Source organism: Nipponia nippon, unplaced genomic scaffold (genome assembly GCF_047370975.1).
Source record: "Nipponia nippon isolate SJK-2023a ecotype South Korea unplaced genomic scaffold, ASM4737097v1 scaffold_18, whole genome shotgun sequence".
Classification (NCBI taxonomy): domain Eukaryota; kingdom Metazoa; phylum Chordata; class Aves; order Pelecaniformes; family Threskiornithidae; genus Nipponia; species Nipponia nippon.
The window spans coordinates 7,086,316-7,210,083 of record NW_028262334.1 but is presented as its reverse complement, the minus strand read 5'-3'; the positions used below and the strand labels follow the sequence as shown (position 1 = coordinate 7,210,083).

General features: G+C 40.9%; 1 protein-coding gene and 1 long non-coding RNA gene across 13 annotated transcripts; one reads left to right on the top strand and one right to left on the bottom strand.

Moving 5' to 3' along the window:
* Nucleotides 1-44,384: 44,384 nt before the first annotated feature.
* Nucleotides 44,385-95,987, bottom strand: SFSWAP (splicing factor SWAP). 9 transcript variants are annotated; one of them, XM_009473212.2, is made up of 19 exons: nucleotides 95,599-95,986; nucleotides 92,970-93,139; nucleotides 92,301-92,438; nucleotides 89,191-89,276; nucleotides 84,315-84,540; nucleotides 83,740-83,855; nucleotides 82,741-82,876; nucleotides 79,770-80,007; nucleotides 79,312-79,443; nucleotides 78,846-78,939; nucleotides 76,346-76,523; nucleotides 73,558-73,791; nucleotides 71,831-72,021; nucleotides 59,387-59,652; nucleotides 53,115-53,270; nucleotides 51,691-51,816; nucleotides 47,791-47,961; nucleotides 47,130-47,202; nucleotides 44,385-44,800 (listed from the first exon to the last, which is right to left on the bottom strand). In XM_009473212.2, exons 1-19 carry the CDS (start codon nucleotides 95,856-95,858, stop codon nucleotides 44,735-44,737), a joined length of 3,057 nt encoding a protein of 1,018 aa, XP_009471487.1. In that variant the 5' UTR covers nucleotides 95,859-95,986; the 3' UTR covers nucleotides 44,385-44,734. The 9 variants fall into 9 exon arrangements, 8 of the variants coding, with proteins under 8 accessions (XP_009471487.1, XP_087610714.1, XP_087610715.1 ...); XM_087754588.1 differs by having other exon boundaries at nucleotides 53,128-53,270; XM_087754589.1 differs by having other exon boundaries at nucleotides 93,017-93,139; nucleotides 93,517-95,740.
* Nucleotides 95,988-96,061: 74 nt separating this feature from the next.
* On the top strand, nucleotides 96,062-103,430 carry LOC148056083 (uncharacterized). Of its 4 annotated transcripts, XR_015704079.1 has the most exons (5): nucleotides 96,062-96,194; nucleotides 98,584-98,630; nucleotides 99,107-99,227; nucleotides 100,122-100,191; nucleotides 102,396-102,613. It is a non-coding gene; the product is annotated as an uncharacterized LOC148056083 (long non-coding RNA). The 4 variants fall into 4 exon arrangements; XR_015704082.1 differs by lacking the exons at nucleotides 100,122-100,191; nucleotides 102,396-102,613 and adding an exon at nucleotides 103,292-103,430; XR_015704081.1 differs by lacking the exon at nucleotides 100,122-100,191.
* The last annotated feature ends 20,338 nt before the right edge of the window (nucleotides 103,431-123,768 follow it).

The following is a 123,768-nucleotide window of genomic DNA, read 5'->3' as shown; positions in this document are numbered from 1 at the left end:
GGCAGGATTCGCTCCTCCTTTGCACATCTCCCACTGCCCCCATCTCCTCCTGTCCATCCCGCAGCTGCTGCCGCTCTCGGGGGAGATCCCTTTCTCACCTCCAATAACCGTCACACCAGCCCCGATGAGATGAGGATTATTATTTGCTCTATTCCAGAATCCACTGCTCTGAGCAGAAAGCAGCAGCCACCCAGCACCCCTCGACCTTTCATGGGTTTTCCAGCAGAGAAGCGTTATCCCGGGCAGCCAGGCCAGCCTGACATTGCTTAGCAACATCACACGTAGTAATTTCCTGCTAAGCAGCTCCAGAATCTCTTCTTATTAGGGGTCATTTCTCTTGGCAGTTGACATGGCTGTGGGCAGATCAAAGCGATCCTCAGGAGGAAGGCAGAGGCAGCCCAGCCGCGCAGGGCTGGGAGGAGTGCGCAGCAGGGACTCAAAATCCTGGAGTTTAGGACAAGCCCACAGCCCTCAGGGTGAGCGGCTTCTGCGGTGATGGACTCCCCAAGCACAAGTTCGCTAACCCCAGTAAAGGCCACAGACTGGGTTTGGGATTACAACTGACAAATGCTCCAGCACTTGGCGGTACCTTCTAGGGGTTTGGGGCTTTCTCACAGCTGCTCAGCACAACCCCTGCCCCTTTCCATGGCACGGTTTGCACACTAGCCTGGTCCCCGCACTGGGCAGCCTGCAGCTCTAGGGCTCAATCCTGTGCCATATCGATGGTGCCACCTCCCCTGCCCTGGCTGCATCATCCTGCAGCAGCAAGGCTACCTCAGCCACCTTCTTCATGTTTCTGGAAGATGCTCCACATCATCTGGAATCCCATTTTGCAGATGAGGGCAACAAAGGATAAAGGTTCATTGTGAGCTGTTGGACCAAAGATAAAGGATGAGCCCACTCTAGCTGAAAGAGTTTTGCTCTTAACTTCAAGGGGTCAAGATTTTAGGGCACATGCTACCATTTTATCTTCACCTCCCAGGTCATCCTTTCTCACAGCAGCACATCAGGGACAAAATCTTCACAGTTTCCATCAGACTGGGTGCTTTAAGCAGATTGACAGCAGGGTGAATGGAAGATGTTGCTCCACATAAAATATAGTTTAATCCTTTTAGATTCTCTCCTGTGGCACTAAATGTAAGAACATGCCTCTTTCTACCAAATCTAGAATATATTAAAACTTGCCTGTTGCAAGAGATTACTTTTTCTCTCGGTTGTTTCTCACATACATACAGGCACGGGCTGTAATCGCAGAGTTTTGGGTGTTTGCAGAACGTTTCGCTGCAGCAGACTTAGCCCAAGCTGCCAGCTCCATCCTCCCACTGAGAAGCGCTGTACAGAAGCCCGGCTTCCCACCAGCTCTCCTTTGCACAGCCTCCTGCCTCCCGTGCACCAGGAATGAGCTTCACCCTCACTGGGGTGGATGGGTTTTCGGAGGAGCAGATGGTCAGATGGCCCCAAGCAATGTCCAAAAAAAAAAAAAAAAATGTCTTGGATCTATTCCTGGTAACAGCCCTCGTTGGGGAGGACTGTAACATCAGGGTAGCTGCAGATATTGTAATGAGAGCCAGGACTCACAAACAGCACTGCCCAAAGTGAGATTTTGAATCTCCTTTAGCACCAGTTGCTCCATGGCAGATGGGACCAGGACTCCAGGAGATGGGCTTTAAACACCGAGCTCAGTTAGCGAGGGCTCAATGGACTCCCTGGTTTCTTGGATGCAGGGCTGCTCACCAGCACAGGGGAATTTTGAATTCCTGGGTGGTCAGGACAGTTTTGTCTGCAACTCTGAATGCCCAGGTGCTGCCTTGCCCCCCTCTACATACAGCCAAAGGAGGGCACCCCTGGTAAAACAGGGCCCTGAGCAATCAGCTTCAGGGTGCAAAGTTTGAGCTAGTGGCAGCCAGGTGGGAAGGGCAGCATCCTCAGTCCTGCTCAGTGAAGCACTTCAGCTCCTGGCTCAGGATCCCCGCTCGCATCCCAACTGCTTTGGTGGCGGCCCGGGTTCAGGGCTGTGATCTGTGCACTTTCCTCCGACGGGGACCGGAGCAGAGCCGCATGTGGGGTAGGAGTTGAACAGTTTTGCAGAGCTGGCTGAGATTTTTAAAGAAAACAAGACAGCCCCACAAAAAACTTGGAGTTTTTAGGTGGCCAAATCCCACTGCGTTTTCCAGCCCCTACTTTGGCAGTTGCCGATACCTGCTCGCTTTCCTCATCTGCCCAGGTATTAGCTATTAGCATCTGTGTTGCGACAGCACCTCAGAGCCAGTCTTGCACCACAAGAGCCTGCAATGTGAATAATTATATATGCTGGGCGACCAGATGCTTTATCTGTACCCTAAAGCTATTCAAAGTAATTCCCCACATATTTGTAAATATTTTTAGCAAGCGCTTATAAAAGACAAGATAGCAGGTTTCTATGTGTTAATCAAAAGCTATGTCACAAATTATGAAACCAGAGAAGTCTACAACCATGTCATGTACAAACAGCAGGGAGAGATTCTTTAGTAGTTTAATTTTATTGCACGAGACGACCTCCTCCAACAAAACGCTGCTTGATCATCAAGGCCCAAAGAATTCTCCGAGAAGATCTAAACCCTCAGACTGTTGTAGGATATATACTTAACTTTAAGCGTATGAGTAATCATGCTGACATCGCTCTAACCAAATGAATGTAATAAACGTACGTCTCTTCCTGGGAAGGGGGAGGCTGTGCACAACGCGATGAGGCAGATCCTATGGATGCCAGCAGCTCCTTACAGCCACAGAGAGCAGAGTCGGGCAGGATGAAGGACCTAGTTAGAACAAACTGAACTCTGAATATTTTTTTTCTGCCTTTCCTTTTCAGTCAATAGAAACCCACCTCAATGGCACAGGTTTAACTCCACACTCACGTCGTAAGAACAATATGGGGTAGAGAGAATTTTCATGCCATTCATTACACAGGTGAGCTGCTGAACAGAATTTATTTAAGGACGGAACAGCATGATGATGTTAATTCCGTTAAGTGTAGCTTCCAGAACGCGTTCTTTATGCTTCATTTGTTGCAAATGAATGACTCGGTTAAAACAGCATTTCAACACATTTTAGCCAAAATATTTGCTTTACACAACAACAAAATATAGATAACTGCAATCGTCTGTAAGTAAGAACAAACAAATTGACAGACACAGCAAATAGCTGTTTATTCTGATACCTGTAGTCTTTTTTGGCACAAAACTTCTACGCAAAACAAGAAATGCTAGTAAAACTATTTGCAAGTTTGCATTTCCCTGGTCTGCCTGGTATTGTCAGCGTTTGGAAAAAAAAAAACGCTGTAAACAAGTACACTATATTTGTTTGCTTTCCACATGCATTCCAACCAAAATGCACATACTTAAAATATTTTCACCTTTGTGCACCAAGATGGCGAGTATGAATTTAAAATGTCATTATCTTCTAACTATATATGCTACGTGCGAGATGAAGATTTTTCCTCTTGGTGTCTTTAGCATAATTAGCATGTATGACAACATTCAGACGATTTAATTCCCCAATTACACAGCTATACTGAAAATATCCTTTGCATTAAATATGCAGCAATTCTTATCAGTAGCTACTCTACAACTTCTTCTGCCCTGTTATATCACTGCAGATGCTCATGTTTTGGCAAGTTGAGAAATGATAATTTTCTGCCCTATCAACCAGGGAGACAGAATTGCAGCGCTGCGGCGGAGCGGGGGCCCGGGCTGACGCGGTGCCCCCTCGCCGGGAGCGGCCGCTCTGACGGCACACGCGGCGTTCCCAAGGGGCAGCCGCGTGGCACAGGCTTCTTGCTGAGCCCAAGTGGTGAATCAGCTTATGCTGTGAAGTGTGAGAATGGGGACATTTGTGATATTATCCTGCTGTTCTCCTAGAAGCTTTGGTAGCCATGGGAAAATCAGTTACTGGAATCTAATTTGCTTGCTTGTTTAATATCACCCAGAAGCTACTTATTTGCTTGCCTACTTTTAGGACTGATGGGTGACCAGCAATAACAAAAAACCCCAATTATTTTTCTGAGACCAGTAGTAGACATATAGTTGCATGTATGTTAAGTACTACTCATGGGAAGTTTTGAAATCTTTCTTTTCCATGAGTAAAAATGAAGCAGAACGAGGCATTTACACATGGCTTGAGAGCATGCGGCTTTTTTTTTTTTTCCTTCCTTGTTCTCCAATTAAAAAAAAACCAAACAAACAAGCTACTGACGTTTCTTCAATACCTTATATGAAAGGAGAGAAGTTAAAATTGGAAGGAATGGGGAAACCAGTATTGTCCTGCAGGCCAGGGCTCTGGCATGGAGGGATGCTGCAGAGATGCTTGCAGTGCTCTTGGCCACAGGAGTCTTATTCTCTGCATAATCACACGCTGGCACCAAGGACCTCCAGCATCTCACGGATGTCCATCTGCCAGCTCCAGCGCAACAGGCCACGACAGCACTAACCATCTTTCCTTGGAGCTCATCCCACTTGAGTCTGCTAACAACGCTCCTTAGACCTCTCTAACTCACTATAAGGTCTAAATCTTGCAGATTTCTCCCACACAACACCTGAAAAACGCAGCCTTCCCTGGCTTCCCACACAGCAACAGCTCTCCCCAGCTTGCTTCTCCTCTGCTCTAAAGCCCTTTTATCTCCCCCTGCCAATCACACTCCTACAGGTACCTGTATCAAATGCTATTTCAGAGGTCTTTTTCCAAGCCTATCGCTTTGACCATCTCTCTGCACGGCTCTTTGCTGAATTCTATATATCAGATCAAACATAAACTGCTTGTCTTTATTTCAAAGGCTTTCACAGGCAACCCTGCTTTGTCTTTCATTACTCATTTAGCACCAAGAAATCAGCTCCCTCCTCCAGCTGGCCATGAAACCAGCTTCTCTCTTCCTTTGCTGGCCTCTCAATCAATCACACTCACACTTTCTTCCATGCTGCCCCTTCTGCATGGGGCTTTTTCCTTCCAAGCAAACCAAAGCCAGCCATGCTATCCTCCCTTCGCCTATGAATATACCCTATAAACATCAGGACCTCCCTCAGTGTATTTTTTCCAATACAGCTATGCTCCAAGAAGTTGAAAAAATATTTTGTAGTTTCCTTCATCTCCCTGGCTTGCAGTCATGCCTTGTTTTGCGTCTTTCCCTAGGTAAGGGAGCTCTTTTTTCCTAGTTTGTGAGGCACCTAACACAAGGTCGTCTTAATCTACTGCTGGCGTGCCTTGGCACTGTAGTAAGGTCAGTGACGGCTACAACATCCAATTACTCCGCTCACAGCTATGTTGCCACCAAGCAGATGCAGGCACACACCATATCGCACACCACCAGCCACTTCTGCCTCCCCACTGCATTGTATACTTCTCACAGAACAGTGTTTAAGGCATTAACACCCATTAATTATAAAAGAGTACAAAAGAGGCACGTGTTTTCCAGGCTTAGCTTTGCCGCAAACTCCCCCAGTACAGCAAAGCCTCAATCAAGATCTTGTAATGATGAGCCAGGCAGAAGGACAGGCCAGATTGCCACGTTAAAGCAAACTAAAGTGTAATTGTCTCTTCACTAGCAGCATTCCCATCCTTGTTCCCATTGCTTTTTAATAACATCAACATCCTTTCGTGCAGTCTTGTTTAAGCAATGAAGAGAAGTCTAGAGGTTAATTAACGAGAAATAGAACATAGTCACTTTACTCAAAAAACAACCCCAACAAAAAAAAACAAAAAGCAAAAAACCATTACAAGCTACAAACTAGCATTTGATGGAGATTTCCAGTGGAAAAATGTACTAATTTTAACACTATTTAAACACAACAGACTGTCCTTTGGCTTAGGAAAATCATGAAACTTTTGATCTGCTTTTATAATGCTTTAATAAGTGTTTGTGCTTTCTGTCAGTCAGGAAGACAGCAAATTATGTGGCACACATCAAAAGCCAGCAATCCGTTATATGCACACATACGCCATACCCTACAGAGGCAGATAGGCACTTCAGTAACGGCAGAACATCTCATCTATTAAATCTAGCCATATATCTTCTTTCAACATGCAACATGTTGATTGGCAACCCTTCTAGAGACCTGGCTCAGACTTCTGGGGGATTTTGCTGGCCAGGTCAGTAAAGTTTCTAAAGCAATGCTTTCTATCACAGAGCCACAGGTGACAAGTTAACAGACCTCAGCCGCATGCTGTGCCGCGGTACCCTGCCTGCAAACAGGGCGTGCTGCGTCAGGGATGCTTGCCCAGACCTCAGGTCCTTGCTCTGCTCTCTACGGTGTTCCTTTTCCTGGTTTACCCCCAAATTCTTCCTCTGCCCAAGCCTCCTTACACACCCTGCCAGTTCCTTCCCCCTTCCTCCTCCGAAGTCCCTAATTAATGGTTTGACTGCAGTGCTATTCCCTGCTCCTCACTGAGCTCATTCTTCTCCTCTCTGCCCAGCTGCTTCTCTTGGATGGCAGCAGCTATTTAAGGTGCTGAGAGCCCTGGGTTTGAACTCTGGATAAATCCTGGTGTCCTGCACCTTCTAGTTCCAGGAACCTCACTTCTAGAGAGATGGGGATTACTTGGTGTTCAACAGAGAGCAACAAAGAGCATCCAGATGTTTTATGGGAAAGGACTTAAGACTGACCATACCCATCTTCTCAAGGGAAAATCAGTACCAGAAAAGAAGAGACAGGAAAGAAACCATTCATGAGGATGGGACAAGCAGAAAGGAGATTAAAACAGAAGATGCAAGACAGACGTCATGGAAAGCTGTAAGAACAGTGAAGTATTTAACCCCATTGCCTGGGCAGGCTGCGGGATCCCCACCATCAGACCAAGAGGCTCTCAGGATCAGCTAAAGCATGGCTGGCCACCTTGGTGCAGAAGGATGGAGAACAGTCTCCTGATGGTCTTCCTAATCTTGTTTTATATTTTTATTTCTTCTGCTGCTCATCTGACCTGGATCTTCTTGCCTTTGAGAACTTCACGAGGTACAAGAGCTGAGGAAAATCAACCATTAGCCTAAGGCCATTGTTGCATTCATATAGATGCAGTCCCAGCTGCTTACCCTTTATAATGGGATTCAGGAGCCTGAATATTCAAATTCAACGTTTTCTTCATTAAGCAAAGAACGTTTAAGATGTGTTTGAGCCACATGTTTGGATTCAGAGCTGAACACTTCCCAAATTGCACGTCCAGAAGTTTTCCCTGGCCCAGTTGGTTACGAAGCCCAGTTAGCAACCATGGAACCTGTTTTGAAATATCAGCAAAACCCAAGGATATTTTGGAGCCAGTATTGCAAGTGCAGGGCTTTTTCTTGCTATAAACAATTCATCTCAGAAATACATTGCCCACAAAGCTAACGTGGCCCTTAGCAGAGCTAAGCACAACCTAAGGACAGCTGCCAGTGCTGCTCAGCTTCCCTGTTAATGCCCTAACGGGAAAACCCTGCATCTCTCAAGCAAAGCTATTCCAGTGCATCAAATCCAGACAAATCAATACTTGCAAGGCTTCTTTCTCCACAGCCTCCTCTAGACCTTCTCAGCAAACCTACGAGTAAAGGAAAGTTTAACCGGCTTGATCAGTCCTCCCCGCTTGAAGCCTGCGAGGAGAGTACCAGTTAAATAAGGCAAATGCTTACTATGAAACCTGTTCTTGGTAAAACTCATTTTTTGTGTTTTGGGGCTATTCTTGCCTGTGGAAAAGTTTCCACCAAGGTCAAATTAAGTGGCTTCTGTTGGAAGAGAAAAGCTTCCCTACAGGAAACCCAAGGCCCTGACCCAGGAGGAACACCCTTCTCTTACTCTGCTCTCCCCTGGATTGATGAAGGGTAAAGAACAAAAGCCCCATTCAGACTGGAAGGATTATGGCTCTGTATCTCAGAGGCATGTTAAATAAACAGTAGTGTAATTTGCGAAGCAACTTTGGGAACTTAATTATTTCTCAGGATTCAACTTTAATGACTCCTTTCTACTCCCTGGATCCTAAACAGCTAGTTATGTCATGTTGCATTAGAAGCTAAAGCTGCAGCAGACTAAATAGCATCAAACCTGAAAGGAAAAAAAAAAAAAAAAAAAAGGAAAAAAAAAACCCTGAATGGTTTTCCTTTACCAAGAACAAACATATGCAGTAGCACAGTGCTTTGGAAATAAATTGCTCATGAACCTTCTGGCTTGAAGCTACCAGTAAATCTTCCTGTTTGCAATGATGCCCAGGTATATATGGCAAAAAGTCTCACTGCTCTATTAAAGGTCTTACTGAAAAGCCTCCCTGCTTTACAGAAAAGCTCTTATTTACCCCTTGTGTCCTCCGAATAACAGATTACCACAGCTCCTGGCAATCACAGCACAGCTCAGCTCTATGTCCACACTGCAGCCTAAAGCGCATTACATAGATTGCGAGCTGTTACATAAACCAAACTTTTATTATGGTGGTTATAGCAGCAAGATGTCCAAAGGTATGTTTTATATACAGCCCGTCTCTCTGTTTAATCAAAGTACTACCAAATGTTTTTTTTTTTAAGCTTCACTAGAGAAATGTTTTATTATTTTTAAATCATCCAATATTTTACCATTAATTCCCTATGTTATTAAAGCTTGAACGAGGAGACTAGGGTCCAGCTCTTGCAAATCCTCAGTCAATTGAGTTTGGGGTTTCTAAAGGCTCAGTGCCAAGTGATTCAGACCTGAACTCATTGCATCTGAACCATCAGAAGATGTCTGTCAGCAGCCAGGAGGCTCAATACTGTCCAGCTCTGCTCATTATTGTCCCCGTTTTGTCCTGAGAACGGGCAGCTACATTGCTTAGGAGCAGGATGGAGAAGGCGGGCAAGCAGGTGATGCTTTGGCCTAGAGATGCCGTGTGGGACTGGGCACAACCGGCAGCCCCCGGTCACCAGGTCTGACAGCAGCATCATGTATCTTCCTCAGGAAGCCTCTGAGAAACAGGACAGAGCACGAGATGTTCAGTTAACGTGGTAATGTGCCTGTGGAAAGAAATTAGGCTGCTACAACAAAGGTCTGGGGTCCCAGATCCACCAGCCTCCAAGAAAGAGCCTGGTCCTGATCAACACCAGTGGCTGACCATGCTCTGCTCAGCTGCACCCCAGGTGTGGGAGCAGGCAGAAGAATGCATGGACACAGGGATGGGGGCTCTGTGATGGGTGTGCTGCATCAGAGCACCTTAAATACCCACCTTCTGCCTCAGAGCAATGCCCACAGTCCCCGACGCACCCCCCCATCCTGCCAGAGCCACCCCCCAGGAGCACTCAGCGCACACAAGTCCCCTCCTGGGGGACAGAAACAACTTTCCCTTGCCCAGCACGAGCCGGCTGTCTCCTGGCAGTAAAGCCATACTAATTGCTGTCTGGTACAATTAGGCTTATTCCTACTTGTAATTTAATTTGTTCAAGAATGCTAGTTCAGCACAGGAGTTTGCATGCATTTGTGGCTCCTTCAATTAGCGGCGCTTTGTAGTCACTCGGACAACGGCTGCGATAGGGCTTTGGCTGGTCCCTCCTGGAACGATGCTCAGAGGGCAGCAGGCGCAGGGCCGGTGGGACAGGGGCAAGCCCAGCCTCGCCCCGGGAGGGGGAACCCGCTCAGGGTAATGGGGCAGGGCAGGACATTTGGGATGAGCCAGCCCTGCCACGACCCCGCATGGCAGCAGAGGTCACCAGCCAGGAGCCCTCTTGTCACTCCTGCACCAAGGGCAGCTAGAGTTAACGGACAGGTAGAGATGGGTGGCAACAGAAACAGGAGCAAAGTAAAAGAGAGAAAAAAAAAAAAAGAAAAAAAAAAGAGCTGCTGAAGGAAGCCTGACATACACGGCACCCTGGCAATCAGCCAAGGCCCCCCTTCCCATGAGGTTTGCTGGCCCACAGGACTCGGGTGACTCCAAAAGGGCACATGCTTCACCGAGACCACCAGCCAAGTCTAGATGATGCTGTAGTTAACTTTGGGAAAGGAGGAGGGAAAACACCCAAGAAGTAGAAATCAGAATACGATTAATGCAAAACAGTGTTTGCTGGCACCCGTGATGTTTCACTGATCTTTATATATTTCTTGTGGGATCAGAAACATCTTGGGTACCATGGGAAGATGTTCTTGACTAAGTAAGCAGATCTCCTGACATCTATCTTTCACATCCTTTGCTCTGCACACAGATATTAGATGTGGGAGAACTATTGTATCCCTCTGAGAAGTTTTTCCTATAAAAAAAAAATATAGTATTTCCTTAGCCTTCAAAAAAACCCAAAACAACCCTATTTGTAAAATAAGAGATCTGCAGAGGTCTGATTTGAAATTCATCACACCTCCTGCTCCAGAGACATGCCTAAGTTTTATATGTTCTGAAGTATCTGTCCTATTTTCCAACTTAGACATGTCCTGCCTGTCTGTTTTGCTCTGATATTTGCTTCAAGAGAAGAGCATCACAGGGGCTGCTGCAAAAGGCTTTAAAGGTAGAAAAGACCCCTTTGGTGCTAAGAGAGGCAAGTGGTCCCTTAGAGGGAGAAGGGCACAGCACTGTATCAACACAGAATTTGACAAATAAAGTGTTTTATTTGTAGAAACTAGCAAAAAAAACCCAAAACAACCCACCATCCATGATAACCAGAGAAATTAAGATAATTTCTCATGTCACCCACCCCTTATAAATAATCTTGCCAAAGCAAAACACTTTTCCTTCATTCTGATGCTTAAAGGACAGCCACAAAGATTTAACAGTTACAATAAAACCATTTATTTCAAAAGGTTGTAGTAAAAGATACATAATTTTCACAGCAATTGCCTGTGGGCAGTGGAAAGTGAGCTGCTGAAATGTGCCATCGGCAGAGAGATTGAAGAGAGGTTAAAGAGGGGAGCTGGGAGAAGGCATTCACCTTCCTGAATGGGCCATAAACTCAAATGACAGACTGCAGCCAACTAAAAAGCAAGAATATTTCCATTGTGTATCAAAATAACAAGCAGGAGGCTTGCTGGAGCCCTGAGGATGCTTTAGAGGAGCATCTAACATGAAGTGCTGTTTTATACTGGGAGCAATGCAGTTATCGCAGACCACAAAGTGATTAGCCCCGTCCCAGGAGCTGAACACCAGCTGGCCGCCTCAGGTAGTGCTGTGTTGGTAAACTGAGGTCTCCAACACCGCAACCCCGCCGTTTGCCCATCTATTAGCCACTGACAGTCATTTTCCCCTTGTCCCTCTTAAATCACTCATTAGCAAACATGGGGTGTCTGGATGCACCACACTGGCTGATTTGCAGGTTACTGGTGCCCACCATGAGCTCCCAGGGACCTGGCTCAGTCTCGGCAGCCTTGTTCCCAGCTGGAAAGTGGGTGAAACACTTGGAAAGAGCCTACACTGAGTAGCCACAAGCAGAGACATCATTGCACCCTAACATTATTATTGTGCCATTAGCCAACACATACCAAAGGGATGACCAGAAGGCAGGATGCGTTAAGCAGGACAGGAAAGGGACAGCCTGTCCCAGTGGCTGGGCTTGGTGATGGAAGTGGGGTTGGGTTACAGCCAGGCACTTTGAGCAGAGATTTTGTGCCTTCCAAAATGCCATGGGGCTGAAGTTCATCAGATGATGCCCCTGAGACCACCCCGCGGCTCCTGTGCTGTGGGGATGGGGAACAGCTCCCTGCACGCCTCCCATCTGTTTGGAGGCATCCTGGTTATTTGGTATTAGTCCCGACACCAAATCCCCATGGAGCACAAGAAATTGTCTCTTCTCAAACCGTTGCACCAAGGGGAGAGAGGCGCGCACAGACCCAGCCGGGTGGGCTCCTTCGGCAGCATAAGGCAGAAAACACGACCCCTTGGGTGCCCACCACCCTGCTGCAGAGGGGCTGCTGCTCTTCCCAGCTGCTTCCAGGCAGGAAAATGCATTGTATGGACAAAAAGAACAAGGTGCTGAGAGCAGTTCTGGGGCTTCAGGTAACAAATTTATGCCCCAAAAAAGAAATCCAAATAAAAAGACCAGCTGAGTATACTTGCAGCATCAATAAATCATTTAGGAGTCAGGCAGATGCCCCCACGTTCAACATGGTTCACACATCACTTCTCCCCAAGCTTAGCCCAAGTGAAAAGCACATTTTGTTTGTGCCAGGCTTTGTTGGATGCTCAGCAGTTTCTGGAACTTGGGTTTCTCCCCCAAACTCTCTCAAATCATGTGGGGCAGATGGAGCCAGAGGAAAACCAGAGCCTCTTCCCAGGCAGCGACCAGATGGAGTGGGAGATGCAGCTCCAGCTCTTGTGCAAGCCATAAGAAGAAGAGACTCTCTGAGCTAGCTTGCTGCAGTGCCCGTTGCAAGCCTGGCAGTGTTTAAACTCAGTAAGTGATGCTCCAAGTCAGCCGCGTGCACTTTATGAGAGTCAGGAGTCAAACAGCAGCTCCTTGCTCACAGATTTACAACGCCGCAGATTTACAGCGCCTTCCACCGTCTCACCCAGAAAGCCACTTTGGGATGCATCAGGGCACCGTTCCCCATCAGCCTCCTCATCTCTACCATGGCCAGAGCTGCCAGCCAGGGGCATGGGAGCATCCCCCATCCCTGGGAGCCTCAGCCCTGCCAAGGTCCTGCTTTGAACTGATGGCTGTAGTGCACCTTCACTCCTACTGCTTTTGGTTTTTTCCTCTATTTTCACTCCCCCCCCGCCAGCTTTTCCTTTTCCTCACAGCCCCCATCACCTTTACAGCTGCAATCAAGGGGACAAAAAAATTTTGCCACCTTATAAGAGCTGAACAGCTCTAAAGCAGCAGAGGGAAATCTCCTTTTATTGACACCAATGACAGAGAGGAGGGAAACAGACCCACCACTTCACAGGGGACTTTGCACACAAACATGGCAGAACCCTTGCTCAACACTTGTTCGGCTCCACACAGGGAACAGCCCAAAGAGCCTTCCCGCTCTGCTCCACAGCTTCCAGCCTGGCTCTCCCAGAGCCCACAGCGCTCGGCCCAGCCCCAGCCTTCGCCCCCGCAACATTTCTCAGCATTCTGCGAGAGCTTTGCCACCCTAACTCAGTCAAAGAAAGGGCAATGACCCCAGGCTGGTACATGGGACATGGCGCTCGGGTCTCTCACCACTACAGCAGGCAGTGACCAAACCCCAGAAAGAACCAAGTGGCAACAAATACAAGGAACACATCACTGAAACCCAGCGTGGAGTTTACAGAAAAAAAATACCTGAAGTGCTAAGAAACCACTTACCGAAGGTTTTCTCTTATCTCAAAGAGTTAGATAGCCGACAAACTTCTTTTGCAAAAAGATATATATTTATGTTAAAATAATTGTTGCTTTCTTTAAAGGAAGACTCTATACTTCTGGAAAAAAAAAAATTCCACCCTGAAAAAGCAGAGCCCTTCTACTTTCTGACCCCTTACTAACCGCACTCCAGATCACTTTTCCCTTTCCTACCTCACTCCCACCCCTACCCTCACACTTAATACACCTATAGATATACAACACACACATTTAGTTTTACCTGTGCCATTTCCCCTCAGACATGCTCTCCCACAGCTCCAAGCCGTGCTTGCTCCATGCCTCCCCTCTCCTGCTGTGCGGGATCCAGCCAGCAATGGTGTGAGCACCGAGCACCCAGCCTGCCCTGAGCCCTTTGCTGCCGGCTCTCAGGGCCTTTTCCCTCTGCCCCGGAGCAGCTGCGCCCCATCACTCGTCCCTGAGCTGCCTCCCAGCCCCAGCTCCTCCATATTAAGCAATCAGACGTGCCAGACCTTACAAATCTGCATCCCCCAGCTACGCAACCTGGCAGATGTGGCTTAAGAAAAATCTCACTGGGGGGCACAGGCCCCCACCTGCAGAGCGTTAGGAGACTGATGCTGTACTTAAAATTGCTGAAGACTTTAATAGACGCAAAAGGGCACCAATTTCTTTCCTTCTGCTTTTTAACATGCTTTGAGCTGTTAATTTAAAAAAAAGAATTTTTAAACTATTTGGAGTTTTCTACCAAAAATGTATAGCTTTATTGCTTAAAACTATGAGCAAGGCTCCTGCTGGCCTCGTCTTTAGTAGCTAACCTTGCACACATGGGGCTAAAACCGGATCCGTTCTGGGATATGTCCTCCCTGCATAGAGATCAGGACTCTGCAGGGGATGGGAGGATTGATCAGGGATGGTCACTGTGTTTTATGGATGGAGAAATTCAGCCACAGCTCTGCATTGGGCGATGTGCTGGGACCAGGGCTGGGGAGCAAAATCCCAGCACGCTCACGGGCTCCACAGGGGAAGGTCCTGGGAGCTACAGCACACTGGTGGGGCAAGAGCAAGCAAACTCTGAGATATTGGGCACATTTGTGTATCAATATATTATTTTCTCCTGAAAAAATAAGAGGGTTGAGTCAAGCTTTATAGCCCTCCTTTAACAGTTTGGCTTTCCAAACATTTTCATACTGGGAGAGGAAACCCCTCCACAGGAGGGGAAGGCTGGAGAGGTCAGCAGCTGGGGCGTCCAGCCTTGATGCAGTCCCATCTGTGGGGTGCAGAGCAGCCAGTGGCAGAGGCAGTTATGAAAAGAAGTCAGGTATCGCAAAGGCAAAGACCATTTCAGCCACCACATCATGCCTGGCACTGCTGGAAGGTAGGCAGTGTCCCCAGGGACAGCTCAGCCCTGGTTTTGCAGCCCGTGCAGGGCTGGGGCCGGCTCCTTCCCAGGGAAACAGCCCACAGTGAGAGTCCCGGGCTGGGGTGAACCTGCTGGGTCAGATCCTCGTGCTGACAGGGTTAGTTAAATCTTGTGTTTCAAGCTGAAATGCATAAAACGAGCTGAAGAAAATGAATCATGGGAGTAAACGATAAGGTGAGAAATCTGCTCAGTAAAACCAACCGCCCTGGGGCCTCCTGCACATGAAAGGACTTGAAATGGTGCTGTGGTGACGGAGAAACAGTGCGGTTCCAGGAGAAATCCCAGAAAAACTTTGTTTAAACTTGGAATACTTAAAAAAGCAATGGGAAAATTGGTACAGAAAGCTTTGTGCCCTGGGCCTGCTGCCACCCGTGTGTGTCCCCGTCCGCTCCTGGGGTCCTGCTGCTCCCATGGGGGTTATGTGTGTGCAAACGTGGGCACAGCCTGCGCCAGGACCAGGCTGCTGTAATTGCCTCTCAAACTGCTCGGTGACTGCTCAAAGTCACAGGAAAGCTCCTGCCTCCCACCTGCGCTGCCATCGCATGGTTGGTGCCCATCACTTGTGGGATGTGTAGGTTAAATGCACCCATGCAAGTTGCCCTTGATGCGGGTGCGCCAGTTTTGGTGCAGTTCTGCTAGAAAAGACATCAATGCCTGTTCTTCCCACTGCTGTCCATCCCCAGGCTGGTGGCAGCACCACGGGAAGCTGCTGGCCCAGTGGCCGTGGGAAGGGGCCACCCCAGCTGGGCTGTCCCAGTTCTCCTGCCTGCTGAGCATGGGCTCTGCGCGTCTTTCCCATATGCATAGTCAGCGATGCTAATGCAAAGTTTGGGGTTTCCCACAGGACGCACGCTGCGAGTGCTTAGCACGGGGTTCATGGCCACAATAATTTGAGTAAAAGGTGTCCAGGGCTCTTGGAAATGTCAGCCTCATACTGCTCCGGCGTGCTCGGGCAGCATTTCCCTGCCCGCAGAGCAGGCAGAGAGTTAAATGTCAATACTTGTGAGTCTCCTTTGGCAAGCATCCAGGGCTTTCACCGCACAGATTCCCACCCCGCTTCCCTTTCGCCCCACCTGCCTATCCCAAGAGCCAGCCACTGCAGCCAGTCCCTGTGGATGGGGAGGAGGTGACTGGAGGGGACGTGAAGGCTCCCGGGATGCTGGAGGAGCCCGGCCAGTAAATCTAGGCTTCTTGGCTCCGTAAGCAGCCCAAACCCAGCCAGAAGACACCCGAGTGCTCAGTGAGGGTCTGTCCTGCCAGGGCTATGCCTCGGGCACTGCAGAGCAAAGCCCTGCCATGGGACAGCCGGTTTCAGGAAAGCTCATGGGCGCTGCGCAGCAAGGGGTGGCAGGCACATCACATCAGTACTCGGCTCCTCATCTCCCACGCAGCATCCCACTGATGCCCCATTGAAAACAAACCCCAGTGAGCCCAGTGTGATTATCACTGTGGGTCTGGCCTCGCTGCTGGAGGCTCGTCAGCATGGGAGCAACCCTACACGGAGCGCAGGGTGCCAGAGCCCGGCGGGTCTCACTGCAGAGGACACCAGGGAACGTCCCAGCCCCCAGCTGAAGGCAGCACTGCTTCCCCCACGCAGGGGCTCTGCAGAACTCAGCCTTTGCCAAGAAGCCTCATGCATGGGTCAGATCCTGGGCTAGAGGTCTGAAAATCACATCTCTCCACAGCTCATCCTCCTGCAGGCTGGAAAGCTGGTGCGAACACAAGGAAAGGCGCTTGATCCCCATTATAATGCTAATCTCCTATAGAGAGTGACGGGGCGTCGCTCCGACTCCCAGTAGGAGCCGAGTAGCATCCTGTTAACGAAATTATAACCATGGCTCGCACAGTGCGTTTCTGCTGAACACATCTGAAATCTCTTTCCCTCAGAGGCTGCATAACCAACGCCTGGGAGTTAACTCGCTGCTGTTATAAAAGCAACACGATTAGAGTGCTGAAGCTAATTTAAATCCCGTTGAATGCTATTGTAAAGCAGCAAGAGACAAGCTGGTATGTAATGTGTCGTTGAGCCATCCTCAGAGCTGGCACATCAGTCTGATAGCCCTTAAACTTTTGGGTAAATTCAGAGCCTTTAATATAAATTGCAAATCCTGCATGAACAGGTTCTGTTTGATGAGACTTTCAGGTACTTAAGGTGCAAGGCTCAGTTAATTGCGTGACCACTTGAGGCCTCTTAGCTGGCCACAGACTGAAGCATCTTCTCGGATCCTCAGTTATCCCGAGCATCCTTTGGGTATCGTGGCATCTCTGCTCCCAGTGTGAGCAACCAATGAGGAGCTGGGGGAAATGACTGCAATAAATCTGAGCACTGGCCGAAGTGGAGTTTAATTGTACAGGTCAGTTGTGTTGGAGGTTCTTCTAATCCCTTGCTGTATGGACTTTGTCAGGATTTCAGGGGGGGTAGTGTTTTTTAAGAGCTGTGTTTTGTGGCTCTTAAAGAAGTGTCTCAGCCTCTGCACTGCCGAAAGGCAACGCCGCTCCCACGCACAGCCAGGACGTCACCCTGGGAGAGACAAAGTGGCCCCTGAGCTACAGGACAGCTCAGGCAGCCCAGGTCGTGACAAGCAAACCAGATACTGAGCTAAGAGGTTTTGTCTTGACCTTTACTAGCGCCGCAACACCCCAGAGCTCCAGCAATTGCCACCTTGCAGAGCCTGAGCAAACAAACTGCGGATTCAGCAGGGAGAAGTGACTCGGTCAGTACCTGAGCATGGCAGCAGACTGCAGCACTCAACTGCTCTCTTGAGCCTGGCACGGCAGAGATGGGCTCCTAACATTTGCATTTTATAATTGTTCCTGCAATACAAAGGAGGGTTGAATCATGCCCTTTTCTCCCCTCCCTTTCCCAGCGCACCTGAAGGCAGATTGCAGAGATGCAGCCGGGCTGGGTGGGTGGTTTTCCCCGGTGCTGAGCAGAGGGCTCCCAGTTACCCCGCGGACAGTGGCAGAACATTTTGTCCCATCTCGAGCCAGCCCCATCGCTGGCTCTTGGCCGTGCCTGACATGGATTTCATGCCCCGCTCCATTTTCACCCCTCACCTGACACTATCAGGATGTCCTCATCAGGCCAGTGGGCAGCGTTGCACGAATTTCAGCGCTTCGTGGGAGCTTTGTCCTGGAGAGCTGCCCCTGGTCCAGCCAGCTCGTGATTTCTCGCTGTGTAATTTAACATCCTATGCCATAAAATTATAACATAAGTGTGGGGAGGGGAAGAGGAAGGAGAAATGGCTGCGAGCCCATGGAAAGGCGAGAAGCAAGGAAGCCTGGGCCATTGCTTGCAGACCACAAGGGTTAAGAAGGAAGGTTACCGGCCTTGCAGGAGGCATAAACCTTATCCTGGGCACGTTCCTGCCCTGTCAGGTGTGTCACAGGCAGTAAAAAAACCTGTTTGCTGTTGAAAAATTGAACAAGAGTGGTAAGTAGGCAGAGCTTTAAAACAAGCTCGGCTTTAGGCAGCCCCCCACGAAGACAGAAGCCATCACCAAAGCAAAGAGGTGAGGGGGTCTGCCTTCTTGGCTTCTCACCCACGAAGCAGGGCTGATAGATCCTCACTGAGGGAGGTGAGGTTTGATGGATCTCCTCAGCATGAGCTGAATGAAGGTCAGCAGCCTCCCAGATTAACTCCACAGCTGGGTTCCTTGAATAACACTGCCATACCTCTGGCTTGTGCTTTCTGGGCAGCTCCCGTGGCTTCTCCTAGGAGACAATAGCTGCTTCTGCTCCATAAATGACTTCAAAATCAGTGCTGGAGTCTTGATCTGACAGGGTTAATGACTTGAAGTCCGGTGAAGGTGGAAGACCAACAGAGTGATGTGATCCAGGTGGTCTAATCCATGGTCAAAGGGAGCAACAGCAACCAGCCCAAGTTGGAGACATCTCTTTCAGACACCAAATGCTATAGTCTCCCTGCCTGGCCATGACCCACACCGGCATCACCTATTTTCTGGCTTCAAGGAAAGATGAGGAAGGCCTCTAACTCTGCACCCCCCAACATAGGATGGCTGCCTTCCTTGAAGAAAGATTCCTCTCTCTACTCCTGCTTGTATTCTCATCCGGAAATTCATATTTCTTTCCAGAACTGCCTTTCTCCACTGTGACCTCTCACACAGCCATATTACCCTTCTCCAGCACTCCTGCCTGCTAGGACCTCACCAACCCTTGGCCAGATTTTGTGCATCTCCTGAGGACCCTACAGTTGTTTCTTCTCAATAGATCTTATTTATTTTGTAACGAGGCTGAATTTTTAATTCTGTGACTCACTGCAAAGTCTAATCTTCCTCCAAGATCCCACCCAAGTCAGGGCTCTACTCTCACAGCCTGCGCCCCACTAACTAGCCTGTGACTCTCCCACCGATGTGGGTGGGACTGTCCACATCGCACTTCGTGCAAGTGAGACTGCTCATCCGTTTATTATTTTATATTTACAATCCATTTAAAATACTTAATTTTGTGATATTTTCTTCTTGGTGCTGAAATAGGGCATTCCTAAGTTCAGAACTCAGTTTGGCTGTATCATGGGGAAAGACTTCCCCAAACTGAGGTATCAGCCCAGGGTTCAGTGGCAGAGCTGGAAACTGGGTTCTTCTGAGCTTTAAAGCCCTACTAGCCCTCAGCCTCTCCATCGCTCTTCATCTTGGTCACCATCACCCTGCTCTTTGAGAGCTGCTGGGGCCAGACATGCACCTGCCGTGACTAGAAAGAGATAGGGAAGTATTTTAGGAGCGGAGTTAACACTCCCAAAATGAACTCATCCTTTCCATTCATGTGCTAGCAGCATGGGCTGTCACAGCTTTATTTTTAAACGGCCTTTCCCTTTATCACTGGAAAAATTTCTTCCCATTGACCTGAACAGCACTAGCAAAGTCAAGTGGAATGTATATATTCTTTCCTACTCACTGAACATAGTCATTGCTAATCTGAGCATGTTAAAACCAAAAGGGACAAGACGTGGAAGGTGGTTTACGCTAATGTGATGGGAGCAAAGGGGAAGGGATGAAGACCAATCTTGTCAAAGGCAGAACTAGATGTTTAAAATGGAAGTGAACTGACTATCCGTCTTGGACTTGCGGTACCTACCTCTGTCTCAGGGGACATGGCTGTGGCACAAAGACTCTTCACTGAGAAGAGGCAAAGAACCAATGGTCTTGTGGAGTTAACAGCGGCATGAGAAACACGGATACATGCTCACATGTATAAAACTGTGGGAAATCCAGAATATGAAACCAGCAAAAGCAGGTTGCACAGCGTTTGCAGAGCACACTGCTGTCAGGTCACTGGGAAAACATTTTGTAGCCTCTTTGAAAACTGTGAGCCAAGACAACAGACACTCAGGCTCTTCTTTTTATGAACATCCTATAAGTCAGACCTTTGCATAAATTCAAGGTCAGAGGACAAACTCATTTTTAATAAGCAATAAACAGCAATTACTTATGCAAATGATTTGCATAAACAGCATATGTAGCAGGACTGTCTCACGTGAAGATGAAGGGAGGACCAGCCCCGCATTCAGAAGATCTCAGCCTGGTGCCAATGTCAACAGTGCTTGGCAAAAGAAACTCACCTGGAGCCCATGCTCTGAAGTGGGCTGGAAACGATCCTCCAAGCTTTAGTAGCTCTTCCTTTCCAAGAAGGAGGGAAAGAAAAGCCTAGAGGAAGAGTTTTAGCATGCAGCAAGCTGAGACGGGAATGTTCAATTAGCTGAGAGAGGACAAGTTCTTTCCATCCTTAGAGTTTTATAGGAGTAAAATGTACATATATAATCCACTCAAGGCCTGACAGCACTTAAATCAGTCTGAAGGCATCTGTGGTAGCTACTGGAGGTGAGAGAGAGGAGTAGGGAGCTACAGAGCAGAAAGGATTGACCCCTTCTGCAGGACCCAGACAGTAAGCAAGTCTCCTCCCCAAAATCGGTCCCCACCAGCCTCCTCCTCTCAGTGTTTATGTGAGAAATTCAAAAGCAGGAGATAAGCTTATGCATTGGAATGATTTTTAACACAGCAAATTCCAATTTCAACAGTGAATTTCATCTTCAGGAAAAAAAAAAAAAAAAAAAGGAAGGACGTGCCAAGTCACACCAATCCATCAGGAACTGTCAGAATTCTCTTTGCTGGTACAAACGCGTGTCTTTCTCATTCACACAGCGCTAGCGGTTTAGAGCAGAGCAGAAAATCTCTCGCAGAGTTCTTTGGATGGTATTTAACTATCCTACAAAACGGGGATCTAATTAATCTCTGAAATTGGTGACATTACACTTGGCGTGAGTCTGCCTGTTAAGCCTGAGGAGGTAGGAAGGAAAAGAATAAAAATATACATATGCTTCAATTTGATTTCAATGTAGCTAAAGACCTAGCAAACACAGTTGCTTATTAGTCTTCATTTAAAAGTTAATTAGAACTGTACTGACAAACGTAGGGGCTGAAGATGGTAAGGGTGAACTTTAATGAAGGTTTAATCACTAGAACGACCATGAAGTACTTCGGTTTGAATGCCCTCTGCAGCAGTACGGGGCTGCAGAGCCATCTCTGCTCTGGGCACCTCACCCGGGACATCAGCAAGAAATAGTTGAACACCACAAGGAACATCCAAGTTCAGAAGTCCCCAGCAGACAAGGTTTTGGTACAGAGCCATCAACAATGCAGAACGGAATCAGACTCTGTTTGACACATGGGATGATCATTACTCCGCTGCCAACGTTTTTTTAACTTGGAAAGCCAAAGTGGCCTCATTTCTAGAAGCAATGAGCCGAGCTTCATTTTGCCTATAATGGCAGTTCAGTGCATTAGTACCTACACCTCCTTTTTAAAAATGTGTGTCACCGGCCTACAGCAAATTCCCATTAAGAAAAAAAAAAAAATTATTAAAATGTCCTAACAAAGTGGGACAGAGCTATTTTAATGAAAATGGATGCAATTTCATTAATAAGAAAAATATTTGCTTTTTCCTAGGCACATCACTGTAGCAGCCACAGTGACTTTGTGACCCCTGCGATAAGCAACACTTTCTAACTGGAAACAACAGAAGCAACGCCCAGCGCATCTGAAAAAATAATTTATCTTCAAGGCATTGCTAATCACAGCAACGAAGGCCAGAGTCACAATGGATAAGACCCATTCCATCAAGCTATGGCTTTAATTAATTGAATTAGTATGAACTTGGAGTTCAAATTAACATGAAAATGACAGGTCTGACACTATATTTTATAACATTTTTAAAAAAATGATCAAAAAAATAGTATCAATTATCTGCACCCAAGTCAAAATAAAACAGTCCATCTTCTGTTCTCCAAGATGCCCATTGAGCTTTCCTACCGAGACAGACCCGTCCCGCTCCTGCTGATGTCCCCACGTGCAGCCGAGGCACTCGGGGCTCGCAACAACCCCATCATCTCCTTTTTGCCCATGAGTCTCTCTGCCCTCAGCTCAGCTCACTGAGCCCCATCCTCCTCCTCACGAGCAGACGGGCTCATGCGTGTGCGGAGCACTGGGGTCCTTGCTGGATGCTCCTACCCAAGCGTGCAGTGTGCCAGAGGACCACTGTCACTTCCCAGGCCCATAGCTAACTCACCGTTTGATGGTGAATAAGTCTGACCTTGGGCCAGCCATTGCCAACCTCCTCCTCCCAAAGACGGTTCCTTTCCCTTTGGGCGCTGCTCTTCCAGATGGCTGCTAGGAGGTGTTTTAATGCCTTCTCCAGCTGTCACCCCAAAATGGAGCACTCTCATGTTTCTTTCAGCATCCATTTCTTCAAGTATTTCAGCCTATCAATCACACATGATGCAGAGAGCAGCAGCCAACCGGCCACCCGCACCTCTGCAGTCCTCTGCCTGCAGATGCTGCCCAGCCCCATGGCTCCAGCCACCTCGCAGGCAGGGCTGCAGCATCCAGCCAAGCCGCGGAGATACCTCCAACGTCCCAACTGCTGCCTACGCGTGTGCTCTGCCAGCTACGCTGGCTTTGACACTCACTACCTCTAATCAGGTGTCCCTAAAGATTTTAATAACATGATTATATTATGGCAAGAAAACCCAATAACCCAAACCCTGATGTAAGCTGTTTTTGTCACAATCTTGAGACTCCTGCTTGGAGCAGATGCCTTATTAGCCATTTAATTCTCAGCTTCACGGCAAGGCACTACAATGAGAGGAAATATAAAATCAACAAGGCAGCTGCAAACTATCTTCATGTTCTCTCTCAAATTTAATAGAGATTCATGAGGCTTTACACTAATCTGCTGAGAGTAAAGGATTACAGGGCTCTTGCACCTCGCTTGGGTATAAGGGAGGTGAATATCGGTAATCAGCACACAGATGATAAAGGCCTGGCAGAAATTATACCAAAGCCCAACCATGCTAACGCCAAACAAGGCACTTCAGCTAACGTAGTGTGTTCAGTTCAGGCCAAGCTGTCTCAGAAACACGAGCCCAGAGGTAAAGGAGCAGATCCATAGCAGAGGACACACCAATGCTGTGTGCGATCAGAGAAGTTGGACCGTGTCCCTTCCAGAGAGCACATGCACCATGAGCTACAACAGAGCTGCCCAGTCTGTGGATGGCAGAGGGGAGCTAGGTTGGGTGTTGCTGTTTCTCCTTCCCCACCAGGCCAAAGAGCAGAGGAAGCCAATAAATTTTTCAAAATGGAAGATTGTACTACAAGGTTTTGTTTAACCAAATAATAATTAGTGGGTGGAGTGGGGGGAGAGGGTGACGGTGCCGGGCAGCCCCCCAGGCAGCTCTGCTCTGCTCAGATCTGCAGCCCCAAGGTGGGCAAAGGTGGGTGGTATCTGCTCTCCCCATGACCGTGCAGGAGCCAGGTCGGTTCGCTCCCTGCCATGAGGCTTTCAGCCATCGGGCAGTCGTGTCCCCACGCTCTGTGAAGCTGCCCGTGCCGGCGGGCTGTGCCAGTCCCACCGGCTCCCGCAGCGGTGCCAGCGCCCAGCTCCCTCTCCCCACACACATCAGCGCAGGGCTCAGGGCAGCATCTCGAGGGGCAGAACCAGACCTGCATTTCTTTCCCTTCACTGGCACCTGGCTGACAGCTCCGGTCGTGCTCAGTCAAAAATCACTGACACAATTGACTTCACTATGCCAGTACTACATACTTACTTGTGTAGTCACCGCTCAGTTCCTTTAACTCCTCATCTCTTGGGTATTTCATGCAAGACAAAAAGCAGCCGAGCATTAATCCTGCGGCCGCTGGACTGTGGTACCCAGCCCTCCGCCTCCCCCCACTGCCCACATGTGTCCTCCTGCTCTTTTCCCTCTCACTCCAAATGTATTTTTCCACGGGGGTGCCAGGCTCCCATCCTGCCACCAGCACCACTGCTGCGGAGGCGAGCAAGGAGCGCCTCAGGGCGAGCTGGGCGCATTAGCAGGGGCTGGGTGCTGAACTGAAGATCCAAGTCACTGAGCTGCCAGCCCAGTCAGTGAAGTTCACAGCAGCAGATGAGAAACTCCCTCATGCTAAAAAACACACCATATACGCTTTCCAGCACATAAGGAAAATGGATAATCTTTTTATTTTAAAATGCAGTGCACTCACATGAAAATGAACGTGCCCTAAGAAAGACTTTCCACCTTGCATCCTTTGCCGTACTCTCAGTAAGTCATAAAACTTGCTGCTATACATTTTCTTTACCAGGCAGGGAACTTTGGCTGCCATTCAGGAATGCGACTGGGATATAGCGGTACCATTCAGCCCCAAGCCAACCTGCATACGATTGTATTTATCGGTATGGAAAGAGCCCTGAAAGGGCTTGACTGAGACTAGACCATACAGTAGCGGGTACAGGACACAGCTACTAAGAGAGAATCCTGACCCTAAAAACCTTAATCAGGCAGCAGGAAGGAGACACGAGTTATTTTTACACTGATTTATCGGCGTGGAAGCTGTTTGCCAAAGGATGAAATATTGCACAAACCTTGGGCTGAGCCAAGAAAGAAGCCTGAGGAATAACGCCGATTTACTGCCCTGTCTGCAGTCCTCGAGCTGCGGTGCGAGTGGCCCGGGGCCACCAGCCTCGCTGCAGGTAGGGACACTTGTTAAACATGGGGACATTTGTTTTATGAGTGCACATCCAGAGCTGTTGCAAATAAAGCAGGGCATTACACACTAGTTAATCCAGTGCCGTTTTGCTGATCATGTTGAAAATACCGACCTGTTTATGCTCTGCACATCTCTTATTGAAAATAATGGAGCAGATTTCACCTTAGTGGCTCACTTCCATCGAGCCAGCCTCCGCGCCCCTAAATGAATGATAATAGCTGCCTTGCCATTGTAATTCCCATGCAGTAAAGCATGTTGAAACCTGTTACCTCCTGTTTGTTCTCAGCATGGATCATTGCTTCTTCCACCGCTGCGAGAGCCAGACCAAAAGAAAAACCAGTGGTCTCCCAGCAGAGGTGTTTAATAAATTTACCACACATCTGCGAGGAGATGCAGACACAAGCGGGCACGGGAGGCTCTGAAAGGCACCAGGGCTTCCCAGTGCTGGCACAGGACAGATCCCCGGCACCTGGAAATGGCCACCCTCATTAGCAAAGGGGAAGCAAGAAACATTGGGCGCTTTCAGTCCCAGCCGGCAGCCGGGGCCGAGGGCACAACAAAAGCTTGTCTTTGCTTATTGCTCCGGTTTGCTTTATTAGAGAAAGGAGGGCTGCTTCGTCCTTTTCGTACCTCTGAGGTACTGTCAGCCTTAAGCCAATGAGATATAATGCAAGAATTATTTTGAGTAATTCAGGGTTGGTTTTTGTTGCCTTTTTTTTGTTTTAAACTTTCCAGAAGCAATCCATTTTTATTCTGCACATGGACACATTCAATATCGCAGCCACTGAGTGCACTTAGGCAAAGCAAAGGCAAGAATTCATGTAAAGCAAAAAAAATACTCCGGGTTTTTGTCCAGTCTTCCAATTAACTTTGCTGGCAATCTGTAACAAGGAATTCACAAAAATCCTGAGGCACTTTTTACAGGCAAGATGGCAAGTGGTTTCTTTTTTTTTCCATCTTGCAGGGAATTTCCTTTTCTTTCTCTGAAGCAACAGAAAACACGTCAATAAATAAAGAATGAACTTCCAAAAACTTTCTTTGACTCAAAGGCAACCTGAAATTATACAGCCTAATTCACTTCAAGCACTCCCGGCTGGGCCGGGTGAGTGCATCATTCCCAGAGGCAAACGCTGCATTTCTAAAGGACAGTCCATTAAGCACCACCCAAGCCCCCCTCTCTGCCTTTGACATATTGGGTTAGATCGCACATCGACTCAGCGTCCTCGTCCCCTCTCTGCATCAAGTCCCTTAACTCAGCTCTGACTGCTGGCACAAACAGCAGAGTCCTCTGCAAGCATCACCATTCCTTGCTGAGCTCTCTCCTACACATCCGAAATCTGATAATACAAAAAGAAACCCTGGCTGTTCTGGCTGCAAAATGTTTGCGGAAAATGAGCAGGGATCTTTGCTCCCTCCCTGCCCTCGCAGTGTCTGTCTCTGGGGTTTGACACGTGTCGTGATGGATGTTAGTGGGGAGCAACAACTCTGAGCCCGGCGGGGACCGTGCTACCTGGCTTCCACATGCTGAGCATTTCGGTGCTTGAAACCAGCATGTTGGCAATTTCAGTGAATCCCTTGAATTCTGGAGGGGGTTTTGTTACTGAGAAAGCATCAGATGTTGTTTCCTTCACAAGAAAAGCAAGTGTTATAAAAAGGCACTTGAGCTGCTCTGGTTGCCTCCAGCAGCCAGGAATGTATCAGGTATGTCAGGTCACAACAAGCATCGAGAGGGGCACTGATTTTGTCTTTCCGCCTGCTCAGCCTCTGAGAAGCTGGGAGTCATTTGGAGAAGGCTTAAAACAGTGCAAATTGGCACGGACACAGCAGTGGGATTTCTGGGGGAAAAAATAATAGAATAGTTCTCAGCTCTTGGATTCAGACAGGACTCGGGGTTTCAGGGCACTTTGTGGAAGGGACTGTTAAAAAAATGGGCATGCAGAAGGGTATGTTGTTACCTCGTGAGACTATGTCTGCAGTGTGCATTTCTCACCAAGCCTGAGCCCGTGGCTTTGGCCAAGGTCAGTGCACATCCCTGCAGGGAAACAGCAGCACCAGCAGCCACCATCCCTGTGACGGACTGCTCGGGGATGCTGCGGGGTGAGCCCTGGCAGACCCAGGCTGGGGACAGCCACCTCAGCCCCTCCGCTCCAGCTCCCGGGGTGCTTTGGAGATGAACAACATGCAGAGCAGCTAAGGAAAGACCCAGGTTTGGGTTCAGACCCCAGCACACAGTGTGGACGCACCAAAGACACTTCTGCTGCAGCGCAGCGAGGGCTGCCTGAGACATTTTGGACAAAACTAAACCACTCTGCCTCGGCAGACTGCCCATAGGGGGTTGCTGCGGGGAGGGATGGCAGTAAGGGAGAAGATGGAGGTTTAGGTCTCTCAGCTCTGCTCAGGGTAGGGTTATTGCCCATCAGATGAACACCTTTACCACCGAGACATCGTCAGCCTTTCCCTGATTAAATGAGTATTAATTACAGCAAGCAGCTCAAGCCCCAGGGCTTTGCCACGGGACCTGGCTCCGGCAGGCAGAGCACAGCACTGTCCCAGGATGGAGCCAGGGCAGCATGGTGCAGGGCTGCCTCTACGACAGTACGGCACCGAGGCTGCAAGAAAGGGTTTGGTTTTGCTCTAGAGGAAAACAAAACCACATCTGGAAAACTGAATTTTCTCCATAAAAAAGCTTTTCAGCCACCCTGCTTCCTTCTCTCCCTCCCCAAGAGAAGGCGAACCCGCTCTCGCAGCCAGCCATGCCAGTTCTCCTGCTCAAAAGCTGGTGGCCTTGGACCACTCTTCCAAACATCTCCATTCAAGCACAGTTTCCCACTTTTCCTCTTCCATCAACAGCTACTTCACAGGCTTTGCTCTTCCCACATCCTTTGTTTTTATCTCCCATCAGCTAACATCTCTTTTATTATCCCGTGCACCTCTCAAGTCAATGACTGCTATCCATTCCCTTCTACCCTACATCTGCCAACACTTGCAGTTTGGACATATTTTCAGACGCCTGTTTGAAGGCTGCCTTAAAACCTTAATCACAACTGTTTCTCCCAGTCTGAGATAATTGGGTGTTAGAGACTGCTTCTCTTATTTATTTTTAGCAGAAGGTGAGACACTTTTACAGGTGTTTCAACACACAGGGGGAGGGGAGGAGAAAGAAGTCAATTATATGATCAAAAACTTTCCGTATTCCATCCCCAGCTCCCTTCCCTCCTGTGCAGATATTGCCAGCGTGCTGAGGTGAGAGGATGTGCCCCAGCAGCATAAAGGTCATGTTTTACCTGTCTCAGAGGTCCTTGTCCTCAGCAAACAGCCAGATCCTCACCGCTTCCAGAGGGTATCAGCAAAAGCAGAACAGAAAATGCTCCAATCTAGCTAATTTTAAATGAATGTAACAATTAATCAGCAATCTTGTGTAAATTAGAGTTTCCTTTGGTACATTTAGCTAATTATCTGGGATTTTAAAGTGCAAACATGTCACATTGTTCAACAGCCAGCAGCAAAAAGGATGCACTCTGACACCTGCCCTGTTGGTAATGCCTCTCGATCAAAAGGATTGAAATAATGAAGAATTGATCAATGTACCTTTGTGCATGCAAAAAAGAAAAAAAAAAACAGGAAAAAACCAAAAACAAAAACAAAAAAAGGGGCTGGTGGGAGCTTAGCTGCTGGCCAGGGTCAACCCACCACAGTGCCTTGAGCTGAGGCCATGGGACGTGAGGCCCTATTGCCTATGTTCCTATTTGCAAACACAGACTGGGCGAAGAGATTGCTTTGTCCCAGCTTACTTAGGAAATTTATTGGGGTGGAACCTCAGAACTGAATTCAGATTTCCTGAATCCTCGCCCCCCCCCTGGTTCTGTAGCAACAAGACCATCACCAACAGCACATGGGTTTAACCGGCTGCGGAAGAGTAGCTGAAATGCCGATGAAGGCAACAGAATGGCAGCCACGGGCTGCAAATTGAACTCGGTAGGGCTGGCTTCTGAAATAACACACATGCAGCCATTTTTTAAACTATATTGACAGGAAGAGTTGCATGAATGCAGGAAACCTATCATTAGCGGTGTAAATTAGTAGCATTTTTAATAATAACCATCAGAAAAAGCTAATCTACATTTAGCAGAGGAAAGAATATAATTATTTAAAGGAACCTCTTTGTTTTTCCACGCTGTGTACAAACTAATGTGGGTATGTGAAAAGGACACAGGGAAAATAAATGCAATAAAAATTCCTGTGGATATAAGGCTCCTTGTGTAGCGGTGGAGCACCCAGCAGGCAGGATGGATGAGAGTTGCACGGGGCAGTGGGGATAAGGTGTCCTGTTGGCTTTCTGTGTAAGGCAAGGATCCCCGAGATGCCTGCAGTGATTTGAGGCAAGGATTTCACTTCACTTTGACCACACTCAAAACTGCTTCCCTGGGGAGTGCACAGTGCTGTGGGTAAGCGAGGACGGGGCAGAGGAGGGTGGAAGGACGACATGGAGCCAGCAAGCACAGCCGTGCACCAATAGCTCCATCTTTGCAGTCCCCATCACACACCCAGACACGCTGCCCTGCGGGAAGCCCTGGTTTGCCCAAGATTTCAGGATCGGGCTCCCGTCCTGGCAGGCTGCTCTCAGTTCATTAGCGTACATGAATTCACCAGCAGCTATAGAAATATTTGTATAGAATAGTCAAAAGAGTGGGTGGATTTCTCCATTAAGTCACCCGTCTGTTATTTCTCCTGGAAAATTTGTGTGCATTGCTTCAATTCTACCGAGACACATTTAAAGGGTCAACAAATCGGCTGTTAATATTACACACATGTAGAGAGGAAGGCAGCAGCAGTTTGTCACTCACGGGAAAGCTGACAGGAATATGGCAGTACAATAGGGTCCTGTACACGTTCAGACTGTAATGCTGCTCTGAACACTGGCACCTAGTGATAGCTTTTTGTCAAGGAGGAGAGGGAAAAACAAAGCTTTGCTTTGCACCTGATAAATGGATCTCCCCGGAGTACTCCAGGAAAATCTGCAAGGGGAAAAAAAAAAAAAAGGCACAGAATCCTGTACTTGCATGAATTATGGATCAGGAGCTTTTGTAGGACTGGAGCTTTGTCATGAAACAATAATTTTCAGAAGAATAAGGTAGGCAGTATGTTTTTGAAGGCTGTAACTATAGTACAATGTGTTATGGAGATGGTCATAAATGCCTGTATTTCCCTGTTTATCCACACTTGCATGTATGCAAGTTTATACAGACTTCTCCCTAGCACGTGCTTTTCTCTCCTTGGACTTCTCAGTTTTCCCTATTCCTGCCCATTCCCAATGCTCCTGTATCCCTTCCTCATCCCTGCACCCCCGTCCGTGTTCCCTGGGCTCCCCAGCTGTCCTTACAAATTCTTCCCTCCTCTCAATCTCTTTCCCAGTCTGCCCTGATGCCCTGGGCCATCTTGGCAAGTGTAGGAGTTTCCTTTCAGGAAGGTGATAGGACTGGGCCCTTCTACTTGATCACCAAAAGCCAAACCCATCAGCCAGGAACAGAGCTGGGTCACTCAAATTCACTGCTCAACAAGCATCTCAAGCATAGATACATCCTTGTATCACCGCTTAGGGCCAGTACGTCCCAGTATGGGCTTTCTGGATGCTAACAGGCTTCTCATGACTCAAGAGTCTGCAAAAACAAACCATCACTGCTCGTGCTGACTTACCTGGTAGACTTGCAGCTTGGAGGACAAGCAGAGATTTTGTGCTGATGTCAGTAATAATGGCTGAACACGGTGCCAACAAGCTCCACCACCAGCACTAACCAGTTTCCTACCAAGGGGATGGAGATCCCACCACACCATCCATATGCTGCTGTTTCCACTCTGCCTCTCCAGAGAAAGCACTGGAAAAAGCTGTTGCATTGCATGGTAATACTCAATGAGTAGCTCAGAGTAAAAAGAAAACCATATGTTCAAAACCCAGCACACTGATTATCAAATTCATTGCTGGTTTAAGAGAACACAGATTGAACAGAATTAATGAATTGTGCCAGCTGCAAAACTTCTGGCAGATGGAGCAGAAAAAAAGCAGCCCTGGATGCTGGGAATGATCTTCACCTCTTTTGAGGGAGATATTTCTACAATGAATATATTTAAGTGATGAAAAAAACTCTTGTGCAAAGATGATCTTGCTTTTTCTTCAATCTTTCTTTGAAATAATTATTTCAAACACAACAGCTCTTCAGAAGATCAATAGCTAGGATTATAAAAATATCCCGGCACAGACTGATTGCTGCCGAAGAAAGAATTATTACTAAGGTGCAGCTTCACGTTTTTTGTATTAAATAGAGACTATTTACAGCCCAGAAAACTCCATGTTTCAAGATCTGAGATGTCATTTTTAGCTATGCATTCATCTCTCTGGTTCACATCAACCACCATCATCTGTTAAGTCAATAGTTATCTTCCCTACCTACCTCCGAGATGTCCTGAATGAACCCATCAGTCAAGGAAGTCTTCGGTGCTCTTGCTGCTGGAAAGAAGAAAAAGCACACACATCAGAAGGAACCAGGCAAGAAAAGCTTCTTCATACATCATCACTGAGCTTGTTTTCTTAAACAAAAGTACAAACTATTGCCTTCTCTATGTGAAGGTATTTAAGATGCAAAACCAAAGAAAATCGCTACACTAGACTACGTGCATTTACTGTTAAGATTCTAATAGTCAAGAATTTAATCTATTTAAAATGAACTCCAAAGCCAATTTTAATGCCATGATGCAGCCGAAAATCAAGTAAGCTCTAAGCTCTAGAAAAGGGGAAAAATGCAGTTTAAAAAGTTAAAGAAGTCTTATACAGCATCTCTGGCACTAGGAAATCTCAGTCCATCTCTACACTACTGGAAGTGCATTTCTTACCAAGCACCAGCACATGCAGAATATCGTGCTCGCAGAACAGGGGTGCAGACGTCTCGGTGTAGGATTACTGCCTGCACTACAGCGTGGTCTCCAGAAGATTTTAGCCTCATTGCACAGTACAACAAATACACAGGGCTCAGTCGCGAGTAGCAGTCTTCAACCATACGTTACAACCGCAGCATCACATTTTGTTCTCCCTCTTGGTCTCAGTTTAAGCTTTTCTTTCTTGCCACCTCTGAGCTCTGCTCAAAGGTCTCAAACAACACACTGCCCTTAAGCCGAGGGTTACGCACCACTGAACAAAGAAAGAAGTAAAATTACCTTGATTTTTGTCACGTAGAAGTGAAGTGACCTATATGAGATCACGTAAGAAGATGGTTGGAGAGCTGAGATCTGAACACACTCCCACGAAGTGCCAGCCTGGCGCTCCGACCACACCACGGTTCTGCCTTACTTCTAGAGAGTCAAAATTCTCAGCTTCATTTCCTACTCTTTCAGATGCCCTGCTTGGCATGTTAACATGCTGTTACAGGGGATAACGCTTCAGCCTCCTGGTCCGGAGACATGCAGTCTGAGAAGATGGTGACAGGTGATAGGCACAATTCATGAATAGTTGTTCATTATCAAAGCCTTTTGATCATATTTATCCCAATAAATTAACAGGTAGAAAGCTCAGTGCAATTAGCAAAAGAGCCCAAGGCCTGATGTTGTGCACTCGGCCAGATTTTAATTAGTCAAATAGCAACATTTTTGTACAAATCCTGACAATTAAAGCCAGCAGCTAATAACATGCACAATACTAGACTAAATTGCGCACAGATAAGAATTGTAATGAATATAAATTAAAACTGAAGCTATACCGCAGATTCTTAAGGGCACTGCCTGCAGATCTCTCTGACCAGCAGTACTGGGGGACAGCACAACCGTGTGCTGCCAGGGTTCAGGTTATATTTTGGTTGTGGAAGGATTGCTTTGTTACTTTTTTTTTTTTTTTTGCTTCAACTCAAAACTTGAAATACTTCTAAATTTTGTAGCAGGCAACACGGGAGCAACAGAACACCTCCAAACATCCCTTCTTCGTGCCTTTACCTGTAATTAATGCACCCCTGTCGTTGCCTATGGCCTCACAACGCAAACACCTTCCAGCCAGGAGCAGCGCTCCTGCAAGGACACGCTGACTTCACGCACCTTTAATGGTCCTCCTCCATCAACGGGGTTGCAGGACGGAGGCTGAAGGACACAGACAGCCAAACACCTCTCGCTGCAGTCAACAACGCAGCCTACAGCCCGACCGGGAGGAAGGGGAAGCGCTCGCAGGACTCCCCAGTCCTGGGGCAGCAGCGACTGCCCCGAGGCCGCAGGCGTGAGCACCAGCTCCATTGCCTGGGGGTCCCCCCAACAACGCTCTGGCATTTTTACTACAAACACGGGTCGATAAAGATAATAGGAGATTCGAGCTCCTTTTTCTCACCAAATTTTGTTACTAGAACTCTAAGCAATATAATTTAAAATATTAAATAGAAATGTCAAATTCCTCTGATTTTTATGTGGCAGCAGAGAGCTTTTCCCCTCCCTTTGGTGAGGGTGAGCATTTTCACAGAACAACTTTCAGGGCTGCTCCAAGGGAATGAGATGATTATTTTCTCTGATAGCACCAGCCCCTCTCCCCGTTTCCCACTCAGTGCAGCATGCCATTAGCTTCAGATGTACAAATAACAAAGAACATTTTACAGTGAGGAATTAGCCTGTTATGATTTCTGTTGATAGGGAGAATGGAAAGGGCAGACTGGCACCATGCTGCAAATTAGCCGCTTTAATATATTCCTTTTCTCCTTTTTGAGTTTTCATGGGTACTTCTAGACACTACAAAAGCTCATCCTCCAGACAGTCCAATTAAAAGGAAAGTTAGATTCGGTGATTCAGTGTTTCAGTACAGCACTGTTTACAGCATTTTTCCTTGTTATTTCATGACATCAACAGTTGGCAGAATAAAAACCATGCAATTTGATTTCTTGTTCATGGGGCTGACTTTTTTGAAAGGAACATTTTTACATTGCAATGACAGTGTTTCATTTTCTTCATAAAAACAGGTTTCCAGATAGCTGTGGTTGCAGTCACACATTCAAACCAGGCTTAAGTATTTTAAGATTTAACTCTTACCTCTCCCTCCCCTCTTAAAAGAATTAAAGTCTCCTGAATTTTTTAGTTGTCAGCACTGCTTTCTCAAAACGGTCGTGAAGTTATTTGTCCCATCAGTCATGTAAGAGCTCAGCGCCAGTGTGAACCAGCAGACGTGCTCGAGTAGCACAGCTGGCAGAAGGCAACATCTCGTCTAATGCACCTTGCCAGCGGGACAGCACCGCACCGCGTCCTCTCCTCCCCAGCCCTGCGGCAGCGTGGCGAGTGGCCCCGTCCCCAACTGGCACTTCTTAACCGTTATTTTCATACTGCTTTGGCTGTTAAATATGGAACACTGCCCTCGTTTCCTGCCATTGTCTGAAGCCGTGCCTAATAAACCCACATATGTAACTCGAATTACAGCTGCATACCAGCAAATAGCCACCTATCTACATAATGCAGCATAATTTGACACAATGAGTGATCATCTGGAATGCTTTTCAGAGTTCAGCTATGCGCTGAGTGCTGAAATACCCCTCCAAGAAGGTGGAGAAAAGCAAGTGTGATTGACGTGTCATTTTTACTTATTGGCAGATCATTCACAGTCCTGGCCTCTGTGCTATGAACAGGAGGATTTGGAAGGCTTTTTACAAGCAATCCATTCTGCAAAGATCATGCATTTTCGGGGAGGTTCTGCGAAACCTTGCCACTGCTAATTTCTGTCTAGGCAATAGAACTGGTATTGAAAGCTTTCTATAACAGGGTGAACAAGATTTCAGTTGAACTCAAACTATGTGATATGGATAGAAATAGTAACTATATAAGAACAAGTAATGGGAAGCTGTTTCTTATGGTAACAGTTCACTTATAGAAGACTGTTGAGAAGCTGCTTTTGTACTGTTGACAATGCCTGAATGAAATCAGTGACTCTTCAGTGACTTGAAAGAAATTGCAGATAGATCCTACTTTGCTGGAGTTTTTATTAAGGTGTAAAACTCACTACTAGCAAAGGGTTAAAAGCTGTAAAACTTTGGTCTTGAAGGTGCCAGTGTTAAGATGATGAGACACCTTGAAAAAAAGGGTTTTGAATGGGCTGTCAAATTCAGAGCTGGAACTGAGCTTTGAGGTACTCCTTATTAGAACCACAAAAACTCAGCACAGGGTACTACTTTAGGGTCACAGCTGCTTACTTCTTCCCTAAGAGAATGCTGTGACTTTTGGCATGAGATAGGGACTTTGAAGAGGCCCAGGATGAAGCTGGACCAGTCATAAGTGAGTCACTGGCCAAGCAGAAAGCAGGTACCTCAAGGAAAAAAGTGCTTATAAGCATCTGGGGACTAGCCGCTTTCATCCAGCGGAGATCCACTCACAAACAGAACAATAAATTAGTGAGACTGTACGGAGATACTTGGCCACCAGCCTTTTAAGGGGCCAAGAAAGTATTTCCCTGAGAGGATCAAATCAACTGATGGCTGCCCAAACTTGTCATTATTTTCAGACTTCACAAGATGTTCTCCAGATCTCCAGCAAGGTGAAATAGGAAGAGACAACTTCGAAGCATGAAAAATAGCAGCCAAGTGCATTACCTTCAGCCATAGCTACAGACCACTGGCAATGGAGGTATGGCTCCTCAGGTGGGCTCTAATCCATGCACCTACCGCTGGTTTTAGAAGTACAGTGTACCTAAATAAAGACTTGGTTTGACATTTCAATCCATTGTGAATCACCTGTCATTGTTTAGAGGATGTCTCAGCCAAGTTGTTAATTTCTTACGACTCAGTTTTTCACAACTGAGTTCTCGAATCTGTGAACACGTTAAGTCATAGTACTGTTCCCCTTCTTCACTCCCAAATGAGAAAGAACATCAGTAAGTCTGAGCCAAACACAATCAAATACAGAACTATGTTTTCTATTGTTAGATACCGTCCTTGCTTTTACAATTAAAAAAAAAAAACAAAAAAACAACAACAAACCCATCAGTGGAATAATCTTGAACTGTAGTTGGAACTGGACGTCATCCTACTTGGTTCAATTTTACCTATGGTCTGACTTACTGAATGATGCCACCTGTGGGATCTAAGCTATATTTGCCTGAACCTGAACAAGTCTCCACAGGCACCCATTTGAATCTATTCTTGCCATTTTTAACTCTGTACACTATTTTAATTGATATTTAGAATATATTCTATTCTCTCCTCCCATGCAGACAGGCCACTAATGGAAATTTCCCACAATATAACCGTTATTTAAGGATAACTAACAGTATTTACTGTATCTGCATATTCTTAAAGCATAAGGGCAAATAATATTCTTTCTTTATAGAACAGTTGATATCTTGTGTTTGCTTGTGGCTTGAATAAGACCATCAGATTTGTGCTCTTCTGCTCTTCTGCATTGTCACAAGAAAATACTGAGAAGTTAGCAAGACACAAAACCTAACTTTCAGTGACATTTCGGAACGTCTCTGGTGGTGCAAACTTCAGCACACTGTATGCAGCAAGACAGTGACTCTCTGAACTGAGCAGCCGGGGAATCAAAGTACTCCCCTGCCTCATCACGAGCAGCCAGTCCATAGAGCACAGGTCTCTCACCCATGCACATCCTCAATAGCTGCTTCTATTTCTGTCTCTCTGTGAGATGTCACCCACTTATCCGTAGGAAAGAGTAAACTGCTTATTGCTTCCAATAGAGACACAGACAATTAAACCAAACCCCTACTTATAAAATGGCATTCAACCCATTTGCCCTCTACAAAAAAGGACCTACCTAGCTTAGATGTTACAGAAAGCAGATTCCTAGCTTTCCTAAATCATAACTTCTGCGTTGGGCTTGGAGGACTGTCAAAGAGAGGAAGCAAGTTCAATGATTTTGAAGGCCTGTAGCTCAATCATTTCTGTAAAGCAAGCAGTCTGATTGCACACTGCCTGTTATCCTCAGCTCCATGTAAAGGAGTCATTATCCTGGGAAGGAAACACAGAATTGCTTCTGCCTGTAAAGATTTGAGACTTCATTCGTTGGCAAAGTTGCACTGGCCTTAAAATCCAACAAATTTTCACTGTCACAGTACGAGAACAACAGCTTTTCAACACCACTTATTGTACCCATGCTCAAAAAACTATCACAGTGTCATCAAAATCATTAGGTTGTCAGAACTGAGCGAATGTCTCTTTGCCAGATAAGAAACACTGGACAAATGCCATCAGATTTGCCAGCATAGCTCACTCATTTTTACAGTATTCTCTTAAATTCAACATATAATATCACTCTTTGTCCACTTTGTCTCCTTATCTACAATGCCTTAAAATAGAAATAGCTTTAGGAGAGGATGAAAGATGTGTTTAATTTTTGCCAAGTGCGATACCATTAAAGTCATTAGCCAATATTGGTTCCAACAGGAGATTACGAACAGCGGGAATTTAACGTCCTCCTTCTGCAGGATTAATAGGATATACGTCTCATAATGTTTTTGTGCGCAATGACAGCTTGAGGCTGTCAATTTCTACCATTTCCCGATTAAAAAACATCAGACAAGCTTACGCCCATTCAAGAAGCACGAACAGAAGATGCAGCTGAAGACAAATCGTTATGTGATGTACAAAGGTTTAAAGCATAGGAAGTTTTTGGCAATGGGATGTGCGGGTTCAGAGAGTGTTTTAATTGTATCATGAAGCTGCCAATGTTCAGCTATGAGGTTTCCCAGATCACATAGCATATTATCACATTTTTAAATGTATCTTTTATGAAGGGGAAGGAGTTCGATAAAAGGTACTTTAGTATACTGGCTTCTTTCAGCCTTTGAGACAATTTCTATTGCCTGTTGTAGTAAGACAGAGAGCATTCACCTTTGGACTTAATATACCTCTGCAAAGCTGTTCCAGAGACACAGCTTCACCTAGACTACGCAGAGCGGAGGCAAAACTGGTCATTTCCATCCTGATTAAGATAGGTAGTCTTGGAGTGTTAGCAAACATGAACCACAGAATAGCTGAGGTTGGCAGAGACCTCCGGAGCTCCTCTCATCTGCAAGATGAGCAGGGTGCCTAGGATCATGTGCAGTCAGGTTTTGACCGTCTCCAGGGATGGAGACTCCACAACCTCCCTGGACAATGACAACAGCCAGTGAGTTTGACTTGAGCAATGAGAGAGCCAGGGAGCAGTGAGGGCCAACTGCTCCCCAAAGGACAGGAGCTGGGAGCTCAGCATGATAACGCAGATGGCAGGGCAGGGACCTCACCAGCCCGGGCACAGCCCCACGGTACCCAAGTGAGCAGGGCAGGCCCAGGCACGGCAGCTCCGAGGTCAAGCTGGGAAGTCAGCCTGTGGGTCAAGGTCCAGGTCAACAGGGTCCGTAGTCAGGTGCAGGCATAGCTGTGATGGACCTGGAGATGGACATACCTACAACCAGCTTAGCAGAGAGCGAAGGCGCCGAGCTGAAACGTAGTCCTCGGTCAGAGGCTGTGGGTGAAGGTCCCATGTGAGGCTCGTCAGGACCATTAAGGTCTATTACTGCATTCAGGGCCCTGACAGAGAGAACACAAATGAGCTGGAAATATCTTCCCACTGATAAATTGCAGCACAACTCACAGGGACAGTGTGAACCCAAACAGATAAGGGACCCGCACAAAAGAATAATGATTGTCTATTCTCTCTTTGCAATGGCAATTCTGAGAAAACTATTAACTTACAAACTCAAAGGCTTTCAACAATTCATGATTCAACTGAGAAAACTGGTGGCTTCTTATTATGCAAATACATGAAATGTTTTGTTCTGGGAATATAAAACAATAGATTGGGGCATCTAAAGAACCTTTATTCCTCTGTCTGTCATTATTATACCATCACACTTAAATCCCACATATTTTACCATAAGAATCCAAGGGAATAAGAGGTTTCCTGCCAGAAATACACCCCTGGAGTAGTTGCCTTTTCACTCTGTGTTGAGTATTCACTGGGAGAAGGTTTCTAGGTGAGGTCAAGGTCATATAGCTTTCTAACTTGCAGCATAGACAGCTTACTGAAAATGGACCGTAATATGCCACTTTAACACAGGCTTCACCCATCCCACCACTTTTTTAATCGCTGTACTTGGTGATTTATGATCTTCACTGTGCATAAGCTGGGGCACTCAAAGACCTGTACACAGTGTACTTTTGATTGTCTCAATAGCTTAAGGCTGAGATATCTTCTCACACTTACTCGACTCAAGGTGGAAAAAATACTCATTTTTTCACCAGTCCTTATGAAATGAATTTTTCCTTTCCATTTTTCCTTAGAAAATGAATTAGATTATTAGAGCTTCAGAAAGGAGGAGCAGAGATTACAGATTACTTTTGTTTCCTTCCTTGTGATGCCAAACCCTCTGACCTCTTTCTTGATCAGAGTTAAGGTTAGTTGTTTTCAAGCTTTGGCATTTCTGAAGGATAAAAGCTGTTATAACAAGCAAGAGCAATAATTTAAAAAACAGTTCTACAATCACCAAGGCTACCATATCCTAATAAATAAAGTTGCAGATAAACATCTTTGGATTGCATTTTAACAAGAAACCCCACATCCTCCTACTTTTTAACAGAGGAAATATGAGCACATACGGGACTTCTCCGTGGAAGAACACATCCTTAGAATTTATTTTACAAGAAAAAGGACAAGGAAAAGCTTGGATCCTCAAATCACACCAGTTTCACTGAAGTAATGTATCGTATCTGCCACTTTATGTTGTCTGGGAAAGTCGGCATCTGCCCTTGTCCAGTCTTGCATACGGGGATTTCTCTTGCCCTACCAGGCAGCTGTATTTATAACACTGTCAAATATCATCAAGAAGTCATCACACTTTCTATTTAGAGATCAACAGTTTAATACTCAGTCTAAAAAGAAAAATGAGTTTGTCAGCATGCATCTAGATGTGCAGCCATTTTGTCCTTATCAGAAAAAACAAGTCATAGCACGTCTCCCGAGGAGAGTATGGCAGTGGTCCAGAAATGGCAGATTATCACCATCGCTTTTTAAATAGTCTGGCAGAGCTTTTTATAATGTTTGTCATGCTACATGTTCAGGATTAATTGTTGCCAAGAGATTATGATCTTCATTCAAATTAAAGATATTAAATTAATGCCATGGAAGGTTCAAGTTCACTGGAAGGTAAAAGTTGATTTGTTATAAACAGTCAGGACTTGCTTTAAGATTATACAAAATCCAGTAGGGTATTTCTGTACCTATATTCACCTCCTGTGTAATCCAGAGCAGGGAAAATTAAGGTAAAAATCAAAGACATGCTTTGCATCAAGAATTATCAAGAATCCTTCGATGGTTCAAACAGAATAACAAAAGCAATACTACACCAGCTGGCCACCAGAAAGACTGAAACCTAATTAGCATGCAGGCAGGTATTAGTTTCCAACCAACTGCTCCAATAAAGCCTTTCCTCTTATATGTAATACTTAACCGAACTACGCTTTTGGTGCTGAAAGGAACCGTCTAAAAGCAAAACAAAATATTCGGAACAGGTTCACATTTAAATCACAACAGAAAAAAATTCAAACACTGAGCTTTCAACTTTTAAGAGCTGCATTTAGGAGAATTTAAAACAAATTCTCATGAAGTTATAGCCAAGTTAATTTACGAGATGAAAATAAGGATGTCAGATCAGTGCAATCCTGTATGTTATGCTTTCAGATCATGAAGCAAAAGAAAAATTAGTAAAGAAGATGCTTTAGCATTTTACTAACCTCAATCCACAGGTCTTTTACTTCTTTGCTTCATATAATTAGTTACTGGGCAGGGATGGGAGAAGAGGAATAGATGATAAACGCAACTTAATTAAATAGAAATTTAATTGAATAGTATTTCCCAACAAAATTTCTTCACAAAAGATAATAGACATTGCCTTAAAATCCACGAAAACATGCATTCTAAATGTTATAATTTGTTGCCTCATTGAAAAATGGAGAGTATGGTTTTGATTGTCTCTAATGCACGAAGTTTACAAGTGAGGAAGCGTACATTCCAAAGCAATTGGTGTCAAACAAAATGTTATGATACAAAGAGTTACAAGTGACAACAGATGTGAAATCATGATCAATGCCAAGAGAGCACAGATACATCTCAATGGCCATCAGCTTCTTGACAGAGCCAAATTGTTCAATGACAAACCATTAACTCGGTTCGATAGAGGCTGCCCTGCAAGTGGAAGTGAGGTCTCTTCACCTGTAGAAAACCAAAAAGTATATACTGAAATGACCAAATGATTTTAACTTTTTTATAATTAACAGGCTACCCACCAGCTGACTGCAGAGCCAAGCAGGAAGCTGTTCAACACACCTAATTAATTCAAATTAGAGCATCTTTAACACAAGTTATTACAAACCCACCTCTTGGAATATGAAGATGATACCTAGATGGGCAGACTGAGCAAAGCTGATGAAGTAGAAGTCTGTACTGAGAAATAGGCTCTGAAGGAAACTGGTAACTGAGATTGGAGGATAAATGTATACAAGCACCTAACACTTACCTATTTCACTTCCCTTTGACAAAGAAAGGTGGAGAACTTAAGGCTACACACTACCTTTACTGTAGCAATGCCTTTGTCCTATTAGCTTTGTTTCATAAAGCTATCCATCACCGAGGAAGTATGTCTATAACACCTACAAATACCCAAGTCTGCAAATGATTTAGTGGTTCAAAACTTAACAAAGTATTTTCAGGATTTAATTAAGCATTTGTTTGATATCTGAGTTGAACCTGAATCTCCACAGAGAAAAAACTGATACCTCTTGAGCAGCTCCTACTGCCTTTCTGTCAGTGGAAATTTTTTTTTTTTTTTGAGAGAAGGCTACTCTGCATGAATACAGAGAGAATAAAATTATGTTGTATAAACTGACAATTAAAAAAAAAATATCTTCAAAACTACTATCTGGAACTCCTAAGACAACAAGGGAAGACTGGCTAGCACATTCCAGACAAAAAGGCCCTTCCAAAACGTCTTGGGAAGCTAGCGTTAATATTCCAAGTCCTGGTTTGTTACACACACGCAGAGGAAATAATTCAAAGTACCTACAGCTAAAGAGTTGCTTAAATTACTGTATTTGACCAAATTTAAAGCAAAGCAATCTCACGTTATAGTTTCCACAAAACTGAGACATTTGAAAAACTAGAATCAGTTGCTGACAACTCAGAGCTACCACCGTGCCTTCCTCATGGCTCCTCAAAGCCCACTTTCTACCAACTGAAGCTCTCCCAATTTCTTAACTCCCCATTGTAGCAACCTCATGTATTTCCCAACAGAAACAAGATTTTGGCAATACAGCCAGGTGATACGGGGCCTCTTTAGGCCCCTTGGTGCATGGCCACATCGCAAGGAATGCAGTACGTACCGTTTTCGTGGACGGGAGATGGGGTGGGAGATGCAGTCTGGTTCCCCTTTTCTGCACATCCCAGACCTGCTGCCTGTGGTCCCAGGTGCTTCGGCAGGGTCCTACAACTGGGTCCACAGAGAGGCCTCTTCCAGGGGCTGCACTGAAAATCCGTAGCTGGAAAACAGAAATTTGAAAATTTTCCAGTTTGAAGATCTTCAGATGCTTTCCTGATACTGGTTACACATTCTCCTGATATATCAGGACACCAGATATTGTTCTGAATGTATCACAAGCTCGGTGCTGTATTTACAAGCAGTTACAATACAGCTAGTGCCCGTGAAGACAGACCAAAAAAGCAGCATCAAGTTCTAAATGTGAATACATACAAAGGAATTATTCTGGTAAAGCAGTTCAAGCCCCTTTAATATGGTGAAAATGTCCATTCTGGTTGGAAAGAGAAAAAAATAACACAATAAAAACACTACTACTTTTTAAATTCTGGAGAATACAACTACCCATGAGAGAGTGCTAAATGCAAACAAGCCTCAGTAAACAATAAAGAGTGTATAAAAACGCAGTTTAATCTAAATTTTCCTGGAGCTAAACGCTCCATCTCACTTCATACCACAGAAGGGAATAAGAAAGAAAAAAAAGAGGAAAAAAAAGAAAATAAAAAAAGAGAAAAAAAGACTTGCTCACAGGGAGGGAAAATATTTTAAGAAGTCATTAAAGCAACAACCTTCCCAAAGAGAATAAATCTGCAAAGCAGCAGCAAAACAAGCTGCCCAGTCTATTTTATCAGAGTTGGGCTTTTTTCCTATTACATGACAAACAACTGGCATCCAAGCTGCCAATTATTTAACCATGGTGAGACTTTTAACTCCATTTCAGAGAAAAAAAATAAAGCTGCTGTAAATTTAACACTGCACAACAATCTACAACAGCTGCCTAGGAAATTTACTTTATGTCCTTTTTTATCTGTCTCTACTAGTACTGTTTCATCAACACGTACAGAGAAAATGTTCTCTCTCGCACTGGTTGAAACTTATTTTTGTCCTAGTCCAACCATTACAAATAACTTTGAAACAATTAGGTAAATGGTGGATAACGTGATTCTACACTACCATTTAGATGGCTCTGTTTCATCACAATTTATGTGCACAATGAAATTTCTCTGCATCAGACACAGCATTTTATATTGTTTGTAGGAGTGTAAACTCTGCTAATTATTACTGGCCCAAAATTGAAAAGAAACCTGATGGATTATTCTTTCCAATGGATTCCAATAATTTTAATATTGTTCTGTCACAAGTGAGCACCAGCAAGTGGCATACCAACTACCATTTTGACCACCACATTACTCAAAGCTTGAGTTATATCAACACATTGCTTCTCCTCCCCTTGCTTTGAACAAAAAGATTTTGCATTGGAGTTATTAATCTGTGTAGTTCTATGTAGTTAACTTACCAGCTAGTCTGTGAGGAAGTGTAAACTTTACCACATTAATTTCTCTAATCCATCTCCAACCTCCACCTACTCTCTATAAAATTTGAGAAAATTAGGACATGAGTCACTATAACCACAGTCTTTCTGATTATAGATCACAGAGTTTTTCAGGGGTCATTAAAAGCCCTGCTTCCACTCGTTATAGAATCAGATAACTGCCAATAAGGGCACCTTTTGAATACACCAACTGTAACAAAACCTCACAGTTAAGCAGCCTTGGGGAAAAATTCACACATGCCTTTTTGTACTCATTTTAAGAATATTTCAATTAAAAAATTAAAGAATCTCAGTGTACAAGAATGTATAATAAACAAACGTGCAATTATACTGAGGCCACAAGCTTTCTGAAAAGTGTTAACTGGTATATGTCAGTAAAGCATAAGTCAGTAAGTGTCCCTCTCAACCGTACAAAAGTTGTTAAATCAGAAGAATGCTGGATTTCTGTAAAGTATGCCTGTTGAATGACCACAAAAATATACTCTCTCTTCTGTAGCTAACTGGAGAGAACAAGGCACATTAAGACAAAGGGGCTACTGACCATTAGTTATTGACTTCAAAGGGTCAACTCCTCAAAGGGAGGCTCAGAGACCTTTCTAAATGATGGACAGAAAATCACATCCCTTGTCCAAAAACCGTTCACTACTAACATCCAAACAAACAAGCATTCTTCTTAGATTGTTCTGCGCATGAAGGAAGATAAAAAGTATTTGTCAGCTTAAGGTGGTCAGGCAGGCTAGACAGTTGTTGTTTTAAAAAGCAGAAAGTACTAAAGAAAATTGAATTTGTAACAAAAGTCAACCGCAAACAATTAAGGACTCGACAAAAACTCTAGCTAATGAAAGATGTTTCCTTCTTTATTATCGTGTAATACTTCTTTCACAGAAACATGGTATTTACAAATATACACATATAGACTGCTGATCATAAAATGTTACTGAAGAATTAGTCAAAAAATCAATTTACAAAAACCAAAAACTTCCCAAAGATATTCTGGCTGAAAAAGTTTAATGAAATTTCAAGGAGACGCTTCTGTACAGAAAGATAGGTTTTAGCTCCTCAAGTTCTGGCAATATTAGACGAGTTGTGAACCAAGTGAGCTAAGCTCAGCTGTACATTTGAGATGAGGCAGTTTTTTTTATATTGTTCTTTTTCACACATTTCTTGACGGTCAGTTCAACAGGTCTCAGGAGGCACTGGTTTGTATGTTTTTGGAAGCTGCAAGCATTGCTCTCACTTTGGCCATAAGATCCTGTAGAAAATAAAAGGAAAATCATCAGACGTGTCTGGGCTTTGAACAGAGCTAAAGCATGTGATTGCAAAAACCTGCATGAAGGGGTTAGCTTATGCTCCAGTCGTATAGAATACTTAGATTCATGATCATCACATATTAACAGTCCCTAGGCTAAATGAGTGAAATAACTCAGAGAAAGTTCCCATGACAGTGACTGAAGTCACAATGCTACAAAGTGCTCTGCAACATGTAAAGCAGTTTCCATACAACAAAGCACAGAAATCACGTCAACCGAAATGGAAAGAAACTATGACCGTATCTTCACAAAAACTGTAATAAACACAAAACTACTAAGCACCGAAGGTTTAAAAAGGGAAGGAAAAAAAAAAAAAGGAAAAAAGAAAAAAGAGAGGGAGCTGCTAAAAAGAGAGTGCCTCCAATTACTCTGTAACGGAAAGCTTTTTTTGTTTGCTTTGTAAACCTGAACCAAAAATTTACATAGCAGCGGCATTTTCACATATGACAGGATGACGGAAACATTAAGACTGTTCTGAAACCAAATAGCAACTCTGAGTCCTGTCTGAGTATCCAGTGGGAACAGCATTACAAAAGGAAATGAAATTTCATGTAAACAGCATCGAATAATTGGGTCGCAAAAAATGATCACAAAATAATAAGTGTGTATCAGAATGAATTAAACGACTTAAAACATTTCTTCACAAATGCAATATAAATGAATTAAAATCCTTAGTTCTTTTAAAGCATTTAAAATCTGAAGCTTCAAAACACTTCATAGGGGAATTCAGCATCATTATGGCACTTTACAGATGGAAGGAACTGAATGAGAAAAGATACTGAATTGGTCAGGGTCAGCCAGCACACTGGCAGCAAAATAATCTTGCTAATAATTAGGTAAATTACATTTCTTTGGGCCCTTAAAGATAAAAAGATGCTAAACTAATCTATGTTGGGAAATACCTTGCAGATTCACAGAAGTTTCATTCCTCTTTTTTGCTTTTTGCAAATAGTAACTAAGAACTGTATTTTAATATAGCGATCTTTCGCCCTTTTACAGCTGCACTTCAAGCAAGCAGACTCATATTAAACTAGAAAATGCTATGCCATAAGCAATATTTAACCCAAGAGATGCATTAAACAATTACCTTTGTCTGAAGGGTGTATGTTTTTAAAGGGTGGGATGTTTACTCTACTTTGAAGCCCATGGTGTAGTTCATATCTCTCTCTCATACCAGTAATTCCCATGCATTTGTTTGGTAGCCTAAGGAGTGCTACGGCATTACTACTCCGTTTTCTTTCTCTGGGGCCTATACTTGCTATTTTCTATTTTCCTGAATATTCTTGTTTTGGGTTTCTCATCGAAAACACGTCAAATATGGTATGTAAAGCACTAGTCTATTACTATTAATCCCCAACTACCGCTGTTTCCCTAGCAGAACTAAATCTTTGAACATTATTAATTTATTGAAAGAATAATCTATTCATTGAAAAAAAAAGAGAATATAAAAAGCAACTCTGATTTTATATTGTAAATTTTCCAAAGTATAATTAAGAGCTTTCCTCCTCTAAACTTGGCATATTCAATTGAAAGAAAGTTAAATATGCATGAAGACTCTAAGAGGATGAGTGAAATTAAAAATTTTAAAGAGTGATACTATGCAGTAGCTTTTAAAAAAGGGATGGAATTATTTTGATGAAGGTTCGGTATCTTAAAACTGCATTAGGGAAGCTGGATGCATTTAGATTATTGCACAGCATATAGAGGCACATACCTGATATGCCATGATTCACAGCAAACTTGAACATATCAACAAAATCATAACAACAATAGTTCAGAGGCATGAACAGCAACAAGGGTGAGTAGAAGATACTGCTTAATGCAAAGCACACACTGACTTCAGTTTGCAAGAGGACATATTTTTCCTCTACTGCCAACACTACAAACTTAGCCTTTGCCAAGGTATTTCTCCTTCCTTCTTTCTTCCACGAAACTTGTTAAGAGCACTACATGGTTAAGATGGGCTCTCAGTAATATCTGCTATTGGTAACTGGGGTGTTGTGGCATAATGTGGACTTCCGTATCTTAACAGCGGATATACTGCAGCATAATAAATTTAGCTTCCTCTTTAGAGGCTTGATTAAACTTGAAAGGACAGTAGCTAGACAAGCAACAAAATTGTTTTTCTCATAAGCAAACAGATGAAGAATGACAATGAGCATGTCTCCACATCATATACAAAGCTCAGAATTGTACAAGGTAGTAAGAGAAGAAAACTATAGGATGCATACACTTAATTAGGCAACATACTCTGAATTTGTTTATTTGTACCTGAGTGATTTTACTCTGCACTGAAGACACAATTGCTGAAGAGATTTGGCCATCTTTTTCCTGAGAAACTCCCCTAAAAAGTAAAATTAGAATCAGAAATTTATAGTAAATGTTTTAAAAATGCATTTCACACACCATCACGATTTTGGGTTTTACTGTACAAGTCTCTCATACGTTAGTCAACATTTCGCTCATTCAACTAGAATCCATGATAAGTCACAGTCAGAAGAGTCACTTGTACAACTGATACAGTGAAATATGAACAACGGCCTAGGAATTTTTAACAGGACTGTCCTATATTCTGTAGAAATAATTTAATTATGAATCTTGCACACACATTACAATTCAAACCACTCTTAAATTTCTGCTTCAAAGGGTTATCCCATTCAGCGAGTTTCCAATTTCTAACTTAGAATTAGGTTGCAGAATTTTCTGCACCAGTTTTACCGTAAGAGCATGTCGAGATGTCTACTCCAGTAGGCAACAGAGATCCAATGTCTTCATTAGACTGATGCGCATAGTGCTGTCCTCCCAGTGTCTTCTACTTTTCATATGCACACGACACACACACAGAGCTCCTCACCATACAAGTTAGGTCAAACGACACACTCACAGTCAAGAGACATCAGCACTGCAGTACTACAGTAAAAGAGCACGTTACCTGGAGCGTTCCTGGCTGGATTCCCTGCTCTCCACAGGAGAGACACTAGTTGAATGTACAGAATTTTTGTGTGTGGACGGTTTGCCTGGTGACATGGATGGTGAAGGAGACCTAGCTTTGGACTTGGTACGTGATCTGGACCGCCTCTTCTTCTTCTTTTCATGGGGACTTCTGTGAGAAGAAAATATTTTATTGAAGGATATTTAAAGCAATATTACACTAGCTCAGTTGAAGTTACTTTTCACACTTCTAAAAGCTTATGTAGCCCTCTTCCACTGGACACCTCTCATGCATTCAGCAAGCAGTAGAGTCTTACCCCAATACTGCACTTCTATGGCTGTGCAAAATACTTTCTCAGAAGCTCTTTTTAACACATTACATCAGGCAACTACGAGTACCTGAGGTTCTCACTTGGAATGCTGCATTATGGGTACACAGGAATTACTGGCCAGTATTTCACAGTTTGAAGGATGACAATGAAAAGTCTTTCACTGGAGATCTGCAGAATAACTTTGCTAGAGGGAAGTTCCTTCCCAAACAACATCAGACACTGAGAATATAATGAGAAATGTAAGAGTTTATATCCCTTACAATTCTCCTAGCTCATAAATGAACAAACCATGGAATCATAGCTATGCAAAAGATCTACAAGGCAAATCCATGGTTTGTTTGTTTGCTTTTAAAAGAAATTACCCCTTTCCTTGTGATCCAATCTATAACGCAACAAACTGCAGGCTCAAAATTATAAACAAGCTCTTGTATGCCACTCAAACAAACCTAGACCTAGCAACATGTTTTAAGTGCAAACCGTTTATGACTTGGAAATTCGATACACAACTGTGTCACTATGGGAGCTGGAACAAAGGACTTATGGGTACCTGCTGTGTTCACTATTGACAGAAGGGGAAAACAGAGGTAGCCTCCTCATATGCAACATTAAGCTCAAAGAGAATTCAATTAGTAATACACTAGAGACGGAACTATCAAAATCTTTATACATGGTTATGAATTTATGTCTGTATGATTTACATACCAGTATTGATATTACTGTAATTAGAATTACTAGAGCAATGCCTTAATTAGAGTTAGGCAATACCTCATCGTAGGCATCTCTCTCTAGCATGCACTGCTACAAGTCTATTCAGAAGAATGTTGTTGATGCTTCTAGAACATCTTAAAACACTGTAAAACTTTGAGCCATCTTTTAAATATCACATTATCAGTTCCTTTATTTTGATTTTCTTGGGAACTTGCTACTTTAAAAGCAGCTACACTGTAACATATTAAATTCCCATATAAATACTGTACACCTCTGATGCTTAGAATTTATCATAAAAACTATTTGATTTTTATATAGAATTTAACATTCAAGACTTAAAATTGCAAAACCTCCTTATGTTTTTCTTGCATAAATAATCATTAAGTGGCAGAAGAAAAACCCCACAGCTCTACTGGCCTCTAACATTTTCACAACTATACAAAAAACATCAGCTACAAAGTCAGTTATTCCTTGATTAGCTAATTAGGGACTGTAATTGCTCAGTTTCTTAAAACATCATAATGTAATCAAGCTGTGAACGTATTTCATACTTAACTTGAAACTCTCAGCAAACATTCATCACGCAAGAAGAATATTTTACAGTAAGCTTTTTCAGTATTTTTCATCTCAGATTATGATGAACAAACACCATAACAGCTGAATCAATGTGTCTATCAATTTTCTATTTTTAGAACAGCCCATTTGCTACAACTAGGCTTATTTTAAAAATATTTTTCTAGGTACAAAAGCTAGCATTAAAGAACTATGCATATTCTCTGTGGAAAGTAATTCACTGCAATCAGATTAAAACACTAATTTACATTAGACTTCTTTTTAAAGTGACTATGATGGCAACGGAGGTACAGGATATGCAGAAGAAGAAGCAACTGTTTTATTTATTCTGAAGTACACCTCGTTCTACAAGCAGTGAGCCAGTAATTCCCAAACAAGACAAAGGAAAGCATAGCTTCCTAGTTGTTACACATTTTCTTCTGGACTTATACCTAAAAATTTATAAGCAATGCTAGCTATTCAGCATCACAACTGATATCAGAGTAATGCCCCGAGCAAGTTTAAAACACTGCAGTATTTATTAATGCTAATTTTCAGTCTTCTGACTGGATTCTAAAGCTTGCCTACTTCTTAGTATAACTATGGGTAATAAAAACCACTCAGCTGACTGCTGCCATGTAAGATTGAAAGCTGCTCTCAGCTATCAGGCAAAATATACGTTACTCACTCACGGAAAGCCCAAGTAAACTAATTAGCTCTTAACAGACCTTGAGCCCAAACCTTGCTTCCATTACACCATTGCGAAGAATCTACTCGATAACTGAAGATGAAAACTGGTCCACCACAGCAACTACATTTTCACTCGAAAATTTAACATCAGTCCTAACAGAGCTGAAACAGTAGGCTTTCTGCAATCAGAGCTGCAAAATATCCTCATCTATCTTTAACTACAATATTGTTTCTTCAGTCTAGAGTTTTTGCACTTACTGCCATATTTTATTGTGTAGTGTTCCATTCTCCTGTGTGAGGCCTAACAAAAGTTTACAATTTCCATCTATATAATCAAAATTGTTTCAAGAGGAATCTAGTTTGTTTCACGACTGTCATCATAATTTACCACTTGGAGTGGCATAACTCTAAAAATAATTTATCGCTTAAAATGCTGAATGGTCAAGCAGCAGACCCACCAACCCTGCTTTAAAAACAGCACCGGGCTGTGAAAAAATTCTTGTTATGTGTTTACAGGAAGAAAAACATTTTAGGCTTCCACATCTTTTCTGCTTAACCAAATTTGCATGCTGAATTCCACAGAAGCCTCTATTATCTCGAGTTGATGAATGCGAAAAACTGAATCAGTTGAAGTACTGATGAAGTTCTCAATTATACATACCACATATCAATTAATTACAGGCTGTCAAGAGATGGAAAGTTATCTTAAGAAAAAAATAAAATTTTTTTAATAGACATAAAGTTGAAAGTGATCTCTTTGCTTCTTATTCCACAAGAGATATGGAGAAACAGGTTAAAGACTAAATCTTCACCATGGAGGAGAAAAATTCTGTATGCTCAGTTTAGTAACTTTAACGTGTTGGGTTTTGTGTACACTTTAGGCGTACATATACGAGCATGAAAAATTTTCCCTTCCTTGCATGTTGAAGACACAACATGCCACAAAACATTAGAGACACAAAACATTTCAAAGCCTTCTGGGCACACGTTTTGCAGATGTTTTTCTTCTGCAATTGGTGAGCTGAAATAATGATTAGTATGCCATTTTGATTATAATGGTTTCAGAGACTATATGCAAGGTGCTCTCAAAAAAGGCACCTCTTTATTCATATTTCACGTTCCACTCCGCCAGTAAAATAATTTCTAAATGTAAAGCATACCATTTGCTAAACCGGAGTTCTCCCTTATTTGTGCAGATACGATGAGATGGCAAGTAATACCAGTAGGAATAACATAATATGCAGAGGTGCATATGTGTATAACATACATGTAGAGGTCACACAGCTTGCACAAGCAGAGCATGAGAAAAATGACGCAACAAGAAGGAAATATGAAAGTCCAAATACGATCTGAACTCTCACGGCTAGGCGATAGTAGCATATTAACGTCCACTGATTTGGCTGTACATTTAGTGTTCAAACATATGCAAGAATGGGGGAAGAATAATGAGTGCTTCTATTGTTTTTTTTTCTCCACAAAAGTATTTGTCTATTTAAATAAAGCTCCAGAACACAAAAAAACCCGTAAATTCTACCTAGGGAGTATGCAACACATCAGGGAATGTTTAAAGTCTCTTACGATGCCAGGACATAACCTTCTCCGGGACCGGGTATACTTACTTGGAACGTGGGCGTTTCCTACTATTTCCAGGACTATTACTAATGCGATAAGCTGTTGGAACACTTCTTTCATCTCTCCGCCTTTCTGGTGTGTGAGCCCTTCTCCTAGGTGACCTTGATCGTGACCTGAGCAGGAAAAAAACATCCAAAAGTTTGCTTTTTGTTACTTATTTCATTAGTTTTATTTCAGTGGAATTGTGCTGTCACCGAACGCAAATATAACACCTTTCAAACGCCTATTTTATACCAACATGGGGTATTTAGTCTCCAAGACTTGTCAGCTGCATAAAAATTTCTTACCCATCCAGGACATTTAGGATGCAGTTATCCATTGCTTTTCACTCCCAGCGGGGGGGGTGGAAAAAGCAATTATTTTTTGGTATTGTGTGCTAATAAAGTTTTACTTTAGATCAGTCACCTTTTGTGGCAACAGTTTACTAACATTGGTATGCAGAAGTCCAATGTGGCTGGAAGCCTGGGATTGTCAGGCCTGACCTTGCTGTCTCAAATTAGTGGTGCGTTTTTAGAGCGGCTGCATCACAGAGATGAATACAAGTTTTTGTGTTCAGCACATCTCCAACACTGACAAGTCCAGGAAATTTTGTCCCTAATGCTGCAGAATAATCCTAGCATAGGCAATATTTTCACCTGTGCAAGTGACCAACAACCCATGATCGGTGTTGTTTGGCACTAGCACTTCGACTTGAGATATTTTTCCTAGAAAAGTGAGAGAGAGAAAGAGATCCAAGAGGGAAAAAAGAAACCATGCCCAGTTAAGATCAGAGATCAACTGAAAAGCTTAACTCTTCTTCTCTCTGATTGGGAATTAAGTCGACGTGCAAGTAAAACCTGAGTATTTCTTAATAACAAAATAAATGGAATGAGAAAAGTCCTGAGAGATGGAGGGGAGGGGGGAAGATGGAGAAGGGGCCAATTCAAGGACCCAGCTTGGAAAAAAGAAAGAAAAAAACAAACCCCAAATCCACCCAAAATTCTTGATAGTAACAGTTAGTTTTGTTCTCACTAAAATATATAGTTCTAATAATTTTACTTCTATTTGCTTATTTACTTTAAAGCCTTTCTTATTTATTTACTATAGGTATGTCATTCCATGTATACCAAACATTCACGTTGTTGAAAATACCTAACTTCCAGTGACTAAAAGACAAGCCATTTGTGAAATCACTGATCTTCTGCAGACTCACATCATATATATAATATATATACACACACACTCCTGAGCCATTTCTCTTACACCTACAACAGAGATCAACTGAAAATGAAAAAAAAGTAATCATAACGGCAGTTAAGTGTTGCAAATTAACTGCTTTGTCACTTAGAAATCTGATCTTTACCAGGCCATTCAGAAGGATTAAAAAAGGAAAAAACCCAACAGATTATAAAGTTTGGGGTCAGTCAGACACCTTGACATTTTACCAGGATTTCCCTCAAAAGAGCTCCAGCAGTCAAATCTTTTCGTTGTCGAAGTTGCCTGATAATTTTCCCGCTCTGTTGCTGCTGCCATTGATGAGCTGCTCAGACTCGGCTCCATGCTCAGTGTCCCTGTGGATGCTGTGAGTCTGTGATACGGAGGCACACACTTCACATTCAGAATAAAATGTGCTAGTTTTGGTATTAACTAGAATCCTGAAAAGGCTCAGTCCCTTAACCAAAAGCTGAACCTTAGTGAAACATGCCTATATGGACCAGCCTAAAAAAAGTCCAAACAATCAGAAAGAAAAAGGCATTAGCTTCATTTTTATGAACTGACGTTTGTGGTTCTACAACATTCTTCCAATCACCAAATGTTAAGAACTTTGGCCATTAGCGTCAAACAATTAAAAACAGCGTAACAGTTTTACTGCAATACATCAATTATTACTTTCATTAGACTGTTATTTCAAAAGGCACTCTACTCCTTTAAAGTCAGTATCACTTGTGTTTAGTAGGGTCCCAAAAGTTCAAAGGGTTACGAAGCTTGGCATGTCTTATTACAATATAGGAACTAAAACTAAGTGAAGAGACACTGCCTCAGCAATAAGAAAATCAGTTTGGAAGGTGGAAAAAAAACCCAAACAACCTTTTTTACAAAGAACAACTACTTCCAAGTCTTAAAATTCCTAACGTTGAGGCAAAAAGTCTCACACAAACACACACACAGGTGTATTCTATCCAAACGTATTGAAAAGCAACCTGTTAATGACATATGCCACTACTAATCACTGTTTATAATTCATTAACTGGATAAATTATGTGGCTTAGTACTACTCTATTACTAGACAGTATAAAGAAAAAGTTATTAATATCAAAGAGAAGTTTCGACTTGCCATCTCTACACTGGTTCAAAATGAACATCCAAATTTCATCTAACCAAATCACTAAATCATTCAGTACGTAACCAGTGCCTCTGCTTCCCTTCCTCTCCTCTCACACACACAAACAAACCACACTCACACATACAAATACATCCTTAGCTCAGCTCATGTACTAGAAAGAGCAGATGAACATAGTCGTTATTTACACTTACTGCCAGCCAGCTGTGAAACCTCCCTTCTCAGCTGGAGCAGCACACTGGGAACTCCAGTGACTGACAACCTACGCTTCTTTATAGAGCGCCGCTGTCAGGTACATTGCACATCAAACTTTCTAATGGTGCTTTCAAGTCGATTAGAAAAAAAGACACTGATGAAGCATTTACTACAGACGACCAAAAGGTACCAAAGGCTGTTTGTTTTCCAAGATAGATTTAACAAACGTGCCCCATCTTTGACATTATGTACTTATTTGTAATAACTAATTATCTCTTTGGGACTAACAGCTCCAAAGCAACCCATGCTGCAATACCTTACAGCACTTTTGGGCATGGTTTACTGCTTCCATGACTTTTGTTTCACTTTAATCTGTCATGTTGGTCGAGAATTAAAACTGTATGATACCAGCAGCTTTATGGGACTAATTTTGGTACAGAAACTTACGTAGCTACAATTTTTTAAACTTGTTTCTGTAAAACAGGTTTAGTTGTGCTACCCAGAAAAATGAATATTCAAAACATGCTTTCCATCAACTTCATGTTATTTGAACAGAATTTTTCAACTTTAATACTGCTGAAGATGCATTAGAAAATATAAAAAAGCGTTATCGTACAAAAATTGTATCTTACCACCAAAACTGTTTTTAAATGAAGCAGAGCCTCTAGACCACTAACAATGCAAAAATAAATGATAAGCTAGTGATATAAAATGGTATATAGAGAAGCATATTGCAGAGTTCATCTGTAGGATTTCTAAGCACAAGATGCATTTTGGTAAAAAAAAAACTTAAGATACACAAACCAAAAGGGAAGAGCTTGAAAAGCATACTGAACATCACTTGAATAGAGAGCAGAAAAAGTTACTGCAAATTTCTGTGTTTAGCTTCACTTCCCACATCTCATTCCTTATTAACTTGTCACAATAAGTTATATGGTAAAGGTGATTTTTAATCTTACTTTTTGAAACAACTTATACCATTAAATAGTAACTACTCAAAGTGTTTTTAATCAGAAGCTCAACCAATGTCTACATGGAAACCTCACAAAATCTAAGGCTTTAAGACTGTTCCCCAGATACAGGGCATGTGTTGAGTGGCCATTATTACAATTCAGAGATGACAATTCATTATCATTTGAATGCAATATAGTCTAACGAAAAATTATGAAATAAGCATAGCTCCTCTTTTGGCTGTCTCAATTTAAATACAGTAGTTCAAATAACTTCAAATCCAAAAATACTTATTTTCACTGTGCAGATACTTCAAACCTAATAAGCTACTCTTTAAGAAAGTTATAAGTTTGTTTATTAAGAAAAAGATCTTGTTTGTTATTCTAAATTATTTGATTAACAGGAACTGGAGCAGTAATTACTACAGAAAAGGAAAATTCCAGCTTTTTTCAGTCCACTCTTGAGGTAAAATAAACATCAATAATCACTTTATGTTGAGATTTGTAGGTTAGAATATGTATTTTGAACAGAATAAAATAAGGCAACAAAATCTCAAACATACATTAGACCGAGACATTCAAATAAAGCAGTTACTCAAAATAGGGATGTTCCAGTATAATTCAGCATCAATGTCCACACAATAAAGACTATCTGTAAGCATCATCCACTTAATACAAGACAAACACACTAACCTCTACAAATAGTTTACACTTTATCCCAGGAGGGTATGACTCTTTACATAACTATTCATTCAGCAGTAAGCTGTAACATCCAATGTTTTGGGAATCTAGGAAAAAAATACTGTTCTAGGTGAAGCACTGGGAAAACTGAAGAGCAAAGAATGTGAAAGGTGCCACATTTTGAATGAGACAAGACAAGTCATGGAAATAATCTTCTCTGAATCAACACTAAATATATAAATAAATAAAAGAAAAACAGTCATATCTTTTAGCTAGGCAACAACATTTGCCTTTTTTTGGCAATTATGAGGACATGGCATTATTTTTGCCTAAACATTTGAGAGACAGAACACATCAGTATCTGACTGGGTTATGAATCAGCCTCCCACTCTTGATTACAAATTTTCTGGTTTCAGGAGAAAGAGCTTTAATTTTGGAAATACAGCACGCATGTTAAGGCATAGCAAACACCTTCACTAAAGCAAACCTCCAATCATCACCGTTTCTTGTACAATGTGAGACCACGTGGACCTTAATTAGAAAGACAGAGCTAGAAAAGACTTCAAGAAATAAGACTATTCAATATTCTCCAAAATATAATCCTTGATACAGAAATTTCCCACAATGGAGTGTTCACAAGCTGTATTAACTACCTTTACCACTGAGATACTATGAAAAGCTTTCTAGTCTCTCTGTTATCAATTTAAATCCATTACTTATTGTCCAAACCCCAAGGACTGAAGAAGAATGTTCTATTTCCTCTTTTTTGATGTACATGGAGACTCATTTCTTCTTCCTTCAGTCTTCCCAAACAGTCATTCCAACTCTCTCTCTCTTTTTTTTTTTTTTTAAATTCTGAAAACTTTTGATGATTCCTTCTAAACTTCCTCCAGCTGGTCTAATTCCTTCTAAAGGATGCAGAAAACTGGACACAGCACTCTAGCTGAGGCCAAACAGAACAACATCTTCCAGATGCGGAGACAATGCATCCTGGTTAAGACTTGCTTGTCTTCCCTGACTTACATTAAAGTAAACCAGTACAGGCATCATATTACGTATCAGATGCAGGAGAAAGATATTCAGTACAGTTGAATTACAAGAGGTCCTTGGGTAGAAGTTTAGATTTAGCCATGTTCCTGTGAAATGCTATGGATAGGAAGGTACATTCAGATTTCTAACAGGTCTCCTGCCTGATATAATTGCCACTAAAAGCATTTCATAGGGCCTGCAAAAAGCCCAAAGGGAACAGGCACCCACTCAGCACTGACGATACTGCCTTAAGTTCCCAGAAATAACGCGTTTCTGAATGGAAGAGAGACCCTCCAGAGACCTTTGTTTAAACTGGTACTTGCAGAACAGACAGACAGGCTGAATGGAAAGCCCCTTCCTGTTCAGCTCTAACTTCTGTCAAGTTTTATAACATGCAAAATGTTTTCAGTGCAAGATGTGGTGCAGTTGTTCTGAAACAATTTAAAAGTTCAGCTAGCCAGCATCAAGCTTATTGGACTTCTCAGGTTGTAGAATTCAACAGCTGATCTAGGAAATATCCAACCGGATTTAATCAGGTGTTGTGTTGATTCATGATGTTAAGGCTTTTATATGTCTGTTATTTGATTTGTGCCAGGAGGCAAGCTCAAGACGGCACACAAAGATTAGCTCCATTAGATTAACTATTCTTGGTGATTTTTGTGTAATTTCTCCACCAGCTGAACTATGGCCACTAAAAAAACCCAAAACATATTGAGACTATCCACTATGTACGTGGTAGACTTCAGTAGACTGCCTTTTCACCAGCAGAGCCAAGTGTAGACCAGTTGGTGGAAGTATTCAAGCCTCTGTAAAGGACCAGATAACTTATCTCCCTGAAGTCACTGAAGACATATCTCAGTATATACCAAACTGAACTTGCAAGTTCCCATTAATCTCGCTACTGCCCGATGCAAGCTCATGCAACATGCAGAATTATCTTTATCCTATTGAGTAGCATACCAAAGTACTGGTAAGGGTCTTCTCAGATGATTCTTTGTCCTTTTCAAGATGATTTAATTTTTTTTTAACATTATTATGATGTTTCTCCTTGTTTTTACCATGTATCAGTAAAATCGTGGATAAATATATGCAACATAGCTTGGATGAAGTGACATGGGAAGTTCAAGTGAAGATATAGCTTGACAGGGAGTTGAAAAGATGAGTGATTCACCTGAGGAGACTTTTCCCCAAGATATCCTTAACTCTAGGAGGACTTGCATTCACTTCTTAAACAAGGAAAGCTGCCTTCAGCATCATTCCCTTTACGCGCTTGTAATACAAAAAAGGAATGGCACACAGTATTTTGGAATGTGCCTTATAACATAAAGCATCATGACCACCTATTGTCAAAGGCACTCAAATAAGAAGCATGTCAGATTGATCGTTTCAGCCCAAGTTATGTTCATTTAATTCCTTGCATCTCTGAATAGCAGAGATGTCTTCAGCAAAGTATTGTATTTAACCTTAGAAATCTAGTATAAACTAACAAGTTATAACATGTTAACACTTATTCGTATTAGTGTAGTTAGACACGAACAAAAAAAATGCACAAGGAAAATATAAGTTTTGTCACACCGCCGTGAAGGGCTAGAAGCTGTTTTTCAGGAAGAAGCATATGTCATAGGCATGGCCACAAAGATAAAGGAACGTACGATTTTGCATGCATCATACACGTATATAACTGTAGTAGTATTTATGTGCACAATTTGTTTGAACTACAAGTTACTTAAACACTCTTCTGTAGCATGATCCAGAAAATGCAACCTCAAGGCCTTCCTACTGACCACAATAACTGCTATGTGGCAGGGCCTGCGGATATGACAAATTTTACAGACAGTAAACTTTAAAGGTGCCTAGACCCAAATGTCCTAGATGTAATTAACAGTATTAATATAACACAATATATATCATCTTATAGTTGGATAACTAATATAGTGAATTTAATCTCATTAAAGATTAAATATAGAGTTAACTGCACTGGCCTACATTCTTCTATGATCTCCCTTCCTCATCAACTCTGTTTTCACCCTTCTTGGATTCCTGTCGTATCTCTCCTGCCATTCATCCATCATATTTTTACACATGCTACCCAGCTGCTTTCTTTCCTTCTGAGCTTTGCTGTTCAACCACCTGGTTCTCTGCCTCTATTTCTTATCTTAATATTGTCAGGTTACTTTACCCCAGGAACAGCCACAGACTTATTAGCAAGTTCTCTTCCTGCTATAAAAACATTCCTACATATTACCGCCAAGTATTTCACAGATCAGAGTGAAAAAGCATTTACTGGTACATATTTTGCACTATGTAATGAGAAATTAATGACTCATTATTTCATTAAAACTATTTTCAAAGACCTTCCACATTTGATGATATTTATTTACTGTCTTCAAGGTGACTATACCCTTTGTAATGGGTACGAAGACACTTACATAATGGAAGAAGCGCAAAACTGTTTTAAGTGTTAGCCCACACAGAACTCTAAAGAATATGTTTGGTTTCCAAACCCACCTTGAATGCCTGACAGTTCTATAGGCAGTGGGAAGTGAGTGCTTTGCTTTTGAATGTGATCTAGATCTGGACTTAGATGATGAATGATACTTGAATGGTGACCGAGATCTTGTCCGAGATCTTTTCTTGTGTTTTTTTCTTTTCTTTTCTTTTTCTTCATCCCTAGGAGGATCTCTGCTTTTGCTTGAAGGCCTTTCTGCTTGTTTAACTTCTAAGGTGGGTAAAGTTCTGACTGCAGTCACAGGACATGGTATACTATTGACACTCTGAAATCAAAGGTAAACAAAGAAAAGTGTTCAGTTTTCAAAGTTCCGTGCAAATTTTTAATTTGAGAAAGTCCTATAAGTGTGGACAACACATAAGCATCTCTAGTCCTTTATACTAAACAGAGGGCTGCATCTACTCCTGTGCATGCCACATACAGGCACCTTCTGGCAAAGAAACTTAAGAAATCCTGCTCGGTAGTCTGGCCGATACACAATACTTTTTTTTGCAGAAACGCTGGATGACGAGTACAACAGCAAGGAAAATAATAACTAACAATCACCTTACATTTTTTGACTCATAAAAGTGTGTGAGAAATACATCCACCTTAAGAAAGTAGTTGTTAAATCAATAACAATCTAACCTCTCACGAATGCTTTAAAACCTCACAGTGCTGCATCAGTATTATGTAAAGTGTGCATATGTAAGGCTGACATCTTCAAAAACATGCATCTAGTAGTAGTTAGTGGAAGCCTATACAGTTCCCCAAATCCCACATGCAAGTTGGGATATGCATGCTAAGACTGTCAGCTTGACTAGGACATAGTTTTCATCTTTAGTTTTTAGAAGAAATGTGTTCTAAAAAATGGGTACTATCAGATATCTTTTCATCTATTTATCCCTTCTATTTAAAAAAGGATAAACCTGAAAATACAATCAGGAGCTACTGACATTCAAAGTTAAGTTTTAGTGTCACTTTCATCCCTGAACTGTGCTGTTTAGATTACAACCTCAAGGAAAACAGCAACATGAATTAATGCCAATACAAATTATTTCTGTACTTTGCGAAATAAATGTTTTGCATGTAAAGGGTTAGGAAGATCACAAAAATTATTAATCTCAAAGACAGAACAGGTCCATGCACAATTCATGCTCAGTGAGTAATTCTGACTGCAGTCAGTTAAGCAAAACATACCATACTCCAAGAAATTTTCAAATTATCAGCTTGTACCTGAGAGAATTCTGCTCAATACCTTGTTTAGAACAATTCAAGTCAGGCACTATAGATAGGCTCCTCATCTCAAAGCCTGTCATTCCCCCAGCTGCCATTTCAAGGCAACTGGAGAAATCAGTTTCCCTCTGTCATAATTTCTGCTCCACCTGGTCTGACACTTTCACTGTTTGATACAAGGATGCTTACCGTGATCGGAATAAAAAGTAATACATTAAACCCTGAAATAACCAAATTAGAAACAGGTGATCTTTTCCTTTCTTTTTACCCTTCTCCTACTGTGAATGTGTCAAGGCTATAACTGACCACATTTGAATAATTGGAAATCCAGCTTTGCTGCAAGTTAGAGAGCCATGACACTTTTCTGAGCTTAAACTGGTAACTGCTATCGCAATATTTACAGAAATAGCAATAAAGCAGTACTAAAGTAGTTTGCTTCAAGGATTATAGACATTTTATAGCATTATCATTTGAGTAACTGGTTTACCAGAGGCCCATTTCCAATTTCACTAACTGCACAATCCACATGTAATTGCAGACACCTCATCTCCAAACTTCAGTTTCCTAAGAGACCACCGCAGCCGACTTTTGTTCCTTGACAATGTTATTCCTCTCTTTATACAGGATCTTAGTCTTTGCTTTGAACACTACTGAATATGTAATAGACCAGTTTGCCTTGAAGTAGACACCTCTAATAGCTTGAAACGAAATAGCTGTAGGCATAGTAGAGTTAAGAGGAAAACAAGGGAGAGAAGAAAAAAACAAGGGTTTCAGCACCCAAGTTCATTTGGCCACATAAAACACAAGCTCTCATACCACTGCCAAAAAGGAAGTTAATAAACGAACGACACATTTACTTCTAGCTCACATGTAGAGATTCTCTCAGCAATCAGAACGAAGAACCCCACAACGCTAAGCACCCCTATCCATCCACCAAAAGTATCGGATGCTGAAGCCGTGGGCTCTCCTTGACCTTCAGGACGCTTACCGTGAAGACTGACAGCACTGTCCAGCTATCTCTGAGAAAAGCACAGCTGCAGGGTGGCTGGCTGCAGATTCAGACACCGCTGCTTCAGGTTGCTAATGAATCATGTTTGAAAAGCCATACAGAAGTAACTTCAGCTACCCCCAGGTGAATATGTAGGTTCTGGAGTGCAAGACAACAGCTAACACACAGGGAGAAGTCACCTACCCATCCAAACCTACACAACGCACTGCTGCAACCCGGCGATAGTTGTCAGGTCACAACAGCACGATCAGCTGTGAACAAACGTGCCCACTCCCTCAGTGGCAACTCTGGTTGCCCTCAAGAAAAAAAAAATCACCAGCAAAATGACCCGATTCACCATCAGAGAAGAACATAGAGCTCAGTGAAAGAACTTAACATCAGCAAGTTGCCAGGCCACAAAGAAAATGTCTAGGTGTATAAATAATGCTGCTGAATAAAAATATTTGGTGAAAAAAGATACTTAGTTTCTGGCAAATAGAAGCAGCTGTCAGTGGTTTGTGTTTTGACTAGTGAAAGCTGATCCAGGCAAACTAAGGTAATGGGAACTAAAATTGGAGGCACAAATGCAGGGGAAAAAAACAAAAACAGACAAAAAAAAACCCCAAAGCAAGCACAGATACTGGGAGATTATTAAGCATTTCCAAAAGGCAAAAAACCACTGTTTTACTGTCCAGGGTCCACAAATCTGCAGGCCAGTAGAACACAGTTTTGGAAAGTATGGCAACAAACTGGTTACCTGATGAATTTTATTATGCATCTCAAGGGATGAGAGATTTAAATTTTTTGAGAGCTCTTCTTAGAAGTTACACTGCAAACGTTCAGATAGCATTCACTGAATCTCACTACTTGCAGCCTTTCAATACTTAAAGGGGGCTTATAAGAAAGATGGGGACAGACTTTTCAGCAGGGCCTGTAGCGATAAGACAAGGGGTAATGGTTTTAAACTAAAAGAGGGTAGATTCAGACTGGATATAAGGAAGAAATTTTTTACAAGGAGGGTGGTGAAACACTGGCACAGGTTGCCCAGAGAGGTGGTAGATGCCCCATCCTTGGAAACGATGCTCAGGCTGGATGGGGCTCTGAGCAACCTGATCTAGTGGTAGATGTCCCTGCCCATTGCAGGGGGGTGGACAAGATGGCCTTTAAAGGTCCCTTCCATCCCAAAGCATTCCGTGATTCTTTGTCCATTTTGGGTAACAGCACATTTTTTTGGCCCTTATTAAACGCTACAATGGCAGTCAATTTCACTGGCAGTTGTTCTTCAGCATTTTAATTGCATGAATGAAGCAAATCTGACTAAAATAATGCTTCCTACAGTAAACACTTGGTATAAAAAATGTTTCAGTGGTTTGGCTGGGATAGAGTTAATCTTCCTCACAGTAGCTGGTATGGGGCCGTGTTTTGGATTTGTGCTGGAAACAGCATTGCTAACACAGGGATGGTTTCGCTGTTGCTGAGCAGTGCTGACACAGAGTCAAGGCCTTTGCTGCTGCTCCCCCCACCCCAGCAGCGAGCAGGCGGGGGGCACCAGGAGCGGGGAGGGGACACGGCCGGGACAGCTGACCCCGACTGCCCACAGGGCTGTTCCATGTCGTATGGCGTCATGCTCAGCACCTAAAGCTGGGGGAAGAAGGAGGAAGGGGGGGACGTTTGGAGTGATGGCGTTTGTCTTCCCAAGTAACCCTTACACGTGATGGAGCCCTGCTTTCCTGGGGATGGCTGAGCACCTGCCTGCCCATGGGAAGGAGTGAGTGAATTCCTTGTCTTGCTTTGCTTGCATGCGTGGCTTTTGCTTTACCTATTAAACTGTTCTTATCTCAACCCATGAGTTTTCTCACTCTTACTCTTCCGATTCTCTGCCCCATCCCACCGGAGGGGAGCGAGCAAGCGGCTGTGTGGGGCTTAGTTGTTGGCTAGGGCCTTTTGGAAAACAAAGATGATTCAACAACTCTTGTTTAGCAGGAATGGGTTAGGAAAGAGCTGTATATCAGGAAGAATTTTATAGCTGTATGAGAACAGAAACGAGCACTTCAGTTCATTACAAGACATTTGCATATTTGCAGTATTCATAAGACCAGAACACGCATTAGTTATTCTGGCATTACACTACTTAATCAATACACAAAGGCAACATTAGAAGTGAACCAAGAGGTGCTTATTGCAACAGAACAAAACACTAGAATTGTTCCTGGTACAAACAAAATCAACTGGTAAAGAACATTATCAATAATGTTACTAAGACTTTTAGAACTGGCTAATATTTCTTCTGTTCTGAACAGCTGCATTTTGCAGTTAGATCAAAATTGGAAAGAGTGAAGAATGTCAGAACTGTGAAGAGTTTATCAACAGTTCTTTTTCTTCATTAAAATCTGAAAATACTTCAGATTCTTTTCTACCACTGCACCTTTTCTACCGCAGGTTCCCCAAAGCTTATGGTGAAGCATTCCCTGACTGAGAATTAATAAGTGACTGTCTACCCATAATGGAAGTGTACAATTGCTCTGTGCATCAAAGGGAGCAGTTACTGCTTTTAGAAGAGTTTGTCTGCCCTAGTCTCAATAAATTGGCCCAAAATGATTAAATAGAAGTGATAAAAACATTTCCTATAGAATAAGTTCCTACAGAACAAATTAAATACTCAATACTCAAAGACTCAACAGTTTCATCAGGGTTTAGCTGCTGCACTGAAACACAGCTATTAACAGCACACTGACCATGACAAGTTCTTCAGAAAGAGACAAAATTTTGCATTCTCAATTTTGAAGGGCCAACTGTAAAGAAGTTAGTGGCTGTGACTCTGCTGTATGGATCAATATGCCTTTGTATCTTGAGTACTTGGAACACTAAAAATCAAGGCATATAACATTCTTAGCTCCCTTACCTATCTTAATTAAGATGGCAGTTCCTGATATTTACCTCCCCCCCCCCCTTAAATATTAATTCAAGTATTTACAGTATGAGGAATTACAACTGTTGTGTAGTTTTTGATAGTAGGGTTCTTGCAATAAAAAAAGTTCCAAATGCCAGCAAGCTACCCACCCCCCAAATGCCACATTAGTATGTGACATTTTGTTTTATGTTTTCATCTGTCCTTTTGAAAAAGGAAGACAAGGGAAATTTACAAACAAACACCTCCCCATGCTAAACAGAAGATACAGATATCTATATTCTGAAAAACAAAGTAAAGTAAGAAATGAATGGCCCTGAAATATTCTAAAGCATTTTTTTCTTTAAATACTTATTGGCTGGCTTTCATTAGGCAATGACATTTTGCTCACAAATCAACATTAGGAAAACATGCAAACATAAAATCACGTTATACGTTATTATTTCAAACAGGCATGCAGTAATGTTTACAGTCCATTGCTAAAAAAAGTAGGATCAACTACAGCAGTAAGTGTGAAAGATGTACACTGTCTAGAGTTGCTGATAACCCTGTTATGCTCAGCAAAACTTGAATAGCATCTTATTTTTAAACATGGCACACACTTCTATTTCACTCGTAAACAGACTACTTTCCACAGAAAAAGAAAAATAATTGTTACATACAGGACAAAAGGAAGGACAAGCCATCTAAAGAAACAAACGATAAAACAGGGCTTCAAAACAGGGAAGATGAAAGAGCCAAAAGTTGTTAAGTTTTGCTTTGTGCTATAGAATCTTTATAGTCAGAGGCACAACGGCAGATGACATTTGGGACAAGCCATTAAAACAGAGTACTTTCAAATCATGTGCTTGTCTGTTTTTGCAGCATTATGATTGTGGGTCTCTCTCCTTGTTTAAATCAGATACTAAGGTTTATACAGGTAACAGTTAGGGTATAACCAACTGTCTTTTACATGCATACCCAAATACTATCACCCCTAAAGCATTTCTGACATAGGATAAAACACGAGAGATTAGCAGAATAATCCGCATTAGAAACCCATCAGACATACTGTTAGTTAAATCATGCCCTGTAGACAAAAATCAGCCTGTACTACACTTGCAGAACACCTGACACTACATCAAGTAACTTCTCTGAAGAAGTTAAATGCACCGTGTGCCTGTCTAGACAGCCACCAGTGCTGGCCTCTTCTCCTATTTCTGTCAGGTATTACCAGCACCAGAAGATTCTGGGAGACACTTTATCATTCAATTTACTTTAATGGTCACTTATGACCAATTTCTTTGACAAAGAACGCAGGTCTGCAGGTCTTCCTTTGACAGGGACAGCAGGGAGGGGACTTTACCTACACAAATTATATTTACCAAAACTTTTTGCTGGAAACAATGATTTGGCAGCTTAGATTTGCCCTCTGCAAGACTCCTATAACCTGCTACCATTATCAACTGCAAGACTCCTATAACCTGCTACCATTATCAACCACTGTTAACAAAAACATTAAGCAAGTGTTCACAAGCAAGAAACTGAACCCTGCCAATTTTCTTCTGTGAGGCTTGGCTGCACGCAGATGGAGAACCACGGCTCCATAACAGATTCTTTTCCTTTCTCTTTTTCAAACTTTTGCTCTCAGATGCACCTAAGAACAACGCTGCTCAGATGGACAGGGTTAGGGATCATCAGAAGTTTTGAATTGTCACATATCCAGACAAACAACATTTTAACCCCTGAAAAAGGTGACAAAAATGTTACAGGCCTACTATACCAAGTGTACCGTACCAAGGCCTGCTACCAAGGGTGACACTTGTATTCAGAATTCAACTCATGCCAATAGACAGCACATTTATTAGGCTGAAAAATTAAAAAAAAAAAAAAGAAAGAAAGAAAAAAAGAAAAAAAGGGTAAACCAAAACAAACATACCGTCTTAATGTGAGCTCTCCAAATGTCTAATCCACTTAATTCAGGTTTTAGTAAATGTATATAGGAACTTGCACAACTAGCCTTTATTCTACTTATATATATCTAAATATAAACGTTTTATCTTGATTTTTAAAATTTAATTTTAATTAATTTAAAATTAAATTTTAAAATTAATTTTAATAATTTCAGAATAAGGTTTGCATTTCAGATTAGGAAACACCTTACTTTATTTGTTTAAAAATAAAAAAGCACTTCAATGAAGCACTCCAGATACCCTGGCGTACTCCAGCTCTGCAGATCGAGAACTTCAGTTGTTAAAACTACAGGTTGGTTGCTGTTGTAGGACAAAGAACCTATGCTCTTTGCAGAATGATTGCAACTTCTCTTTACTGACACGACCTGACAGCTGTGCCAGTTGGCCTGATTTTCTTGGTACAAAAGCATCTATGTGAATTATATATGTAAACACAAGAAGTGAGATGCCACCCAGTTAGTGTTTACCCCATCCTGAAAAAGGGCAAAGACTTCACTAGCTATAACGTTACTGGAAGATGATCAGTTTTGGAAACTGAGCTAAGCTACATGTTTCCCAAGTAGTGGTTCAAGGAAATATTATGCATAACTGTATTGTTGTAATGCATCCAAGGATGGCGGGGAGCCATTTGTGAAAAGCTGTGCTGCTTCACTGCTCAAGCTAATTTTTCAGCCTTTTGTTCTTCTTGCTTGATTTCACTTTAAGGAAAAACAGGAAACCATACGAAAGAAATAATCTGGCTATGGAAAAAGTAGATCTGACTATTTTTAAGATTCAGCTGAAGCCAAAAAAGCCTAAAAGCGCTATATTCTGTGGCATCAACTGTCCTTTATATGAGGTTAATAGAATCAATTTTGTTCAAAAGTATAACATGTACTCAGTACCAGCATTTCTTTCAAGAAATACTAGGTATCGGGAAAATCTGATGGAGGTCAAAAAGGCTTTGCTCATTTAATGCATTTCTACACAGTGTGATAAGCAGGTTTTCAGCACAAAGGTACACTGTGTATGCACATAAATAGCATTACTAGTTTTTATACAGTTATTAGGCAGGGGCAATCTCACAGGAATTATGTACCTCCCATGGACATTCTCAATTCCTCTTCATGCTTTAATATACATCTCCGTCATTACTCAGTTTTTTGAGACACATTTTAAGCTACAAAAATCATTCCCCCACATTAAGTCTATGACCATTGCATATCAATCTTCGTTTCCTGGACTCCTCATTGGATGCTCCTTCCCCCAAAACAGGAGATGTTAAGCGACATTTTTGGTGAACTTAAATATTCAATTTTTTTTCCTTTGTTTTCTGAAATTTCCCCAATTAGTTCCATTGACCAAACTACAAAACTAATTTTACATCTCTCTCTCTCTCTCTCGACTTTTTTAATATACATATTTATTTTTTTTAATTACAGCCACTGCAGTTACTTCTTGTTACTTTTGCAATCACTGTTTTTAAATGCATCTTTTTGTTTCTGAAACATGACTGACAAAGCTTAAGAAACCCCTGTGCTACCTATTTATTTATAAACTGATTTAGACATCATGATGCAGCTTACTGGATTTTCAGTGTATATACAACAGAGGTTAAAAAATCCACAATATGATTTCACTACTCTTTTTCCAATAAAATTTCTTGAATCAAGTGGGCTGTTACGAATAGGCAAACCAGGCAAGTAGAGCGAAAGGCAGATTATGCATTGGAACGAATGTAGATGGAAGCTTTTTCAAACATGGCAAATGGAAAGACAATAGCTTGAAAAACATTCCTGTTTCAAAATAAACTTTCATATGCAAAAATCTATATGCATATATCTATAGAAACATATATAAGCATGTCAATAAGCAAACTACGCTTAGGAGGAATATTACTTCCAAAGACATTATGGCATTTTAGACTGTTCATTAACACAGTACTAGCATTCCCAATTTTATTTCAAAAAGCAAGGCCACATTAGTAACATTTAAATATATATTTGAAATTCTAAATAAACTCTTTTATAAAGAAAGCATCTCCAAACCATTTCTATTGGTAAGAAGCAGTGAAACTGGTTACTTTAGAATTCTTAAATACACTGGATTTTTTTGTGTGAGATAAAGAAATGCCTTCTCTGAAACTGTACATATGTGGGAGAAGGAAAAAGAAGATTTTAGCAATTCAGTTTACTGAGAAGTGGGATTAGGGTGCGGTTTTTGTTGAAAAGTTCACTTGCTTTTTACTAAGTCCAGCTTAGAACTTCAGCAAGTTCAGATGTCAGTGAGGACACTCATCCGCTCTTCTGAAAAAGAGTCAGCTGTAACTGAAGAGTTACTGGTTATTTCAGGCATTCTCTTAAAGAAAAATATCAAAAGAACCTTAGCTTAGAAATATCTATGTCCTTGACAAATCCCCTTGAGAAGGAGAGCAGAACTGCAAGTCTGGGGACTTTTGCATTGTCATTGTCTCTTTGCATTCACTCTTCAATATACAACTGGAAAAAAGTGCCGAACACTTGTGCCAGTCAGGGAAAATCTGTTGCAGTAGCACTGAGAATCCAAAACATGATCTCTTTTGGGATGTGACCACACTCAATTTACGTATCTGCTACTCTATGCTAATACGGATCACCTAAACTGCAGCCATGTCATTCATTCTTGTAACCAGCCTCTCACAGTCAATACCTGAAATTTTCTATCAGTATCCAGACATGAAGTTTTGCTTGGTTAGTGCAACCAAGAGTGATTTACTGGCTTTTCTGGAAGCAATATAATTCCAAACCCAGGAAACTAAGGTTCTGCCCCCCAAGAGTATTTGTATTTGCAATGCACATGGAAGGTCTGACTGCAGCATATACAGACAAACACAGGAGTTTCAGTCGGGCGTGTGAAGGGTCCTGCAACAATGGCCCAAGCTGCATGAATTTCCAGCCTTATTTAGGTTAAGTTTCAGGAAACTACATAGTCTACACCAAATCCCATTCCTACATTTTCCCCACAGCTGTTTACAGCTATTGCAATGAAGACTTAAGTTTAAGGTGACTTTGCTGAAAATGGATTTTGACAGTTTTTCTTCCATTAAGAAAAGAGATTTTCTGGACTTGGAGGTTTCTACACAGGTGCTGGAAACACAGACTCCCCCATCTTTTAGCAAGCATGCATCAGATCACACTGGATTGGGATGTGCTTATGAAAAAATGACATTTAGGCTGAATAAAAATGAGTGACACTCCTGCAAGTAAAATTATCACTTCTTAATCTAGGACAAGCACTACACTGGCAAAAACAGAGAGTCGCTCAGTGAAAAAGCTGGAACAAGGGGAAAAGAGAAAAGAAAGAACAGAAACCAAGCAGGAAAATAGCCTGTTCTCCTCTGCGGATGAAGTTAAGCAATTAGGAACTTAAATGGAAAATATACAGTGTAAATGGGAAAGTGACTCTTGGATAGAGAGCATAGCTCTGCTGCCAAAACCTGCAGATGGAGAGAATCTTCAGGACAGCATGCATGAACAAATCAATACTTGAAGGATTTTCCTATATTATAAATTCAAATCCCTCATTTAGGCTTTAAAATTGTAGTTATTTTATTGAAATCAGGAAGGGTTTATGTGAAACACATTATTTCTTACCTATTTAAAACAGCATTTTCTGTTTATTAGTAGGGAAAAAAGCAAATGTATGGCTTTGATCAACACAGGTTTTAGGGTTTGGTTTTATATTTCATTACTGAAGTCTTTTGGCCCAAGATTCCTCTTTAACCTTGCCTACTCAAAAATTCTAAGTCTTATAAGATTTCTAGAGGCTCTACCCAAAAAGATATTTCTATTATTACTACTCATCTAACTAGCAATAGTTCTGTTCACTGCAGAAGGTAATGCCAACTCACTGATTAGCAGTTACTTCTGCATGATAAATCCTCTTTTTCCCCTTTGTGATAAATTCTAGTAATCCAATGTACGGCTATGAGAAATTAGGTTTTAATTTCCTTTGGAAACAATAGTCCAAACAACCAAATGGTAAGGGAACTTACTAGCAATTCTATTGTGTTCCTAAAACCTAATAATAAGTCAGCATCAACATCCAGGTTACTCTTAGATTTGGCCTAAGAGTGCAATCTCATGACAGCCTACTCAAAACAGAGCTTCTGAAAGCCCTCAAACTGACATTACCCTAGTATTATGTACTGTGGTGGACTATCCAAACAGTGAAAATGGGTGCAAATGGACAAGAGAATTACAAGGCAGAAGAACGATGGAAAGCAGTCTGCCTCTGCCACCTATTTCCTAGTAGTTTTCTAGAAAGAAGCACAGGGCTTGAATTTCTAACACAACTATCAAAAATTGTTCTTTGAAAGAAGTGCAGGAATATTAACACTCCAAATTGATTTGCTACAGAAAGATACTTGCTTCTGCTCTCCAAAATAAGAGATTATGCTGAACAAACCCAATGGATTAGGTCATTTCATTATCAAGTAGGCACAGGCAGTGCGCCTACTTCCAGTTCTCTAGAAGATAGCTAGCAGAATAATTAGCCCCCTCAATTTTTTCACTGTGAGTTTTTTGTTTTGACTCTTCATTGACTATGACCAGTGAATAACATATATACGTATATTTGTCTGAATTTTGTGCCACTATCTGTAAATTTAGCTTTATTTTTAAAATCATATCTTTATAATAAAACAAAATCTTTTAAAACTCCCATACTAAACTTGGGCCTAAAAGAGAGAGAAAAACATCCTAGCACTCTAAGCTTTTAGGAGTTTACATGAAATACTCAACTAACATGAAAATGATCAATAGCAACCATTATATAGCCTAGTTTTCTCCTACCTACGTATTTGTTTTCTTGATTAACGATGACCCAGCTAGAAACCTTAAGTCACATAGATCAGCTCACTAACTATTCCTATCAGCTTTGTGCCGGTTAAATTAATAAAAATCAAACAACAAACCCCAGCAGAACAGGTGCAAAGTAAGTCCTAAAGTAAGCTCAGGTGCCTGTGAATCATTTCTGAACTTGAAGATGTCTACTCACACCAAAATACACATTAAATAAGCAAATACCACAACAGATATCCAAATACTCTTGAAAGGTAAGCATTCGAATTCATGGACCACTAAGTAGTACAGAGTTAAACTTGCAAGTTCATTTTCCTTTCTGTAACTGGCTAACTGACCTCTGCATTATGCATCACATTTCTCTACCAGTTCTTTAATGACAGATGAGAGACATATGTAAGATAACCGAGAAAGATTAACAGTGTTTAAAATTCAAATTTGTCCCCATTTAGAAAAGCTTCTCTCTCTTCTGTCAACTCCATAACATACTGTCAGACTCACACTCTACATGTAAGTTTTCTGCTAGCTTTATGGTAAAGAGGAATTTATTTCCTGCTTACCTCATTATTGAAGGAATTTTCTTCAATTTTCTCAGTTTCTGCCTCTGCCAGAGGGTTTTTCAGGGTCTGCAAGAACAGTGCAGCTTTCCTTTTGCGCTCTGCTTGTAGCTGCTTTTCTTTTGATTCTTTGGAGGCCTGTGCAAGCTTCTCTCTTGCTGCAGCTGCTAATCTATCCTCTAGTTTCTGCTTTGCTAAGAAAGACAATTAAGCAAAGAGTTTAGAGTGAGTCACGCTTGGGGAACTTAGGTTTCCTTGAAACAAACACACACACACCAACACAAACAACCAAACAGCCTCTCCAACCATTCTCAAACCTAATATATCCATTCAAAGACATAATAAGAACATACCACCTTGAAATTATGAAATTCCAAGCATCTCAATTCATAGATCTATCATTTGCTTGATGAAAAGCAGTACAGGTGAAGTAAAAATTTTTAAGCTTAAAGAAAATGACATGAAAATCCAATCCTGAAAATTCAGGATACTTGTCCTTTTCTATTTACAAAAGGTATCTAAAAAAGTAGCACTATAAATCCAGAAGCTTTTTCTTCTGCTTGTTAACGCGATGCAAACTCTCCATTATGCTCTTTCCACAGCTCTGATCTTTACATTTTCCAGCCCTATTTACATACATCTTAAGATGTTTACACAAAGGGCTGCTCCAGAAATTTTCAGGAACTGTTTCACCATTGTTACAAGCAACAGTTATTGTTATGTGATTACAGAAAGAGAATAAGCCAATTTATTTAACTATGCACCTAATGGATATTTTGTCTAACCTTTTTCATCTTACACTTCCACTTTTGTGTTCTGTGCGTGCACAAGATAACTGCTTTTTTTGTTTAATTGCACAGTTTTTCCACCACACAACTTTTTCCAAACATGCTTTACACTTCATTTTTATTATCATACAAAGTATTTCATATTTGCTTTAGATATGTATCATCATAGCGTACTCTGTGGTATTAAAGTTTAGAAAGGAACTGCTACTTAGGAGCAAAATACCCACTTTGAAAATGAAAAATTAAATTTCTGTGGCATACTCATAGTTGTAAGAGAAATATTAAGTTTTTAAGCTGGTAAACACTGACAGCATCTCCCCGTTATTAAACAATCTCTGCTGTGAAACAGCCTTGGGGAGGAAAGGGGGAAATTTGAATCCTTTAAAAGATCATTTCATTCAAATTCACACAGCATACCCTTCTGCCCTTACATACGTAAACACAGTAACAGGAAAAACCCATACAAAGACTTAATGGCATTGCTTTGTAAGAGTAACAAAACATCAACAAGGTGATATTAGTCTATATGGGAGTGCTATATAACTGAAAAATAGCTTGAAGCATTTCATTGTTCTCTAAAGAAAATGAGAAATGGACATGCCTTTTTTTGGGCTCTGTTAATGCAATCTGGAAACTAGAAGTTTAGTGTTTTACTCGGAGGTTGTAATGGAAAAACAAAATAAAATTCAGAAAGATCATGCATTACGGCAAAGTACTCAACTCCAGTGCGTTACAAGTTTGATTTTAGCTGAGCAACCACTGAAGATTTCATTCTTAACAATAAGCAGGAAACTGTGGGAAAAGAAAAGAATTCTGATTCCTGTTAATGTGACATAGTGAAGATTCAAGATACCTAAAATGCCATACTTATTCACGTGACAGTTTTGTAGTTTGCCTGGAAGACTCAACCTTTCATTTTGTTTTCAGTGTAACATGGGATACCTTGTTTAGCTTCCAACTCCTCCTGTGTAAGTTGAGGTTTTTTCTCTTCAGCAGCAGTACAAGGAGTGGTAACAGCTGGAGTATGGTTCGAAGCACTATTAGCATTCTCTTGACCTTCCTTGCCCTCTTCTTCCTCCTCATCACTGTCATCATCCAATTTAACACGGTTTTTCTCCAAAGGAAGAAGGTCATTTTCTTTGGCCTTGATTGCAAAACTTATTGGAGCAAATGACGCTGTGAATGAATGGGTAAGGTTTTACACATCATTAGACTATGGTAGAAAGTAGGCTTAATTTCTTGACTTTATCCATTATTCATGCGGACTACAGCATAAAAAAAAACCTTGTATCATCCTTAAGTTATGCTAATTATTTTGGGGAAAAGGACAACAAAATCTTTTTTGTTCTTTTGGTTTTTTTTAAACAAATGTTGAAAACTTCATTTCCCCTGTAAAGATCTATCTCAAAGTCTTTTTCTAATACTTCAGTAGCAGCAGGGAAAAAGAAAGGTACTCTAAACCATCTCAGGAATTACATTTCCCGAGATGAGATAAATAATTTCATATTTTGTCCCAAATAAATTTTGGTTTCAGTACTTCTCCCAAATGAACAATCTGCTCTTCCAGGCTTAAGATGAAAAGGCTCTGTGCTCAGGCTCCTATCTAACACACTACAGTATGATGTGGTCCCTTATGTTTCCTTCACACTACATCGATGGTTTGCACAACAATAGCATTTGGCAGGCTCACAGAACAGTATTTAAAGACTTATTTCCATCTATATGAAAATTAATTACTTGGGAGAGTTAACAACATTTCATTACAGGAGATATAAACAAAAAAGCTAAGTACTTTTCCCCAAATGTCTTAGCTCATCTTGCTGTAGCAAGATTGGTGGTCAACTATTCCTTTCAAGCAGCCCCTACTACTCCAACACAAAAGGACAGCACAACACACTCATAGGAAAAAGACTGCCTGTAAAAAACATGGAACACCACAATAAAAAGGAAATTGTGGATCATTTCAAGCTAGGTTGTATTAATAGAGCTTCAAAAAACATTAAGCGTAGCTAATATATAACTATATTCACGTCTGAATGAATCCTTTTGCCTCACAGAATTTTCCTTGGAACATTTTTTTGAGAACCCTTTTCTGAAAAAATACAGAATTCATCTCTAAACGATTTATCCAAAATGCAACTTCTAAGAATAAAGAAATGGAATTTCTCACACATCTCAAGCAAAGCAACCTACTACCATACGGTCTGCTGCAATATTTCTCTTTCTCAGGATGCCTTTTGCATATATACCCTATAGGATTTCAATTCGGGAAATTTAAATACAATAATTAAATTACATACCATAATTTATAAAATATAAGCTTTGCATCTTGTAATTCTGGGGTAAGGAAATAGGCTCAGAAATAAAGAACTCAAGAATTCCAAGAGAAGAGATATTATAATAGTGATTTTCCAACTTTTTCACATGACAAAACAAATCCTAAAAATGGGATTTTACTCCCTCAGAGGCAGAACAAAAAAATCCAGCGCGGATGTTACATCTGTCTTGCAGCCAAGTACTGTATTTAGGTTACAAGAAAGTGGGATTTGTACCATATTAGAGGAAATGAAAGTAAGCTTATAGGAATAGGGTTGTCATGAAATGACTCACTGGTTACACTCCATCATCTAAATTTGAGCAGATTAGTATTCTTAAAACACAGGCTCCAGTTTGCCATTTATTAATATCAGTATCGTTTTCTGTTGTATCTTACATTCTCTTAATAGGGCATCTTTGAAGTCCGGGAAGATTGCTCCTTCCCTGGGGAAACTACTCAACCTGCCCAGAGAAGAAACTGCAGAGTATGGACAGCCAGACAACCACGGCAAAGAGCTTGGAGCTTGCAGCCCATGGAGGGAAAGAAATTGCAGAGAGGAGCAGGAAGAGAGAAGAATTCCAAGGGACCACAGGGAGCAGATAAACTTATCAGCAATTAAGAATGCCGCTGAAGTGGCAGGAAGGCAGTACCCATCCATGGGAACACATGCCAAGAATGTTTTTCCTGTTTCGTTTTTTTTTCAGTGCCTTTCAGTTCTAGTTAGAAGATTTCAGTTTCTAGTTTGCACTAAAAAGAAGAAATTTTAAGATATCTTTCCCCAATAGGCCAGGAAATCAGTTCCCAGGTAAAAATAATCACTTCTCCAACTCAGGACACTAACAGTGAGTGTGTTAGCTGACTTTGTTTGACTGGCTTCCAAAAGACCCTGCCATTTTGTCCCTCTGCTGCTATGACTGCAAAAGGAAAAACATTCCACTTAGACATGAAAAGGGTCTTTTTTTCCAGCATGACTAACATCCAACACAGGAAGACTGAGCAACTGAGTAATAAGCCTAGCGTACTTCCTCCATATGTATGGTTTCAAATAAGACTGCTGCTTTTATTCATAAGGAATAACTTCTTTCTTGCACAGAGCTTGTAACTGTCAAGTTTAAAATGACAGAAATAAGATTCTACCAGGGTCGCTGATGAAAGCCTTCAACTTAGCACAAAACTGAAACAAAACAATTTATTCTGTCAGACCATAAATACCTGATAGTCTGATAAGAAAGAAATATGAAAGCAATCAAATTACTTATTTCAGTCCTTTTTTGATGCTTCCAGTGAAAATATCTTCCGCATGATGAAATTCTTTTCCCTACTTTGCTCCTGCCTCTCCCCCCCATCCTTTTTTTTTTTTCTTAAGTATATGCTAACAAATATTTTTACACCTAACAAATCATGTTAACATACCTTTCACCAATTTACCATCACTGACAGTTTTAGAAGGAGGAACATCCTTTTTAGTTCCTGGAACTCCCTTAGCACTTGGCTCAGATGCATCTTCAGGTGCATGTTCATCTGCAAATTGAGTCTCACTTGGTGTATCACCGGCAGTATCTGCTGGAACATCTTCAGATGAAGATACTCCCTTTTCAAAAGAAATGTGCAAGCTTACTAACTTGGTAGTTCATGAAAGAATTAATGCAGTGTCTGTGGAGCTGCAATTTTGCCAGCCATTTCAAAAATCACATTATCAACTAACCACATAACAGCTAATTTTGCATCAATAACCACTCATGACCAGAAGTCTGTTTCTTATAAATAATGCACTGCTTCATGTAAACCCACAGGCTGCAAAAACTACAGACCTACAGTAAGAATATGTTGTTATTTTACAGCAAAGAAAATGTTCTTCAGCTGGTACACTTTTGCCAACAACTGTTTTCAAAATTATGTTTTTAAAATTAGACCTTAAAAGCATATACTTTTTTTCCCAAAGTATATTCTTTTAGGTCTTGATCTCCAGAGTCCAGGACAAAATCCATTCAAGTTAATTCACAGTGACAGAACGAAAGCTTATGACACTTTTCCCTAATGTACAATTGCATGATACCTTCTTTACAAAAATCAAGTTTTACAGGGATCAACACAGGTTAACGTGTTTGATTTGTTCCAACATTTTGCTGAAGAACATTGGGCCTATCGATGTTTTTGTGGCATTAAATGGATACAGAACAGATGTGCTGAGATTTTCAAAAGAGTAAATCATTAAATCATTCAAGTAAATCCCTGAATCACTCAAGATGACCTCTAAACTCACAGTATAAAAATTTTAAGATGGATATTGTAGAACATGAAAAATATTTACATGGTGAGTCAGGTGATGACATTAAGTAATTTAACATTTAAATGAGACTCTCTCAATAAATAGTTTGGTTGCTCTCCACTGGCTGCTGTTAAGTATACTTAATGTTGAAATACTAGGTATTGGTATCATTGCTCCCTGTAGCCACTCCCTGACCAACGGAACTCATTTCTGAAAATCCTCGAAGGGGAAAAACACAAGGAAATCAAGGACTTCATCCTGTATTTACTGAAGCCAGTAGTACAATTTCTTATTAACTTTAATGGCCAAAAGGAGAACAATCAATTGCATTAGTTGCCTATACGTACATTACTAAAGCATAAAGATAATATTGAAATCATTATTCTAAAAAATTAAAGAGAATGACATTACCTACAAAACCATACAGTAGGAAAATATGTATTGCTACACACGACCTCAAGGGACTTAAACTAGTTTCTGCTTGCTTCTTAGCTGTACTCATTGGAACACTTAAAATGAATCCTTTATTATTACACTTTGGTTACTGTACAATTGCCCCCCCCCCCAATAAATGTTAACAAGTCCTTATTAATTATGTAAGAATTATGAATTCAACCCACTGGTTTGCAAATAAGAAATTCTAGAATAATAGTCAGCATTGTGGTACAGAACAATTTTGCATGTAATTTATCAACTGAATAAGATCGTATTTACAACAGCTTATCTTTAAAAACAGTGTTTTCAAAAAAACAAAACAAAATATTAGACACAAGTGTTTCAAACAGCAACTAGTATTGAATTTCTTCATTTTCCACAAAGCGATTTTGAGGAGTTTACCCACAGGCCTACCTTCTTCAGTTTAAGGCTCCCCAATCTAAGCCTTGAGATGACAAATGACATAGGGCCTAAAAAAAAAATAGCTCTTTCCCATGAAAAGTTAACATCAGATAATATATTTCTGATACTATTTGCAATTTTCTTTTCAGTAAGAGAACAATCTAATGAGATCAACTAACATTAGAATAGTTAAAAACAAGGATGCCAAGTCTGGGTATCATCTTCTAATAACATGGACTAGAAGAAGTAAAGCGAGTAGGAAACTGATGTGAGATTTTGAAGCTCCAATATTGTTTCAGTCAATAATGACAGAACTCTTCTTTAACAAAACCTCCCTCAGAAAAAAACATGTCAGAAAAGTAGTCTAGCTACTGTGCTGCTGTTCTACAAAGAACCACAAGGCATACGAGAAGGTATGGTTGTTAAAAGGTTATACCTAACCCTTTCTGACCACAGAACACTAATCCCAATCCTACAAAGCTCTAAACCTCCACAAAGCATATATTCCTTTGTATAGAAAGCAGAAAGATTTTCAGGTTGCCATTTTATACTACAACCCCACTGAGTGGCTGCTTATACTGAAAAGCAAGAACTAAATATCACACCACCTCATACATCCTTATTCAAATGCTACACAAAACTAAAAAGCAACAACAAAAAAAGCGTTCACATCCTTTGCTGAACAATTTCTCCATAATTCAGTGTTCCATTTTTAAAATGTCTCATCTCATACACACGAGAGATAAGCAAGTCCTCTTCTCACTTACACTGCATTTTTAATATATGTATATACAAACACACATGTACCTGACAGTTGTCACTGCTCTCTTTTTGAAGGAAGAACTGTTTTTTAAATTCATAATAAGCATTATACTGGTGCCACGGTTGCAGGAACTCAAATCTGTTAAAAGAAAACTAAGTATGTGAAAATGCACATGAACATAGTAAATACCAACAGTCCTCTGCCATCTAATTTTCTCTAGCAAACACAATGCTCTTTGATGTTTGGAAGTGCTGTAACTTATGCCTAAACTTCCAGAGGATACACCTTCAGAGCATGCTTTCTAGAGACAGTTTTGTTAGGTTGGTTGTTTTGAGGATTTGGGCAATAATGCCTTGGCATTACCTTGAAATAGGTCCCTGGACTTCAATTAAAAAAAAAAAATAAAATAAAATAGTACTTCTCTTCTTGTGACCCACATGTCCTGGTAATATATTTAAAAATGAAAACATCAACTTTTAAAATAGAAGTTAAAGTAACGTTTTCTCTTACCTGAGATCATTCTTGGCACGAACACTGGTTTCAAATTTTATCCCGTTCCTAGCAACATACTCAGCTAGCTTATCAATAACAGGTTGGATATCTGGGGGTGGAGGTATAATGGCAACCACTGGAGCAATTGTGCTGAAAACATCAAAAGTACATCGTTTTTATAAATAGGACATAAATATCTTTCAGACTCTTGCTTTAACAAAAAAACATTACACAGAGGTTTGCTCTCTTCATTATGCAGTTAAAATAACTTGATTTTCCACTACGCCAAAAATTCATAGTAGCTGAGTAATAATAACCATGTATAATATCAAAGACCAAAGTGGAGGTAATCAAAGGTGTATAAACACTGGCGAACGTTACTGAGGAATCACCAATAATTGAACCCTTATAATTACTTCATACTGAAGTGCAGGAAAGAGACCCTTCCAACCAACAAGCAAATCTATATGTGGTACCTTGTAGATGTTGTGGTAGAAGTCAACCCACTGCTGCTATCGCTTGTGTCTGGAGGAGGTGGAGGTGTAGTACCGGGGGGTGGAGGTACTGTTGCTACCCCTGTAGTGCTTGATACAGTCACCCCTGCAGGCAACGCATTGTAGTAGGTGGCAACATCTATTCCTGGAGGTGGAGGTGCGAGGCAATAGGTTCCATCAGGTAGCATATAGTAACTATAATACATGGCTGCCACAGTTGCTATAAAAAGACATATTTAGGAACAGTGTTCTAATTAGAAGAAAAACACCCAATAAAAAAAAAAACAAATGAAACATTATTGCATCAGCACAAACACACTGAGAATCCAGATTCACACAACACACTAAGAGAAGATATCTAATTTCTTGTGTAAAAAAAAAAAAACCAAAGGAAAAAAAGAATGCTCATATTAACACACTTAGGATGAATAAGAAATATATAGATTAAGGGACAGAATCGGAATGTACTGAAGGTCAGCTGGAAGCCAAATAGGTATGAATAAAGAAGTGAATCAGAGAAGGTCTATTAAAAAGTGACCTAATACGAAATCATTCTTCCTAATCCAATTCACCTCTGGCAGTTTAACTCAGTTAAAACTATGTATGCATTAAGAAAGAAACGCACATATATTCAAAACTAACATCGAGAAATTAAACCACTAGCATCACTATATATATATTAAACCACTATATCGTTATATACAGACACACACCTATTACTGAAACCTCAAAAAGTAGACAGCTTTTGCAATTTAACACCAATACAACGAACAACCGATTTGAGCAAGTTTTCCACACTAGAGGCTTCTCAGATTCTAAATATTTACTTGAGAGTGCAAAGGCTTATGGCTTGCTTGCTTTCTTTAAGGACAATATTTTGTAATGCTTTAATTAGCTTAACACTTTTAAATGGCAATTACTTCTTGTAAATCTAAAGATTTTTTGCAGAAGGATGTATAAACAGAAAGTATTCAGGTGAAATATTTCAAAGGATTTACAGTAAGCTTTTACATTTCTGGAGGCAAATTTTAATCAATGCATTAAATTATAATGAATTATCCTCTTAAAAGTTTCATAAACATTCCTGCATGGCAGTATTTACTTTCTTCAAAGCATAAGTTATCTATAAGGAAAGCAGAATAAAGATCTGTTAAGTTTTAAAGGCAGGGAGAGGAGTTGCAAACTTAACTTGTATTGCTACTAAATTATAACCTCCCAGTTTGCATCATATACATTCAGATTCAAGCCTGACATGAAAGTAATCAGAAAACTGATGAGCATTATTCTACGGAGATAGTTATTCTGATTTCATTCTTTCTTGAAATAACCAGTAATTTTCAATTTCTCCATAGAAATCTTATTTCGGTTTTATTAAGATTCTCTTAAGGTACAGTTTTAAATAAAAATTTCTTCCATGCAAATTCCTCATTATTACATGCTGACACCACCTGTAATCCTTTGGCTGGTTATGAACCTATAACGCATCAAAATCAACTCAGATCATTAAGTGATACTTATTTGCAACAACCTTACTAAAAAAACCCAAAACAAAACAAGAACTCCATCATCACCACCACCACCTTCAAGCAGCACTACTCATTACCTACAAATTTATAATATGAAACCCTGCTGTAGTGAAGCCTGCAATATAAATTTTCTTATATCTCAGTAGTGTGAAATGGTAAGTCCCATAAATGAAAGGGTAAGTTTCATTTCTATATTTAAGGAATCAAGGACTTTCAGAATTCTGAAATTTGAGAAGAATGAGAGGCACATAAACCCAATTAGTTTGACTTCACCTTTTTGAGTATCAGAATTTACCAAATTTGCAGGAGCTTTATAAAAGGCCTGCATTAAGCAGCTTCAAAGACAATGGAAACCAGACACATCCAGAGAAGTTAAGATAATGTTGCTAAAAATTTCATAGCAAAGTTGATTCTTAAAAGAGGTTATAGACAGGACAGTATTTACATTTATCTGGAACGGTTCAAGAAAAATCTAAGATTAAAGATTTAATAGTAATTTGGAGATAGGAGAAAGTCTTGGTATTTCAATATCAGGCACAGAAAAAGCAGTTGAGCACACAACTTTCCACATTACTTGCTTATAATTTAAATATATCATTGCTTTTCTTGCTCTTTTGAGAAAAAAAAAAAGTAGAATATCTACTCCTTTATTAAAAAAAGGCCCTCTGTAGTGATGGAACTTAGAAGTTAGTACTCCCTCTCAAATATTGTAATGACAAATATAATTTAAAAGATCAATTTTTAATTTTTAATTTTGCACATTCCCTAATTTTATTTTCGACATATAACACTGCACCAGTGCACAGAATAAGAGGTAAAATAATGAAAAATTATAGGAATTGACTGTATAATTAAAAGATTTATTTATTTACCGTAAAACTACTTCCAACTTTAGAACAGAATATTATACTAAGACCTGGTTTTATCACTTCAGTGGGATCCTTCAATTTACATGATTTCACCTTTGCAGATTTTTCTTAGTGTTAGACACTCCAGCAAAACTGTTCCAAGTAGATTGACCGCCTGCATTTTGCTTAATACAGTAAGCTATTTTTAATACGAATCGCATGAATTACTTTATAGAACAGTTTCATATTCAACAGTGAAGGCATTCATTAGGCTTCATTAACAGAACTTGATGGAAGTGATCAAAAAACATTCAGGGTATTGTGCTAACCATACTCACAGACTGGAGACTTGGCGTCCCACCTGCCCACCCCCTTCACCCCATTGCTGTTTTTCCTAAGCAGCTAACAATTCGACAGATACTCAGTGGAAGAATGCACCTTCAAAGATTCAGGAGATTGAAAAAGAATAAATATCAGTTATGAATGATCAAGCATGAAGCTAACGTATTTTCTTCCCACCAGCATCCACATACAATTCATCAAGACACACCACCAGCTGCCTAATCACAATGCACTTACAATCAGAAGAATATTCTGCTTGTGATGTCTGTACAGCTGCCCCATCTGTTGACTGTGTTGTAGATGAGCTATTATCTGATTGCGCTTTGCGCACCAGTGCTGCAAGTGGATGATCAGGGTCTACTACCTTCAAAGGCTGAAAAAATTTTGAGAATAGAAAAAAAGATTAAAATTTGAAGTACATATTTAAAGCATGATAGCATCAACCTAATTTGGAAAGCAAATATATCTAAGTTAATAGACATCAATATTGTCCAAACACTGAAGCTACTGTTTTTGTAGCTCTCGCATCAGAATCAACTTCTTTTTTGAAAATTAGTGGAAAATAAAACAAAAAATACTTTAATGTGAACAAAAATCCATGACATTAAAAAAAAAAAAAAAGGTGGGTATTACTCTTCCTCGTTTACTGCCAAGGCTGGGATAGGACACAGAACCTGACTTGTCTAAGTATCAGACAGCATCACTGCCATTCCTCTGAAAGCCTCAAATGTGTACAACCATCTGTCATTCCCATTATTGCATCACTGATCAAACTCAGAAAATAAAAATAACTAACACATCCAGCAAAATTTACATTTAATCAGTAGTACATTCTGCTGAAATATTATTCACTGAAACTATTACTTCATGTCAACATCTTATCTACTAAAATCTAAAAAGAAAACATCCTCTCTCAGCTTATATATAGAAGGCATTAAATATCTTAATCTTTTCAGCTTCAATACAGGTTCTGTGGGATAAATCCTTGAGTGATGCCCTCAATACCAGAGGGCATCAAAAATAGAAATATAATTCCTTACAAATGGAAAAATAACAATTTACGCACTAGAGAAAAGGTAACTTGAAATTCTACCAAAACAGACTTAAATTACTAAGACACAGGAAAAAAAAAAAATCTTTGTTAACAAAAGATCTTAACACCTGCATATTAGATTTTTTGTGCCTATGAATCAGATGTTTTACAAAGTAGAAAGTAACTTTAATAGGGTCAAGTACCTTCATGAGCTCTTCAAGCCTACTGCATTTTTTAGATGCAAAGAGACTCGGATGCAGATAATTTCCATCATCATCGTCATCATCATCGTCGTCTTCCTCAGATTTGACTCTTGAGTCTAAATAAAAGCAATGTCTGAATTTTATTTGGGTTTGCTATGGATGTGTATTGGGAGAGAACGATGATACAGGACAAGCATGTGTTCTTAAGAAACTACTGTTTTCATAAATCTGCTTATTCACAAAAACATAGATACAAGAAGATACTGCTAGCCATCAATAAAACTAAAACCTAAGTGCACAGTCCAACTTTCTGTTGGACTAGAGCTATACAAGCATTTCTAAAAGCTCCAAGATCATAGAAGCTCTTGTATCAAAGTTTCTGAAAACAATCTTTTCTTTTAAAAATCTCCTCCAGTTTAAGCAAAATTTTCAATCATCATATCAATCTCAGCTGCAGGGTAACAGCATTGCCATTGCAACGCACCAAAAAGATGTAGCTATTTTTCCAAAAAAGACCAGTGGATGTTTCAATGATTCACATCCTGAAGCCATCCATTGGACAAGCAACAACTTACGTTTTTTCTCGTCTGCTTTGTTTTCAGAAGGAGCAGCGTATCGTCCCTCTTTCATAGCCTTCTGAATGAATTTGTAGTAGGGATTGAGGTAGTGATCAAATCGCAAGAAGTCAAACTGGGAGTTGCGTGCTTGCTTGGCTTTTAGCATAATCTCAAACTGTGCTCCCTGCTTGCAGACAAAGTTTGCAGTTCGTTCTATAATCGCATGCATTTTTGCTGTTGGTGGCTGTGGGAGTAAAATAACATATATTTGTATTTTCATAAGTAGCTTGTAAAGTGCGTTAGAATTTGAGAGGGAAGCAGAAACAGCAGTAGTTCCCTGCCCCTCTTCTCAGCTTTCTCTAGCAACCCAGTTTCATAATCACTTTCAACTAGAGAAAGCATATCAGCACTAAAAAAGCCAGCCCCCATCTTCCCAAGCTGCTCATTCATTTCCTTTTGCAAGATCCTCTCCTTCCATCAGCACAACTATTTTTGCCACTGCACACCAAACTGAAGAGGGGAACAAGTCCTGGTTGAGTTTGATGTAGCAAAAAAGTTCTTTTAAGCCAGGTACATTCCATAGCCATAGAGACACTTGTGCTGGCCCAAGACAGGAGACAGATGTGCTACTTGACACAGCAGTCCCAAATTAAAGTGGCCCTTCCTTACAATACCCCAAGGTGCTCTGAAAACTCAACATGTACAGTCTTCTTCCCAACAGCTGTCCTTTATTCTGTTATCACTGACTGTGCAAATATTGTTACCTAACTAGAAAACCTTGTTACTATGCATTTGCTTGGAAGGAACACGTTGCATCTTAAAACCAACACAAGAATTGCAATTCCTATGTGCTGTCATATTCCCATAAAGAGTCACTGAACACTTTAGCAATAAAAGAAAAAAGAAAATTAATAAAATTAAGCAGCATCCATGCATTTCCATTTGTGAAATCCCATCTAAGGAGCACTGCCATATCAAAACCAAGAAGTAAAAAGAACAAGAATATAGTTAAAGAATGAATGAACTTCACCATTCGCGGTCTTTAATTTCATACCCAGATAGCTCTGTTTTGTCTTCTGCTCAATAAACTGTAGAAACACATACTCTATGTGCCTATAAAGACTGAAGTGTCACATTAATGATTCGTTTTAGCTTTGCATTTTTATTGATCTGGATACAAGGTATGTTGCAAACCTCATAAAATCTTTTTCAGAAGACTGGAAGCACACGTGACAGTGGTGCTCTATTTAGGGAAAAAAGTCTGAATGTGATCAAACAGCACATTTTTAGAAATTCTTTTCAGCCAATTGGATCCTTCACTAGAACAACACGTTCAATACGGAAAACAGTAAGTTTTTTCAAGTTTACTTGTCCCTCTAAAACACTACCACAGATTATCTGGATTAGAGGCAATGAAATTCTCGACAAACTGGTAACATTTTATGCATTGCCAGTTTCACTATTTAATCATACATCAAGTGTCTCCATTTCTGCAGTTCTTGTGCAGAAATACAACATAAACTTAAGGCCGAGAGATACACAAACAAAGCTGCAAATCAGCAAGGAAGCTCAAAAAAGATTGTATCTGAAATCACTATCTGGTCTTGAATTTGAAACTGATACCAATATAAGCTCTGGAAAACAGGCACTATGAATATTAACATGCTTTTAACTGACTTCTAAGTTTACTAACACCATTGATCTACAAAACTTTAGAAACTTTACAAAGTGAAAAATGTTAAATGGCAAACAGAGATGCAGATATCATAGACATATTCTAGTTTGCTATTACATTTAATAAAAACGCTAAATATTTAAACTGAGAAGAACTGTTAAAACTTCCGAAAGTAAGAGTACTTGCCAGAGCAAAAACCCTTCTGAAAAATACTCCAATGATAAAAGTGCTATCATCTAGTCAGATATTCTGTACCAATTTTTAATTACTATTGTAATTAAAAGTTTTTAATGAGTGAGTCTCCCTTACTGCAAGTTGAGCAACTATTCTTCAATTTTCAGTAAGCCTGAAAAATAATTGTAAGTCTTATGCTGCCTCTCAATAGTCTCATCTGGAGAAAACAAAACAGAATTTCCTCTTAAGGCCCACTTCCATAGCATCCACGCACTTCTTAAAATGCAATGGTCAAGAACAGTCATCTCTGCCCATAACCCTGACATCAACGGTTTTATGCAGTGGAAGACCTGCTGCATCCTTGACACAACTCTTCTATTTTAAGTTCCAGAATGACATTACTGCTGCAGGTGGAGTTGCCATACGCTGAACATTCAAGAGTTCACTACAGCCTCTGGATCTTTTTTGCAACAGTGCTGCTGTCCTGGTTTCAGCTGGGATAGACTTAGTTTTCTTCTTAGTAGCTGGTAGAGCACTGTGTTTTGGATTTAGGATGAGAATAATGTTGATAACGCACTGATGTTCTGGTTCTTGCTGAGCAGAGTTTACACTGGTCAAGGACTTTTCAGCTTCTTGTGCTCTGCCAGGTGCATAAGAAGCTGGGAGGGAGCATAGCTAGGACAGCTGACCCAGACTGGCCAAAGCGCTATTCCATACCATATGACGTCATGCTCAGTATATAAGCTGGGGGAAGAAGAAGGAAGGGGGGGACATTGGGCTTGATGGCGTTTGTCTTCCCAAGTAACCCTTACACGTGATGGAGCCCTGCTTTCCTGGGGATGGCTGAGCACCTGCCTGCCCATGGGAAGGAGTGAATGAATTCCTTGCTTTGCTTTGCTTGCATGCGTGGCTTTTGCTTTACCCATTAAACTGTCTTTATCTCAACCCATGAGTTTTCTCACTTTTACTCTTCTGATTCTCTCCCCCATCCCACCGGGGGGGAGTGAGCGAGCGGCTGGGTGGTGCTTAGTTGCTGGCTGGGGTTAAACCACGACAGCTGCCTAACTACTTAGTCTTCATTTAACATTTGCACTTTGGATTGCTCTGTATTACAGGAACTATTTTATATCTGTCTCTATTGAACTGCACCTTGCAGCTTGTGAACAAAGTCTCCAATTTAGCAAGCTGATTCTCAAATTTTATTTTATTTCCAAGCACTAGAGTTTCCTCCCCAAAGTTTACAAGTGTCCTCCCCCGCCATGACCATCAACAAGTGCCATGTCTTTTAACTTGAACGTTAATTAGCAGTAAACTCAGGAGAGACCTAGAACACCACTCCGTCATTTCCACAAATCAGCAATGTATCTGTATACCTTTTCCAATCACTTGTGGATCGACACAATGGCAATGGAATTTACTATGTATTTCTCTCTCTCTCTCTTTTTTTTTTTTAAATGGGAACAGGGTAGAGTGAGAAGTATTTTTTTTAGACATGCCTGTAAAACCCCACCAATAATTTACCAGGCTTCTAACCTTCACAGCAACTGAATTAAAAAATACAGAATAAATACATTCAATGGTAAAACTGAATGACTTGACTAGAACAACAACAAACCAAGGCTTACAAAAAATACTCTCACAATTCCCAATCCAAGGTCAAGTATACATTGTTTTCAGAGCTGCTGTCTAGACATTTTGGGTTGTTTTTTTTTAAATCGAAACCAAATATGCCCACATTTGCTTACTGTTCATTTTACTAGAGTTCAATAGCTGACTGAGAAATTACTTCAGTAAGCCTCACACTGCATCCTGCAACTTACATGTAAAATATATTTCAAGTTTCAGAATAAAATTCAAGCAAAGCAGCTATCTAAAAGAGGAAACATTCTTTCACCAGCAGTTACTTTTTGGAAACAGCATCCAAATGCTAAATAAGCAGCTTCTTACTGAGAATTCAACATTCTTATTCTAAGACCAAAGTATAACTCATAATTTAAAGGCAGTAACGTATAAAAATCTTCCCTGAACTCGGAAGTAGGTTTGTAAGTACTTCACTAATGAAATGTATTATAAGATTGTAAAGGAAAGTAGAAGTAGTAAAATTAGAACAAGTAAAGTTGCACATTAGATTTGTTAAATAGCTCTTATTTCATATAAAAAAAACAGAACGGGATAAAATTTTTCAATTAAAAGCTAATGAAGTAGAAAAACACTCTTACACGAATACCCTGTGTTCACTATTAGTTATTCTAACAGTGCTTTGAATCTTTACTGGCCAAGGTTATCAAGCTGAGAAGGCAGCCCAAATATAAATTAACACCTTCATGACCACGGTATAGGAGAAAGAATATTGTCCCAGTATCTTTTATGAAGCCTGAAATAAATTGAAAATCCTCATGGTTACAACTGTACTCAAGCAGACGACTGTTCAGCTCCCTTCAGGAAAAATACACAAGTTGCAATTAAGTTTACAGTTTACTATGCAGTAAATTCTAGTAACATCACATGAAGGAAAGAGCTTCTATATGCTAATACTTTCAAGTTATTTCAGAATTTGCTAGAAATAAACTATTGCTTTTCTCCTTGAATAGGCTAGTCTTAAACACAGCTTTTATATTTGATCACTTCCCACCCCCTTCAGACTGGGTCTCAGTTAAAAAGAATCCAGAAAAAAATCTTGAACAGAAACTATCTTTTGGTTTAATGGTCCTTTACATTTGGAATGTCAACCTTGACATCTCAGTAAGTATCCATTCCAAGAACAACTGCCTTTCTTCTGCATTATCTAAATTAATATCACAAGTGATACTAAATGCACTTAGCATAAGCACTGCAATAATTTCAGTGTAAAAAAGAAGATTCAAGAGAGTTGATAGAACTCAAGAATTCAAGAAAGAACATTTGAAATTAAGCTACTATTTTAGAATAGTTTAAAATGTACCACACTAAAGTTAATGGGGGGAGGGGGGGAAAAAAATAAGTAAAGCACCATAAACTCATTGAAAATTGACAGAAATATAGGTTGCGTTAAATGTACACACATACCAGTTCCACATCAGAAGGTACGTTCAGTCCCGGAGGGGCAACAAAAGGTTCTTCATTTTCTTCTACATTTTCTGTCTGAGCTGCTTCTACAAGAAATGACAGAATAAAATACAATAGGACAAAACATGTCAAAGTACCCAAATGTTAACAAAAAATTATTAAAATAAATTATATCTAAAAGGATGTGCAATCAAGGAATTTATCAAATGAAACTATAACCAGCATTTGCACTGGAGACATTTAAATACAGATCCTCTCCCTGGTGTTATATGTAGTTTATTTAAGATTGCATAAATTATGTCTTAATAGAGGTATTAGGAAGAATAATACCCTATAAACCTTACCCCTGACTATGGTGCTGAAGACGAACATGTCAAATCAAATCGGAAATGTTCCATTAACATTACTTTTTGTTTTTTACAAGAAAACCTATGCAAAATCAAGGGGAACCATTTTCTATGCACTGGGTGAATCCCTTCCTGACAAGGATTAAAATATGACAGATATCCAATATCTCTAAAGCTGTTAAGACCCATACAGCTGGTCTGTTTGAATTCAGTTCCCTGTTAATCAATCATTTCAGCCTATGCAAACAAATCCAAGTACTTTCATCAGCGTCCTAACCCTAATGAAAGTTGTACAGGAGGCTAAAATCCACTTTCATCACCTACAGAGATAAACCAGTAGTTGCCTTAATAATTTATTAAAATAAATGTTGCCATTCATCTGTGAGTTCAGTCTAAAGTTGGTATGGTTCCTCTTATATCAAGTTTAACATATCCAAATATTTAACAGATTTATCACATGAACTACTTATCTAAAACAGTTATCCTTTTATAAGGGCTAATTTATATTACATTCTGTTACTTGTATACCAGAAATGTTCCTCTGAAAATATTTTGCTTTACAAATTTTTATAATTGAAGTGGAATGTTTATTTTCTAAAGTAACTTTTAGTATTACCTATTCTATAGCTTTAAGAGAAAAATGTATTCCAGTTTTATCCTAACAAATTAGATAGCACAAACTGCATGAAAACCCGACTATGGGAACTATGGTCACAGACAGCAGAGCAGCCTAATCATGCATGAGATGTCACAGCAATTACTGCATACAAGCTCTTACCCATGCAAGAAAGAGAGTTAACTTTTTTGTTGCTGTCCGGCAGGTTGTTTTCTTTAAATGAACTCAAGTAGTTTAACTCCACAAAGGTACACAGAAATTTTAGGAATTTAGGAAGAAGCAGCAAAGTAGAATAGGACTGCTTCTTTTGGCAGCAGCTCCAGCTAACACTTGAAGTGTTGACAGAATTACAGCTTGTAATTCACATTACTGTTATCTGCATCCTCCAATACTGGATTTTACTCCCGTAAATTTATAGTCCCGTATTATTGGAAATTGTTACCATATAGCAATCTATTAAGTCCGTACAGTTCAACTACAGCAAAATATAATACTCATGTTTCTATCTCACTTTTGCCCCAAGTACTATCAAGTGTTACTAGAAAATGCCCCTTTGTTATCTATCATCACTAAAAATCTTCTAGAAGATAAAGAGTTTGGTAAGAAAGCTCATAACTGAGACGATGTTCCAATGACCTGCTATGAGGACCTCTACTTCTCGTCAGCAGCACTGAGAATTCTCACATTACACCACAAGATTTTGTAATAGCTTAGCATGACACTTCATGCTGCATCAAATATTAATTAACTAAATATTAACTTGCTGGAAGACTGGGTAGTTATATCTCTTTGCCAATGACTAAGTCATCACATTTTAGCATTATTCCTAAAGATATAACTTCATTAAGGCTGAAATACATTATTCTAGATATCTCATCATTCTAGGAAAGAAAAATAATGTGAAGCAACCCAGACACAACTTGAACTCATGACAGCTCTCTTACCAAATGAAACTGGAATTTTTATTTATTCCTTATACAGTTGATCAAAGGTAGATTCTGTCACATTATGGCACATTTTCACGCAGTTTTGCAAAGGCCTCCTACAATACAGATGCCCTATAAGGTTCAGCAGATTCCCTTTTTAGTGACCAATAGGGAAAGGGCATTCATCTTTTTAATCTCTATGCAGTAGAGATAGATGGGGGAGCCAAACTACAAACATGTTCTTCTCTATCACTTCCAATTTTTCAGTAGGCCTATCCCTATATATACACAGCTCCACACAACATGAAAAACACCCCTATGACAAGGAACATTCAAAACCTGTATGCAAGGAGAACTTCAAAACTATTTGGTCATGGAATCTACCAGACAAATGGAAATAAACCAAATGAAATAAACTCCAGAAAAGACAATGCAATTCAGCATCAGTACTGAAGAGTACAGGAGAAACCCCCCTTGGTAGAATGCAAGCAGCACGGACACTGCCCTGACACAACCTCTCACACACAGCAGCAAAAAACACCTAAAATGATCCTGCATTGTAGCACACACCTTGTTAAAACAAAGCACATCTCACACTACGGTAACCCACCAACATGTAGTTAGACAACCCAATTGTTAATTATTAACAATTCTAACTTTACTAACACATAGTTCAGTAACACTTCCTTAAGACTTCACATTAAAAATGCAAAGTTATCATAATTAAAGATGGGAACATGAGAACCTGAATTCTGCATTTGTTAAGATCACAGAGAGAGGCACACTGTCTTGAAGACAGACTCATTTATAATTATTAAGATGACAAAATCTAAACTTAAAAAAATGTATATTCTTGTTAATTACTATTCTATGTTTGTAATGATCTTTTCCTTCTTGACCAAGAAACATAGTGTTAACAGACAGCCATGTGATGAATTACTAGTTTTTTCTGAATAAGGATCTGCAAGACAGCAGAACCAAATTTCCTATCCTGACTATTGTAGCATTGACTGTGCTGTAGCAGGAAAACATCTAAGCACATCAGGAGCGAAGTTTGCAAAAACTCAGTAACACAGTTCCGTAAAGACTTTGCTGAAATTCTTTGAGATTTTTTACCTGCATTTTAATGAAACACACATAGTCAACCTTCAACTGCAAGTGAGAGACACAGAGGTGCTATGTTCTTCCTCTCAATTAACCCTTGCTATTTTTACCCCTTACCTCTTTGTTTTGCAGGCTGATGCTCCTCCTCCTCAGTGGGTTCTGAAGGGTCATAATAATCACTGCCATAACGGAATCCCACTGCGTTATAGGTACCATCCTCTGCCAAAGCTTCACTCAGTCTTTTATATTCCTCCTCTTGAACAAAAATGCAATTACCCATCATTAGAACATATTTAAAAGCTAATTTGTTTAAAAAAAAAAAAAAAAAGTAATTTCTTACTTTAGTTTTTAAATGAGAAGTTTTCACCTAATCATTTTAACTGTCATTAAAAATTGAATAGAAAAACACAGCATGTACATATGCTGACCATTTATTTCTTCCTGAAGAGATAAAGGCTGCGGGTTAAAACATTCTAATGTAATTATGCATACCAGAGCACAGAATTTCATTTATACAACACTAAAAAAGAAGCAGAATGTGTTTATTTTGGGTTTTTTGGGGTCTGAAATCCCAGTCTGCCCTCAGAATCTGGGCAATTTCTGTGTGGATCTATATTTAAACTATCCTGAGGTCCTCTCACATACGCAAAGACTCCCGTTTTTCGAATCCACTGGGTACTGTCAAGATAACATCAGAAAAAGAGAGTATAAAATTAGGAGTAAATTTAATTTCATAATTATTTATTTAAACATGTGCTAAACTCAGGAAGTTTCCTTGAGCAATACCTTGCCTCGCCTCCTCCTCAAGCAAGTCCGTATGCAAGGCTAAATACCTCTCTTCATCACAGAGGGCTTCTATTCTAGCTTCCTCTTCGGACAATTGATAATCTCTGTTCCATGTGGAATATTCAGCATCATATTCAGAAAGGTCATGCAGGTGACCACGCCCATCGTACCTGCAAGATGAAACAGCTGGTCAATGCAAAAAACTTAGGGCTTGGGTTTATGTGACTACTTAAATACTTACCCATTAAAAATGAAAAAAAAATACTTATACGTTAAAGCATATTTCCTTTTAGAAGTTACGTTTAATTTTGCTAATCATTTGTCACCATCTATCGAAAATTTGTTTAATAGTCTAAATTCCTCTCAAAGAAACTAATAAATTATTACAATTAAAGGCAAAGGTATCCTTTAATAGTTTAAGTGGGATCCATTTCCTTAACAGCTCTTACCGTACGTGCTTCAACCAACCAATCAATGTCACTTGCAAAATACGTTTTTCTGGAAAGTCAAATAGCTTACATTCACACAAACCCGAATACATAAATACCTATCCGTAAGAACCAAACGGTCGAAATTTCCTCGCTTCTTTCTGCTAGTCCCGAACTCTCAGGAGATATCTTCACCATAGAAACTTGCGTCCATTGGAGGTAAAATCATGGCTAGGCTCGGCCCCTAGCCATTTGGCTGAGGAAATAAGTTCTGGGTTATGTGATAGAGAGACACACATACATAGGAACAGTAACATATACATGCAATTTAAGGAGGTTCACCGTAAAAACGGCAAAGATCAATGACGTACAGTTCCTTTCCACTAAGCAGAAACAATTTTATTTGCAGGAAAAGCACTGCATTGGGATAATGTTTATGCATCAGTAAGAGAAACTGATTGAAAAGTGACAGTAAACTCGACTCCGCTGAGGTGTCTTCCCACACACAACTCTTGACTTGTGCCAACTTGCTAGACCAAAAACAAAGAAAGTAAATATTCTTATAGCAAAAAGTTAATGAAACACGTAGGTCTGGTTAATCAAGCTCTGTCCACAGGCAAACTTCAACCCATGTCTTCTCATAGCAATGTGCTTTTCTCAAAATGGTGAAAATGAAGACTTCCTGCTGCTGGAGATAAAAAGAATCTAAGCTTCCAAAGGAGTTTATAAGATTAGTAATTGCAAGCTCCCTTAACTTACAAATGTATGTTATTTAGATTTTTTGGTATTACATGTACATACATGCACATACTTAGTTTTTGCTCCCAACAATTTCTGTAACGACTGTAAATTGGGTTACTGTTGCACAGGACCACAAAAATGGCCTCTACCTACTAATGAAATCTGTCACAAAAGTGATTTGGATTAGAAGTGTAACACTTCTCATTAAAGTCAGAAATTATGCATAGCTACAAACATTTATGGTTGTTTTTTCACCTTTGTGTTCATTCCAATTCAAGAAATTAATTTAAATCATAAAAATCATTAATGGTGTAAACCCCAAAATAGTGCAAGGGCATTTCTTTTTTCTCTCCAGTCTTATACAAGGAAATGAAAAGACCTTCCCTTACTGATATTTTTCCAAGCCAAATCCAGTTGTTAAATCAAAACAAGAAGCATGACATATAGCACCAAAGCAATGATGAAATTGAGGGAACAAATATCTATAGTATGTCATGTGATCCTTTTCAAACCAAAATCCTTCCATCTTTCCCACTGAGGTTTTCAGGGTCAGCCACAACTTTTAGATTGTACTTTCAGTGCTCCACTCAAATATACCCAACCTGACCACCCATTTGCTCTCTCTCCAGGAAAATATTCAGAAAATTCGTTCTGAATGAATTTATTTCTAAATCCCAGCCTGTACTGCTGAAACAACTTAGAGACCAGAAGAAACATCAAAGCAGATTCTATTACTCTCTCTGGCCATGAACCTGTACCTACTGCAGAACAACCAAAACAAGCCATCCCTGACAAAATTTGAAAAGCAAGCACCCAAAATCAAAGCCATTCTGCCTAATACAGTGAATCACGGCACAAGGAAAAAGTAATTAGGCCAAGAATTGCTCTTGGGGTATCCCATCAACAGCCTACAGCCAGATTACGTAGGAGAAATAAGAAAACCGCATTTCCCCTAAGGGGGACAGACACCTTTCCGCTCCCCACACTGAGCCCTTCTCGCTTAGAGAACACATAAAGTGCCTAATAAGTATTCCCATGCAATAAGGCTCCCTTGGTTTCCAAGTGAGAAAAGATGATGTTTGTGGTTTGCATTGAAAAGGAACAGATAACTCCCGCCCTCCACTCCACCCTGTAAACCCTACCCTAACAAGTGGAGCAGAGAGACCCCAGCCACACTGACTGTCAGAAGGAGGGGAACCTCCCAGCACTGCCAGAGCGGGGAACCCCAAGTTCCCGCTGCCGGGGGGGCGGCCCTGCAGCGTTACAAAAGCAGCACTCGAAGCACTCTACCAGGAGGGGCTGCCCTCCATCTCTGCCAGTGAAGAAGATCCCCACGCGTCTGCCAGAGTGAGCCCTTTGCTCATCCCCCGCCCTCACCTGCCCACAGCATAAGGGGAGGAACAGAAAGAGGCTACAACAGGAGATCTCGCAGCAGAGTCTGGGGGTTGTGTTACACCGACCTATCGATCATGATCTTGGGGTCTCCCATCCAAGGAATAAGGTGTCGCCCCTGCTCCTGGTACTGAGCCTTCTCATCATCTCGAAACAGCTTGCAGGCATAGCCGAACACCAGCAGCTCCACACGGCTATTCCCACCTCCACCTCCTCCTCCACCTCCTCCGGGGGGCCCGGGGACCGCTCCCCCGCCTGACAACAACATTAGGGGCGGCGGGCCTGCTTCTTCTGCAGTCCGTCGAGAACCTCCGACCCCTCCGTACATCACCAGGGGATGCAGCGAGGAGGAGGAAACTCGCAGTAACAACGACTGTCCGAGAAGCGAGTCCCCCAGAAGGCCGGGCCCGCACTAAACTCCCCAGCTCCAGAGTACCACAGTCGCCATCACCCGAAACAAAATGGCGACGCTTCCGCTTCCGCTGGCAGAGCAGAGGCTGGGCTGGCTTCCGGCGGCAGGCAGATTCGCCGTCGGTTTTGGCAGCTCGAAGGTGAAATGGAAGGGAAAGGCGGCGCGGCTCCGCGGCACCGGCGGGGCAGCTCGGCGTTCGGCGACGGCGGCCAGTTGCTAGGCGAGGATCGTGACGCCGCGGGCGTGACGAAAGTGCGGAATCAAGGGCAGGGAGGCGGGGGCGCCGGGGCGGGGCGGGGCGGCTCGGCTCCTCCTCCTCCTCCTCCTCCTCCTCCTCCTCCTCCTCCTCCTCCTCCTCTGAGGTGCTCGGCGGGCTGGAGCGGGGCTGCGCGGGTCCTGCCTGAGGCTGTTGTGGGGGGGTGCGGACGCTTTTGTGGTACATTTCGGCTGCTATGCCTACACAGAGTTTAAAAAGAGAACGAGGGAGGCCGCGGAGGCTGTGGGCGGGGCAGGGAGCCGTGTCTCCCGCTGCCTGCCGCGCTGCTGAGGAGCCCCGCAGGGGAATGGCGGCGGGGAGTCGTCGTGAGATGGGCAGTGACAGAGCCCAAGGACACGGAGAGGCTGAGGGTTACAAGGCTCGGCAGAAACGGGTGTCAGGGTGGGCGGCTCTCGCAGGGAGAGCTGGGGGAAAGCCTGGCAGAAAGCGGGGCTTCGCCTCAGGCCGCGCGTGGGAGGTTGGAGGGGAGAGTGGGCCTGGCAGCCACAGCGGGAAGGGGAAACGCTCTGGCACTGAGGAAGATTTTTCCAAAAAATCGATAAGTTAGACTATTTTTGCTAACATCGTGTAATCTGGGGTGAAGTTTTCAATATTTTTTGCCTCAGGATTCTTATTTTTGTCACTCTTCAAGAAGTGTGAAGAAACACATTGCTTTGCATGTGTTATAATAAAATTTTGTAGTGAAGCACATTGTGTTCTGCAATTCACAGAGGAAGTTAATTCATAGCCTTTGTTATGAGAGATTCTGGATGTCCATGACTATAGGCAGAACTGCTGGAGTTTTCTTGTGTGAACAACTTACTGGCATCATTGTACACAAAGGAATGAAATAGTGTGAGAAAAGCACTGCATAAGCACTGGAAAAGAGATGGGTAGCTTGTGTCAGCATTTAGAAATACCTGCTACCATGTAAACTTACTGAAGGAGGAATCTAGAAACTTCCTGGGATGCTTTTTTATTCATCTGGAGTCATGAAATTGAAAACAATAGCACCGTGGGGTTTCCACAGTATCTTTCCAAGTGAACTGCAAAATCTGAGTAAACTTTGTAATGCTACTTTTAGGTAATTGTGATGCATACACGGTTCCATGTGATGTCCCACGTCCTAGAAAAGTTGGTTAAAAATCTACTAAAGTTAACACCTGTATCCTTTGCAATGCATATGTGGAATTTACCAGGAATTATATGATACTTCAAAGCTATCAGTGAACAAATCTGCTAAAGGTAGATGCTCCAGATGTATCTTAGTGTTTTAAAAAATAATGACTGAGTTGTTTTAATGAAGAGAGAAGTTCTAAGTGTAACACTTGCCTTTGAGAAACAAAATGGAGACCTGAACACCAAGGAGACAGGTGGAAACATTGTGCAACAATTTTATATCAGCTGGAAAACATTTGCAGTAAATAAAAGAGCAGGAGAAAACAATAGAAAGAACTCTAAGAAAAAAATAAACAGTTTCTGTTGAGGAGTATAAGAAAGCAATTGAACAGTGATATGCGGCAAGGATTTTGTGACGTCCATAAGTTTTCTGGTAATGCAAATGATTCAGCAAAAAGATAGTATGGCACAAAAATGGCTCTGTGCAGTTGAAGTGGCAGCGTAATAAGATAACTTCAGACCATTTTATTGGGATATCAGCATTTGAGACAAGGATGTGAACTGTGCATGAGTCAGATAAAGGACAAAAATGGAAAACTTTGTTACAAAGAATGCAATTACAGAAAGATGGAGGGAGTATTTTAATGATCTCTTTAATGGTGAAATGGGTAAAGGCGAACAAACAGCAATTTTCCAGCCAGCTGAGCCATTTGTAGAAGAACCAAGAGGTGACCAGAACACCCAGGAACAATAAAGCACCAGGTGTTGATAATGTTCCCACTGAATTATTAAGAACAGGAGGGGATAAGACTTTAAAAACTGATTTGTGTTAGTTTGGTGGATTGAAAATAACATAAAGAAATGGAAAAGGGGAACCACGTGTCTATTTTTGAGAACGGGGACAAAATGAAACCTGAGGCTTGTGGCAGCATCTTGCTGTTAATTACAGCACGTGGTGTTCTAGGCTATTTGTTCACATGTAATTAGCCTGTAAACAGAAAAGAGATTAAGCGGGGTTTCTGGAAGAACAGGACTACAGCACAACAGTTATTTTCAGATTATTGAGTACCTGAGGAAAAGAAGTAGGAACATGAGCAGAGTACGTACAGGGATCTTTAATGTATTTAAGAAAGCATGTCATAGTTAATTACAAATTTGTATTGTAATAAAAAAGCATCTGTCTCTCCCTTTGGACAGTTAATAATCTTTTTTTCCCATTATGTGTAAAAAAGTAAACTTGTTTTCTTTTGTTTGTGTTTTTTTTAGTGTACGTCATCATCAGGAAGGAAACTTGGTGCTAATCATAATATAGGGTATGTTTTTTTACCACGTTTAAAGATACATCCAACTTTAATATCTACTAATAAGAAAAAAATACTCTGAAATTACTATAGGCTTCTGTTTTAAAGTCTTTATGTGGTAGGATGCCTGTGTTATTTCATTCAGGCCCTTGATTAGTCCCAGCTGTCCTGGCTGTGATGAGGAGTGGCTAGCTGTAACAGGAAAAATTTACAAAATTATTCTCTCTCCCTCTCACTTTTTCTGTTTTCATTTTGCTATAGGTAGGAAAGGAAGAATAGAGCAAGTAGAAACAAGCCTTTCTTTCCTAGGCTGATATCAGTCTTTTTTTCTCTATCTGAATGGAAGTGTAGTCATCTAGTATTATTTTGCAGTTTACCTTTAGCTAGAAGCATAGAATAAGACATTATTTTTCAGTTCTGAAGTAGGTTTGAAAGAAAAGTGTGTTGTGCCGATTCTAAAGAAAAATACAATTTATATCACATTTCAGCGATATAAAGGAATTTTCAGCATACCAAAAGTACGCATCAAATGTTATTCCAAGCACATGGGACATACAAAATCTGAAGCTCTGGAGTTAGAGACCGTGCAGAAAACAAAGCACAGGATGGGTAAGCAGCTTGGCACAGAAACTCATTCAATTTTTCAGTAATTAAGAAGCTATAATTTAGGAGTCGATTTGCTATAAAATCAAAGGACAGGCTTGTAGTCTTCTGTATTGGTTATACGGGGACAAAACTGTATATTGGAGAGCTACCATAAAGAATTTTGTTGAGCAACACAAGTGCAATGGTTTTTATAGTAAAAATAGAAAGCTTGCATATTGCCATATTAATCTTGATATTAGCACTCTCAAACTATTGAAGTAGGTTTGTTATTTTTGTAGAAAATGCTCTGCTTAGTCAGGCTGGAGCTAAGATCTAAGGTTTTTTTTTTTTCTTGGTCATCATTTGTTCATTATGGGACTTGGCATGAACCTGCGCTGCCGTCAGACTTCTTTATTCTGTCTCAGTGGTGTCTCGTGACAAAAGAGCTGCTGTGTTCTTTAGGGAAGGATGTACAGAACCTGTGAGGTTTCCTTGAACGCTGTATTGTACATAATCATTCTCTTAAAGAAGTTATCCTCTAAATTACCATGACTTTTTGAGCACATTTTATTGTTACTTCTGCTATTACTGTAGCATCCACATATAAAACATACGGTAATTCCAATCCAATGAATTGGAATCACATTTTAAATACAGAATTGCTGTACAACAGTAGCTAGGTAAACAATTTATGGGTATGTTAACGACAGCAGTATGTAACTGGCTGCATTAATGACTGGGCACAGAGTAATGGTTAAGGATTTCCAGCTCTTTTTAATTATAAGCTTGCTGTAATTCATAGCTTAGTTGCTCACTTTATATCCGGAGAGTCACCTCCCTCTTGTATGAATTGTATAAAGATTGTATTTACTTCTCTCTCTCAAAACAAAGAGGTAAAACCCCTTCTCTTCTTTTTAGCACAGTGTTTTTATCCATTGACCACCTTTCTTATTCTGCCAAGTTACACAGATATGCCATGTATCCTTTGGTAGGTTTTTTTTTTTCCTTTTGTTTTGTTTTGGGCTTGTGTGTATGTGTGTATTTCACAGCCTGCCAATTTCTATGACTAATTTATTTGGTTACTCTGTTTGGGCCAGAGGACTCCTTTCTTGAGGGTGGTTGTAAGAAGCAAAGATGCACTTGAATATAAACAGAAAAAAAATACACAAAGCTTGTCCCTTTTCCCTTCCCTTTGCTTTCTCTTTTCTTTATTCAAAACCATCTTCACTGCTGTATTTTATAAGGCATTTTATTACTGTGTGCTTGAAAAGGGTATATTAAAGCTTATGAGCAGCTCTAGCAATCAATGTTGGGTTTGCTCTTGAATTCTCTGATAGCAGTAGCTTTGTTTTCTTACACTTTTTTTCCCCAAAAAAGTGCTTGTGTATGAGACATTTTCAGTTAAAGTGTACAACAAGCAATTTTTGTTACTGTGCAACAGATCAATAGAGAAAATGAAATAATCTTAAAATATAATCAGTTTATAATTAACCAAATTCTGTACATTCAGCTTTCATCATAGATTTGCATTTGTTGTTACTGTGGAAACCTATGACACAAGTTCCACAAGGAATGTGTTGTGGTCTTGTTTGCCAAGCATAATATCACTGGATGTGTTTTGGGTTTGTTTTTTAAGTAATGTTCTGTCTTGCAGATAAAGTAATCCAAATGAACTGCTACTTTGTAGACAGCACTGATGTGTTTAAGAGCAACCTTCAAAGTTGATAGTTTATCTGCCTTATGGCAGGGAGGTTTTACACTAAATTCTTCGTGCAACAGTGCAGCCAACCCTGCATTACAGTCTGGCCAATTGTATTTAATCTCCTCTTAGCTATTAAGAGGCATCCTCTCTGCAAAAGAAGAGAAGGTCATAGCTGAGCAGGTTTACTGCATACAGAAAATAAACTTATTTTTCCTATGAGTGGTATCATTTGTCTAACAGTGTGATAGCATTCCTAACTAAACCTTGATGATCATTGATCTGTTTCTTGAAGCAGCACTTGATACATAAAGGAATAAATGCTTTCTGCTTTTTTTTTTTTGTACATTACATCATTGGGAATATAGAGATATCAAAGGGTCAAAGTCTGCCCTTGTGTAGCCCTGTATTAAAGCCACTGTTATTTATTTATAATAGTAGCATGCTTAAAGAATCCAAGACAGATTCATTAGCTTTGATGGATTGTGAGGTCATATTTATTACTACTAACAACAAGGAAATACAGATTATTAATGGCTGTCATTGTATATGATAAAATGAATGTAGAAGCTAGGGAAAGGCTCACTTGTGAACTTCATAGTTCTGACAATTTGGATTTTTTGCAAAGGAAGTAAATGTTTTTCTTCAGCAGCCACTGCTTTTTTGAGGCTTCTCTCTCAAATGATGCTAAAGCAATCCTGGCCCTCTGTGTGCTTTAGAGAAATCAATACTACAGTCCTGTGTGGAAGTAATTACTAAAGATTTGGGCTGGGTAGACTACTACTCATTCCTAGAGGAAAAAGGTGGAGCAGCAGCAGTTTGTATTTATTAGCTTCTTTAATGTTCTGTGATCTTCTGTTCTACAGAGTACTTTTTGAAGATCTTAATTTCATTTGCAGTTAGTTTTTGAATGTTTTACCAAAGATTAGTCATTCAAGATAACATGTTGAAAAGTTTCATAGGTAGGAGACATCAGAGGAGCTCTTAAGCCTCCCATAGCGGGCACTATACTGGATGGTGATCTTGTTTTGGTTTTCATGCTGGTAGTTGAATGTCAATAAACTTAGTTCATTGGTTCCTTTAATCCATAAGAAGAGACACAGGAATGTGTAAAAAAGCTAAAAGAAGCCACCAAAAAGTATTTTTCCCCCTTTGTTGGCATACTGTTTGTGAACAGTTTGGAGTATGCTTTACTCTCTTTTAGTTTTGATTTTTTAGTTGTTGTTTGCCTTACAATTACTTTTTAATTCCTGTGAATGTTTGCAAATAGCGATTTCTTAAGTCTCTTAATCCATCTGTGCAGCGAGTCATCTGCTTGCTAGACTGCCATTCCCATCGCTGGGGGTTTTGTTGATCCATAATGGAAAGCAGAACATTCAGTCCCATATTGTAGGATGTGAGCCATGAATATAATTGTGATTTGCTTAGGTTTGATGGAAAATTAACTTAAAGTTTGACTAGGTTGAGCTGTAATGTTGATTGTTGTCAAACAGAAATCAACATCTCTTCACCTTTGTGTGTGGGTGAAGAGAAGCTGTCTTCTGAAAGGTTTGCATTCAGAATTGCTGCTGGAGTCTGCCGGAACTGCAAGAATAACTGGTACACGGACAATTTGCCTAACAAGCCTGTAGGCAGAAATGTTGCTATCAAGCCCTTGACAGTGTGCATGAAATGACGTAATCGTATGGACTTAGCATTAAAAGTTTGTTTGTGTGAGGTCCTTAATAAACAACTGCTGTAACTGTAATATTTCATATATGCTTCTTTGTTAGATCTTACTGCAGCAAAATTTGTAAGTCTAAAACATTTGAAAAATGCTTCTTGAAATAAACATTTCTTTGAGTCAGAATATAACTTTAAAAAATGGTAACTTTTGGGTAAACAGCTTACAAATGAAAGCAGACTGCAATTGACCTGTCAGTTACGTAGCTGAGTAATAGCTTGTCAGGAGTGAAGGCAGTCACTGATAGACACGTTAACCCAGTGCCAGATGGCACAGTGGGACAATATACTGCATGCTGTTGCTTACGGCTCTCTGCATCTTGAAGTTGACTATTGCGCAAAGACCTCCAGCAACACTGTCTTTTGTAAGGCTGCATGATTCGCAGAGATGCCAAATAAGAAGGCCGAAGTGCTTCATGTTGATATTGCCAGTTTGAGTAATCAAATCCAGTTAATTCTTCCCTCTAAGGCTTCAGATTTTCTTGGATGAAAACCCCTTAAGTTTCTCTTTTGGTGTTCGATGTTTGGCTTCCAAATGTCTCAGCAGTGTCAAGTGTTTTATACTCAACAGCTGGTGCTTTCGGAGTGTGCTACACACTGTGCCTTCAAATCAGTCAGTGTAAAGCCATATGTAATTTGCCACTTTCTTCATGCGTTTTTTCTCTAGTGCAAGTTGCCATCATCCCTTGCAAAACTCTTGTCTTTCCCATTCCCACATCGGCTGGGATCAAGTGAGGGACATGGGAAGCCAGTGGAGCTGTTGTCCCTTCATGGTGAATCTGCTGGGTATAAATGGTTAGTGTTTCCATAATGGCAATATCTAAGATGAATTCAAAATAAAAAAAAAACTCACTGCCACTGTTCATTGAAGTGTGATTAAATACCTTAGCCTCTGCTGTATATGATTGAGATAACATCCATTTCTGAAGGTGGATGAAGTTGGAAAAGATACCTGTACTTAAAGGCATGTAGTTGGATCCAATGATTTATTTCAAATACTTCAATCTGAGACACATCTGAGTAGAAAATGCTAATTAAGTGATGTAAGAGATATCCTATATTAGAATTTATTATTCTAAAATTCATTGACTTTTTTCAAAGTTGTGCCTGTCATGCTGTCTTCCTCTGTCGGTGTCAATTCCCACAGCTTCTTTCTTTTTTGATGCTGCTTTTTGTAATACATAATTCTATGTGCAACACTCAGAACGTTATTGCTCTGAGGGGAAGAACCTGAGCTACCGAATCGGGAAGCAAATTGCTCCGAGATCTCTTGATGCTTCATAGAGGTGCCTCTTTGCCTAATGCAATGGTTATGGTTTTCTTAGCTTGAAAGTCTGAACTGCATAAGACATCTCCATTAATACGACTTGCCTGTACAGGAGAAGCCAAAACAAATGCTTTATGGTGCTGGGTAAGTTAATAAAATCTGCTATGATTAGTAAAGACACAGAGACAAGGTGTATTTGCCATCTCCATACCGTGTGCGGTTTTGACATAAAAGGAAGGCACACATAGTAAGGAGACAATAGTGATCAGCATGATAAGCTGAAGTCTCAGCATACAAGCAATCCAAGCCTTGTGATGTTTTTCCTATTTTTGTAGGCTTTATAATATAGGAAAACTTCAAAGACAAAGATCTCGGCCTAGTATCTGCATCTAGGCAGCCAAAATGATGTGCGTATCAGTACAGCTGCTCAGGCATGTCTGTGTGCCTGTGCTGATCCAGTTGCACGATCAGACTTTTAGCAATGTTTTCTTCTTGACTTGCTACTGTTTGCAATCCTAAATCTTTATTCATTCGCATTTTGTATGGGAGTACACTCGTGCTGAAGACATTGATATCTCAGAATAACTCGATTGTACTGAATAATCTGATGGGTCAAACAAAAACTTTACAAGCAATACGTGTGTTAAGGACCACTTTGTGTTAACTTCAGTAGTCCCAAGGGTTTAGTAGAAACTGCTGTGGACCTGAGGCAGAAAGACTCAATAATTAGCGTTACATTGCTTCTGTTCTGATCTGCACAATCTTGGTCATATCTTATCTTGTTAAATAGGTGTCAGACTGAAGGAGAGCACACCTAAATGCGTTAACATGGAAAGGAAATAAATGCTGCTCAGCAGTCAGTCATTCCTGAAGTTCCTTCCAGTAGAAGTAATTTACGTTCAATACCTTGGTGGCTTCTGTTTAAGAACTTAAGAGTTTGAAATATTGGATCAGACAGCTGGTTCATGTTTCAAAGGAAAATAAAGCAATAACATCATATAGGTGTTTGATATGTCTTGGGAAATAGAATTAATGTCTTAGAGATCTAATTTATGGCATAGGCAGCAATATTTTGGTGACGGGAACTCATGTTAGGGTGGACGACAATAACATGCAAACGGAAATGAGAATGTTAATTACACACATAACACACTCTATTGTGAAACTACTTTATATCTTTGTCCTAATGATAAAAGCAAGAAAAAATAGAATCAGACACACACAGTGATGCCTAAAATCTGGAGTAATGAACTCTCCCCTGTGGCTCAGGGTTGATATTTCATAGCAAACTTATTTTCCAGGGCACTTTACAGACAAGTTGATTTTTTTCAAGCTTCACTTCATGCAGTTTCCATAAATTCAGTCTCTGGAAGGGGAAGTATCTTCAGAAAATTGTAACAGATAAAAAAATCTGAAAGACATACAATACCCAGCTCAAGGATTTGGCTTAAGCCTTGAGTAACCTAGTCTGACTTCATAGCAACCCTGTTTCGAACAGGAGTTGGACTGATGGCCTCCTGAGGCCCCTTCTAATCTGAATGATCCTGTGAATCCAGGCATCTCTTTCACTGACACATACTCAGTGCGAGGAATACATCATCCCAATAATTCCAAGGGGGTCTATCTCTCCTTTAGGGATGCAAGCAGTGATGGGTAGGTAGTGGGGACTATGCTGCTGTAAAGCCAAAATGTGAATTTTGTTCATTTTTACGTTTTCCTCTGTAGCCACGGTTCCACTTGTTCTCCAGCATTTTGTCTTGGGTTGTGTTGGTCTTCATTATCAAGGCTTCTTAAATTACATGTCATGCAGGAAGCTGCCGCTGCCGAGGGGTCCTCATTTTTTTCCACCTTTTCAGTGCGGTTTGTAACTCTTTCCTTGTTGCATTTCCTGGGAACTCACGCTTGCCAGCAGATGAGATGACAATCTTCAAAAGACTAGTGGTATTTCATTGAGCAAGACGGACAATGATACAGCTCTGTGAATCACATTTGTACTCTTCTGCCAAGAAGTGGATCAATGAAAAGCTTTTAATTTTAAATAGCATGTATGGCTGTGTACCCGCGTGTACACAAGCGTGTGACTGCCTCGCTAGTGACAGGAGAATGAAGAGCACTTACTTCCTTGAATTTCTGGTCTTGTCTCATAAGCTGAGAGCAGATTTAAAGGGCCTTGACAAGGAGTGCTAGAGGAAGGCTGTCAGGGATTACACTGTATTAATAATCACCTGTGTCTGACTTGTGAAAATTGAACACTGAACTTCTGTTTGAGTGTGGAGACCACGCGCAGACCGAGTTTGAGCTAAATGAACATCAGATGGTCTTGATCATTGAACTGAGGGTTAGAGGCACAGATCAGGCACAGCACAGAACTACTAGATGCAAACTTTAAGCAAGATGCAAGCATTAAGCTGAAGACTCGGAAAATATTTTCTTTTAAAACACGGAGGCAGACTAAAAAGCTTTGAAAGCCTTTGTGGGAGAAGTTTGACAGCAGAGTAGATGTCTCAAATGTAAGTTTATCTCAATTTGTGTAAACAGGACATCTGGATTAGAGAAATCCTAGAGCTCCTCCAAAGGCAAAATCTGCATTTTGAGCTCAGACACCAGTGAACCCACACTGGAAAAAGACCTTAATGCTGTCAGACCTAGCATCTTCTTAACAAAGCTGAAGGAACCCAAATTTACTGTGCTCGAAAAAGCTACGTGATTTAACAGAGACGGAATGGGATCGTCTTTGTACTGCAGCAGGGCACAGACACTTCTTGCTTTTCAGTTGTTTATTATCTGGGTGACTCCTGACAACCTGCTGTCTTTATAAGATTTGTTTCTGGATCATGCTACGTTAATTAATTATTGGCCTAACTGTATCTGCAAAATGTCAGTGTGGTTTTGGAATGTGTTCTAGGAATGGAGTGCTTTGTTTGCAGTGTTAGTTCTCAGAACTACAAAAAAATCTATAAGTGACTCTCTTGTTCCTATCTAGTTACTGCTGGTTTGTTTGGAAAAAGAAACAGTGCTTATTAAAAGAAACTCAGACTTTCAACCATGTCAGAAATACTCACTTGGAGCACTTCAGTGTTGTTTTCCTTGTTGTCTTCCGTGGGCACTCTTACTGCAATAAGAAGCTTGAGAATGTCTATGACAGTGTTTCAGAACTGCAAGAAGCAAATACCGTTGTGTTCTCAAATGGATAGTTGTCTGCAGAAATACTTTATCTAAGGAACCACTGCACAGAGTTTTGCCATTAGACAGGATCTGACCACACAGACCTTTCCCAAATGCATACTCTGAGCAGGATTATTTAAGGCTGACTTTCTCCTGGGATGCTTCTGTCATGGCAGGCTAGTGAAGAAGCACTTTCCTTTCTCCCCACAGCAACCTGTTCTTGATGTAACTTCCACAAAGTTCACTACTTTGGTGTTTTTATTGCTAAATTTATTAGTGTTTTTCAAAGGTTTATGCTCAGCAAAAAAAATAGGTTTTGTTATCCCAAAGGAAGACTTTTTTCTATTACAAGTCTTAAAATTCAGGCTGCCAGAAATGTAATGCCAGAAATTGCTCCGCTCTGTGCCTTTCTCATGTGTGATAATCTGCTCTAACCACTTTTTTGAAGTCTGGTAAGTGTATTCTTTCTCTGAGACCTGATCATTTCACAAGACACAGAAAATGATAATCTTTTCATCCCCCTTCCAACATCAGTTCCACATTGCATCTGATCTTAGTCTTTCTTTATAAGCAGTTTATTTAAAAAAAAAAAAAAAAAAGTCTTAAAACGCATCTTTCCTGTGCTGGTCTTTGTGTTGTTCTCCTATAAATCCAGTACAACCCACTTGCTCCCGTAAGAGCATTTCTTACTCAGATGTAACGAAGCCCACGCACAATAAATAAAAATAAAATTCTCAGATGACTCAGTGTACTGAACTAGAAAAGTGTCACTACTTAGTGCGAGACTGCAGTGTGGGGTTTAATTATTTTCTATGCAATTATTCTGGCATTTTTACCTGGTTCCTTCCTTAGGCAAAAATCTCTGATGTTATTGAGGTATTGCCGAGAGAAGCCTGAGTACAATATGAATATAAATAACTTCAGATCTGGCCAAAATTCCAAACAATAAAAAAATTGTTAAATTGGCCTTGTAGCTGCTCTTTTAAGGCTGCCTAAAAATTTCTCCTGAAAAATAATTTTCAGCTTTGAAAACTGTAACGCTATCAAGCTTCAAGTGTTGTGCCTGAAATTTTCCACTCCTGCATAAATTTTCAGCCTGAATCTTTGTTACCAGAAAAGTGGTTTAGATCAGGGCATGGGGTGTGTTTTGGCAATGTTTTTTTGTATTAAAATTTTTTGGGGGTAGTAATACCCCTAGGTTTTGGAGGAAGCACAGCTTAGAATTTGGCAGTGGTGGTTGAAAATGATAAAATGTTTTTCTGTGAGTGTCATCCATTCTTGCTGTTAAAAGCTTTCGAGAAGCACCTGTTTGCAAAATTGCCTGAATATCCTGTGAGCCTCTACTATGTGCCAATGCCTCGCTCCAGGCTAAAGGGAAAATAAACTCCACAATGCTCCTTTCGGCTGACTTTAAGAAAAGGGCAGTGGAGCTCAGTGATTTCAGAAGGACTGAAGCTCAGTGAAGTCCTGTAATTGGAATATATTGCACATTTAGATCTGTTACAAAATAATTTGATGGTGGACAATATTCAGGGCTAACAGCACAGGCTAATGAGAAGATCAATGGCACTGATGCTTTCATGTTCAGTGCAGTAATGGTAGAAGGAAAAATCTGTATTCTGAGACTACGGAAAAGGGATTATCCTCTATCATAGTTTCCTGTGTGTTGAAAAATATAATTTAGTTGTCCTCTGCTGTTTTTCACATGCTGTGCCCAGAAAGTTCTGCTGGTCTGGACAACAGGCTACAATATTCCTGAGACTTTATTTATGCCTCCTCAGCAAATGGCCTGTTAGTTTGAAGCTTTAACATGCTTCTTAAAATTTCACTGTATTTAGCGCAATGCAACGCCTCGTCCTTTTTAAAGGTCACTGGGAAACTGCTCAGTAATTAGCTATTAAAAAAAAAAAAGTTTAAACTTTCGTATTTATTATCTACATTCCCCATATGAAACAAATTCTGGGTTTTAGTAAATGTTCTGTGTTTAGCACAGAAATCGTAAGAATGTTTGTTTCTTCCTAAGTGTTTGGTAATACATGCTTTCTAGCATGATGGCTTTAATCCCCTGCATGGGGAGGAGGAAAACTTGGCTGGATTTCCAGAAAAATGGGAAGCCACGTACAGTAGCTGCCAACTGTGAACAGATTTTTTTCCCTCAAACCATTATGTTAGAAAAATGCTGCTGTAATTTAGTAGTACTTTACGTGGGATTATTTACTAAAGAAGCCAGTATTTCTTCATTTTAGCCTTGGTCAAAAAGGCCATTGGAAAGATATGCTTTGCTTTCAATTTAACAGCAGAAAGCCAAAAAAAAAGGCCAAATTTGTTTACTAAACTCTACCATTTAAAAAGAATATTCAACCTATTGTCCTTTTTTGATAACTTTCCACGTTACATCTGATTGCCTAAGTCCTTCTCCTCAGCTGCCTTTGCCAAAAGCCTAGGTCTGAAAAGTATTTTGTCAGCTTCAATACGAGAAGGCTCCAGATGTATTTTTTTCTCAAATAATCTCAGAAGAAAGGCAAAAGCCCTAGACAACGTTAAAGGTTAGGGTTTTTTTCCCCCTCTCTTTCTTTCTTTGTTTCCCAGGTGAAAGTTATTCAACTTTTATAAGAGCCGCTGTTTCCGTGTAACAAAAGGGTAACATTATTGTAGTCTTCAGTATAAAGAAAATACTGCTAGCAGAGTGTTTTCTCTGTATCAAGGAATCAGTTACTACTTAGATTTCTTTTTAACTGTTTAAAAAAATAAAGCTCTTAAGTAGCACCCATTCACCTTTCTAGAACGTGATTGTAACTTTTACTGCAGAAGGCGGAAAGCTATTAAAGAAACATTTTCTCTGTGTCACAAGGTTAAGTATGTAAGAGCTTGCCATTGTTTTTCTGTTTTGGTGGGGTTTTGAACAGCCTGTTTGATTTCAGGGCTATGTGGGCTTCTCTTCTCCAGCCCTTAGATATCTAGAAATGTCTGAAGCCTTTTTCTTCTGAAATCACCAGCTCCTTTTTCAGATGAGAAAGCTGCTAACTTAGATGGTTAGTCTGCCTTGACTGTTGGCTAATCATTGATACTTAAGAGAGCAGAAAAAGCACTAGTTTGATCCAATTTCCCTATCCCTGGAGCATGCAGCTGTTTTAAAAACCTTTTGTGCAATCAGCTCTGTAAGATAGTGGACAGCATTGGTTAGGATTGCACCAAAAGTTTAAAAAAGCAAAACAAAACACGAAAAAACTCAAACCAGACAAAAAAAGCCCAAACAAACAAAAAAAACCCCAAACCCCAAAAAACAACCCAAGAAATGCTCAGAAAATACCAGGAAAGTAACTTAATTTACAGCATTTTACTGTTCACTTAAGGGATCCTGTGTGTCTGCCCAGATCTGTTAGCTATTTGGGTAGGTCCCAAACAAACATGTGTCCCTGTAATTACTTACTTCATTCTTTGATGTGTTTTCATTAAATGTAAATTTAAGGACAGAACCAACTGTGTTTTCAAACAAATTAACATTTATATAGCAAATATCTTCATGATTATACTTTAACGTATCCATATTGTAGAGTCAATTTTCTCCTTAAAAAAATCTTAGAACACAAGGTAAAAGTTCCCAACTAGGAAGAAGAAGTAGTTTATCAGCCAGTCATGACCTCTTCTGATTTTGGATGAATAGAACTGAATTTCGTCTAAGTTTCTCCTTAATGTGTCATTGTAGAACTGTCCTGTAATTAAATGCTTATTCATGTTTGAGCAATATAAAAGCCTTAACCGAAAAGGCAGAACCTCTCCCTCGACAAGGTGATGTAAAAAGCTTCTGTTGTTGAGAAATACTCCCTTTTAAATGCAATATGTGAAAATTATTCTTCCTTGTCTTTCTAAAAGCCTCCTTTTTAGTGTCAGCCAGCTATGGAAGCACTGGCCATTGTGCAGAGATTCAGCACAAGCCCACAACACAGAGCTTTGAGAAATAAGTGGGCTTACGTGCCCCGCCACTGGGAGCTGCTGCTTACGACCCGAGACCTGACCTCACATGGGCTTGTGTTCAGCACCTACCAGATTGCTGAAAGTGGCCCTGTCTGGCAAGTGGGCTGTAAGGTTCTGCCCCCTTCTCTACATGGGAATTTGGAGGACAAAATATCTCTCTTCAAAGTACATTTAATATGCTCTTACTCACCCTAGATGTTTGTCAATGAAAAAAGGTGGACTAATCAGTAATTATTTTGAAACCGCTCTGTCTTTGTCTCTGGGCAGCTTTAAATATAGAAAAAGAATTGAAGGTTTCCCTGAAATTTCCACCAGTGCCTGCCAGAGCAGTAAATGCTGCCAAGCAGCACCATCGCTGTCGTGATCTCTAAAGATAACTATCGGCTCTAGGCAGGATCTGGTCAATCAGACACTCCCCCATTAGTGCCCTTTTATCTCCAATCACAAGAGTAACTGTTGGAAGGTTGCAGCGAATGCTTCTGAGCACCAGTTGAAACCTTGCTGTTCGGGGAAATTAAAGCAAAACAAAACATATTTGTATAATCCCAGTTTGGAGCAGGAGAGTGTTTCAGAAATGTGCATAGCCAAGACTGCAAGTGTAACTGGAAATGGGCTGAGCTTTTCAATTTTTAGTGTATGTAGTTATTAAAGAGATTGAGAGAGGTTTCAATTACAATGAAGTAGTATTTTCATGGAAAAAGAAGTGTTAGGTCCTTAACAGTGTTCTTGTAAGAATCAGCAGATGGAAACTGAAGCCAGACATATGCCAATTAAAAAAGATTAGACATACATCACAACTGCTGCAATAAATCCATAGTTCTCTACCCTGAAATGCCTTTGAACTATGCTTAAGTATCTTTTTGGAAGATTAACTTCAGCAAAATATGCATTAAGCTGTAGTCAAATGTAAATAATTGCGCTGGGTCTAAGAGTGATACTTTTCCATAAAGCCATTTGATTAGACCTTCTGGGTAGCTGGCTCAGGATGGAGTGCGGCTGCCCCCAGGGGGGCTGGGAGTGGAGTTAAGGAGTGGTGGCATTAGGCAGATGCACAATTCCGAATGAAAAGCGTGTTTCATACTGGATTTGAGTAAAATGTGAATGGAAAATTGTGATGGGCCCCAGGACGGTATTGTGTATGTGGAAATAGCTAATCGAAGAGCATTTTGGGGAAGCTGAGCAACGTACATATTGCACACCATGCAGAAATAGTGTTAGTACAGCTACCAGGCTAATAACCTACTGTGAAAACATCTTGAACATGATGGGAGGTGGGAACATTGCAGCTTCACACTTGTGTAAGCTAATGCAGTCTCCAAAACAGGATGTTTCCCCATCAGCTGTTAACGATGAAGAGGGATCGTACTGTTCTAGAGACTCCTTTTCCCTTTACGAGTGGTGGTAATTGAATGGCAGGCATTCAGAAGATGCATAAGGAATTTTTACAGATTTATCTGTGAACCAGAGCATTTGCTCAACTGTTAACTTCTGCTGGTTATGTGTTCGGGTTGATTCAGAGCATACGTACGACTCACCTCCGTAATAGGGTGTAACCTCTGCTACCTCTTCACAGCCTTTGATTTGACTTACGGGTCCGTAGATCCAAATGTGTCAAATATATCGCTGAACACTATTCACTGACAATTTATTGGTCTTCATTCTCAAAGCTGTGCTCAAGAAACCAACAGCATAAATGTAATAAAGGATCTTAGGGTGTCCACTGGGGCAATTCAAATGCTTCTACGCTCACATATAGCAGATAAGGTGCTGTGCCAACACCCATTGTTTTGTTTTTATAAAAATGTATTCTTGTGCTCTGAGCTACTTGTTATTGTCTTCAGTGCTGATAGCACAGGGAAAGAATGGCACATTTACTATAAATCAGCACATGGTGCTGGCTTTCTGTTGAGAGAAATATTTATTAGAGCAGCGGTTGGCAGCAGTTACTGGCAACTTTTCTCATCTATTCAAGTGATAGATAGTAGCAGCCTTACTGCGTGGCCAGACGTGTCTTTGGTCATGTGCTGTTTTGTTCTTCATATAGGAATAACATATGGTTTGAGCCACTTATGACTGCGTTGTAGTCTTCTATAAAACCCAAATTTCCCAATAGCTGAAATATGTAATTTCTTTTAAGGTTTGTTTCATTGATACTGCGCAACTTGTGGGGATTAAGACCTTGTGAAAAATGTACTGATGCTTTGTACGGAGAAATCTGGTTGTACTGTGAAAATACAAAAAGGCAAATACATTATCTTGGATAACTCCCACCTATTTACTATTAGTGATGCACCAACTGAAGAGAGTTCTTGTTCTGCAGAAACAGGGCAGGGTCTAACCAGGAGAAAGGAGACTTTTGTTGTCTTTCTTGGTCAGAAGATGGTGTTCGGCAATGCACAAAGAATACAGCAAAACAGAGGACCAGCTACAGATTTTCAGCCCTAGTCCAGTATTTTGAGTCCAGGCCCAAATTTTTAAACTATTCAAAGCTAGCTGTCCCTCAGTGGAGTCCACATAAAGGTTTTGCCCTAGGAAATTTTTGAAACTGAGCTACATTGGTTACTACCAAGTTTAAGAATATGTCAAACACCTGATTTTCTGAAGAAAGCCCACAGAAAGTAGTAATGTAACTGTGTGAGCTGAAGCGGAGTGATAAAACTTGGATCCTGGTCAAAGCTAAATTATACCCAAAAATGTTTTGCCGTCATTTTGGCCCGATCCTTTAGTTCAGCGCAAGGCTAGTCACAAGGCTGACCACAGGGCTGGACCTGGGTGTCCTCTCTCACATAAATCTTGGGCCTAGTTATCATTCCTATTTCAAACCATAGCGGTGTCTTGGATTTTTTGTGTGCCAGTCAAATTCCTCCGTGGGAACACCCACGAGTCAAGGGCTCTCCAGCTCATCTGCTGAGAGGCAGATCAGTTATAACTGCTTTACCAAGTAAGTGATGGTTAGTTGTGAAGAACAGATTGCTGTATTCACTTGAGTTTTGCCCCAGTAGTCATTAATTATTCTAGTCATTGTTTTGCTTAGACAGATAGGTCATATGGGATAGTTTGCTGCCTTAGAGGCTTCCTGTTCCTCGGGCAGTATATACTGCAGTACTGAGGAATAGCATCTCTGCAGGTCTTCAGGTCAAAAGAGCTAGATGCTCTTCCAGCTGTACGACTTCCAGCCTAACAGCACTGAGGTCCAGGCCTATTCTTACGTATGTCAGCAGTAACTAATAAATGCAGGACAGATGTATCAAATTGTCTCCTATTTACTGTATTGCCTTAGTGTCCTCAGCTAAAACAACAACACAAAACCAGCTCTTGACTGCAGCAAGTAGTAGTGTCGTAAGAAAAAAAAGCACAAAAATAAGCACCAAACAAGCCTAGGATTTTGCTCAAATGAGGGAAAAAAAAAGAAGGAAGCTTGTTATTCTTCCACCAAGCAGCTGCTGTGATTGGTAATTAGGGAAAGAAATGAAAAGCTGTCAGTTCTTTTCTGCACTTTGTTTTTAATGCACCAGTGGAGGAGCAGACACGCCAGAGCCTGTGAGAGATTTTTCGCTTGATCTTCAAAGAGCAGGGGAGTTCTCTGCTGAGCAAGGTAATGCTGCTTCTAATAACAGGTGTGAACCTTGCAAATCTGTTGAGAACCTACTTATTTTCTCTTTAAATTATCTAGTTTTGGGATACCCCCAAAACAAGTAAATCTAAAAGCTAGTCTACTCACCTTACTCTCGTTCATCTTGCAACATACACGTGTAAGCATCAGGCATGCTTGAGATTATTGTGAGTTTACTTAAAATGTAGCACACGTTGAACTCTGATTTGTAGGACTGAGTTTAGTTAAGGCTTTTCTGAGGAACAGAATAATACATAATCTCTCTAGCCATGAACACAGGCACACATACCCACTTCTATTAGTCAGCACTGCTAAGGAACTGTATAAATGCTGGCATATTACAACTAAAAGGATAGCATAATCTATGACTAAATCACACGACTGGAGGTCAGAAGTCCGATGACTTCACCTACTTGTGCCATCACTGCTATTTGTAACCATGTCTTGCTTTAAATCTACCACTCAGTGCAGCATGGTGACTTCTGGAGGTATTTATGTGGCTGAATGAGACTGGCTTTATAGGCTCTCTCAAGGAGTACCTCTGGCTTTGCTGCATTTCAGCAGAGGCTTTTTTTGCAGTGCACTCACATCTGTATTTTTATTTATCTATCGTCTGAAACATTTTCCAAACAGCTTGGGAGTTTCAGCACATCACTAGCGATGTCCTTTTTTCCCCCTCCCTCCTCTTCTTTCAGTTCAGTTCTAATATCTAAACAACCCTGAGTTCATACGCAGTTTTTGAGACTTCCCCCAGTAATAGTTTGGAATTCTATTCTATTCTGCTAAATAGAATAGAGTGGGAAAGATGCCATTGATTTTCTGTAATTGTACTGCTTTAATTGCCAGTAGGTGTGTGAAGGGGCAGAAAACAAAGAAAGAAAACTCTGTCCCAGAGACCTTACATGCCAAGAAGAGACCTGTCAGGGGAAGCTGGGAAACACAAAGGGGGAAAAAAAGGAGGTAATAACTGCTGATGACAATTTTGACATCGATCATCTGTTCAAACTACTTAGAGAACTCATGGTACAGTTGGTTGCGTTTCAATAACAGCACACTAGGACCACTGTCCTCATTATACAGCTATTATTATAATGTGCAAGTTACAGAAATACTGGGCATCTGACAGAATAAACTTTGTTGTTGTCACTGATGTGTGTTGTTTTCCTCTCCCGTTCCCCAGCCGCAGCAGGTGTAATCACTAACTAGGCTTTGTAACTAGAGAGGAGACTGCGGGATGTGCCACTTGTCTGGCTTTGGCAGAGACATGTTCTAACTTCTTGGATAACTGAGGAGGAAATTAGGAGGGATGCTACTTTTTGTAGGCAGGGTGAAAAGTCATTAGCAGATGTTCTGCGAATGTTAATGATCATCAAAAGAGAGAATCAGTTGCATCCATTCACATCAAAGTGAGGACTGCTGGCTGTCAAAGACTTTGCGTTGGTCTTCTGCTTGTTGTGTAGGAGGTCTGATCTTTGTGGTAGATTCAGAAGTTTTGCTTTTAGATGAACTAAAGGCTTGAACAGAACCAGTTATCGATGTCATCATTTATATCCTGATGACTCTATGGCATAAGTAACTGACTTCTGAACTACATTTTTTTTTTTTAAAGCATCTGTGCTAACTGGAGATTGCAGATTGCAGATTACCAGATAAGTAAAATAATGGAAGTTATTGAGTGCTGCTTGTAGCATGCAAAGCTCTTTGGCCAAATTCATATCTGCCCTGACCCACCTGGTCTGTGCAAGGCAGAGGAGGGGCCTTAGCTCCCTGGAAGTGCTTGTAGTTCCTTAATACTGAGGTGCACTCTGGCAGATCATAACTCCTTCCCACTGTCGCTATGGCTTTCTTTGTTAGTGATGTGATCCTCATCTCACCCACTTTTCTTGTATGACAGAATTGGCTGTGTTGGAGACAACTTTGATGTCCCTCTGCCGTGTAACAGCAGCCCTTTTCTAGGAAGTGGGGAGAGGTGCAAACAGCATGAACAGAAGTTCAGAAAGGGTCATTGTAGAAACCAGTATCTTTCCATTTTTGGATCCCTAAGAAAGAAGCCCTTTGAAGCCTGAGTTTTGCATCCTTTATCACCTCTTCTCCTCAGTAAACATTGGATAGAAAATGAAATGCAAGCCTTCAGGCCAACAGTACTAGAAGAGACTGGAAGCAGATGCTTATTTAAAATTATCAGCAGCTGGACAGTAAAAAAACACGTTGATGTTAGGATAGAGTCTCCTTAACAATGCAAAGTCCTACTTTCACTAGACACTCGTATGAAGAAATTTTCAGTGACACTATTAAATTTTCAGAGGACTGAGTCCAGTCGTATTTACAGATATGATGTGTGTCGGTGGAAATTAGTGCACGTGGACTGCAGTGTGCTTTCCTGCTTAGGCCAACAATGTCTATTAGGTTTGCTTGCATAATGTTTGTTAGAGACACATGATAAATGCTTGTTTGGTCAATATTCCCTGCCTGTAAGAGGATGAGCTGAAGGAGATTAGCTAGCAAATAATCATGATTGAAATGTTTGAGTTATGGGAAACAGAATTAACTGAGAAAGTTAGTTTGAGTCTGCATCAGCCACACACAACTCCTTGGAAACAAGAGCGTGAGATTCCCTGCCGGCTGGTGGGAGTCCTTTGGGAGGAAGCAGCTATTTATTAATGAACGTTGTATTGCTTACTAGCTATGGATTTTTTGTTTGGCACGATGCTTTATTTATGCCTCTTTTACAATCTCCCAGTCAGCCAAATTATGATCATGTTGAACTCTCAGTCATAAGCATTACAGAAACAGACGACTAGTAGACATTAGCATAATTGTTTTATGCAGTGGATCAAGAAAAGATTTCGTTATTTGAAGTACCAGTTGAGATACAGAATTTTATGTTATCTTAAAGAAAAGCCTTTGCGATAGGTGTAATCTGTTTCTTTGTGTGCATTATACATTCATATAACAGTGACATTTCTTATGTATGAATTGCCTGAAAATATGCTGATTATAGCAGCATGTTTATCTGCAACAAAATATTATTCTATGCCTGCAGGTTACATATTAAATAACTTAAATTAGAGAAGACGGATTAATCCACAAACTCATGCAGATTAGCACCGTAACATGGGTGACACAGGATTTACATGGTGCTACTGTAACCCTCTTTCACAACTGTAGTCTCTCTCTCTGTTGCTGCTTTTACACCTCCAGCCTGATTATTGTGTTAGCAATTCTACAACAGGGGCAGAAGTCGGTGATAATTCATGCCAGTATTTTGGAGTAGTTTGAAGCTATCTGAGTTATATATAGTAAGAATCAAATCCTGATTTCATTAAAGTTGATGGCAAAATTCCCATTGACTTAAGTGGGACCTGAATTCTGATTCCAAATAGGAAATGAGTTGTCCTAAGTGTGTGCACTATAAATATGCAAAGCACCTCTGAATAACTCGAATGGCATAGGATTGCAAATAAAATACCTCTTTAATATCTCACAGAAATTACTTGAGTAATATACTTTCTAAATAACATCAGTTGATGACCTCTCTTTCAGAAGTGCTTGGGTTTTTTTTTCTTTCTACTGTATATTAGGTTAAGTAACCTTGATGTGATGACAATCCAATTGCAATTCCTTCCAAGTAAATGGCTGGAAAACACAGAGTATATTTAATCTCATTAAGGGTGACCACATGGAAAAAAAATTACCATCCCATGTAATGAAGCTGTCAGTGACGTCATATGGAGGGTGAATACTGCAAATCAATACAAGTTGTTCTGCTTGTCAACATTCAGGAAACAAGTATGTTAAAACCTGGCAGCGAAATCTTAAAATATAGACAGAAATGAATTGAATTTTAAAACTATTAATTTCCCTGTCTTATAGTAACTTGATTTAGCTAGATTTGTACCAAGCCTATTACTAGCTGTAGAGGGAAGAGCTATTGAACAGGCACACAGAGTGTCACAGATTAACACAAATATGAACCAAACTGAAATTTCATTAAGGCACTTAAACTTCACAGCTCCCCCAGAGTGGGGGGTAGACCTGCTCTACTTTAGGTGCCTCTATTATGTACAGAGTAATTATCAGCTGAGCTGTTCACATCCGTATATAGTACTCAAATGAAAAAGACCCAGAAAAGTTGCATCAAAAAAATTTACATAAGTTTCATAGCATTAACTTCTGTAGCTTTGTTTCTGTACAGTGAGTTTCCTATCTTGCTACCCTTTGGCTTCATAGCTTGTTCTTGGGCAAAGTATGGAGTGATTTTCGACAGCAAAAGGAAGGACATCATATTTGAGTGCAGCATAAATAAATTTCTCTGAGTCAAAAAAGAAACAGCACTTGAATGACATCCTTGGAATAACTGTTCTTGGAATAACTGAACAGAAATAGCAAGATGAGATCAACAAGCAAATATTATGATCCCTATAGCTAGAGTCCTTTTCCCCCAAAAAACCTGATTGTTTCTTGCATCTTGTACATATGAAAGAGATCAGTTGGATTTATACCTTCATCTGCTGTTAATTAGGTGATATCTCTACTCTTCTTCTCACTTGCCTGTTTTTTGCCAAATATTGTATATTACAGTGAACTGCTCATATTGATATGCTGTAAGTCTGCTGTGTTCACTTACCTTCTGTGTCTTCCTAGGACTGTAACTTTAAAAGCCGCAGTTTAAAAAGTAAGAGCAGTTGAGAAACCAGGAGAGCTGGCTGATAGTGCAGGGTGCCTTGTAGTAAAAGCAGCAGAATCGGGACCATGCCTGTCCCCTCAGATGCTCATTATGTGTTTCTAGATGACAAATTGCAGACCCACAGTAACATTTTGCCCTTTAGTTTGAGGTGCAAACAAAGGGCTATTTTACAAGTGTTTTGTCTGAGCTCAGATAAAAGTGTTAGTAAATAGTCCTTTATTTGCAGGAGTGATTAATGCTTTCAGCTTTGGAGCAGCATTTGTGTTATAATCACTGTGGTTCAGTTTTGATGGCTAAGTCTTTGTGCCCTATGCCAGGGTGATGCTTCTAAAAATTAAAAAAAAAAAATTAATGGGCATGTGGAAACATGGAAAGGAGAATATAGCAGCTGAGACACTCCATTATTTCTTTGCCGTGATGGGGAAAATAGATCACATCCACTAAAAATGTAATTGTGATACTTAGCGGTTATATATTCAAAGGACTTTATAAGCTTTACCTGAGCCTATTCACAGGGGAGAAGCTATTGGGAAGTAGGCTAAGAGGTGAATTGGAGTTTAAACACTGTCCTGCCCTACTGCACTGGAATGCTTTTCCACTGGATGGCATCCAGAAGCACAGTCTGCTTCTACAACTGATCTGGACAAAGAGTGTGTAGGATCACCTGAGCCATCTGAGTAGTCCTTTCCTTATCCATATCTTAAATCTTGAGACCTGTGTTAAATCCATATAGCTGTGTGGGTGTTCTCTGTAGAAAGAGTACAGAAATAAGGCTACTTCTTTGAGTTAAAAAAAAAAAAAGGCAAGAAAGCAGAAAGCCAAAGGCTTTCTGAAAGACTTCCTTGGGTCATTTTTGCAGTGCCATTCCAGAAGGGACAAACTTGAAAATCAGCAGGGGCAGGCTTGGCTTCGAATTCTGATATTCAGTAATGCTTCTGAAGAGATGGGCCAGCGTACAACTAGCAATTGGACTTTAAGGCTTTCAGGATGTAGCTAGTAGATAGGTCTGGGCTTGAGGGCCACCCTGACTAGCTGGTATAAGCACAGCCAAGGCCAAGGTTACATGCTGCAATGCAGCATTGGCAGAAATCACTGAAGTAACTCCAGCCAGTCTGGGGTGGTACAACGCTGTACAGCTCAGGTCCCCAAAATAGCAGAAGAAATGTAGAGCTGTGGCCCAAGACAAGTAACCCTGCTCCAGTTAATTTAGAAGCAGCAAGGCTGAGGTGCCAAGCTGCATTATGAAAAGCAGGATGAACTGCCCATGTGGTAACCGAGATGCAGGTGTTCTGCGAGGGCTGCAGCACTTCCCTGCCTCAATAAGACCCTTAGTTTTATCTACACACACTTTGTGCTGGTTTAACCACTACTTTGCTGCAGTGGTTGTAACTGAATTAATGTGAAAATGGTATGTAGATGTGGTGGGTTGGCCTTGGCTGGATGCCAGTGTCCCACCAAAGCCACTCTATCACTCCCCTTCCTCAGCTGGACAGGGGAGAGAAAATACAATGAAAGGCTCATGGGTGGAGATAAGGGCTGGGAGAGACCATTCACCAATTACTGTCACGGGCAAACCAGACTCGACTTGGGGAAAAAAAGTTAATTTAATTTATTACCAACCAAATCAGAGTAGGATCATGAGAAATAAAACTGAATCTTAAAAACACCTTCCCCCCCACCCCTCCCTTCTTCCCAGACTTAACTTTACTCCCAACTTCTCTACCTCCTTCCCCCTGGGATGGGGAATGGGGGTTGTGGTCAGTTTATCACACGCTGTCTCTGTCTCTCCTTCCTCCTCAGGGGGAGGACTCCTCACACTCTTCCTCTGCTCCAGCGTGGGGTCCCTCCCACAGCAGACAGTCCTCCGTGAACTTCTCCAATGTGGGTCCTTCCCACGGGCTGCAGTTCTTCACGAACTGCTCCAGCGTGGGTCCCTCCCACGGGGTGCAGCCCTTCAGGAATAGACTGCACCAATGTGGGTCCTCCACAGGTCCACAGGTCCTGCCAGGAGCCTGCTCCAGCACGGGCTTCCCACGGGGTCACAGCCTCCTTTGGGCACCCATTTGCTCTGAGTGGGGTCCTCCACGGGCTGCAGGTGGATCTCTGCTCCACTGTTAACCTCCATGAGCTGCAGGGGAATCTCTGCTCCGGCGCCTGGACCACCTCTTGCCCCTCCTTCTGCACTGACCTGTGTGTGTGCAGAGTTGTTCCTCTCACATATTCTCACTCCCCTCCCCGGCTAGAGTTGCTGTTGTGCAGGGTTTTTTTCCCCCCTTCTTAACTCTGTTATCCCAGAGGCGCTACCACCGTCACTGATGGGCTTGGCCTTGGCCAGCGGCGGGTCCGTCTTGGAGCCAGCTGGCATTGGCTGTATCAGACACAGGGGAAGCTTCTGGCAGCTTCTCACAGAAGCCACCCTTGTATCCCCCCCACTACCAAAACGTTGCCATGCAAACCCAAATCCATAGGAAAATTCCAGTTGTTACAGTATTAATGTCCAAGAGGAGAGATTGCATTGTGTTGGGACTCTGTATGCTCACACCTACAGATACTCACAGACAGGGGTAAAACAGACTCAAAAAAAGTACCACCCCCCATCACTAGTTAAGTGAATTAATAATTTATGTATTTTGTGGTATATACCAGCCTGGTTTCTTCTTAAGGGTTCTCAAAACACTTTCTGCACTTTAATATAGAGGTGATGACTTTGCTACCAAACTGCTGTCACTTGCCAAGCAAAGCTTGACAGCTACTTAGCTGCTATTAGCAGTACTATAAAAGTGCCATATAGCAGCTAGCACAGCTGCTTACATACAAAAGAAAAATGGAGAGATAAGTAGCAGGTAAATTTCTTAATTAGAAATTTAAGCTTGTGCTAGAAGGAAGTTGTACATTATGATGAACTTAAATGTCACTGTATGAGCTGCTGCATACATCTATATAAATCTCTTCATGGAGTACTTGGCTTGATGGATCTACTATTGGTAAAAGTAATTTGAGATCCTTAATGGGCATCACAAGTACACCATTCAATGGAAACAGCATCATTAGCACAACATACAGAATATCCAGGCTTAGATGTCAAGTAGTTTTACCAGCTACCATGAGGTATCAGTTCCAGAAAGTGCTTTAGGCGTATTGTAGGAGTCTCCTACCCATGCAGTGGTATTGTCTAACTCTGCTTAGTGGGGAGGTCTGAGTGATTTGTTGCCCTCAACAGTAGGCTGCACGGTTTTGACAAATGGGTCTCTGCTTTTTAGAGAGGAATATTTTTTTTCTCCCTGGTTGCCAGTTTATATGCATTTTTAAATGGACACATTTGTAGCCAGGCAATTATCCTTTTGTCATTGTGGTTAAATTGAAAAGAGCATTGTATACAAATGACAGTACTATGTATGTTTCAGTATTGCTGAACCTAAACAATATGCTTTTCATCTGATAACCATATCCATCTGTAATCTTCCTTTCCCTCCGCTGTCTCTAGAACAACAGCAGCAGAGCAGCTGCTTGCTCACATGTGGAGAGCATATTGTAAGGCTTCTAACTTGTATTCAAATCATGAGATGATTTGCTACTTACAAAGCAAAGGATTCCTTGGGCTGAAGGTATGCTGCAGTCTCTTGTGTAACTGGAGACAGCACAGCATCAACAGTAAGTTTAGGTTGGATTTATCTGCTTTTTTATGAGTAGTTATTTTACACTCATGCCCTATTTATTCTTAGATGGCAGCATATCTGAACAAAAACATGGCATCAGCTAATCATAATCCTTTGCAAAACTAGGAGGCTTGCAAGCACGCACTTGATAGCTAAAGGACTTTCATCAAATGGAATAAGAGCCAAACTAGAAATGCTCAGTCCCTGTTTTGATCTGTATTGTCACAGCCCTGACCTTACAGAACACTGATCAAACTGCAGCAACACACGTAACATACCTGGTCTAATTTAGCTAGTTTAGGCAATATAAAGTCAAGATATTGTAGGAATAACTCCAGGCACTGGCTTGCACTGATGCTGTCTGCATCTGCTGTGATGTTTACCTGGAATATCTGGACAGCAGTCACACCCTCCACAATCGTGTTTGAACAAGCTGATGACTGTTCCTTCTCTGGGAAGGTCCAGGGATGCTTCCACCCCATAACACTCCTTACTCAGTCTTACCTCCTAGCCTAGTGCTTGCATGTCTGAAGGATGCGTGGTCTGGTAGAGAGGTGCTGAAGGACCTAGCTTAGAGCAGTAGCACAACAGCTGCTGCTTCTGGGCGTATTCCTCCTGCTGCAGGTCCCCTATTCTCACCTACTAACACTGCTGGGATGCTTTCGGGTGCCAGGCTGGTATTTCTGCATGCTGCTCTTCTGGGCTGCACAGGCTGGTTTCTGAGAGCTACCTTAGTGGTCGTTACAGAACCAGACCTTACAGAACCCCAGGTGTGGGCCTC

Bases quoted from the DNA above. Each gene is read 5' to 3' on its own strand.
- SFSWAP (XM_009473212.2), bottom strand. From the start codon at position 95,858: ATGTACGGAGGGGTCGGAGGTTCTCGACGGACTGCAGAAGAAGCAGGC. The intron at 79,444-79,769 runs GTACCACATATA...TGATGTTTTCAG, and splicing joins TCTACCACAACATCTACAAG to CACAATTGCTCCAGTGGTTG. The intron at 51,817-53,114 runs GTGTCTGACTGA...TTTCCTGCTCAG, and splicing joins AATCCTGGTAAAATGTCAAG to GTCACGATCAAGGTCACCTA.